Source organism: Symphalangus syndactylus, chromosome 5 (assembly GCF_028878055.3).
Source record: "Symphalangus syndactylus isolate Jambi chromosome 5, NHGRI_mSymSyn1-v2.1_pri, whole genome shotgun sequence".
NCBI classification, from domain to species: Eukaryota; Metazoa; Chordata; class Mammalia; order Primates; family Hylobatidae; genus Symphalangus; species Symphalangus syndactylus.
The window spans coordinates 133588433-133732611 of record NC_072427.2 but is presented as its reverse complement, the minus strand read 5'-3'; the positions used below and the strand labels follow the sequence as shown (position 1 = coordinate 133732611).

The following is a 144179-nucleotide window of genomic DNA, read 5'->3' as shown; positions in this document are numbered from 1 at the left end:
CAAGTGCTGGGTGAGAGGCAAGGACAGGAAGTTGTGGGAACATTTGGGAAGAGCATCTAACGTAATTTGAGGGGACCAGGAAAGGCATTCCAGAGGAAGTGTATTAGTTTCCCATTGCTGCTGTAACAAATTACCAGAAATTTAATGGCTTAAAATAACACAAATGTATTAGCTTGCAGTACTGGACATTGAAAGTCCAAGATCAAGGTGTCAGCAGGGCTGCATTCTCTCTGGAGGCTATAAGCAATAGTCTGTTCTTTGCCTTTTCTGACTTTCAGAGGCTGCCTACATTCCTCAGGGCCCCCTACCAGCAATGGCATCACTGACCTCTCTGCTTCCATCATCATGTCTTCTCTCTCACTCTCATCTCCCTGCCTCACTCTTGGAAGGGCCTCTGTAATTACATTGGGCCCATTCAGATAATACAAGGATAATTTCCTATGTCAAATTCTGAACCTAATCACAACTGCAAAATCATTTTACCACGTTAAGTAACAGGTTCCAGGGATTGGGATGTGAATGCCTTAGGGGAGCCACTAATCAGCCTACCGCAGGAAGTAACCACAGCAGGATATTGGAGAGTTTTCCAAGGAGGGGAAATGTAGAAAACCATCTAAAGACCTAGGGGAAGGGAACTGTGAAACTTTATAGCTTAGTGACTGACGTGGTTTGGATGTGTCCACTCCAAATCTCATGCTGAAGTGTGATCCCTAATGTTGGAGGTGGACCTAGGGGGAGGCATTTGGGTTATGGGAGCAGATCCCTCATGAATGTCTTGGTGCTGTCCTCATGGTAATGACCGAGTTCTCTATGAGTTCACATGAGAGCTGGTTGTTTAAAAGAGCACAGCATGACACGCATCTCTCTCTCTCTCTTCTTGCTCCCTCTCCTGCCATGTGGTATACCAGCTCCCCCTCTGCCTTCCATCATGATCGTGAGCTTCCTGAGGCCTCAATAGAAGCTGTGCAGATGTTGACGCCACGCTTGTACAGCCTGCAGAATGGTAGGCCAAATAAACTTCTTTCTGAAATAAATTCCCAACCTCAGGTAACCCTTTATAGCAGTATCTTTGGCTATAAAATAATATAGAAATAATATAATAGAATCTATATCACCTCATCATATAGAATAAAATAATACATGTAAAGCTCTAAGAACATTATGTGTTCATTCTGTATCGGTACATAATGTTAGCCATGGCAATGACAAATAGAGGAAAAAGAGGAAATCCAGAATAGAGGCTGAAATAGAAAGCAGGGACCAGAACAAGATTGATCTGGTGGTGAGGTCTTGTGGAATTAACCTGAGGGGAATACTTTGATGAATTTTAAGCAGGAATGTGGCATGATTACTTACGTATTTTAGTTGACTGGCTGCCTGGCTAAATGGAAAACAGATTGAGGGAGACAAGACTGGAGGTAGGAGAAGGGGGAGGACAAGAGTGAAATGAGGACAGCACTTGCTTTTTGTGCACACCTTAAGGAGGCACCAAAATATTTGGGAATCAAGATAAATGAAATTTTAATGCAATATTTTACAAAATCAAATTAATGCAAAAAAACCATGATGAACAACTTATGAAAATTTAAATAAAGCAGGGTTATTAGGGAGTTCACTGAAAGGATGTTCTAATAATCCAAGTCAGAGATGATGAGACCCTAAAGCAGAGGGGTAGCACTGGATATGATGATAGTTGGACAGACTAAGGAAACCTATGGAAGGAATTGGGTGAGGAGAGGGTCTGGTAATATCTTTTACTGAGAGAGTTACACAAAAGCAGGCAGAAGTTTACCTGGCAGCATGGGCAGAATGTGTCAAGGAGGAAATTCAGTTCTATTTTGCACATACTGAGCTTAAGAAGCCTCTGATTCATTCAACTGGAGATTCTAGTCAGCAGTTGAAATATGTAACTACAATGAAGCAAAACCTGTTACCTATACACATCCCCAGCTTTTCTATTTCTTACACGTTAACCTCTAAATTTCTTCACTAATGTTTTCTTCCCAGTTCCTGACCAGTTCTTTGGGAGGAAAGAAAAGGATCTTAAAGGACCTAAATCCTTGGGGTATAGAAGCAAGTTGGGAGCTAATTTTTGGAAGGGAGAGGACAAGAGAGTGTCAGGCATGAGTTAGAGTGACTGATTTTCCCTTTGTTCCTGAACCATTTCCAGATCATTACATTTTTACTCTCATTGTTTCTTTATGTTCGTGACATCAGCTGTGTCAACCTCTAATCTCTGTTGGTGCTGTCACTTACTGACAACGTGGCCATTTTCTCTTTCTCATCAAAGACTTTGACCCCTTGGATGTGCCACACACTACATCGTAAAATTATCGAAACTCTTTCACTCTTAGTTCACACATTCCAACATACCTCTCTAGAACTTTAATGTTCCAACTCTTCCCTCAATCATTCCTATTATATTGGTTCCTTGAGCTCATAAATACTTAATACGGCTGGGCACGGTGACCTGTAATCCAGCACTTTGGGAGGCTGAGGTGAGCAGATCACCCGAGGTCAGGAGCTCAAGACCAGCCTGGCCAACATGGTGAAACCCTGTTTCTACTAAAAATACAAAAATTTGCCGGGCATGGTGGCAGGTGCCTGTAATCCCAGCTACTCTGGAGGCTGAGGCAGGAGAATTGCTTGAACCTAGTAGGCGGAGGTTGCAGTGAGCCAAGATCTCACCATTGCACTCCAGCCTGGGCGACAAGAGCCAACAGCAAGACTCCGTCTCAAAAAAGAAAAAAAAAAAAATACTTAATGGCCCTCGATCCCCTCGACTGGATGTCTATCAGCACCTTTCCACCTCACCTCCCACCCCTATTCAGATAACACCAAAGTGACTCGTCTTTTCAGCCATTTTTGTGCCAATATCCTCACTTTCCATGCTGTATCTGAAACAACCATCATTTGGGGGTCTGATAGACCCTCAAATCTGAAAGCATAAGAGCAGTCTGTGCACTGCACAAAAGCACCCAGCAAAGGGGACAAATGGAAAAAAACTAAAGCTTTGCTCAGAGTCCTGGGGTAGATCTGTCCTGAGCACGTACCTTTCTCTAATTTGCCACATAGTTTAGGGCAGAGGTTTACAAACTACGGACCCCACAGATCAAATCAACCTGCTGCCTATTTTTGTATGGCCCACAAGCTAAGAATTGTTTTTTTGTTTTTAAACAGTTGAAAAAAAATCAAAGGAAGAGTAATATTTTGTGACATGAAATGTGTTAAATTCAGATTTCAGTGAACACAAGTGTTACTGGAACACAGCCATGCTCATTTGTTTATATATTACCTATGGCTGATTTTATACTACAAAGGCAGAGTTGAATAGCTGTGATTGAAACTGTATGGCCTGCAAATCCTAAAATATGTACTATCTGGCTCTTTACAGGAAAAGCTTGCCTACTCCTGGTCTAGCAGGTTTATTGTCTACTTTCTCTGTACTAATACCTGGTCTGTTAAATATTTGCTAGAGAAAATCCATCAATCATATAGATTGGTGCCACAATACATTCACAATTTTCTAACCCCTCCTGGAAAGTCAACATTACCTGGAAACCCTCTAATTTTCCTCGTCAGCTCTCTCTCCTCATTTCTTCAGCCTTTCACTTTTCCTACTCTTCTAAGCCTCCGAAACACTTCACTCCCTCATTTCAAAAGATGCTTCAGTCCTACTTCAAAGTGAAAATAGAAACCATCAGATTACACTCCCTCAGTTTCCTGCTACTGCACCTACAAATTTGCCCACAGCTGCCTTCATCCTTTATTTACTACCTCTTGTTTCAGAAGTGGGAACTTTTCACTCATTTAAAGCAATTTCTTCGACCAGTGCCTTGACAGTTCATTTTATGTGTCAAGTTGTCTGGGTTAAGTGATACACAAATAGCTGATAAAACATTTCTGGGTGTGTCTGTGAAGGTGTTTCCAGAAGAGATTAGCATTCGGCTCAGTAGACTCAGTAAAGATAATCCACCCTTGCCAATGTAGGCAGGCACCATCCAATCCCTTGAGTGCCCAGATGGAACAAAAAGGCAAATTCTCACTCTCTTGTGTAGCTGAAACAACCGTCATCCCCTGCCTTGGAATATCAGAGTTCCAGGCTCTCAGGACTCACGCCAGCAACCCTTATACACGTACACTACTTGTCCCCAGCTTTCAGGCTTTTGAACTGAGAGTTACAGCATTGGCTCCCCTGATTCTCAGGCTTTTAGATTCAGACTGAATTACACTATTAGCTTTCTTGCTTCTCCAGCTTGCAAAACAGTGTATCATTCTAATTCTTGTCTTCCATAATCACATGAGCCAATTCCCGTAATAAATACTCTCATATATCTATCTTTCTATGTATCCTATTAGTTGTAATTCTCTAGAGAACCTTAACTAATACAGATTTTGGTAACAAGAGTGATTCTAGAAGAACAGAATTTTTAAATGAGTTTTCTGAATTGGTTTTTGGGTTTCTGGAACTGGTTCTTTAATCTGATTAGATCTAAAAATGCTAAGGATCTCATTTCCAGTAGTAAAGAAAGCACTAATAGTCCATGCTGTGAACTGTTTATAGAAATATGCAAAATATCTGCATTGGATATTCCTAATCAACCCCTTACAAGAGGCAAGGAGGTGAGTAACTCTGTATATGATAGTTTCAAATATTTTTGTAAAACTGAAAAATACAATGATGTTGATTGGTTGTTACTAATGCCACTGGATAAAATAATGAAAGAAATTGATGAGCTCAGGAATTTAAAATCCCAGGTCAAGCACAGCATAAATAACCTAAGAGCTTCTATGTGTGTCATAAAAGACAGCCTTATTTCCTGTAGTGTAGGGTATCTACTGTCAAAGTATAGGCACCGACTGGGAAAGAATGAGATCCTATGAGTTGGAATGCGGACATGTGGGAAGACCCTGATGAACCTGAGGACCTTGAGTACCTAAATTCTGATTAGTCCTCTTTGCCAGTAGATGAGGTCTTCTCACCCTCAGCAAAGGCCTCCCCAACCCAAATGGACTAAGACAAGTGCCCTGGATGCCTTCCTCTTCTCCAGTGTCCTACAGCCAGTGATTAGCCCTTCTGTCTCTTGAAGCTTAACATTTCCCTGTCTATTGGTTCCTTATCATTAGCATTTTTTTGAGACCAGTATCTGGAGTGAAGTGGTACAATTATGGCTCACTGCAGCCTTGACCTCCTGGGCTCAAGTGATCCTCCCATCTCAGCCTCCCAAGTAGCTGGGTCCACAGGGGTGTGCCACAGCACCAAGCTAGTTTTCTTATTTTTTACAGAGATAAGGTCTTCCTATATTTCTCAGGCTGGTCTCGAACTCCCAGGCTCAAGCGATCCTCCCTCCTCAGCCTCCCAAAGTGCTGGAATTACAGGCGTGAGCCACTGGACCTGGTCCTCCTTACCATTAGCATTTTGATGATGCTATTATCAGTTGACACAGTTAGTCTCACACTCTCCTCCTTGAAACAATTTGTTCACTTGGTTTCCAGGATATCCCATTTCCAGTTTTCCTCCTTCTTCAATGGGCCACTCCTCCACTGTCTCGTTTACTGGTTTCTTCTCATGTCTCCTGCCTATAAACCAGTAGTTTTCAAACTTTTTGGTATTAAGACCCCATTTACATTCTTAAAAATTATTAAAGCTCTCAAAGAGCTTTTGGTTATGTGGCTTTTATCCATCAGTTATGACTGTATCAGAAATTAAAGTTGAGACTTAAAAAGAATTATTGATTAATTTGTTTAAAGATGATAATTAGAAACCCACTACATGTTAACAGAAATACAATTTTTATGAAAAAATAGCTACATTTTCAAAACCTACATACAATTTTTATGGAAAAAAACTGTTTTTCAAAACAAATTAGTGAGAAAACTGGTATTGTTTTATAGTTTTGAAAATATATTTACTGTCTAGCGTGGGGCTAGGTTCTGCAAACTGCAGCCTATTGGACAAATTCAGACCACTGCTTATTTTTATAAATATTTATTGGAATACAGCCATGTTCATTAACTTACATAGTATTTGTGACAGCTTTCTCACTACAATGAAAGAGTTGCATATTTGTGACAAAGAGAGACTATATGGCAGGCAAGTCCTAAAATGACAACTATTTGGATTTTTACGGAAAAGGTTTGCCCACTCCTAGTGTAGTTTAAAAGAAGACAGCTGGAGTGTCATTTCTCCTTCTAATTCAATCTATCCTAACGCATTGTTTGGGTTGAAGGATATGAAGAAAATCTGACCTAACTTAGGTAATATATTTGGAAAAAGGAAGAGTATTTTAATAGCCTTTTGAAATAATTTTGGATGTTCCCCTTTGATTTTGTACCTGAACTCCAAGTGGTAGTTTCTTGAAGGTCACTTGTAAAGTGCAATCTAAAACTGTATCAGTAAACTTTTTGTACTCAGTTATGTGAAAATCTATTGTCTATCCTGCACTTTAAATGGCTTTTTTACCCATTCATGATTTTGTACCATTATGCATTGGTCAGTTAGAAAATATTAGTTCCCTGACTTATGCAGATTTTTCAAATGTTGACACATCTCATTATATAATATCAAAAAATCACATTTCTTAATATCACTACTGATCTCACCTGACAATATTGGGAAGCTGTCAAGCTTACAGAGGCAAATCTTCCAAAACTTTTGCTTGAAAGTTTAAATGTTATCACTGGCAACAAATACAGTCAGTTGTTTTCCTTCAAGTGACAAGGTCACTTGGTTTCTTTTCTTTTTTTTTGGTTTTTTTTTTTTGAGATGGACTCTCGCTCTGTCACCCAGCCTGGAGTGCAGTGGCGCTATCTCGGCTCACTGCAAGCTCTGCCTCCCGGGTTCCCGCCATTCTCCTGCCTCAGCCTCCCGAGTAGCTGGGACTACAGGCGCCCGCCACCACGCCCGGTGAATTTTTTTGTATTTTTAGTAGAGACGGGGTTTCACCATGTTAGCCAGGATGGTCTCGATCACCTGACCTCGAGATCCGCCCGCCTCGGCCTCCCAAAGTGTTGGGATTACAGGCGTGAGCCACAGCGCCCGGCCTATTTGGTTTATTTTCAAGAAAATGTCTGCCAAAAACCCAAGTTTGAATAAACCGAATTTTTCTGTTAGTTGATTTTCAGATAAAAAAATGGGTTCCATAAAGAATGTCATCCAGCCTGCAATTCAAACAATGGCACAAGTGTCTTCCCTTGAGCCAATCAAAGTATTTTACTTTGGACCAGAAGTACTTTATGAGAAGTTTCCATGTTTTTATACAGAATGTTGTTAATAAATAGACGTGTAATAAAGGATCATCAGGAATGGTTACTCTCTCCTCAAGGGCATTCTTACATTTTCGTTTTAAACTACAAGAGCAATAGTTGGCATTTCATTTTAAACTACAAGAGCAACAGTGGTGAAGCATACAGTATTCTAATTGAGTTTAGTACCACTGTCTTTGATTTATGCTAAAGTGACAGCAATTTACCCACCATTGTTTTTGTATTTCAGTGCGATTGTCAACACACACACACAAAAAGGCAGATAGTATCTTTCTATGATTATGAAAATGTAGTTTTGACCTCCAGGTTTCCATATAACAGTCTTAGGGAACCCCATGGGACCGCAGATCATACTTTGAGAACAGCTGCTCTAAACATTGAAGTGTCTGTCTCAGAATTTAGTTATTGGATCTTCTCTTCTCGATTTGCTCTAAATCCCTAGAAAATTCCATCTAGCCTCATGGCTTTCAATCTTATTTATATGCTCACAACTCTTAAGTTTATATCTCATATATAAATCAAGAATCATTGTCCTGCAGACTGGATGTCTATAGGTATTTCTAACTTAACATTCCTGAATAGAATCCCTGATTTTATTGTCCTCCCCCAGCTTACTAGTTTTGCCCTCTTTCCCATGTCATCATCTGGCAAAAAATCCATGAGACTTCTTGATTCTCTTTCTTTCACCTCACATTAAATCTATCAACAAACTTTCTCATAATTTAGAAACCAGATTCTGACCATTTCTCATCACTGCACTGCTACTACCTGACTGCTACCATCATGTCTCATCTAGCTTACTGTATCACCTTGCTAAATTGTCTCCCTCCTTCTTTCTTTGGCTACCTATGTTGTTGTGGTTTTTTTTCCAACATAGCAACCAGAGTAATCTTCTTGAAAGGTCAGATCATGTCACTCTGGCTCAAAATATTCGAATGTCTTCCCATCTCACTCAAAATAAAACCCAAGATTCTTACAATGGTGTATTAATTACCTGTTACTGCACAAAAATCAACCCCAAAACATCATCCATTTTATTTGCTCATAATTTTATGGGCCAGTGCAACTCGAGCTGGACTCAAATGAGATATTCTTCTATTGGTATTGCTGGGAATTACTCATGTGACTGAAATCGTGAGGTAGCTTGACTGGGGCTGGATTGTCTGAAAAATGCACTTACATGCCTGGAGGTTAGTGCTGCTGTTGGTTGCGCCAAATGACTCCAGCATGAAGCCTACTAGCTCAGGCTTTTTTATATGGCAACCTCAAGGCTGTAAGAGAGGGCAAGGCAAATCACAGTACCAAGCCTGGAGTCAATGTGGTGCTGCAGGATGTTTTCTTGACCCCTTTGCAGGACTTGCGACAGAAGTGCCCCTTTAACTCAGCCCAGCCAGCTCAACCCCTCGCAGGTGGGAGAACTTAGGTGCCATAAGGAGCAAACTCCACTCACTGGGGTCTGCTGTGCTCCACTCCTCAGGGGAGGGAGTGCACAAGTGAGCAAGTGTGGGAACCAGCTGCTTTAGCACCAGCCGGAGCAAACTCCATGCAGGCCCCACGGCAGCATCCAGGTTGGGGTGCCCATGACTCCAAGGTCCCAGAGGGTGTGTTACAGTGCTCGCTTAGCTCTGCTATCTGCAAACAGCAGTGTCACACCGGGCAGCTGCCCTCCACCAATGAGGGCAAAGGGCCAGTATGACAGCTTTTTTTGGGTACCCGTGCTTAGTGCATCCCGAATTCTTTTCTGGTGCCCAAAAGGAACGAGGTCATACAGACGAACTGAAGCATGGTGAATGTGGAGAATTTTATTGAGTGATGAAAGCAACTCTCAGTGGAGAGCGGAGCCGGAAAGGGGATGAGAAGGGCAGGTTGCTCTCCCCTGAGGTTAAGTCACCTCTCTGTCTCTCTCTTCTGAAGTCAAATTGCCTCTTTCTGACATCCAGCTGCTTTCTCTGAAGTCAACTTGCTTCTTCCCAACATCCAGCCACTTCTCTCTGCCAGCTGAGTCTGGGGTCTTTACAGACACAGGATGAGGTGGGGAAGGCCGTAGTTTTGGAACAGGCAACATTTGATTGGTAGAAAGACATTATTCAGAAAGAACCAATAGGGAGGGAAAGAGCAGGCACACAGGGATGCAAGTTCTCACTTTGGGTGCTGGATTTCAGGCTTTTCAGCTGGAAGGTGGGGTTTTGCCAGAGATCCACCCCTGTCTGCCTAGAATTTCTCTTCCTCCAGCCTCTATCATTGGATCAGTGGGAGGGGTCTAACAAAGTATGGACCAGTGATGTGCCAAGGGCGGGACCGTGAGAGCAGCCTATCTTAAGAGCAGGCACTAAGCAGATGTATTGTCCATTGAGAATCTTGAAACAGTACTAAAACCTACTAAAAATTACCTTCATTTTTATTAGCACAGTGAGCCATTAATTCTAGATAATGGCAATGATAGCATACTCCTTCCTGAAAAATAATTTTGTTGGTTTAGTTTTAGTAATTGTTACAGATACTATTATATTTTATTTTATTTTATGATTATTATTTTTTATGAGATGGAGTCTCGCTCTGTTGCCCAGGCTGGAGTGCAGTGGTGCGATCTCGGCTCACTGCAATCTCTGCCTCCCAGTTTCAAGGGATTCTCCTGCCTCAGCCTCTCAAGTAGCTGGGATTATAGGCACTCACCACCATGCCCCACTAATGTTTTGTATTTTTAGTAGAGATGGAGTTTTACCACGTTGGACAGGCTGGTTTTGAACTTGTGACCTCAAGTGATCTGCCTGCCTCGGTCTCCCAAAGTGCTAGGATTACAGGCGTGAGCCACCAGGCATGAGGTTAAGAGGTGACTTAACCTCAGGGGAGAGTGACCTGCCCTTGCCATCCCCTTTCCAGCTCCCCTCTCCACTGAGAGTTGTTTTCATCACTCAGCCACATTTTTATTACTTTTTAAATAAACTTTTTATTCTACATGGTAGCTAATTCAGAGAATTTCCAATTATATAGTTGCCTCCAACACACACAGACTCAGCTACCTGTGTTGGTTGCAAAATTACGTTTGCAACATTTATGAATAATTTGAGCTCCCTTGGATCCTGTCTCCAATCCCCATAGCACTACCTATTCCTGAATTTATACAGTAGATTCTAAATTAGAAACCAGGCTGGGCACAGTGACTCATGCCTGTAATCCCAGCACTTTGGGAGGCTGAGGCAGGAGGATTGCTTGAGCCAAAGGGTCAAAGTTCAAATGGTTAGACAGACAGAAAAGCCATTAAATAAGTCAATGTGCTTTTTAGTGTTTATTTGCTCTTTATTTTTTACTGGCAGCATTGTATAAAAGTTGAATAGAAGAATATTTTTACTATGTTTCTTTTCTGATCATTATTATGGTTCATTTTATTTTATGATTATTTCTGAGAATAATTTTTTCATGTCAAAGAGGGAGTTGTTAAAAATTATCTGCTTGGAAGATGAAAAAATTTCTGGAAATGGCTGTTGGTGATGGTTGCCAGCAATGTAAATGTATTTAATGACACTGAATTGCACACTTAAAAGAGGCTAAAATCACAAATTGTATGCCGTGTATATTTTACCACAATTTAAAAAAAAGTGCTTGGGCCACACTCCAGAGTATTAAATTGGAATATCTCGGGGTGGGACCTAAGTATCTTTTCTATTTGTTATTTGTAAGTTTACTTTGAAAGTAGTAAAGAACAGAACAAGTACTGAGAAAATGAGATTTGTGATGGAGAGGGCAGATCTGAAAATTTTCTAAAAAAAGAAAAAGCCACAAAAACAGATTAAAATAATGAGAAAGGAGATGATAAAGATGGAGAAGAGTAAAAAAAAAAAAATCAAATTTAATAAGTGTAGGATTGCCTGAGGAGCAAATGAGAACAATGGGAACAGAAACGAAAATCAAAGATGTGATTGAGGAAAATGTGGCTGAGACAAAAAAAAAAAAAGAAAACAACCAATTTGAGCCTATAAATTAGAAAAGCTTGCTGTATTTTAGGCAAAGTCAGTAACGGGGACTCGTATCTTTATAGAGCCTAAAGAGAATGATGGTTCATTTCGCATTACCAATAAATTCTGGTTAAAAAAATTGTTCTGTGGGTCAAATGTACTAGGTATACCACTGGTTATGTATGCAAGGTAGCATACTTCACTTGAAACGATTATGGAAACAATCTACCATAAAGCCTCATGAAATAGGTGACCACAGGTAGAACACAGTGGCTCACCTCTGTTATTCCAGCACTTTGGGAGGCTGAGATGGGCAAATGGCTTGAGCCCAGGAGTTCAAGACCAGCCTGGGCAACATGACAAAACACCGTATCTACAAAAAATACAAAAATTAGCTGGCTGTGGTGACACACACTTGTAGTCCCAGCTACTTGGGAGGCTGAGGTGGGAGGATCACCTGAGCCTGGGAGATCAAGACTGCAGTGAGCCATGATTGCACCACTGCACTCCAGCCTGGGTGACAGAGTGAGACTGTGTCAAAAAAAAAAAAAAAAAAGTGACCACATATCCTACTGCCTGCTCACTTTAGCATCTTCCCGGATTTTTCATTTTAAGTAAAATGTGATTATCATTTTAAATAAAATACAATAATGCAATAGATGCATTTTAATAATCTGAGATGATTTTGGTAAGCCTTCACTTTATACTTCCAGCTTCTGTCACGGTCTCTTCTAGTAGTATGAGAGATGTAAGTGCACCAAACAGAGACTTCAGTTACACACATGTTAAATCTTAAATGTGATCAGGTTATCACTCTTTCCCCAGCCCTTTCCAGACATAAAATAACTTATGCTCCATTTTGAAGATACCCATTCAGGGAGTCTGTGAATATAAAAAAGTTCACTTGGACATGAGCAGTGAGGAGCAGCTGAAGTTGGTCTCAGGAGGCAGTGAGTGAAGTAATTAATTAACACAGCTGTTCCTTCCAGCCACTTAGTTTATCAGCCAGTTGTGCCATGACCTGTGCCTGGCATCCGTTTTAGCTTGCAAGATGCACGTATCCACCAGTCTACCAGTCCCTGGAGATGAGTGAGAAATATAATAAATTGTGGTTAGAAGTACATCGGTTAGAAGTACGTGAGATACATGCAGGCAATAAAGGTGGCACAGTCCTACTATAAAAGTATATTGAGAAGTCTGGGAATTTTTTTTTTTTTTTTTGAAACGAAGTTTCGCTCTTGTTGCCCAGGCTGAAGTGCAATGCTGCGATCTGGGCTCATTGCAACCTCCGCCTCCCGGGGTCAAGTGATTCTCCTGCCTCAGCCTCCTGAGTAGCTGGGACTACAGGCATGCGTGACCATGCCGAGCTAATTTTGTATTTTTAGTAGAGACGGGATTTCTCCATCTTGGTCAGGCTGGTCTTGAACTCCTGACCTGAGGTGATCTGCCCACCTCAGCCTCCCAAAGTGCTGGTATCACAGGTGTGAGCCACCACGCGTGGCCGGGAATTTTTAGTACTATGTTTTGTCATTCGTTGCACAATTCACATATAAAATAGCTTAGTTATACTATTGAGTGGTATTGCATTTTTATTTTATAATAAGCCTTTTTAGCAATAATGTACTTAAAAATAATGTAAGCACATTGTATTAGTCTGTTAAGGTTGCTGTAACAAAGTACCCACAATGTGGGTGGCTTAAAGAACATAAATTCACTGTCTCACAGTTCTGAAGGCTGGAAGTCCAAAATCAAGCTGTCAGTGGGATTGTTTCCTTCTGAGGGCTATGAAAGAAAATCTGTTCCATGCCTCTACCCTAGCTTCTGGTGAATTGCTGGCAAACTTTGGCATTCCATGGCTTGCAAAAATACCACCCCAATTCTCTGCCGTTGTTTTCACATGGCGTTTCCCTTGTGTTCATGTCTGTGTCCAAATTTCTCCCTTTTTGTAAGGACACCGTCACATTGAATTAGAGGGGCACTCTACTCCAGTATTACCTCATCTTAACTAATTAAGCCTAAAATGACCGTATTCCCAAATAAGATCATATTCTGCAGTACTGGTGCTAGGACTTTAATATGCAAATTTGTGGGGGTGGGGTGGGGCACAATTCAACCCATAACATACATGTTTAATGAAAAAATTACTGTGTTTCCGTTTCCTAAGAACATGAATGGTGGATGCGTTATTTGAACAGCATGTTTGCCACTATTTACATCTACCATAGGGACCATAGTAATATCACCCACTACTGAAAATCCAAAATAAATCACTTAAAGAAACATTGGCTTCTACTTTAAAAGTGAATACTTAATTTTAAAAGACTGTACCCAGAGACAAAAATTTAAAATATGAAGATGTATAAAGCCTATTTACATATCACTTTGTGAAGCACACCTTTGGATTAGATCAATGTTTCAATTAATTTTGCCCGTTTTTATTGAAACTTCTTCTGTGCACTTATGAAAAGTGGAGCAATAGCTCTTAAGGTGTTGGCTCCATTAGCAGAAGGAAAGGCTTTGCAAACAGTTAAATGGTGGCTGTTTTTTTTTTCCAGTGTTATCAGATACTTAAAATAGAATATCAGTTAATTTCAGTAATAGAGTTTCTTCATCCAATTTATAGAATCAAAACAAATCTTTTGGAAGGCCATTATTCTGCCTGAAGTGAAATATCTAACATTATTGTAAAGGCTTTTGTAAATTCTGTTTAAAAATCTTTCAGGGCTGAGTGTGGTGGCTCACGCCTATAATCCCAGTACTTTGGGAAGCCAAGGTGGGAGGATCACTTGAGTCCAGAAATTCAAGACCAGCCTAGACAACACACTGGGACCTCATCTCTACAAAAAATTAAAAAATTAGCCAGGAATGGTGGTGTGCACCTATAGTCCCAGCTACTTGGGAGGCTGAGCTGGGAGGATCACTTGAGCTGGGGAGGTTGAGGCTGCAGTGAGCCGTGGTCATGCTACTGCACTGCGGCCTGTGCTGCAGAGCAAGACCCTGTCTCAAACAAACAAACAAAAAACAACAACAACAGCAACAAAAGCTTTTAGCATTGAATGGTGGCACAGCTGCTGCAGCCTGTGGGGTGAGAGGAGTACGTGGAGCAGCTGGTAGGATGCTGCCTCTGCCCTGGCTGGTTCATCCCCTCTGGCCCCCATTCTGGCCACAACTCTGGCATCGGCCCCAGCGGGCATAATTAGAAGAAGGAAGCACGTTAAACATTGCTGTTAATAATTACTTATTGACAGTAAAAAGAGTGACAGGTGAAGATTTTTGGATTCTTTCTAAAATTTTTTTTTGAGACGGAGTCTCATTCTGTCACCCAAGCTGGAGTGCAGTGGCATGATCTCAGCTCATTGCAAGCTCCACCTCCCAGGTTCACACCATTCTCCTGCCTCAGCCTCCCAAGTAGCTGGGACTACAGGCGCCCGCCACCACATCCAGCTAATTTTTTGTATTTTCAGTAGAGAAGGAGTTTCACCTTGTTCGCCAGGATGGTCTCGATCTCCTGACCTCGTGATCTGCCCGCCTCGGCCTCCCCAAGTGCTGGGAATACAGGCTTGAGCCACTGCACCCATTCTGTTTCTAGAATTTTAAATAGTTAACTAGCTGAAGTGATCCTCCTGCCTTGGCCTCCCAAAGTGCTAGGATTACAGGCATAAGCCACCACACCCAGACGTAACTACAATTTTTTGATAACTACATATTTCTATTGGTAGAATATAGCAGCTTATTTGTACACAATTATCAATTATGTATGTATTGCAACCAATTCCAAGTACGTTTGTGCCTCATAAGTTTCTTAATTTAGTAGCCACCATTTTTTCCTTAGTGCTATGCTTCTTTTAGATAGACACACACACATACATCTACATATATTATTAAAGTCAAGTTTATTAAAGTAAAATTTACACTCAGTAAAAATCATCCCTTTTAGGTATACGGTTATATGAGATTTTATAAATGTATGTAGTTATGTAATGCCCATCACTTTGAAGATTTGGAATATTTTCACCAGTGCTAAAGTACTTGAATCAGAATATGTGTAGCTATTTTATTCGTAATAGCTAGAAACTGGATCCAACCCACATGTCCATTAGTAGTTAAATGGATAAACAAACTGTAGCGTGACATAGTCATTCAAAGTAACACTATTCAGAAATAAAAAGGAATTATGGATACACATCTCAATATGGATGAATCACAAAAAAATTTTGCTGAACAGAAGACCAGACACAAAACAGTACATATTATATGACTATACATTGTCTAGAAAAGGTGCAGTTGATGAAGTCAACAACTCTAAATTAAATAATTAAATGCAGCCCTCAAAAAGAAAAATGTTATGAAAAATATACTAAAACACCATGTTAGTAAAAAACATATTCTTCACAAAAGCACCAGTCACACTACGCAAGAGACAGAGGGCTGAGCGCAGTGGCTCACGCCTGTAATCTCAGCACTTTGGGAGGCCGAGGTAGGTAATCACTTGAGGTCGGGAGTTCCCGACCAGCCTGGCCAACATAATGAAACTCCATCTCTACTAAAAATATAAAAATTAGCTGAGTGTGGTGGCACATGCCTATAGTCTTATCTACGATCTTGTATTCAATAATAAAGGCAAGTTAATTGCATGAGTGCAAAAGGGCTATACCAGGCCGGGCACAATGGCTCACACCTGTAATCTCAGCACTTTGGGAGGCCAAGGCGAGAGGATCACCTGAGGTCAGGAGTTCAAGACCAGCCTGACCAACAAGGCAAAACCCCATCTCTACTAAAAAACACAAAAATTAGCCAGGCGTGGTGGCAGTCGCTTGTAATCCCAGCTACTCAGGAGGCTGCGGCTGTGAGGCTAGAGAGTCGCTTGAACCCGGGAGGCAAAGGTTGCAATGAGCCAAGCACGTGCCACTGCACTCCAGCCAGGGTGACTGAACGAGACTCCATCAAAAAAAAGGGGGGGCTATACCTGGACTCTTGAAAAGTGGGAGTTGGTGCATTGACCCCACTTGCAGTTGAAAATCCATGTATAACTCCCCTGAAACTTAACTACTAATAGCCTACTGTTGGCCAGAAGCCTTACTGATAACATAAAAATTAACATATTTTTTGCATGTTATATGTATTATACACTGTATTCTTACAATAAAGTAAGAGAAAAAAATGAAGAAAATCATAAGAAAGAGAAAATATGTGTATTATGTATAATATTAAGTAAAAGTTGATCATCATTAAGGTCTTCAACTTGGTTGTGTTCACATTGAGTAAGGAGTAGGTGGAAGAGGAGGGGTTGGTCTTGCTGTCTCAGAGGTGGCAGAAGTGGAAGAAAATCCACATATAAGTGGACCTGGGAAGTTTAAGCCTATATCGCTCAATCGTATAATGTAAAAACACATAATTTGTAGCAATGGGCACTTTTATTCCTAAGATATTTTTTAGATCTGTCATAATTTGCTGATAGGAATGAAATTTTCTAATTTTAAATATTTTTCTAATCTTTCTTCCATTCCACTTACACATAATTGTGACTACAGAGTTATGTCTTACTGTTCCATTGCATTTGTCCAGAATAAAATTTCAAATTAATTTCCCCTATAGCTACATGTGAAACAGAGGTAAAGTAATAGCACTGAATCAACACACAAATAGTAGCACTTAAGATGAAGAAGGCAAAGATAAATTCTACTATGTCACCTGGTATGCATTAAGGAATAAGATTTATCTGAGAAATAAAAAATGAAGAGTCAGGCTGGGCATGGTGGCTCGTGCCTGTAATCCCAGCACTTTGGGAGGCCAAGGCAGCCAGATCACTTGAGGTCAGGAGTTCAAGACCAGCCTGGCCAACTTGGTGAAACCACATCTCTACTAAAAATACAAAAAAATTAGCCGGCCGTGGTGGTGCACACCTGTAGTGCCAGTTACTTGGGAGGCTGAGGCAGGAGAATGACTTGAGCTTGGGAGGCGGAGGTTGCAGTGAGCCAAGAAGTTCACACCACTGTACTCCAGGCTGGACAATAGATCAAGACTGTCGCAAAAAAAAAAAAAAAAAAAAGGAAGGATCAGCAAAAAGAGACATATATAAACTTTAGGCCCCACAAAATCCTAGATCCACTCCTTCCTAGAGATCTTGGGGCCCATGGGAAATTGTAACCTTCCTGCTAGGGAATAAGAAACCACCAGCTTGTGGATAGCTAAGTTTATTGCATCCCCATCCACTGGGAGAGGGAGCTGTTAATTGTCTGAGAAGCCTACAGTGAGTTCTCTGGGTCACTTTTGGACAATTCTTGAACTGCAATACTGAAAAATGAAAAAAAAAACAAACCGTCTGTCTTTAGCAGTGTATTACTTAAAATGCTTAAACACTCAAATTAAATTTTAGAATTGTAAATTTTAGCTATTAAATTAAATAGAAAAACAAGGCCAAAGAACACACACACACACACACACACACACACACACACACACACGATAGTATTGTATTCCTTTTCAATGAAAGCTGTTGTCAAAGGTGTTTGAACCAGAGTGACTCCATCTTGAATAAGGGCTGGGTAACATGAGACTGAGACCTACTGGGCAGCATTCCTGGGTTAGGCATTCTTAATCAACAGGATATGTACAGTTAAGGAAACAAGTTAATAATGTTTACCGAACAGACTCAGGACTTAACAGACACAGAAAATAACAAACTCGGGAAATGTCCTGAGGTCCCATATCTTAAGAACGAAAGCATTCTTAGTTTAAGAATAAGTTTCACTTTAAAGATAATACAGGCCAGGTGTGATGGCTCACACCTGTAATACCAGCACTTTGGGAGTCTGAGGAGGGCAGATCACTTGAGTTCAGGAGTTAGAGACCAGCCTGGGCAACATGATGAAACCCTTTTTCACCAAAAACACAAATATTAGCCCGGTATGGTGGCGCACGCCTGTGGTCCCAGCTGCTTGTGAGGCTCAGGTGGGAGGATCACTAGAGCCCAGGAGGCAGAGGCTGCAGTGAGCCAAGATGGCATCACTACACTCCTGTCAGGGCAACAGAGCAAGACCCTGACTCAAAAAAAAAGAAAAGAAAAAGAAAAAGATAATATATATCGCTGCAGAAGACAGTAGTTACACAAAGGTTAACAATCCTTTGTTACACTCCCTTGTAGGGCAGCACATCTCCCCATTGGTGTGTTCCCCATTTTTTTCTTTTTATATTATATATAAACAAGCCTCTACCTAAGGTGGATGTGTTCCTCCTCTTGCTTTGTCTGCTCTTGAATGCCCTGCTCTGTCTACGTAGTAACCATTCTTGCTATTCCTTTACTTCTTAATAAACTCACTTTCACCTTATTCTGTGGACTCACCCTGAATTGTCTCTTGTGTGAGATCCAAGAACCCTCTCTTGGGGTCTGGATTGAGATCCCTTTTTGGTAACACTGTTACTTAACGCTGATGAGCTTGATTCGTTTTTGTCAAGGACAGTATTTTGATGTTCTTGAGAATGACTCGGGGAAATATTACTTGAGGTTATTAAATTCATATTTGATTTATTAATGTTACAAATTCAAAAATCTATTTCTTCTTAAGCTTTTAAGTTATGAATCAAATTATTAATTTATAAATCTGACAAATTTTAACAGTTACTTTTATGAGGACTTTGATTTACATTTGGTTTCATTTACAATTTTAGTTAAATGTTTAAATTGTCCATTTGACAAAATTTCCCAAGAATGTATATGACTTATAAATCTGGCAAATTAAATATGTATACATATTAATATTGAATCTCAACTTATTTTAGGGGTTAAAATACCGTTTATAAAACTAATAACATTGCCTTATACCTTTCAACTTGAAATTGCAAGTCTGAATAAATGAGAAATTTTATATTGGAATCATAACAGTAATCTGTAAGATATTAAATATACCAAACTTCTTAAAACATAAAACGGTAAAATACATCAACAACAAACAACTTATTCTCAAACCTACTGCAAAAATATTAATACTATGATTTTTGTCTGCTTCATCATCTTACTATTTCTTTTTTTTTTTTTTCGGATGGAGTCTTACTCTGTCGCCAGGCTGGAGTGCAGTGGCACGATCTCAGCTCACTGCAACCTCTGCCTCCCAGGTTCAAACAGTTCTCCTGCCTAAGGCTCCCAAGTGGCTGGGAATATAGGCGTGCGCCACCACGAGAAGCTAATTTTTGTATTTTTAGTAGAGACGAGGTTTCACCATGTTGTCCAGGATGGTCTAGATCTCTTGACCTTGTGATCCGCCTACGTTGGCCTCCCAAAGTGCTGGGATTACAGGCTTGAGCCACTGCCCTCGACCCTTACCATGTATTTCTTAATAGAATTATGCTATATTTTGTCATGGAAGGACTATAATTTCTGTGTATATTAAAATGATATTCTAGTGAATATATTTGTCAGAGTTTGGTCTATGACTTACATTTATTATAAGATACCACTTACAATACACTGATATCAAGGCTATTGGAAATTTGTGGAGGGAGGTGGACCCCACCTACATTTAATTACTAGAAGCTACCAATATTTACAAAAATATTATGAAAGTTGCTAACTGGTAAAATTAAGTTTTCATGCAACACTAATGTTCTCTCTTAGCTCCTATCACGGTGTCTGGCATATCATAGATTTTCAATAAATAGCTGTTGGATAAATCAGTGCTTAAATCAGTTTCTACAGATTACAAGCTTGATAATTTTTCTGCTACTGCATACTCTGGGTTCCCCTTTTCTGGTTTCCAATAATTACCTCATCGCCTCTCCAGCCTCCTCTAATGCTGTTTTTGCTGTTTCTCCAGTCTTTATTTACACAATCCTCACTGCTTTTCCAGCCTCCTCCAGCAGTCTCCTTGCATCCTTCCATTCTCTGTCTACCACCTAGTCCAAAAGCCATTGCTGTGCATTTTTAAGTTTTTGTTATGACTGAAGTCCACACCCAGTAGCAATTTCTGTCTGTTTTCTGTTGCAGAAGATCAAACTCTCCCAAAAAGTAGAGATTAAACCACAGCTAAAGATGGCGAATCATAGAAGGTAATCAAATCACACAATGGCTATTATTCATCATTCTTTTGATACCAATGTATTTCATTTTATGCATTAAAAGTTATTCTGGGAGTCCATACACTTAACTAGAGGGCCAACGGAGTTCACAGCACAAAAATGACTAAGGATTCTTTTTTTTTCTTTTTTTGAGACGGAGTTTCGCTCTTGTTGCCCAGGCTGGAGTGCAACGGCACGATCTCAGCTCACCGCAACCCCTGCCTCCTAGGTTCAAGCAATTCTCCTGTCTCAGCCTCCCGAGTAGCTGGGATTACAGGCATGCACCATCATGCCCGGCTAATTTTGTATTTTTAGTAGAGACCATGTTGAGGCTGGTCACGAACTCCTCACCTCAGGTGATCCGTCCGCTTTGGCCTCCCAAAGTGCTGGGATTACAGGTGTGAGCCACCATGCCCAGCCAAAAATGACTAAGAATTCTTGACCTAGGCAATGATGAAGAGACACGATGGAAAAAATCAGGGCCAATTAATGACCATGTAGAGCAGAACCAGCCAGAAAACTTGGTCCAATAACCTCAGGATTACATATGAGAAAACTAAATACTTACATTTTAAGTCATTATTTGTTGGAGTATGTTTTCTACAACAGTTTACTTTAAGAAATATACAGGAAGTCTTGTCAACATAGCAATACCCTGTCTCTACCAAAAATTTGAAAATTAGCTGGGCGTGGTAGCATGCACCTGTAGTCCTAGCTAATCAGGAGGTTGAGGCAGGAGGATGGTTTGAGCCCAGAGGTTTGAGGCTGCAGTGACCTATGATCCCACCACTGCACTCCAGCCTGGGTGACAGAGGGAGATCCTATCTCTAAAAAAGCCTCCTGGGCTCAACTGATCTACCCACCTTAGTCTCATGAGTAGCTGGGACTACAGGTGCAAACCACCACACCTGGCTGATTTTTATTTTTTTCATAGAGGCAGGGTTTCACCATGTTGCCCAGGCTGGTCTCGAACTCCTGGCCTCAAGTGATTCACCCACCTCAGCCTCCCAAAGTGCTGGGATTACAGGCATGAGCCACTGTACCTGGCCTAAGAAAAGTTCTTTAATTAAAAGAAAAAAAGAAGTTTGCTCTCCATTCTTAGATCATCTCAGTGTCCTTATTAAGCATCCACATACCTAAAGATACCTACAGTATTGGCAGAAGTTCAGGACCTCTTTATCTGGATGTTCATTTGTATCCTTTAAAACAAAGGAAAAAAGAGAAGAAATTGTATGATGAGAACTGCTATTTGAACAGATAATAAATAGGATACTCTAGAATTAAAGAATGTCATAAATCTTGAAAATCATAGTGTACACTGAAGTTTAAAATAAAATTATCTACACTTAGACCTGTCATAGTGAAAGGAAAAATAGATTATCTTAAAAGTAAAAAGGCCAGGCCAAGTGGCTCACACCTGTAATCTCAGCACTTTGGGAGGCCAAGGTGGGTGGATCACCTGAGGTCCGGAGTTCAAGACCAGCCTGACCAAAAAAATGAAACCCTGTCTCTACTGAAAATACAAAAAATTAGTTGGGCATGGTGGCGGGTGCCTGTAATCCCAGCTACTTGGGAGGCTGAGGCAGGAGAATCCCTTGACCCTGGGAGGTGGAAGTTTGCAGTGAGCCGAGGTTGCGCCATTTCACTCTAGCCTGGGCAACAAGAGCGAAACTCTAACTCAAAAAAAAAAAAAGTAAAAAAGATATTCAATGTAACTGAAAAAATTTTCTCTAAATATTGATATAGAATAATCTTTAAGTTAATCTTTTCCTTAAACTTCTACAGTTGTTTATTTCTCATGCCATTTAATCACATAGATACCAAAATTGCAAATATATCATTTCTCTCTCGCTCTCTCTCTCGCCCGAGCGCATGCGTTTTTTTAACTATAGAGATAGGGTTCCCAGGCTGACCTCAAACCTCTGGCCTCAAGCAATTCTCCTGCCTCGGTCACTCAAAGTGTTGGGACTATAGGTGTGAGCCTCAATGCCTGGCCTCATTTTAGATTTAATAGTAAACATATGTCCTGTGTATTTCTTTTTTTTTTTGTCCGGGGTTGTGGGGGTGCAGGAAGACAGTCTCTGTCACCCAGGCTGGAGTGCACTGGCATGATCGTGGTTCACTGCAGCCTCTTATTTCTGGGCTCAAGCAATCCTCCTGCCTTAGCCTCCTGAGTGGCTAAGCCTGCGGGCACACACCATCGCACACAGCTAATTCTGAAATTTCTTGTAGAGATGGGATCTCACTATGTTGACCAGGCTTTCCATATATGTCTTAAGGTAAACTAATGTAGAAAAGATGTATATTTTTTTCAATCACACATATTAATAGAACATTTACAAAAAAAAATAAGAGAGCAAAGCCAAAGAAAATAGGAAGAAAAATAATAAGGATAGAAAATAATGAAAGAGAAAATAATCAAAGGAGACAATAAAAAATTAAGAAACTGATTTAATTTTTAATGAAATTTTAATCATTAATAAAAAAGCAATTTGTAGATTACTATTTTTAATATAACAATTGTGTAACATTTGTAAATATGCAAAATAGTACTACATAGTGTTAGTATATACATATACGGTTAAAAAAACACACAAACATGAATGGGAAATTATACATATCAGCTTTAGGCTGGAGAAAGAGGAAGGAAAACGATTTGGGAAGGCTCAAATTTTTTTTTTTTTTTGAGAGAAAGAGTCTCACTCTGTCACCCAGACTGGAGTGCAGTGGCAATATCTCAGTTCCCTGCAGCCTCTTCCTCCTGGGTTCAAGCCATTCTGGTGCCTCAGCCTTCTGAGTAGCTGGGACTACATGTGTGTGCCACCATGCCTGACTAATTTTTATATTTTCAGTAGAGATGGGGTTTCACCATGTTGGCCAGGCTGGTCTCGAACTCCTGACTTCAAGTGATCTGCCTGTCTCAGCCTCCCAGAATGTTGGGATTACAGGCATGAGTTACCATGCCTGCCGGAAGGCTCAAGTTCTATAATGTTTTATTTCTTAGAAAAAATGGCCGAATGATAATATTGGTTAAAACTGACTTACGTGTACATGGTTAGTTGTTATATTATTCTTGATACTCCTCTACATGTTCTCATTATTTCATTTTTTAAAAGTTTAAGACGTTTGTCTCATGTGACTAAAGCAAAATGTTTGATTTAGAGAGGGTAATAGTGGCTCCTACAGAGACCATAAAGCCACAGTTAATTATACACTAGTTCTAATATTGACATTTGTTTTCAGTTACTTCTTTAGCTTCATTCATTACCATACCAAAAGGGTGTGTCTTCAGAGTTTGTATCCTTGGGAACCGCATGGTTGCTAGGTTGACCAATAACAGTCCTAAGATTCGCATGCTGTTGTCCATGACTGTTACTAAGCTAAACAGAGCCAAAAGAGGTAGGAGAAGAACTCATATGTTCTGAGAAAATTATTAGCGTTCCAATCTAATGTTCAGCTTACATATGGAACACCACATTAACCCCTTCGAAGAGTTGAAAAAGATCCAGAATGTTGTCACTGCTTTCAAATAAATTCCAACTCAAATTTTAGTTTATATACTTAAAATATAGCCATAGGGGAGTGTATGAAAATGAGTGGTAAATATAACAAGAATTCAGAAGCAGAAAAACATCTCTGTGGAGTGAGATGGCTGGTGAGACTTCAAGAGGAAAATAGAACTTGAGGTGGGAAATCAAGGGTGAGAACTATTCAGATAAGAAGGTGGCCGGGCGCGGTGGCTCATGCCTGTAATCCCAGCACTTTGGGAGGCCAAGGCGGGCAGATCAGCAGGTCAAGAGATCAAGACTCTATCCTGTCCAATGTGGTGAAACCCCGCCTGTACTAAAAATACAAAAATTAGCTGGGAGTGGTGGTGCGCACCTGTAGTCCCAGCTACTCGAGAGGCTGAAACAGGTGAATCGTTTGAACCTGGGAGGCAGAGGTTGCATTGAGCCAAGATCGCCTCACTGCACTCCAGCCTGGCGACAGAGTGAGACTCCATCTCAAAAAAAAAAAAAAAAAAAAGGTAAAGGTAAACAAAGTCAGGATTTAGGATGAGGAAGTCTGGCCATGGAGCAGACAGTATGGGATTTGAATGCCTGTTGCTTTATTCACTTCTACTAACTCCAAATTATTGTTTTTTTTAAGTGCAAACAACACTATTTTACACATAGGTAATTTTCCTAAGAAGTAGAAGTATGGCATCAGAGAATAATTTAGAGCTAAATTTCCATGAAATGGAAGGGAGGGGAAAATCCAATGTGAGGTGAAAATTGTGTTTTGTTCTTGGGAAGGATAAATTTTTTTTCTTTTACAGAGACAGGGTCTCCTGTATTGTACAGGCTGGTCTTGAACTCCTGGGCTTAAGCAATCTACCCTCTTCAGCCTCCCAAAGTGCTAGGATTACAGGTATGAGCCACCATGCCTGGCCTCAACTAACTCTTTATGTGGAAAAGAGTACAAATATATCTATTATTTAACTCTTTATGTGGAAAAAAGTATATTTATTATTCTACTTTCTTCTGTATTATTTTATTATTTGAGTGCCAAGGGTTGAGGTTACCAGTTCAGATAACACCTTTCTCTATATTAATCTTAGGAGACATGCTGCCTATCCCTACCACTGGCCCTTGGATGAATAAAGCCTACCTTTTCTAGCTCAGTAGTATTCTCTAATTTCACATCTCAGAGAAAGAGGGAGTAGTATATCCCCAGAGAAAATATTTAGGATTTTTTCCCCTCCCAGAAGGCCCTGGGTTCCTTATGCAAATTGATCTACCTTTGTGCCGGTAGTCAGCCTCACGTTCCCAGAATCACAGTGAGTGACTGACTCAATGGAGTCATAGAAGATATTTGCGATACCCTCATTACAGGGCAAAGAACCCTGCTTGTCTTACATTTGCATAAAGAATAGGGCCACTCTAGTGACTCTTCAAGAAACAAATAATAGACCGAGCATGGTGGCTCATGCCTGTAATCTCAACAATTTGGAAGGCCAAGGTGGGAGGATTGCTGGAGCTCGGGAGTTTGAGATCATCCTGGGCAACACAGTGAGACCCTGTCTCTACAAAAAAATTTAAAAATTAGTTGGTGTGGTGGTGCGTGCCTGTGGTCTCAGCTACTGAGGAGGCTGAGGTGGGATGATCACTGTAACCCAGGAAGTCATGGCTGCAGTGGGCCATGATTGCGCCACTGCAGTCCAGCTTGGGCAATAGACTGAGACACTGCCAAAAAAAAAAAAAAGGGAATATAATAATAAGCTTCTTTTAATCAATATTTTAAAATGTCTTACCCTGCTATCTGTATATATCCATAATACTGCCTTGGCACATAGTAGATGGATCAAAACATGTTAGTTCTTTTCCTTTCTCTCTTTAGTTACCACCATTCCTGGTATTGGTCCCAGTTCTTCTAAGAATATTTTTGATCCAAGAGCCGTTTTATCTTGAATCCTACATAGCTTATTTTCCATTTTTCCATTCAAATAAACCAACAAGAGAACAACAGAGTGAAGAGAAAGGATGTTTAAGCCTAAATCCAAGACTGAGGTACAAGACCAAGAAACTTGGGGCAGGCCGGGCGCGGTGGCTCACGCTTGTAATCCCAGCACTTTGGGAGGCCGAGGAGGGCAGATCACGAGGTCAGGAGGTCGAGACCACGGTGAAACCTCGTCTCTACTAAAAATACAAAAAAATTAGCCGGGCGTGGTGGCGGGCGCCTGTAGTCCCAGCTACTCGGAGAGGCTGAGGCAGGAGAATGGCGTGAACCCGGGAGGCGGAGCTTGCAGTGAGCCGAGATTGCGCCACTGCACTCCAGCCTGGGCGACAGAGCGAGACTCCGTCTCAAAAAAAAAAAAAAAAAAAAGAAACGTGGGGCAGTAGATGGAAAAGAACAAGTGAAGAATCTTGGAAACAATTCAAAGGCACGTTGGATTCTTTGCTTGTAATAAGAAGTGCAAGTTGGTGTTACTTCTTAAGGTCTAATGTTAAAATTTCTTGAATCTGATCTTTATCATATGCATATTTTTTCATCCTTGGATAGTTAGACTTTTTTATATGTCAGGAATTCATCTATATTTTTTCATCTATATTTATTCTACATAAATCAATAAATCAAGGTGTAATATAAAAACAATGTTGCTGATAGAAAACTTTAGTTTTAGAAACTTTATTTTTAAAAACAGCTCAAAACTGCCTTCATTATATTACTGATTTAAATATTATGAAAAATGTTAAACATTCACAAAAGTATTATAGAAAGACTAGCATAATGAACCCTCATACATGCACCACCCAGATTTGAAAATTATTGGAATTTTGCCATATGGGTTTTAGCTACCCTTATTTTCTTTCTTTTTGTTGCTAAAGTATTTTAAGGCCCCTCCAGGACCTCTTGGGACTTTATCCTACATACATGTAATTCTACTGATTTTTAATTAAATTATTGATTAACTAGTTAACAGAAAACAGGATATTACAGGAAGCATCTAGTGGGGTGCAGAGTCTAGCGATTAATCTTTTCTCATTTAATCAAAGAGAGCAGCAGGGCTCTAGTAAAATCAATTATGTTTAGAAATGGAAATTTTTAAAAATTCAAAAATGAGGAAGCATTTTAAGTACTCTTACAGCCTTTACTCTGTTTTCCTTCTTCTTGACATATTCCCATTAACAACTGGCTACTTCTCATCTCTTTTGCCCCTAAGTGTAACCAGGATTTATGTAAATCATACGCCTTAACTCAGCAAGAAATTGGCAGCGTCCTAAGACATAGTTCCAAGTAAGTTTTATTTTTACAGTAAAATCCTGGCCCTTCTGTCTGGGAGACCTTTCTAGTCCTTTACATATCAGCACTACCACTTATGCTAATATTATAATTGTATATTTATCAGTATTTTCACATAACTTTTCTTAGTTTTACCTGAAAAAGGAGACTAAGAAATAAAATGCCCAATGCTGATGAAGGCGTATAAATTATGGATATTTTAATGTATTTCTGGTGGGAGTATATATATTTGAAACAAAACCAGTTTGACAATAATACTTGAGTACCAAGTTTCAATATTTGGTATCTTAAATTTTGTTAACTTGTTTATAACTAAACAGGATAAAAAATTATTAATGTGGAGATGACCTTCCCTCTACCACAAGAGAGAATGCTGACTTTGTGTGTTTCATTCCAGCCTCTGCCTCCTTTCCCCCAGAGAAGGGTCATCTTCTGCCAGCCTGTAGTGATGGACTTTTGAGATGCAGAATTCAAAATTGGGAAGGGGTGAGGGTGGGGAGAGAAAAGCTAAATTGATCTGGGACAACTTAAAAAAAAAAGACTGATAGAGGGGGATAGAGAGAAAGAAAGCAGCTGAGAAAAGGGGAAAAGGGAATATTGGATTGTGGTTTATAAGTAAGAGGCTCCAGAATAATGTGGGGTTGCAGAGAATTGAAAAGAAGGGGAAAATGTGGGAAATGTTACTGAAGTGTATGAATGGAATTTATTCACAATTTTAGAAGAGAGCCAAGTAAATTATTACAAGTCCTTTTAAAAATGTTTTGCCTATGTATACTCAGGCTGGAGTTCAGTGATGTGATCATAGCCCACTGTAGCTTCCAACTCCCGGGTTCAAGCAATCTTTCTGCCTTAGCCACCTGCTGATACACATTCTTTGACAACTTCATTTTTTTTTTTTTTTTTTTGAGACACAGTCTCGGTCTTGCTCTGTTGCCCAGGCCAGAGTGCAGTGGGGCGATCTTGGCCCACTGTAACCTTCACCTCCCAGGGTCAAGTGATTCTCCTGCCTCAGCGTCCTGAGTAGCTGGGACTACAGGCGCACATCACCACGCCCAGCTAATTTTTTGTATTTTAGTAGAGACGGGGTTTCACCGTGTTGCCCAGGCTGGTCTCGAACTCCTCTGAGCTCAGGCAATCCGGCCGCCTCGGCCTCCTAAAGTGCTAGAATTATAGGTGTGAGCCACTGCACCCAGCTGACAACATCTTTTTGATGGCAACGTAACATTCTATCCATTGAAAGTACTGCAGTTAATGTACTATTCCTCTATAATTGGATTTATATTACTTCCAATTTTCTACTATTTAAAAAACACTGTGATGAATATAGTTATGCTCACAGCTTCTTAAGATTTTTTTCACTAGGATAGATTCACAGAAGTATAATTATGATGTGGAAGTTATAAATGTTTTATTTTGTCAAATTATTGTTTGTTGAAATGTATCAACATATATAATCCTATCAAAACGGTATGACAATATCCATCATATTGCGTCCAGAATTTGTGGGTTCTTGGTCTCACTGACTTCAAGAATGAAGCCATGGAGCCTCGCGTTGAGTGTTACAGCTCTTAAGGCAGTGCGTCTGAAGTTATTCTTTCCTCCCTGTGGGCTCGTGGTCTTGCTGGCTTCAGGAGAGAAGCTGCAGACCTTTGCGGTGAGTGTTACAGCTCATAAATGCAGTGTGGACCCAAAGAGTGAGCAGTAGCAAGATTTACTGCAAAGAGTGAAAGAACAAAGCTTCCACAGTATGGAAGGGGACCCGAGCGGGTTGCCACTGCTGGCTCCGGCAGCCTGCTTTTATTCTCTTATCTGGCCCCACCCATGTCCTGCTGATTGTTAGAGCCGAGTGGTCTGTTTTGACAGGGCGCTGATTGGTGTGTTTACAATCCCTGAGCTAGACATAAAGGTTCTCCACGTCCCCATCAGATCAGTTAGATACAGAGTATGGACACAAAGGTTCTCCAAGGCCCTACCAGAGCAGCCAGATACAGAGTGTGGATTGGTGCACTCACAAACCTCGAGGTAGACACAGGGTGCTGATTGGTGTGTTCACAAACCTTGAGCTAGATACAGAGTGCCGATTGGTGTATTTACAATCCTTGGGCTAGACATAAAGGTTCTCCAAGGCCCCACCAGAGCAGCTAGATGCAGAGTGTCAATTGGTGCATTCACAGACCCTGAACTAGACACAGGGTGCTGATTGGTGTATTTACAATCCCTGAGCTAGACATAAAGCTTCTCCACATCTCCAGCAGACTCAGGAGCCCAGCTGGCTTCACCCAGTGGATCCCGCACCGGGGCTGCAGGTGGAGCTGCCTGCCAGTCCCGCGCCGTGCGCTCGCACTCCTCAGCCCTTGGGTGGTCGATGGGACTGGGCACTGTGGAGCAGGGGGTGGCGCTCGTCGGGGAGTCTCGGGCTGCACAGGAGCCCACGGAGGTGGGGGAAGGCTCAGGCATGGTGAGCTGCAGTCCCGAGGCCTGCCCCGTGGGAAGGCAGCTAAGGTCTGGCGAGAAATCAAGCACAGCCAGGGGGCTGGAACTGCTGGGGGACCCAGTACACCCTCCACAGCTGCTGGCCTGAGTGCTAAGCCCCTCATTGCCCGGGGCCGGCAGGGCTAGCCGGCTGCTCCGAGTGCGGGGCCCACCAAGCCCACGCCCTCCCGGAACTCCAGCTGGCCGCAAGTGCCGCGCGCAGCCCCGGTTCCCGCTTGCGCCTCTCCCTCCACACCTGCCTGCAAGCTGAGGGAGCTGGCTCCCACCTTGGCCAGCCCAGAAAGGGGCTCCCACAGTGCAGTGGTGGGCTGAAGGGTTCCTCAAGTGCCACCAAAGTGGGAGCCCAGGCAGAGGAGGCGCCGAGAGCGAGCGAGGGCTGTGAGGACTGCCAGCATGCTGTCACCTCTCAATATGTACCATCAACATTGAGTATTTTGTATCTTAGGATCTTCTTTATGTAATTTTTTTTTAAATTTTTGATATATTTACCAGATCATACATTGGATAAACCTTCCTATTCTCTTAGGAAACCAGTGACTCATCTTAAATTTACTTTCCATTTACTTCTTGAAAAAAATCTTTAACGGATCATCCCTTATGTTTTTCCCAAGCTCTCTCTCTTTTCTATCTTCTTTCCTTTCTCCTGTCTTCCTGCTTTACCTTCCTGCTTTATTTCTTTCCTCTCATTTTTTGGTAAAGTTGTTTTGTATTTGTTTTGGAATAAATTTAAAAAGAACAAAAACAAGCTCTACCCTGATAATGATAATCTTGAGCACTTTTAGCAATGCAAAGAGAACTCATTGACTCACAAAGTCTCCCTGTACCATTTCATGTATCTTATTTGTGCCTGGCAGCAATACAAAAATAAGATCCAATCTGTTCTGTACAAAATGCCCTTCAAATATCTGAAGATAGCTGCCTAAGTAGTCTCTTCTCTATGCTAAAGTGTCACAGTGATTTTTAACCTTTCCACAAGCAACAGCATTTTTGAATGCTTCATTAACCTGCTCAAGTTTCTCTGGACACACTCTTAACTTTCTCAGAACAGCAGGATTGCAGCTGTGGCATTATATATCATTCGTACAACTACAACTGAAAATTATTGTCCATTGTGGAGGAAATGCCCTTTAGGAATGGATTAACACAATTACCTAATACTGCTCAGTTTTAGTAAGCAGTTTTTCTCTCTTTGAAGAGAACTATGTACTGAATCATGGTTTTCTCTCATAGAGTGGTTGTGAAAATTAATAATATTTAGGCCAGGTGCGGTGGCTCACGCCTGTAATTCCAACACTTTGGAAGGCTGAGGCGGGTGGATCACCTAAGGTCAAGAATTCGAGACCAGCCTGGCCAACATGGTGAAACCCCGTCTCTACTAAAAATACAAAAAAAAAAAAAAAAAAAAAAAAAGAATTAGCTAGGCGCGGTGGTGCATTCCTGTAATTCCAGCTACTTGGGAGGCTGAGGCAGGAGAACCACTTGAACCTAGGAGGCAGAGGTTGCAGTAAGCCGAGACTGTGCCACTGCACTCCAGCCTGGATAACAAGGGTGAAACCCCACCTTGAAAAAATAAAAAATAATAAAAAATAAACAAAGAAAATTAATGATATTTATAAAGTATCTAAAACACTGGCTGGCATAATGTTCGATAAATGTTAATTATATATTAGTAACTAATATTTTTTGGCAGTTATCTGAGTATCTGTTTGCCCCTTGGTCTATGGATATAGACTAAGAAGAATAGAAGGATGGAATTGAAATGAAATAATAACAAAAAAAAGAAAAATATTGCAATGACAAACCAGGTGGACTTTTCTGAGGGTAAGGGATTGGCCTTGCCTTTCTTCCATGAATGGAATCTTGACTCCCATATTTTTAGAAAAATAAATAAATATTTTTAAGGGTATATTTCTTAGTTATTATTTCTCTCCTTGATAAATGGAGGCAATATTTTAAAAATCTCAACAGCATCACTGGTGGGAAAAACCAACTGGGATGCTGTTTAACCAAAGGTGGAAAGAGAGGAGACCAAGGGTTGGCCATTGTTGTTTTGCCACTGAGGGCCCCGAGCTCTCCTAGGCCTTTTAATCATATCAAGTAGAATATTCTAGAATCAGCCAGCATCTGGGGCTCTAGAAGTCAGAGATCAGAGCCAGGCAAGGCTCTGGGCTCCCAAACCTGAGCCTTTCCTCTTAGCTGCAGCCTCCCACCAAGGACCAGCCCCAGACGTCTTTCCCACCTTCCTATTCTCCATACAGAATTCCTAAAGGATTACTGGCCAGGAGGCACAGATACAGGTTAGATTTTCTGGTTATATTCCTCCACGCCCTCATTAAAAGTCTTATACTGTTGTGTTTATTTTAGTGACATTATAAATTAATAACAGGCCGGGCACAGTGGCTCATGCCTGTAATCCCAGCACTTTGGGAGGCTGAGGTGGGTGAATCACTTGAGGCCAGGAGTTTGAGACCAGCTTGACCAACATGGTGAAACCTTACCTCTTCTAAAAACACAAAAATTAGCCAGGCGTGGTGGCACATGGCTGTGGTCCCAGCTACTCAGGAAGCTTGAGGCAAGAGAATAACTTTAACCCAGGAGGCAGAGGTTGCAGTGAGCTGAGATCACACCGCCGCCCTCTAGCCTGGGTGACAGAGTGAGACCCTGTCTCAAAAAAATTAAATTAATTAATAACAATTCTATAAATATTTGATTTGAACTGAATTCAGTGAAACTATTACTTTTCTTGATCGAGATGTTTCTTTTAGTGCAACCTAAGGATTTGTTTTAAATTACAATCATTACTAAATAACAGAAATAACATTTTTCTGTATTCTTATCATCTGTGTGTAGAAAAGATAGTAATGTATCAAAAAGAAAGAAAATGCTTTGATTCCTGTAATGACTGCTTCCTGGAAAGCAGCCTCACGTGGAACCTCTTAGTCTCAGCATCCAGAGCTCCAGAAAAGGAAAATTTCAAGTCTGATAGAATTCTATGTATATCATTTCTTTGGAACCTTCAGCCCTCAAGATTTCAGCAGCATGACCTCAGTTTCAATATAGTTGTCCGTAGTTCTCATGTCACTGTTTTGATGCTGCCTGTTGTTGAAGCAGAAGAAGCCAGTGATGTAATCGATCTCTTGTTAGGTGTGGCTCTCAGCATTACAGGCATTTGTGCTTGCTTGCAGGTATTTGCACTAGAAAGATATGGACACATGTGACTTTGAAGGGCCTACTGAATCAAACCTCAGCCTGAAAAGCTTTGTGCTATTGAGGCTAAACCTGAGCTTTGGTGTCTGAAAGTTTTCAAGAATCAGTAAATAGGGGAGTTTTACATTCTTCATTGTTTCCATGAAATGAGAACAAACAGATATATATGTATATATATGGAAAAAGAAAAGTTTTCTTTACAACAAATAATGCACTGAAAAATGCAGCCTATGATTTGCATTTGCTCATCAGAAAGGAGGTCAAAGAAGTAAGGTGGCTGAAATTTTCATAATAGTTCATACTTTTAGAATTTCAAAGCACATAAAATAGAAAGAAGGAAGTTCTTGCCCAGAATTCTAGGAAATCACCACTGTTCACTTGTAATCACTGCCTCCTGAATCGTTTCAGAGTCTTTTCTCCATATTTTTATTAGATTTTTGTTTTGTTATCTCCCAAGCTGATACTGTATTTAGCTATCAAATAGCCAAAAAGGGGAACTTTTTATCTCTAGGGGAAAAAAAACTAGAAAAATGTATTCAGTGTATCTAATACTGAAATGCAGAAAAGATTTAAAGACGTTGACATGGAAAAGAGATTTAATGTTAAAACACTTTATGTTAACTGAGTAACATCCTCCTGATGAGAAGTAATATATTAAATATAAACCCATCAAGTTGTTAAAAAAATAAAATCCTTTAATTACAGGATTAAGCACTCTTTAATTGTAAGACAATTAGTTCAGGTTCTTTTTTGGTAGATTAATTTACTTGCTAGAAAACAAAAGATGAACAAGACAGACATAAATGTCTAGATTGTTGCTAAACTGAGTTTTCACTTAGAACTACTTCTGAAGATATTTCATCTTCATTTGAAGAAATTTTATCTTTATATCAGACACTTATTTTTTTATTTTATTTTTTTGAGATGGAGTCTTGCTCTGTTGCCTAGGCTGGAGTGTAGTGGCGAGATCTCAGCTCACTGCAACTTCCACCTCCCTGGTTCAAGCAATTCTCCTGCCTCAGCCTCCCAAGCATGTGCCTGGGATTACAGGCGCATGCCACCACGCCCGGCTAATTTTTTTGTATTTTTAGTAGAGACATTGGCCAGACTGGTCTCGAACTCCTGACCTCAGGCGATCAGCACCCCCCTCAGTCTCCCAAAGTGCTGGGATTACAGCGTGAGCCACTGCACCTGGCCTTATATCAGACACTTTACTCAAGTCTACAGATATGAAAATACCTGTAGTGAGGCTTGTCAAACTAGGATAATAGCCAAATTAATACCAATGTCACTCTGGTTTAGAATTTAAAAGGTATATCATTCCATATAAGAATATAAACAAAACAATATTAAGTTTACTTTTTAAATAGAATCTTTTAAAAAAATTAATCACTGTATTAGTATATTTACCTCTTAGAAGAATATTTCCTTGCATGCATTTGAGTATGTGCTAAGTAGAAAATTCCATTGTTTTGAGAAATAATGCACAAAGACTTGCAAAGTTGAAATGAAGACTTTACAACTCTGTCTGCATCACATTTGAAGTTAAAAAAGAAACACACCAAGCAAAAAATTTGAGGCAGTATCTCAGTGAATTAAGACAGCTCACACACAGTAGAGTATCTATTTTAATAACAGCATAAAAGTGTGAAAGATTTCCCTGTTGCAAAAACATTTATTAGTCTATTTAGTTATTTCAGAATCATCCTGCACTTTGCTTAGTAAGACAAACAGTTAATGAGTTACTTGAGGAAGCTAAACACTCGTGTAGAATTGCAAGCCTTAGGTCATATTCCACCATCCAGCTCACTATCATATTACTGGGAAATTAAGATCTCTCAGAACTGTTCTTTGACTTCATAGTAATAAATGCATCACAGCCTGAAGTAAACAGAGTGATCTTTAAAAAGCCAACAATTTAGAAGTTTTTCATAATTTTTAATACCTATGTTAGATTCAGCAATTTGGTGAGCAATAAAGTCAATTATCAGCTCTGCCAGTAAATCTCCTGTAACTTTATGAAAAAAGGTCATACTAACCTAGTACACTGAGCACCTCATGCTCATGAACATCGATGACTTTCCCAAAATAGTCTAGTTATTCAAAACTTAATTTCAACTCTAATGATCAGAAATACAGCCACGCCCCACGTAACAATGTTTGGTCAGTGACAGATTGCCTATATGATAGTGGTCCCATAAGATTATTATTCCTTTTAAAAATTGTACCTTTTTCATATTTAGATGCACAAATACTTGCTATTGTGTTACAATTGGCTACACATCCAGTACAAAAACATGCTGTTCAGGTTTGTAGCCTAGGAGCACTAAGCTATACCATACAGCCTAGATGTATGGTAGGGTAGACCATGGAGGTTTGTGTCTATGATGTTTGCACAGTTATGAAATCACCTAACAGTGAGTTTCTCAGAATATATCACATTGTTAAGCAACGCATGACTCTATATGACTTATTCATTAAATAACTCAGTCACTTATTAACTGACTACTACACGTCAGGCATTATACCCGGTAGGGAATACAAAAACAAATAAGATATCTTCTTATTTTTGAAGAACACATATCTAGTTATGGAAAAAAACATGAACAGATAATTATAATACAATGTGATATAGAAGTATATTATTTATAACATTCCTAGAGGTGGCATTTGTACTGGTCTGGAAATACAAGTAGAAGTTTTTGTCAAGCAGCAAACTGAAGGAGGGACATCCTTCAGATATCCTGCTGTCTTTGTTATAAATTATTAAGCACAATTCACAAGTGATATTTCTAGCATGATAAAATTTAATGAAAATATAACAATTTTGTTACACTATGTATTCATTACACTGTTATTAATGTTAATATCAGGTGATTTACATATATGGTAAATTATTTTCTTCTTAAGTATTGTATGTCATCAGTAACATTAATTCTTTCTTGGTTTTAAGGTTCTTAAACTCTTTAATGGCTCTAAATTTTTCCATGTGATCGAGTACACTCAGGTGGTAGGGCCGTGGACTCTAAAAGTTTTTAAAAGTCTTTCTCCTGGCAAAATATGCATAACGAGTTTAATAAGCAACTTTTCTGCCTTAGGGTATAAAGGTAAAACTTTTTTTCTAAGCGACTTCAACTCTGTTTTATCAAATCCCCCTGACTCATCTCTTAATGATACCTCAGGAAAATCCCATAGATTTTCAGTCATATTCAGTTATTAAAAATTCAGCCTAGTTTGACCTACCTTTTTTTTTTTTTTTTTTTTTCTGAGACAGAGTTTTGCTTTTATTGCCCAGGCTGGAGTGCAGTGGCACGATCTCGGCTCACTGCAACCTCCGTCTCCCGGGTTCAAGCGATTCTCCTGCCTCAGCCTCCCAGGTTGCTGGGATTATAGATGCCCACCACCATGCCAGCTAATTTTTTGTATTTTTAGTAGAGACGAGGTTTCACTATGTTGGCCAGGCTGGTCTTGAACTCCTGACCTCAGGTGATCCACCTATCTCGGCCTCTCAAAGTGCTGGGATTACAGGCGTGAGCCACCGTGCCCAGAGCCTAGTTTTACCTACTTTTGTGCACGAGTGTCCCTTCCCCATCAATGTTAGCCAGCTTGTGGTCCGAGGGACTTGAAACGGGAAGGGAAACTCCTTCCTTCACTCCTAGTTAGAGCTCTTGACAGATAAATATGGTAGTGTCTCCTTCAGCACAGGTATAATGAACTATGGACTATGAACTTCATTATTTGTTTATGGGAAGTCAATGAACTCATTAAGACTTTTATCTACCATTATCAACCAAAGCTTTCAGTGATGTATGTCTTGTGCGAACTCAGAATATAACATTTCACAATTTGTAGGATGTGGTAGCTGCTTTATAACCGTACAATACTGTTCATTCAAGAAAGATTTATTATTTTGTGTCAGACACTGTGTGATGTAAGTCAAATGATAGCACACACACACAAACACACACAGACACACACAGATTTCATTTGGATGTATCACATTTTAAAAAGGTGAAAACGTAGTGCTAGTTAGTGAAAACAAAATATTTTATTTTTACTGATGCAAAATTAATTTAAGTGATCTAACTCTCTAAATATCTGAAGGTCCCCACTGGTATTAATAGTTCAGATTGACATAAACTGACCAATACTATTAATAAAAGGAAACGTGTGCTGAGTAGGTACTCTGTGCTTTTGTGTTAAGTGATTTATACATTGTATTTAATCTAGTTAATAATCTGACGAGCTAGTTAGTAATATTATTCATATTTTACAATGTGAAAACTGAGTGTGAGTGGTCATTACACCAGCATAACTTTACCTACCTGCTAAGCCAGCCTTGAACTCCCATTCAAAAGCCAGCTAAGCAAGCCCAATTGGCTGACTGGATCCATGGTGTTTGTATAGATAACAATTACACTTAAAAATTGGTTAAAAGGGTAAATTTCATGTTCTGTGCTTTTTAACCACAATCTATATAAACAAATAAATAAATAATGTTGTATGACCATAATATGTAGCCAACAAAATTATGCTTTCTGTGAATTTTAATGACATGAAAAAATGCATATAATGTGAATGAAAAAAAGCATTATACAAAACTTGATATACAATATGATAAAAATGATGTAAGATATACATGTGTGTAAAATTATATATAAGTAAATCCATAAATTCATATGTATTTTATGGTTGTATGTTACATATATCAAATAAATATGTGTATATGCATATATACATACATAGTTATTTTTTTCGTTTTTGAGAAGGAGACTTGCTCTGTTGCCCAGTCTGGAGTGTAGTGGCACAATCTCAGCACACTGCAACTTCTACCTCCTGTGTTCAAGTGATTCTCCTGCCTCAGCCTCCCGAGTATCTAGGATTACAGGTATGTGCCACCACAGCCAAGTAAATAAATATTTTGAAAAAAATTGTTCAAACCTTAATATTCCTGGTTATTAGTTTTCACATATTGATTATCTGACTTTTTTCTCTCAACTTCTTTATATCTAAATACGTTTTAAACAATGATGCTAGCCTTATGCTGATTTTTGTGGTCTTGAAAGGAGTTAAGAAGTGAATATCCAATTTCCTTAGAATTCCAAGAAGCTTTCCAGGAAGCCCATTTCAGTCTCACCTCATGGGGATCCCTGAACGTAAATAGAAAGGATTCAAAGCATACTACTACAGAAAATCATGAAACCACAAAGTAAGACAGCAAGAGAGGAAGAAAGAAATACAGTCTCTACAAACAACCAGAAAATAAATTATAAAATGGCATTAGTAAGCTGTTATCTATCAATAATTACTTTGAATGTTTCCATGATTTGACTGTGCCACCTGAAGTTCATATGTTGGAAACTTGACCTCCAATGTGGAGGTGTTGGGAGGTGCAGGCCTATGGGGAGGTATTTGGGTCATAGGGCTCTCTCCTAATGAATGAGTTAATGCCATTGTCACAGGAGTGAGTTCCTTATAAAAGGATGAGTTTGGCATCCTCTTGCTCTTTCTATCATCCATATGATGCCTTCTACTGTGTTAGGATACAAGCAGGCCTTTATCAGACGTCAATCCCTTGATCTTGGACTTCTCAGCCTCCAGAACCATGAGCCAATACATTTCTGTTCATTATAAATTACATAGTCTGTGGTATTCTGTTATAGCAGTGCAAAATAAACTGAGACAAATATAAGTGGATTGCATTCTCCAATAAAAGACAGAGTAGTTGAATGGATTAAAAAAAAAACAGGACCCAACGATATACTGCTTAGCAGAGACTCACTTCACTTTTCAGGACACAAATAGACTGACAGTAAAGAGATGGAAAAAGATATTCCATGCAAATGGAAACCAAAAGACAACAGGGGTAGCTATATTTATATCAGATAAAACAGACTTTAAATAAAAAAACTGTAAAAAGAGACAAAGAAAGTCATTATATAATTATAAAGGGGCCAATTCATCAAGAGAATATAACAATTGTAAATCTATATGCACCCAACATTGGAGTCCCTAAATATATAAAGCAAACATTTAAAAATCTGAAGGAAGAGATAGATTGCAATATAACAATAATAGGGGTCTTCAAGTCCTATTATCAATAATGAACAGATCATCCACATAAAAAATTAATAAGGAAACACTGGACTTGCTCTACACTTTAGATCAAATAGACCTAACAGACATATACAGAGCATTTCATTCAACAGCAACAGAATACACAGTCTTCTCAAGAACACACGTAACATTCTCTAGGATAAATTATATGTTAGACCACAAAACAAGTCTGAACAAATTTCAGAGGATTGAAACATATCAAGTAACTTCTCTGACCATGATGGTATGAAACTAAAAATAAATAACAGGAGAAGATTTGAAAATTCAGAAATATGTGGAAATTAAATAACATGCTCCTGAACAACAAATCGGTCGAAGAAGAAATCAAATGGGAAATTAAAAATTATCTTGAGTTAAATGAAAATGGAAACATAATATACCAAATCTTATGGGATGTAGCAAAAGCAATTCTAAGAGGGAAATTTATAGCAATAAATGCCTATATCAAAAAAGAGGAAGGTCTCAGATAAACAATCTAATGTTATACTACAAGGAATTAGGAAAAAGAAGAACAAACTGAGTCCAAGGTGAGCAGAAGGAAAGAAATAACAATGATTAGAGGGGAAATAAATAAAATAGAGACTAGAAAAAAGTAGAAAAATATAAACAATACTGAGTTGGCTTATTAAAAACATAAAATTGATAAACATATAGCTATACTAAGAAAAACAGAAGAAAACTCAAATAAAATGAGAAATGAAAGAAGAGACATGACAATTGATACAGAAATAAAAATAATCACAAGAGATTACTTTGAACAACTATATGCCAACAAACTGGATAACCTAGAAGAAATGGATAGATTCCTAGACATTACAACTTGCCAAGAGTGAATCTTGAAGAAATAGAAAATCTGCATTGAACAATAATGAGGAAAGAGATTGAATCAGTAATAAAAAGTCTCCCATCAAAGAAAAGCCCAGGACTACAATAAAGTTTCAGGATACAAAATCAATGTACAAAAATCAGTAGCATTTCTGCATACCATTAATGTTAAAACTGAGAGCCAAATCAAGAATGCGTTCCCATTTACAATAGCTACACAAAGCAATACCTAGGAATACATCTAACCAAATAAGTGGAAGATCTCTACAAGGAGAACTATGAAACACTGCTAAACAATATCATAGATGACACAAATGGAAAAACATTCCATGCTCATGGATTGAAAGAATCAATATTGTTCAAGTGGCCATACTGCTCAAAGCAATCTACAGATTTAATGCCATTACTATCAAACTACCAATATCATTTTTCACAGACATATAAAAACTATTCTGAAATTTAAACGGAACCAAAAAAAGCTCAATACTCAAAGCAATCTTAAGTAAAAAGAACACAAGTGGAGGCATCATATTACCTGACTTCAAACTATATGAAAAGGCCACAGTCACCAAAACAGCATGGTACCAAACCAGACACATAGACCAATGAAACAGCATAGAGAACCCAGAAATAAAGCTGCACCCTACAGCCATCTAATCTTTGACAAAGTTGACAAAAATAAGCACTGGGGAAATGACACCCTATTCAATAAATGGTGCTGGCATAGCTGGCTAGCCATATGCAGAATGAAACTAGACCCCTATCTTTCAACATATATGTAAATTAACTCAAGGTGGATTAAAGACTTATGTTTTGTTTTGTTTTGTTTGTTTTTTGAGACAGAGAGTCACTCTGTCATCCAGGCTGGAGTGCAGTGCCAGGTTTATAGCATAGCTCACTGCAGCATGGACCTCCCAGGGCTCAGGTGATCCTCCTGCCTCAGGCTCCCATGTAGCTGGGACTACAGGCACATGCCACCAGGCCTGGCTAATATTTTAATTTTTTGTAGAGACAGAGTTTCACCACAGTGCTCACACTGGTCTTGAACTCCTGGGCTCGAGTGATCCACCTACCTCAGTCTCCCAAAATGCTGGGATTACAAGCATGAGCCACTGCACCAGGCTTGTATTAAAAATTTAAATATAAGACCTCAAACTATAAGAATTATAGAAGAAAACCTAGGAAACACCATTCTAGACACTGGTCTTTGGAAAGAATTTATGACTAGGACCTCAAAATCACCTGCAACAAACACAAAAATTGATAAGTGGGACCTAGTTAAATTAAAGAGCTTCTGTATAGCTAAAGAAACTAACAATAGAGTAAAGAGACAACCTACAGAATGGGAGAACATATTCACAAACTATGCATCCACGCAGGTCTAATATTCAGAATCTATAAGGAACTTAAACAATTCAACAACTAAAAAACAAATGACCTCATCAAAAAATGGGCAAAAGACATGAACAAATACTTCTCAAAGAAGATGTATAAGTGGCCAAAAACAAGACATACATCTGGTAAGAGACTAACACCCAAAATGTATAAGGAACTCAGAAAATTCATCAAGAATAAAACAAATAACCTGATTGAAAAATGGGTGGGCCAAGTGGGGTGGCTTACGCCTGTAATCCCAGCACTCTGGGAGGCCAAGGCAGGCAGATCACCTGAGGTCAGGAGTTCAAGACCAGCCTGGCTAACATGGCAAAACCCCATCTCTACTAAAAATACAAAAATTAGCCGGGCATGGTGGTGTGTGCCTGTAATCTCAGCTACTCAGGAGGCTGAGATAGGAGAATCTCTTGAACCTGGGAGGTGGAGGTTGCAGTGAGCCAAGATCGTGCCACTGCACTCCAGACTGGGCAACAGAGTGAGACTCTGTCTCAAAAAAAAAAAAAAAGAGAAAAAGAAAAGAAAATGGGCAAAAAACTTGAACAGACATTTCTCAAAAGAAGACATACAAATGACCAACAGATATATGAAAAAATGCTCAACATCACTACTTATTAGGGAAATGCAGTGTAATACCACAAACAAATATCACCTCATACTTGTCAGAATGGCTATTAGATGAAAGATAAATTTTGGTGAGGATTTGAAGAAAAGTAAACCCTTTTACACTGTTGATGGGGATGTAACTTAATATAGCCATTATGGAAAACTGTATGGAGATTCTGCAAAAAACTAAAAATACAATTACCATATAATCTAGCAATGCCACTTTCGGTATATATGCAAAGGAGATGAAATCAGTATGTTGAAGAGATGTCTGTGCTACCATGTTCATTACAGCATTATTTGCAATAGCCAAGTTATGGGATCAACCTAAGGGTCCATCAATGGATGAATGGATAAAGAAAATGTGGTATATATTCACAGTAAAATAGTATTCAGCATTAAAAAAGAGGAAATTCTGTCATTTGAGACAACATGGATGAACCTGGAGGACATTATGCTATGTGTACTAAGCCAGGCACAGAAAAACACATGAACCCACTTAATGTGGAGTGTAAAACAATCAAATACTTATGTAGTCAGGCGCGGTGGCATGAATCTGTTGTCGCAGCTACTCTGGAGGCTGAGGCAGGAGAATTGCATGAACCCAAGACGTAGAGGCTGCAGTGAGCTGAGATCATGCCACTGCACTGCAGCCTGGGCGACAGAGCAATGCTTCTTCCCTTCCTCCCTCTCTCCCTCCCTCCCTCCCTTCCTTCCTCCCTCTCTCCTTCCTTCTTTTCTCAAAAAAAAAAAAAAAGAAAAGAAAACCAACCAAACAAACAAAAAAACAATTGAACCCTTATAAAAGTAGAGAGTAGAATGGTGGCTATCAAAGGCTGGGGATGGGGGGATGTTGGTTAAAAGGTAATAAGTTTCTGTTAGGAGAAATATGTTGTTTGAGATTATTGCACAGCGTGATGACCATAGTTAATAATAAGTGGGAGTCAAACAATGCGAACATATGGACACAGGGAGGGGAACATCACACACCAGGGCCTGTCAGGGGGTTGGGGGCTAGGGGAGGGATAGCATTAGGAGAAATACCTAATGTAGATGACGGGTTGATGGGTGCAGCAAACCGCCATGGCACCTTTATACCTATGTAACAAACCTGCACGTTCCGCACATGTATCCCAGAACTTAAAGTATAATAAATAAATAAGCAAATAAATATAAATAAAAAAGATTTTAAAAGTTGCTAAAAGAGTAAATTGCGAATGTTCTCACCACAACAAATGATATGTATTTGGCCGGGCGCGGTGGCTCACGCCTGTAATCCCAGCACTTTGGGAGGCCAAGGTGGGCGGATCATGAGGTCAGGAGATCGAGACCATCCTGGCTAACACAGTGAAACCCCGTCTCTACTAAAAATACAAAAAAATTAGCCGGGCGAGGTGGCGGGCGCCTGTAGTCCCAGCTACTTGGGAGGCTGAGGCAGGAGAATGGTGTGAACCCTGGGGGGGCGGAGCCTGCAGTGAGCTGAGATCGCACCATTGCACTCCAGCCTGGGCGACAGCAAGACTCTGTCTCAAAAAAAAACAAAAAAAACCACCAAATGATATGTATTTGAGGTGATGGATGTGTTAATTAGCTTGATTTAATCATTCCATGTTGTATATATACATATGACATAATATCACTTTGTACCTCATAAATATATACAATGATAATTTGTCAATTTACAATAAAAATACTGATTTATGTTGTTTATGTCGAACAATGACTTCTACCTTCCTAAATCCCTTTCAGGGCATAAATATAGATATATATGTGCATATATATGTATTTTTTAATTTTAGTTTTTTAACTTGAAAACACATATGTACAGTTAGATCACCTTATTTTGTTTTTCATTTAAATGGATACTTTTTGTGACTACATTTTAATTTATTGACTGCCTGAGTTTATGGAGGCTGGGTAACACAAATTTCTTGTTTCCCACTTAGTATTTAGGTTATTTTTAAAATTTCAGTGTTCGTATAACTCAGACCTATAGAATTAGCTGAAAATACTTAAGAAATACAGGAAAATCATCTGAAAAATTCCAAAACCAGAAAAAATCATTAAAGATGCATAATGATTGAGAAATTGGTAAATAGAGCATCATGTGTAAAAGTTAATTACTAAGAATGTGTTTTGACCACTTTGTCATTTAGACTAATCACCGTTTGGATTAAATTATTTTTAACGAAACCATGTGGAGCTAATGTTATTTGGAATTATTGCTGAGTAGAAAAAAGACACTATTTGTTTCTTCTTACATTTTAATATTTTATAATTTAAAAAATGAGCATATACCAAGGAAGAAAAAGTTCTTGCACGTCTTTATTCCTGAATAACTTACTCTTTGTGCTGCATATGCCTATGCAATCTTTTTTTTTTTTTGAAAAAATATTTTCCCCCAAACTGGTTATTGGTGGCACAACAGAATCCCATTTATATTTGCATATTCTATTATAGCTGAGGTAGCCTTGGCTAAGCTGAGAGCTTGATTTTCTGGAGACCGCTCTTCCCATTTCCCTTCCCTGAAAGTTTTTGTTTTTGTTTTTGAGACACAGTGCAGTGGTGCCATCCCAGCAAACTGCAACCTCTACCTCCCAGGCTCAAACAATCATCCCACCTCAGTCTCCCAAGTAGCTCGGACTACAGGCGCAAGCCACCATATCTGGCTAATTTTTGTACTTTTTGTGAAGACGGGGTTTTGCCACATTGCCCAGGCTGGTCTTGAACTCCTGAGCTCAGGTCATCCGCTCACCTCCTCGGCCTCCCAAAATGCTGGGATCATAGGCGTGAGCCACTGCACCCAGCCCTGATATTTTTTTAAATGTTAAGCACAGTGCTTATTTTCTCTTGTCCTATTCTGATAATAAAAAAAGTTCTGATTTAGAGGTAGCCCATTTTTGTATATAGTTTTCTTATCAATAAATTTGAAAAATAGTATTAATGTATGTATAGTTTGGATACTTGTCCCCAGCTAAATCTCATGTTGAAATATAATCTCCAATGTTGGAGGTGAGGCCTGGTGGCAGGTGTTTGGACCATGGGAATGGATCCCTCATGAACAGCTTAGGCCATCCCATTGGTGATAGGTCAGTTCTCGCTTTAAATTCATGCGAGATCTGGTTATTTAAAAGTGTGTGGCACCTCCTCACTCCACTCTCTTTCCCACTTTCACCTGCTTTCACCATGTGATGTGCCTGGTCCTCCTCCACCTTCCACCATGATTGTAAGCTTGGTGAGGCCTCCCTAGAAGCTGAGCAGATGCCAGCACCATGCTTCCTGTAAAGCCCACGTAACTGTGAGCCAATGAAATCTCATTTATTTATAAATTACCCAAGCTCAAGTATTTCTTGCAGCAATAGCACTGTGAACCAGTTGGGTAAGATTTCCAGTCAATTTTCTAATTTATAATACTGGATTCTAGACCATATGGTTTTAACGTGTTGACAAAAAGAATCACATCTGACCACAGTTCAAATATATTAAATCCAATGTTTCCTCATTATCACTAATGGTCTAACACTATCATAAAAGCTAATTAATTGGTACAGTAGGCCTTATTCTTTTAAAGCCATCAGGATTTCACCTCACTGTACTTTAAACTCTTGTGGATGGTTATTACTGGATTTCTTGACAATCTGTCATCTAGTGGTTACTGGCATCCTGGTTTATCTTGCCAGTTTACAATTAATAGGGCTACATTCTGCCTGTTTTTATAAAAAAACAAACAATCAAACAAAAAACACACACAAAAAAACCTCACTAGTATTTCACTTAACTCTTTAGCAATCATCAGAGTCTTCACAACCAGAAATCCTCCAAATCCATCAATCTCCCTGTGTCTGCAATGGTTTTAGGTGACTTGCAGACCTTATCTCTTAGCTGCCAGTCGCTGTATCACTCCTCATTCCTTGCTAGTGCTGTCTTTCCAGATCATGTTACTCATAGCAGCTTTAAAATATACAATGGGAAAAAAAGGAGAGTAACATGAGCAGACTTAGTAGATAACAAAGGACCAGAGAAAGTAGGTCTTTGATACTCTCTTTACTTTTTCCCCAGCATATTCCCCTCTAGCCTCTGATAAACTTACCCTAAGGAAAGAAAAGAAAAACGTCATTGGGTTAGGCAGACCCCAAAGTTTTAACTCAGTTCTAGATTTTGAAGTTCTGGGTTCTGAACTAACTAAGTTTAAACATTGGAACAATTTCCCTGGATTAAGTTAAGAATGTCTTTTACCTCCTTCCACTACTTATTAATAATAGCATAACTCATGCAATAACAGCTATTGTGTACCATTTTATTTAATCCAGATAAATATTTAATAATATTGGCCCAAAACATATTTGAGCCCTTACTAGCACCAGGCATTATTTCAAAGACTTGACAATCATTTATTTAAATCTTCTCTGCATCGCTGTTGTTATCACTGTTTTGCAACGGTTTTGCAGTGATAACAACAGAGATGAGGAAACTGAGGTTAAAAGAGATGAAATAAATTGCTCAAAACCGACAGCAGGACTGTCTAACTACAAAGCTCACATCCTTTTAATCCCCTTCGCTACATCTCTAAAGAGCAAGAAAGTCTTAAAACCATTGCATCCTTTGGAGCAAAGCCAAGTAGAATCTGACGGGGAGGAAAATGATTCTTGTGTGTCTTTCATATACTGCAGTCACACAAGTAGTAGGTATTAGCCTTTTGTAGTTTGTGGGTACCCATAATTGCTCTGAAATCCTTTCTTCCAAATATCAAAATATTTGTTTAAATATTCCTTATGAAGAACCAAATAGGTATAACGATATTAAAAGTTTAACTTAGGAATTGGTGTTAAAGTAATTACATTCATTTGGGGGAAAGTTGGAATGTTAGTAAAACAATAAAGGCTGATTATTCAATTCAGTGTAGAGTCTGAAAAAAAATTTTTAAACCATAATGCAGAACATATTTAGTCTTTCACCTCTTTTATCATTCAACAATTAATTATTAAGTGGCTACTAAATGCCAATCATCATCTAAGCCCTGGGGAAAAATGGATTAAGAAACCTCCAGGATTTAAGCAAGCCAAGTATCTATTTTTTCATCTTTAGAGTGACGTACTTGTTACTGAAATACATGTATATTTGTTATATACATAAATATATATTTATAATATTATAAACACCTATATTTATATATGCACATATTTATATACTATATACATACATAATATAAAATATATATGCACATATTTACATATTATGTATTATAATATGTAAATATGTATAAATATATATTTAGAATATTATATATGTTTGCATTTGTATATGCAAATATATATGCATATATTTGATATTTATATAATTATGATGAAGTATTTATCAGAACTTGTGAATTTTTTATTACTACAACTTAAATAACATTGATTACTAAACCATTTACCAAAATCTGTGAAAAGTAATCCATCATTATCATTATTATTTTAAAAAAGGGTCTTGCTCTCTCACCCAGGCTGGCATGGTGCTGGCTCACTGCAGCTTCAACCTCCTGGGTTCAAGCAGTCCTCCCAGCTCAGCCTCCTGTGTAGCTGGGACTCTAGGTTTGCACCATGGCCACATTCGGCTAATTTATTTATTTATTTTTTGTAGAGACGGGGTCTTACTCTGTTGCCCAGGCTGGTCTCAAACTCCTGGGCTCAAGTGATCCTCCCTTGCTCAGCCTTTCAAAGTGTTTGGATTACAGGTGTGAGCCACTGTGCCCGGCCTCAATATTATTTTTCAATAACTTTCCCCTACTGAGTTAAAATATTGCCTTTTTTGCATACTACATACCCATATATCCTTGAATCTTTCTTTCTGTATTGAGCTCTTTATTCCTGTGCTGACCTCACAATTTATGGCTTAAAGATGTGATCTAACATTTGTAAGGTACATCCTTTTTCATTACTCATATAATGATGTTTACAATTTTTCCTCTTATATATTTTAGACGATGAAAATTAGGGACAGTTTGGTATGTTTCTTTGTTCAATTAAACCTAGAGTTGTAATTTACAATATGTAAACACAGTCTTAAGACTGCTAAGGATATAAAGGGGCAAACGATAGATGATAGAATCCAGCTCTTGAGATAATCTTACATATGAAATAGAGTTATAATTTATAACTCTATAATTTATAATTTCTGATTCTAGAAATACAAAAAAAGACAAGATAGAACAAGAACCAAGAGGCAGGATGTGTAGAGTTAAATATTAGGTGTTACAACTGAGCACACATATAAGTAGTAAGCCTTTCTTAGATGATTAATGTGGTTACTGCAGCAGTTTTATAGATGACCAGATCCCTTAGTCTATCTTAAATTTGAAAAGTGCAGAATAGTGGCAGCTTCATTTTGACGTAGCATCTCTAAAAATCTCAGCCCTTAGCAGCCTTCTTTTTCCCTTGTTTTCATGGGGGGTAGGGCAGAGCATGCATGTCCTTGAAGTCTGGTATCACAGATGTTTTGAATTCCTTAATATTCAGTTCACTCTACAATGACATGAATTAACTGATTTTCCATGAGGTGTGCGAGAGTGATTTCATTTTAAACACGTCTGCAATTTGGTGGATGATCTAGCTGTTACACATGCCTACATGATCTTGTTTCACAGAATATTTTCTTCTGCAAATTGTTTATGTTGTTCCTCTGTATTGGGGGAACCCGCCCCCAATATTTCAATGTACGTTCTTTCTGTTTTCCATAAGTGTCGGCCAGCTGAGAAACAGAGACAGTATAAAGAGAGGAATTTTACAGCCGGGCCGCCAGGAGTGACATCACGTATCAGTAGGACCATGATGCCCACCTGAGCCTCAAACCAGCAAGTTTTTATTAAGGGTTTCAAAAAGGGAGGGGGTGTAAGAACAGGGAGTAGGTACAAAGAGCACATGCTTCAAAGGACAAAAAGCAGAACTACTAATAAGGGTCTAACAAAGATCACATGCTTTTGAGGGAACACGACAAAGGGCAAAAGCAGAACTACTGATAAGGGTCCAACAAAGATCTCAAGGCAAAGGGCAAAAGCAGAACTACTGATAAGGGTCTATGTTCAGTGGTGCATATATTGTCTTGATAAACATCTTAAATAGCAGAAAACAGGTTCGAGAGCAAAGAACTGGTCTGACCACAAATTTACCAGGTCTGAGTTTCTCCCCACCCTAGTAAGCCTGAGGGTTCTGCAGGAGACCAGGGCGTATCTCAGTCCTTATCATAACTGCACAAGACAGACATTCCCAGAGCGGCCATTTGTAGACCTCCCCCCAGGAATGCATTCCTTTCCCAGGGTATTAATATTAATATTCCTTGCTAGGAAAATGATTTAGTGATATCTCTCCTACTTGCACGTCCATTTATAGGCTCTCTGCAAGAAGAAAAATATGGCTCTTTTTGCCTGACCCCACAGGCAGTCCGACCTTATGGTTGTCTTCCCTTTCTCCCTAAAAATTGCCATTATTCTGTTCTTTTTCAAGGTGCACTGATTTCATATTGTTCAAACACACATGTTTTACAATCAATTTGTACAGTTAACACAATTATCACAGTGGTCCTAGGTGACATACATCCTCAGCTTACGAAGATAACAGGATTAAGAGATTAAAGAGAGGCGTAAGAAATTATAAAAGTATTATTTGGGAACTGATAAATGTCCATATTAAAATGAAATCTTCACAATTTATGTTTCTCTGCTGCAGCTCCAGCTGGTCCCTCCATTTGGGGTTCCTGACTTCCCGCAACACTCTGGTAACTAAATCTAATCCCATTATAATTAAAACATTTATGACCATGTCAGAGGCATGTGAACCAGAGCAACTCCATCTTGAATAGGAGCTAGGTAAAATGAGGCTGAAACCTGCTGGGCTGCATTCCCAGATGGTTAAGGCATTCTAAGTCACAGGATGAAATAGGAGGTTGGCACAAAATACAGATCATAAAGACCTTGCTGACAAAACAGGTTGCAGTAAAGGAGCCAGCCTAAACCCACCAAAACCAAAATGGTGACGAGAGTGACCTCTGGTCGTCCTCACTGCCACCGTCCCATCAGCACCATAGCAGTTTACAAATGCCATGGCAACATCAGGGTGTTACCCTATATGGTCTAAAAAGGGGAGGCATGAATAATCCACTCTTTGTTTAGCATATCATCAAGAAATAACCATAAAAATAGGCAACCAGCAGCCCTTGGGGCTGCTCTGTGTATGGAGTAGCTGTTCTTTAATTCCTTTACTTTCTTAATAAACTTGCTTTCACTTTACACTACAGACTCACTCTGAATTCTTTCTTGCACAAGATCCAAGAACCCTTTTTTAGGGCCTGAATCCAGACCCCTGTCCTGTAACATATTTCTGGTGACCACAGGAGGGATTATAGTGCAGAAGCCCTGACCCAACAGCTACCTTTGGGTAAGTATTGGGGTCCTGTAGCATGTTTCTGGTGAATCTTGAAGGGACATTACTAAAAAAACCTCCCCAACCCAAAGGAAATAGACTGCAGCACTGATTGGATGACTTTGGGTAAGTGGTGGGGTACCCAGACAAATAATGGGCTTGTTCAAGGCCCAGCTTGGGGGAGTTAGAGTCTCTCCTAAGACAGAGTGGGTTAGATGCCTCTCTTAATAAAAGGCAAGGATGCTTGACTGGCCTTGAGTTAGAGGCCCGACTTAGAAGGGGATTAGAGGCCTTCTAAGATTTAGGGGATTAGAGGCCCCTCTTGATAAAGTCCCTCTTGGCTAAGAACAGGCTTGGCACTATGGGTTGTTAACTGCGATTCTCTTCGGATTAATCTGCCTTGCACTCTTCACTGAGGCCTGTGGGTGATAGGATTAGGTATGTACAGGATTCTGTGATATGTGGAGCATTTTTCTCTCTAAAAGGTGAAACTTGAAAACTGATAGGATTGCTGGAAAAGATCCCTGCTTGACCGGCAGCAGCCGCCTGAACTTTTCAGTGTGGATGCAACGGGTGAGTCTTTCTCTGGCCTTCCTGATCATTTTTCCTTCCCCACCCTGCCACAGGCAATGCTTTTCTTTCTCTCCTTTCTCTTTCTTATCTTCTCTATTATTCAGGGTGACCATCTTACCCAGAGACCACATATTGAAACTCCTGGTCAGAGGTTGGATTAACCATGACAGGGCCCAACCAGGGGCAAGTTTAAGCCTTTCGAATTTAATAGTGGGTGTTAAGCAGAGTGGCTAATGTCTATGTTTTGTCACATGTATTTTGCTCTGGCCAGAACAGAAAAAGATAATTTTCCTTTGTGTTGTGGCTTGGCCCCTAGGGCTGTGTACAGCCAGCTGGGTCACTAGGGCTGCTCAGGGAAAGGGAATCCAGAAGCCTGGCATGCCAGCAAAAGGATAAGAATTTCTTACCAATCAGATTTCTGGCTTCTCTCTCTCTCTCTCTCTTTCTCTCTCTGTGTGTGTGTGTGTGTGTGTGTGTGTGTGTGTGTATGTGTGTGTGTGTAAACTGGATGAAGTTTCTCTATGGTCAGTTATGCCCTTGGGAATTGACCTTGTAACCTTGTGGCCATGCTTTCTCTTTTCACAATGGTGGCCTGGGTTCAGGGTTCAATTCCTGGCCTAGGGGATGATCCTTTATCTTCTGTCTGTCTGTGTATTTATATGTATTATGTGTTTGATATTTACATGTGAAACAGCTTTAATTAGTTTAAAAATAATAAGAGCTTAATATTTTATCAGAAAAGTAAAAAAGTATAATGAGTTTTAGTCATGTGACTTAAGTAATCTTTGGGAACTAAAGATCGTTTTTTGTTTTTGTTTTTTTTTTAAGATGGAGTCTTGCTCTGTCACCAGGCTGGAGTGCAGTGGTGCAATCTGGGCTCGCTGCAACCTCCGCCTCCTGGGTTCAGGTGATTCTCCTGCCTCAGCCTCCCAAGTAGCTGGGACTACAGGTGTGTGCCATCACGCCCAGCTCATTTTTTGTATTTTTAGTAGAGATGGAGTTTCACCATGTTGGCCAGGATGGTCTGGAACTCCAGACCTCGTCATCCTCCTGCCTCAGCCTCCCAAAGTGCTGGAATTACAGGCATGATCCACCGTACCTGGCCAAGATAGTTTAAAAAATTATTGGTAAATAAAGACATTTGGTCTAAGTTATGCAGGTCAGATATTAAGTTTACTAAATGCTTTAAGGTCATAAACTGCTTGAAAATTGTTCAGTTTATCTATCTTAAAGCCATTAGATTCTAGATAAGGCCTGGGGACATGTGGAATTCGCCAAACCCCCTAGCTATACAAAGAAGATTATATAAAAAAGAGATTTTATATGAGAAAGGATCTTGTATGGTAAATTCTTGTCTTAAAGTAAAATGACTATTGATGTTTAGGGCAAGTCAGAAAGTCCAAGAATGTCTCAGAAGGTCTGTGGAAGTCATGAAAGGATTTGTGAAAGGAATTTATGCAAGAAATGTACAATTCAAAGGTTGTTAGACCTAAATGCTTCATACAATGCCACCATGACTCTCACTGTACGACTTGCCTGCTCAAGTAAGGTAAGGCCTGGAGACATTTAGAATCAGCCACACCCCTAGCTATGCTGGAGAGTCAGCTCTTATATGCACTTCTGCCTGGTGTCTCTTAGGCTAGGATCCACATTTAATACATAATTAAGATCTCAGATTTACCAAAGTTTTCACCAAAAATAGAAGTTGCCGAAAGTTAACATTATAACATGTAATTAAAACTACAAATAAACAATTGTACATGCAAGGTGTGTAAAGAAAGTAAAATGTGTTTTTGGTGAAAGAGTATAAGAAGTCATGGGAAGGTGGATTTTTTTCTGCCTGCATTAAAGCGTTAAAGGATTGTTTAAGAAAGAAACAAATTCTGATGGTTTATGAAAACTTAACCTGCAAAAAAGATTCTGTGTGGACACTGGCTAAAGTTAAAGGGGTATTATTTGGTTTTTCTGCAAATTAGCTGTTGGAATAAAAGCACAACAGAGTTTCCTTTTTTTGAGGCAGAGTCTTGATCTGTTGCCCAGGCTGGAGTGCAGTGATGTGATCTAGGCTCACTGCAACCTCAGCTTCCTGGGTTCAAGTGATTCTCCTGTGTCAGCCTCCCAAGTAGGTGGGTTTACAGGCACATACCACCATGTCCAGCTAATTTTTGTATTTTTAATAGAGATGGTGTTTCATCATGTAGGTCAGGCTGGTCTCAAACTCCTGACCTCAGGTGATCCACTCACCTTAGCCTCCCAAAGTGCTGGAATTACAGGCAGGAGTCACCCTGCCTGGCCCAACAGGTTTTTCTTAAAGCAAGAACCTGCTTATGATCTGCTCTTTAACAAAAATTGTAAAGGGTTGTAAAAGGTTTATGAAAATCTTACCTATGGTCAAACTGATTAAAATTAAACACACTTATTGATAAGGTTTCATTAAGAATTTTGTTTGACGTCAATAATGCACTAATAAAACAGTGACATTTGGCTTACTTGGTATAAAAGTTATATAGGAAGCATTATCAAATATGAAATGGTGTTTGGTTTTCTTTGGGCTTAAATGTGTTATTAGTATATGTTCCAAAATTATGGGAAACTTCTATAATTCTAATACGGCTTAGTGTATGTTATGAGTAGTTATATTGTTACATAAAATCATTGTGTGCCACGGAGGTAACCAAAGTTTCTTTGTCAATCGTGTTTTTGACTGTGGCTATTCTATGATGTTTTTGTCATCCACAGACAATTTTTGTCTTGTTTTAACACTCTTTAGAAGGTGGTTTATAATCAGCTATAGAACTGTAACAGGTATTCTTAAATGCAGGTTTCTGATAACTTTGAAAATTGTGACATTAGAATAGAGGAAACAACTTTCAGAACTGTCATAGAGAGCTAAAGTGTTCATGAATATCAAGCAAAACAGGAGTTAACTAAATAACCAGAACCAATAAAAAACAGAAGTAATCTTTGTGACTTTTTGCTTAAAACATTGCTGATCCTCTGTTTTGTTTTTCAGGGTCAAGAAAACTTTTCTTTTGAGCTATTTACAGCTTGTAGCAATTGAGTAACCTATACTGCTGTGAATAACATTTGGAGCATATTTGTTTCTCGCTACCTGATTTCTCTAGAATTTGGAGACTATTTGTGAGTGTTCTTAACTTATAGCAATGTGGTTATTTGCATAAGTGCAATAAGAATCAGTTTTCTTTTGCAACAGGACACAACTGGAGAAATTGGTTATTTTACTAAGGCTTTAACTGGAATGGTGTGCTTTCCTTTAAGGAGTCAAACTTGACTTGTAAAGCCAATAAAAGCCCTTTGGGCAGCTGGCCTCATACCTTGCCTACACAGTCCCTTGTACAGGGTTTCTGACCTGTGGTAAGTAAAGAGTGTCACTTTCTCTCAGGCCCAGAAGCCCCAAGTTATCTTGGGACCCCAGGAGGAAAGAAATTTACTCAACACACGTATTAAGGGTACAAACCCATGGCAGGACTTGGCTCTAAAAAAGTCTTATCTGAGATTCCTTATGGAACAAAATTCTATCAAAGCCAGTTAAAAGAACTATATGGTAAATAATGATTCTTGCTGCACTTTATACAAACAATCAGGCCAAGTATAATAAAGCAAATTGGTCTTACCATAACTTGTCTTTAGTAAAAATGGGAAACTGGAGAGAGAGATTATGTTTCAATAACTATGGTATACTTGCTATTAAATTCTAGTCTCATCAGTTGTTTTTGTTTCTGAAATTTAGGCCAACCCTGCTTATTCCTGTAAACCAACCAGTGATCTCTGGCTGCTGCTCAGTAGAAACAAGAGGGATGGCTGATTAAACTGGTTGCAGTAAAGGAGCCAGCCTAAACCCACCAAAACCAAAATGGTGATGAGAGTGACCTCTGGTCGTCCCCACTGCTACACTTCCACCAGCACCATGACAGTTTACAAATTCCATGACAATGTCAGGAAGTTACCCTATGTGGTCTAAAAAGAGGAGGCATGAATAATCCACCCCTTGTTTAGCATATCATCAAGAAATAACCATAAAAATAGGCAATCTGCAGCCTCCAGGCTGCTCTGTCTATGGAGTAGCTGTTCTTTTTTTCTTTTACTTTCTTAATAAACTTTCTTTCACTTTGCACTGCAGACTCGCCCTGAATTCTTTCTTGCATGAGATCCAAGAACCCTCTCTTGGGGTCTGAATTCAGACCCTTGTCATGTAACAACCAGAGCACCCCTGGGTTTATATTCAGTGATCCTTTCATTCCCTCATACAAATGCTCATTATGTAACAAGTCAGAAACAGCTTTTCTAGTCTTTTATATGTGGTATAATCATTATGACTTAAATACACAATGTGGGTGTCATAAGGCAGAATTTTGTAGGTGTTTTAACAGATACATAAAAGGGAGAAGTAAATTTGGACTAGGAAAATCCAGATAAACTCCATGAAGAAGATTGCTGGAGAGTTAAGCTTTGAAGGATGAGTGAGGGTGTAAGAAGCAGACATAGGAGGCAGGACATTCCAGGTATTGGAGGGTCCCAGTGCCATGTGAAGTATGGGAAAGAGACTATTAGATGTGTTGGATACTTCAAAATAATGTTACATCTTCATAGCTATGTTATATTCTCTCGACATGTGTTGCAAGATGCTGGAATATTTTACTGACACCCTGTAGCTAAGATTTTTTTCCAGACTCAAAGATAACTAGTGGGCTGGCCAGTGGCCTAGGAAATGATCAGGCAGGTGATTTCAGCATAATGAGTTAAGCGGATACAGCCCCTGGCTGAGGGCTATTCTTACGTGAGACTGGCAGAGTTTCAGAACTAATTAGGTGGGCTTAAGCATTTATTTATTATCTCTTATGTTCTAGGCACTATTGTAGGCAGTGGAAATGTGGCAATAGACAAGCTGTGGCTCTGCTTTCCTGGCGCTAACATTCTAATGCATAAGAGGGACACTAAAAAGGTAAATAAAAAATACACTGATTTTAGCTGATCTCATTTCACAGAGGTCAGTGCACTCTCCCCTCTCTGAGAGTGTTACTATGCTTAATAAACTTTTGATGCTTTGATGAAAAAAAAAAAAGTGAATCCATTGATTTCAAGGTAACTCATTGTTTTATGATATATAAAAAATAAAAAGAGGTTGTTGTGACAAGAGAAGTGATGGATGGAAATGCCCCTCCAGGGAACAACTTTTTAGTAAGATCTAAATAATAGGAAGACACATGAAAAGAAGCCAGTAGGCAGAAATCATGAGGAAGCCAAATCAGTTAATCAGAAACAGAAGAGAGGTAAAAACAGGCGGAGAGGAGACAGAGAACTCAACTAACCAGAAGGGCTGTTGGGTTTCCAGAACTATTGCTTGAATTTTGACTTCTAGGTTCCCTGTTGGCTCCTGAATAGATGCATAAGTAGATGCATATGTTCCATTTTCCATCTTTATTCCGTCATAATATATTCCTATCTATCTAACATCTAATGATCTATTGATCTGTCCATCCATCTAATCATTTTCATATTGTGGGACAGTTAGGTTGCTGCCAGTTTTTAGCAACACAAGGAGCAAGACAGCAGTGAACATTCTTGTACACGCTTTATCATGTACATGGTATGGGACTTTTGCATGTACCTGGAATTGAAACTGCTGGGTGGTAAATGATGTCTACCTTTAACTTGATAAAAACCTGCAAAATTGTTTTCCAAAGTTTTTACAAATAAATTTACTTCTCCACAAGAAATATACACTTGGCATTATCAGACTTCAAAATTTTTTCCAATCTAATGGGTGTGAAATGGTATCTCACTATTTTAATTTATATTATCTTAATTATTAGACATTACAATTAGGGAGGCATAGTTTCAAAAGCTTATTGGCTATTTGGGTTTCCTTTTCTTCAAACTGCTATTCATTTGCCAGTTATTCAACTGGATGGTTTAACTTTCTTATTTATTAGTAGTATCTTGAATATAAATACTTTTTGATCATACACATTGCAAATATCTTATCTTTTTATGGCTTGTCATTTATCTTCATGGTATTTTTGGTCATGAGGTTTCAAATTTTAATGTTTTCAAATTTATCAATCCTTTTCCCTCATAGTATGTGCTTTATTAGTCTGTTTAGGAATCCTTCTTTAACTTGCAATCATAGAGATCTGATCCTATATTTTCTGACTTTTTTATTCATTTACATTTATTAGCTACTACAGCAAGGCAGTATGTTGATTGACAAAAATACAAATATGAACTAAAGTCCATAGTTTATATTAAGGTTCACTCTTTGTATTGCATAGTTCTGTGAGTTTTGACCAATTTATAATGTCATGTATCCACCATTATAATATCATACAGAATAGTTTCATTGCCCTAAAAATCTCCTATGCTCCATTCTTCCCTTCTTGTGACTTGGTCCTTCATTTCTTTTCATCATTCAATAATGTTCCATTTTATGGATGCGGCAGTTTTCATTGTACATTCACCTATTTTCTTGGTTGCTTCCAATTTTTGACAGTTATGAATAAAGGTGCTAGAAACATTATTGTGCAAGTTTCTGTGTGGATGTAAGTTTTCAAGTCGTCTGGGTAGATACCAAGGAACATGATTGCTAGATTGTATGGTAAGACCATGTTTAACTCTGTAAGAATCTGCCAGACTGTCTTCCAAAGTGGCTGTACCATTTTGCATCCTACCAGTGATGATAGTTCCTCCTCACATCTTCATAGCATTTGGCTGGTTGTGTTTTGGATTTCAGCTTCCAATAGATATGTAATGGTATCTCATTGTTTAGATGTTGAATATGTTCTCATATGCTTTTGTGCCATCTGTATGTCTACTTGGTGAGATATCTGTTCTGATCCTTTGCCCATTTTAAAATTGGGTTTTTCTATTGTTAAGTTTAAAGAGTTCTTTGTATATTTTGAATAGAAGTTTTCTATTGAATATGTTTTGCAAACATGTTTTCCAGTCTGTGGCTTGTCTTTACATTATCTTAACTATCTTTTGCAGAGCAAAAGTTTTTAATTTTAATGAAGTACAACTTACCAGTTTTCTTTCATGGGTTGTGGTTTTGGTGCTGCATCTAAAAAGTAACTGCCAAACCCAGAATCACCTAGATGTTCTGTTATGTTGCTTTCTAAGAATTGTATAGCTTTGTGTTTCATATTTATGTCTATGATCCATTTTAAATTACTTTTTGTGAAAGGTGTAAGATGTGTCTGGATTCTTATTATTATTTTTTTTGCAAGTGTATCTCCAGTTGTTCCAGCACCATTTATTCAAAATTTGAATTGCCTTTTTCCTTTGTTAAATACTAGTTGACTGTATTTGTGTGGATCTATTTCTGGACTCTATTTTGTTCCATAGATCTATTTCTCTATTCTTTTGAGAATACTACAATATACTACGCTGTCTTTTTTTTTTGTTTTGAGACAGAGTCTCACTCTATTACCCAGGCTGAAGTGCAGTGGTGTGATCTTAGTTCATTGCAACCTCCGCCTCCCAGGTTCAAGTGATTCTCCCCGGGTTTAAGCGATTCTTCTGCCTCAGCCTCCCGAGTAGCTGGGATTACAGGCGTGTGCCACCACGCTCAGCAAATTTTTGTATTTTTAGTAGAGATGGGTTTCACCATGTTGGCCAGGCTGGTCTCAAACTCCTGACCTCAGGTGATCCACCCACCTCGGCCTCCCAAAGTGCTGAGATTACAGGTGTGAGCCACCGTGTCCTGCCAGATTTAGGCATAATTTTCTACAAGAAACATTAGCATGTGTGTTCCTTCCACTTTGGGGAGAAATCATAAATATACTAATACTTTCACAATGCATATAGTATCTCTTGTATTTTTGTATAAATTGTATTTTTTATTAAGCAGTTGACATTTTAAGAATTTTAAAACTATGTAACTGTAAAATAATTTAATTGAAAATTATGTTGCAAACTGCACTAGCTTGTAATGGTAAATAAGAGTCCGTTAACAAGTAGAAGGAAAAAAAAAACTATTAGGTACCTGAGAACAAAAGTAACAAAAAATGTACAGGATCCATGGATTAAAATTAATGGAGAAATGAACCATATTCATAAATGAGAAAAGATTAATATAAAGGCCTCAATTTTCCCTGAACTAATCGGTACATATAATGCAATTCCAGTTAAAATCTCAAAAGGGTTTTTTTACTGAACTTGTTAAAATGACATTGAAATTCATATCAAAACTTAAGGTCCAAGAAAAGTGCTGTAACTGGGGAGAGGAGGATGGGGACAAGTAAGATTAGGGAATATATTGGGAGGACCAACCCTACGAGGATGTATTGTATGTCGGTTTAGGTATGGGCAAATAAACTACTAGAACATAATAAAGTCCCAGAACAAAACCCACACACATATGAGAACTTTGTATATAACAAAAGTAGCATCAAAAATTAGTGAGAAAGTCCAGACTGATCAATGAACAGTAGTGGTACAGTTGCTTTTTGTATGAGAAAAAAATTTTGATGCCTCCTTCTTATTATGCATAAAAATTAATTTGGGGAAGATTAAAAACCTAAATGTTAAAAGCAAAACTTTAAAAATGTGCAAGAAATATCAATTATCAACCTAATCTACGGATTCAATTCTAATCACCCCAAGTTATGTTGTGGATATCAGCAAACCAGTTCTAATGTTTACATGCAAAGCCACAAAAGCCAGAATAACCAATACAATATTAAAGAAAAACAAAGTCAGAAAACAGACAGACTTGAAGACAGTATAGCTGGGTGCAGTGGCTCATGCCTGTAATCCCAGCACATTGGGAAGCTGAGGCAGGAGGTTCGCTTGAGCCCAGGAGTTCAAGGCCAGCCTGTGCAACACAGTGAGACCTCATCTCTCAAAAAAAAAAAATTAGCCAGGTGTGATGGTGCACACCTGTAGTCACAGCTACTCCGAGGCTGAGACAGGAGGATTGCCTGAGCCCAAGAGATTGAGGCTGCAGTGAGCCATGATCAAGTTACTGCACTCAAGCCTGGGCAACAGAATGAGACCTTGCCTAAAAAAAGAAAAAAAACAGTATATGTTCCAGTAATCAAGACAGTGTAGTATTGAGGCCAAGGCGAGTGGGTCACTTGGGGTCAGTAGTTTGAGACCAGCCTGGCCAACATGGTGAAACCCATCTCTACTAAAAATACAAAAATTTGCTGGGCGTGGTGGCACACGCCTGTAATCCCAGCTACTTGGGAGGCTGAGGCAGGAGAATCACTTAAACCCGGGAAGCGGAGGTTGCAGTGGGCCGAGATCGCGCCATTGCACTCCAGCCTGGACGACAGAGTGAGGCTCCGTCTCAAAAAAAAAAAAAACCAAAACCAAAACCAAAACCAAAACCAAAAAAAAACCCACTAAATTTGAAAAATGTTAAATCAACTTCTTTGCTGTATTATGAAGCTCCATTTCCACTCCTCTTTTTAGTTTAGGAAGTTTACCGTTATCGGTGAAGTAATTATTTTGTGAATTACAAAGGTAAGTAGGGTCTTTCTGAACAATCAGGATATAAACTTAATGCTAGTGAAGTAATTAAACATTTTGAATGTTAATTAAACTCAGTCCAGTTAAGGGTTTTATTTACTACTAAAGAATGATCCTGGGGTTATTTTAGAACGTGTCCCTTGCTTCCCAGAAAAATTCAGTCGTTAACTCGAGTCTGGATGCCCACGACCATTCGGATAAGGTGAGCTAAAGCTTCAATGCCTTGAGGGGCTTGGCAGGGCTCGGGCTCATCCAGGAGAAGCAGCCCCGCTTTCCAGACTAGCAGTTCCCAGGGATGGGTGTGTGCTAATCGCAGGCCAACAAGCCCAGCGCGGTACAGCGGTCCCATTGTGACGGGAGGCGAGAAACCCCGCCTCGGCCCCCTGACGCAGCGCAGGCCCCGCCCCGCGCGTGACGCCAGCGTCAGGCCAGCCCCGGCATGCTCCGCGGCCGCCCGCGGTCCAGCACCTACAACAGGAATTTTCCCCGAGAGCGGGCCGGGCTCAGTTCAGCTGCTGTCCAGACCCGGATCGGCGACAGTGCCGCCTCCAGACGTTCTCCTGACGCTCGCCCGCCCGTCCCAGCGCCCCCAGCCCTCCCGCGAGGGCGCCCCGGGACGGAAGGATCCACCAGTCTGTCGGCGCCCGCCGTTCTCGTGGTCGCCGTCGCCGTCGTCGTGGTGGTAGTCTCCGCCGTCGCCTGGGCCATGGCCAATTACATCCACGTCCCTCCCGGCTCCCCGGAGGTGCCCAAGCTGAACGTCACCGTTCAGGATCAGGAGGAGCATCGGTGCCGGGAGGGGGCCCTGAGCCTCCTGCAACACCTGCGGCCTCACTGGGACCCCCAGGAGGTGACCCTGCAGGTAACGCCCACACCTCAGCTCTGGGTCTCTTATGCCCCTCACGCGGCTCTGGGGGTCCTCACCACAATCGCCTGTGTCCCACGATGACCGAGGAGGACCTAGGGCAACATCTCCTTAAGTCTATTGGGAAGTGACCCTGTATTTCCCCTCACACCTAGGAAGGTCACTCCCCCTTCCTGTCGCAGTTGCTCTTTGAGATTGACCTGAGGGCACATTTTCTCTTTCTAGAAGCGGCTGCGTAAGTGACAGACCCATCCACGGGGGGAGATTCCTGTTGATAGTCGCCCCTCCTCCCACTCCCCAGTCCACGGTCACTGCAAAATGAACCTTTCCACTCCCCTTGCACGGGGTCCTCGTCTACCTCCTCCCCTCCCACCAGTAATGCAGTCATTAATCCTCTCTGATCTTTTCCTTCCTCTCCCCTCCCCCTGCGATGTGCTTTCATTGATGCCTCACACTGCGTTTTGTCTTCCCAAACCCTCGGATTGGCGAGCGTTCTCTATTCCCAAAGTAATGACCACGACCAGGCATCGCTAGGTCGGTTCTTAGGTAGCACCACACACATTGTTTTGTTTGAGTCGATATTTCTGAATTATTAAAGTCGTCTTAGTGAAATTAATACCTGATACTAGAAGGAGCAGTGGCTTGTGACTATTTCCTTTTCGTCAGACACCGTGTTGATAGATAAGAGAAAAAATTGGGAGGAAAAAAATCCCTGAGACGCTAGGAGTTTTCTAATAAGTTGGAAGTTATGATTTCCACTACGTGATTATTTTTGAATACTAATTTGTTTTTAGCTTTAGTTTCAGGAACTAGATACGAAAATAGATCTCTTTTTCTCCTTTTCCCTTGCAAACAAACAAACAAAAAAACCCAGTAATTTTCAAGATTGGGATATTTGGGATTTGTTCTAAATCTGAGCAGTAATGTAAGAACGTTCATTTGAATTAGCCAAATCATCTGCCTCGTTTTGATGACTAATTTATTCACCAATATTTGTTGATTTATTTGCTAAATTCTTTGCTAAACTAGCCAGCCACCCATACAAAGATGAATAAAACATGAGCAGTGCCTAGGGCCCAGAACAGTTCCTGACACTTGGGTTTTCATGTGTTAGTTTCAGTTCTTATTACCTAGAAGAGTTTTTAAGCAGATTAAAAGGACCCGTATGTTTTGGAAAAGAAACTTGTTAGACAACAAATTTTGAAATTTAAGGGAGTATTTGTTAGCCGAGTATATAGGAAATAGTGAATCCAAAGTGATTTTTATGTCATTTAAAAAATATATTTCCTTTAAAGGAAATATGTCTTCCAAATTGAAATTCAGTACTTGTTTAGTTTATCAATTTATTTGTATTTTATTATATAAGGCTCTAAAATTTATTAAGATGATTCATTTTCTGGCAGTCACTTATACATAAAACATTATTAATTAAAAAGTGCTACTTCCTGGTAAACTCTAGTGTTGGCAGATCAGTTACTTTTAAGCAGTGACTTTAAAGTTTAAAGCTTTGAAGACTGGAATTTCCTTTGATGTATTTGTCTGTAGAATAGTAATGATAGCTACTGTGGGGTTAGGTAAATTGTATTTTTTTTATCTTAGTCGCCCAAACAACCATATTAGGTAGGCACTATCTTTTTAGGTGAAACTCAGTGAAGTAAGCCAGGATGTAGGTAAAAAAGGGCAAAATGTAGTGACATTAAACTGTTTTTGCTTGTTGGAAAGTAACTACGTGTGATTAAATCTTGATTTCTTGTAGCAACTTTTAACCTAAAGACCTTTGGGTTTATAATCCGAATTTTTAATATTTATAAGTGCAGGTAAATACTACCATTTATTTTTCCCTAAGATGATTATTAGTTAGAAATACATTCCGTCCATGTGCAAGCAAAGCTTTGGTCTAGAAGCTGTCCTAAAAGCGTCTCCTAAGCTGAATTGATGATTATTCACCTTTCAACTCAGCAGATCTGGCTCCTTGCATTCTAGGTCATTACAAACCCTACTTTCATAATGGTTCAGAATTTCTGTAGTAAATCTCAATGGAAATATTTTCTTTTGAGATTTTATTGTATTTCCCTTGAAATAGATAAAAATCATACCTCACATTTCAGAGGAAGTATGTATTATATAGTCAACAGAATATAATGTAATTTTAGAGCAGTCAAGTATCAGTAATTTAGCCTGTTTTTTTTCTCAGTTTTTTTCTAACATTTTTGTATGTTTAAGATATACTTTAAATGTACTTTAGAAACTTACTGTAGTAATACTTATCTGGTGATTGATTATTCCTGCAAGCTGAACTATCCAGAGCATATCAGAAAATAAAAAGAAAAAAACAAGCTAAAAAAAGACTTACTAGAGTCAAAATGATAGAAGGCCCAGTCTTTGCTCAGAACTTGTGGGCAGATGGAATAATATATCTCATTTTAGACAGAATTCCTGTTCTTACTAGATTAAAACGATAAATTATAAAGGAGATGGTGAGGTTTTCAGAGTATAGTAGCAGAATAGGCAGAGTAAATCTAAAACAACAATACGGCCACAGTGCTTTGTATTTAATAATCCTTTACTGTTTATAAAGCACTTTCACATACAGTCTCCCAACTATCCTGTGAGGTGGATGTAGACGGTACTGTTAATATGTATTATATAGTTAATGAAACTGAATTTGCCATTTACAAATGGCAGATCTGAGATGATAAACCATCTTTATTGTTCTTTGACCAAGAGTTTTGTTTGTATATTATGATTTAAGCAGGGAAGGTGCTTCTGTATAAAATTAATTTCTCTAAAGCTTTGGCTCATAAAAAGATTCTGCTTTAGAGTTCTCTTGAACATAAATTTGCATTACTTTTTTCATATGTGACACCATTTTAGGAAAAAGGGATCACTTCAGCTTTCCTTCACGAATGACTTTTGTTGTGTAACAACTCTCTAACTTATGTGAAGATTTGGATTTTTGATTTTTATGCTTTGGATCGTCATTGTATAAAGGAATAAAGAATCAAGTCAGATCTCAGGTCCATAATAATTCTCAACGGACTCTTAAAATTGTTTTTCATTTTCTGAAGAGCTGATGAAATTAGTGTTTGGAATATTCCAGTTATGCTGTCTCAGGGTCTTTCTGTTTGCAGTATTAAGCAATGTTGTTTTTCTCACTAACTTGTCACTGTGAATTTTTCCATTACTTGGGACTTATAGTAGATAATGGCAAAGGCTTCATTGGTAGGAATTAATACCGTAATTATTATTTAACATTACAAAACTAATATATTTATTCCTTTATTGGGTCTAAATGAGATTGCTTGCTATATGGTACCTTATAGCAACTTAGCTTTTCAATAACAGTATGTTACAGTGCTCAAGAGCATGGAGTTTGAACACAGTGCTAGTTTTGAATCCAGATTCTGTACTTTACTAGCTTTGTTACTCTGGTCAAATCATTAAACTTCCTGTCTCAGTATCCTAAGCTGTAAAATTGATCCAGTAGTTATCCCTACCTCAGTGGGTTATTGTGAGGGTAAAGTAAATGCTATCTTTCATGATAATTATTATTGCTGCTGAGCACCTACTATATATTGGATACTTGAATCAAAAAACAAATATTTGCTCTTTGAAATTCCTAGTCCGATGGGGAAGACAAATAAGAAAATGATAACAACGTAATGTTTATGGAATGAACATTCACATTTAGTTCACATGCAAAGATTACCCAAGAAGTTTAAAAAATGTACTGTTCTTTCTGCTTTACTACAGGTTTTTGCATGTTATTGAATGCATGTTTTAAAAAATCTTTTCATTTTTTTTTAAGCATATGTATTCTATCATGGAAATTAATCTTTGTGTTAGGTTGTGTAGCTACACAGCAGTTTTCATATCCTTCCTCTTTCTAACAGTGTCGGAGGTAGTTAAGTAAATAATCTATTAAAAATCTGTAACTCCTCTTAATATTGATAGTTAATATTTTATATTGGTCTTTGTTTTAAAGGGAGAAGAAAAAGCCAGATCTATATAATTGCTGTATTAAGTTCTGTCTCCATTAGTGTTCTAATATAATAATTGATTTTCTTTTATGTTTTTAAAAAGATGAGTTTGTTCCTTTAAGCAGTAGCTTCTGAAAAGTCTTAGGTAAGCTAATATATTAAGTTACGGTTAATTTTTTAATATATTAAAAAAGTAAACAATGTATTAGTTTACTTTCCCTAAGATTATAGGAAATCTTGAGTCCTGTAGATACAAATAAGGAGTCATAGTTTATATTCAGTGTAACTTTTAGTATTAGTGGTTATATCCAGTTTCCTGTTTCCTATTCCCTCCCTGTCTTCAGCATTTTAGAATAATAAAGTATATAATGTTTAATAGACGCCCACCAAAAACATGAAATGTTTGTTAGGCTCCCATGTATTTTATTAAGATGTGACTGTGAAGTCAGGAGCCTGAAGTGCTAGTTTGTTTTCATGTATAATAGCCATGTAACTTGGACTACGCAAACTGCGTCACGTCTTTTTGGGGACTGAGCATAATGTGGAAAGAGGATGGTTTTTGAATATTATTTTCAGCCATTTGCAACCTTTGGCAAGTTTTAAAGTCTCCATAAAATGGTATAACCTTGGAAAATAGTCATGAGAATTCAATGAAATACCTACAATTACGCATCACATGTTTTGCTACTATGTTCCTCCACCTCACATTTCCAATTCTCCCATCCCAACTGAGAGAATTGTGAGCTCCTAAAATTCAGTAATTCTGACATGTGTCTTTTGTACTAGGTGTAATGCTAGTTTTCAGTAAGAGTCCTTGTACAACTAACTGTAGCACAAGGTAGTCATAGAAGAATGTAGTACAGAAGGCTTCATAGAGGTGGGGGTACCTGAGCTAAGCTTTGAAGGGTAGATGAGATCAGATTGAAAGGGGAAACATTTCTTTTTTTTTTTTTATTAATTTTTTTTGCACACAAAAACAATAAACATTTTCTAAAAATACATACAAACAAAAAGATGCGTATCAAACATATTAGGAAGGTTGCACATGGGAAGACGGGGAACAGAAATGGGGAGTGGGAATCAAAATAAATGAGAGAGGGACTTTATATGGATCAGTGATAATAACTCAATCCTCTATTTGACGAAGAAGGAGAAGGAAGAGGAAGAAAAAGAAAGTGGGATAAAGGATCAGAAAGGGAGGAAAATAGAAAAAATTAGAGTATGACTCCAGGATAGACCTGTTTTGTTGTCATTGAGTTGGTTGGTTGGTTTGTCTGTTGTATTTTTCATATGTTTCGCCATGTTGGCCAGACTGGTCTGGAATTCCTAGCCCGAAGTGATCAACCCGCCTCGGCCCCCCAGAGCGCCGGGACCACAGGCGTGAGCCACCACGTCCAACCCCCAGATTGCTTCTGGCCTCCGTGGTATACCTCCCAGACGGGGCGGTCGGGCAGAGGCGCTCGAAAGGGGAAACATTTCTGAGCAAGGAAAACTATCTCACAAAGGCAATGAAGCTAGACTTTGAGTAGCTTACTCATCATTTAGGACATCATGGGAAGCCACTGGATATTTTTCTTTTTGTATTTTATTTTATTTTATTTTTTTTGAGACAGAGTCTCGCTGTAGCCCAGGCTGGAGTGCAGTGGTGTGATCTCAGCTCACTGCAACCTCCATTTCCCGGGTTCAAGTGATTCTCGTGCCTCAGCCACCCAAGTAGCTTGGATTACAGATGTGCGCCCTCACGCTCAGCTAATTTTTGTATTTTTAGTAGAGTCGGGGTTTCACCATGTTGGCCAGGCTGGTCTCGAATGCCTGACCTCAAGTGATCCACTCACCTCGGCCTCCCAAAATGCTGGGATTACAGGCATGAGCCACCGCACCTGGCCTGGATATTTTTAAGCAGGTAAATTATATCACGTATTAGAGAAGTGACAGGCAACAATGTAGAGAAGGGTTGTTTGAGGGAAATGTTTTAAATTGGGAAATAAGTGATCATTCAGGACATTGGTTTTGAAACTAGTGGTTACCATACATTAATAGGATGCCAAATCAATATAGTGTCTTGAGACCACTACAGTTTAAAAAGATGAGTTAGAGTAAGTTATGGTAGAGGATACATCAGACAGAGCCTTGCAAGTAGTAAGGTAAGTACTCTTTAAGTACTCTTTTTTTTTTTTTTTTTTTGAGATGGAGTTGTGCTCTTGTTGCCCAGGCTGGAGTGCAGTGGCGTGATCTCGGCTCACTGCAACCTCCGCCTCCCAGGTTCAAGCGATTCTCCTGCCTCAGCCTCCCGAGTAGCTGGGATTACAGGTGCCTGCCACCACGCCCAGCTAATTTTTGTATTTTTAGTAGAGACGGGGTTTCTTCATGTTGGTCAGGCTGGTCTCAAACTCCTGACCTCAGGTGATCCACCTTCCTCGACCTCCCAAAGTGCTGGGATTACAGGTGTGAGCCACTGCACCCGGTGGTAAGTATTCTTTTGTGAAGCGTGCTTTAGTTTTATACAAAAGTGTCTATGTACATATTATATCAAATGATAAATATATTTCTTCCTGTGTATTGCATTTAAAAAGTTTGAGAAAATAATTTGAAAGAGACTGTTGTGTTAGTCCAGACAAGAGGTGCTGGGGCCCAGATTAGGACAGATGAGATGGAAATAAGGTACAGATTTCACATTTCAGAAAATAAATGTGCAGGACTTGTCAATTGATTACAGGTTAGGGAAGAAAGAAGATTAAGGGTGTTTTTTGTAGGGGAAGGAGTGGATGACAAAAATAGGGAAGCAGTAGAAGACCTTTATTTAAGAAATCAGAGGTTCTATTTCTCTTTATTTTGTTTTCTAAGGAGTTATTTTACTCTTTGATATACCAGATTGGCTATAAATACATTTTTAACATTCTTTTAAAAATTGTAAAAAACAGCAAACATATAGAAAAATGGATGAATCATAAATTGTTGTAAAACATATACCCACCCCAACCCAGGAAAAGAAAATTAATTTCCAGCAACTGTGTCTTCATTTTCCTTCAGTCTTGATCTCTCCCTCCCTCTAGTGGTAACCATAATAGCAGATTTTTTTTTTTCCAATTAACAAAATAGAATGTTTTGAATTAGTTCTGTTCTGAAAGTAAGTACTCTGGGAAAATAATAAGTGCATGAAGGTCTTTGTACAGGAAACCATATGTACATGAAATAATTTAGTTTTACTAAAAGGTTGTACCACAATATTATATTAAAACTGAATAGGAGAAAAAAATCAGTTTCCTATCATCAATATTCTATTTACAATCATTTTATTTTTATTACCTTCTACTTCTCCTAAACATATTTTACATAGTTGCAGTCATCTATATAATTTTATATTCTTTTTTCACTAGCCCTTTATAAACATTTTCCCATGTTTGAATGGTATTGACTAATTTTTGATAGTCACAAACCTAATATTTGATGATCATGTTAAGCATAATGTGACTTAGTTATTTATTATTTTTTAAATTTTTACTTTTTTTTTTAAGAGATGGGGTCTCGTACTATCATCCAGGCTAGAGTGCAGTGATGCTATCATAGCTCACTGCAGCCTTGTACTCCTGAGCTCACGCGATCCCTTCTACATCAGCGTCCAGAGTACCTGAGACTAAAGGTGCATGCTACCATGCCTGCCTAATTTTTAAATTTTTTGTAGTGATGTGGTCTTGCCGTGTTACCAGGCTGGTCTTGAACTCCTGGCCTCAAGTGATCCTCTTGCCTCAGCCTCCCAAAGTGCTGGGATTACGGGTGTGAGCCATTGTGCCTTGTATCAGTGTTTTTCCTCTTTTTGAATTTTATTTAATGGCATCATATGAAATATGTGTTTTTTTTAAAATTTTGGTTTGGCATATGCCCAGATTTTGAGAGATTTATTCATGTGTATATAGTTGTAGTTCTTTTCCATGACTGACTAGCATTCCATTTTAAGAATATACCTCAATTTATTTGTCTCCTACTGTTAATGGACACTTGGGTTGTTTTCATGTTTTGGCTATCACAAATTATGCTTCTTACAATTATACTTTTTTTGAACATGAATATCCATTTCTGTTAAGTGGATACCTAGAAGTAGAATTTCTGAGTCATCTAGTTTGTGTATTTTCAGCTTTGTTAGACACTTTCAGTCTTCTGAAGTGAGTGTCCCGGTTTATATTCCTAACAGCATTATGTGAGAGTTTCAGTTATGGTATATCTTTACCAATAATTGCTATTGTCTGTCTTTATTTTTTTCTTTCACCATATGGGCCAGGCTGGTCTTGAACTCCTGGCCTCAAGCGATCCACCCGCGTTGGCCTCCCAAAGTGCTGGGATTACAGGCGCGAGCCACCACGCCCGGCCTATTCTTTTCTTTTGGTCTATTTTGTCTGTTACCGCAGCAGCACCACTCTGTGTGGATTACTCTCAGTCATTGCTACAGGACTTGGTATTTGACGTAGTTATTATAGGCTTTGGTGTAGGACTCCAGCTTTGTTCGTTTTTAAGATTGCCTTGACTATTCTTGACTTTTTAAGTTGCCATATAAGTTGTAGACTCAATTTTGGGATTCCCACAAAAGAAACTGGATAGGATTTTGATTATATTTTGTGGAATCAATAGATAAATTTGGGGAGAAGTGAATTCTTTTAACAATACTGAATCTTAAAATAAATTTTTAATTTCTCTCAAACTTTTGAAGTTTTCACTGTGGAGATCTCACATGTTTTGATTTATCCCTAGGTATTCATGCTTTTTGATATTATTGTAAAGGGTATCATTTAAAAAATTACTTTGTTGTTGGTATATAGGATTATAATTAATTGTTGTATACTGAATTTTTTTCACACACTCTAAAGGTTTTTACGTAGATTATTTTGCATTGTCTCTATGTATAATCTGAAAATAATACATATTGCTGTCTCTCCTTCTGTCTTTTTGTCTTACTGCACTAGTAAGGACCTCTCTAACACACTTGAAAAAGAAGATAAAAGGTGATAGTGGTCATCCTTTATTTCCCAATCTTAGAACATTTTCAATAATTTATTGTTAGGTAGGATATATGCTATAGATTTTCTTTAATGACTCTACCAGATTAAGCAAGTTTCTTTTTATTCTTAGTTTGTTAAGTATTTTCATCATGAATGATGAATTTGGCCAAATGTCTTTTCTGCATTTCATGATGATTATAAGATTTTTCTTAATTTTTCTCTTATTGAGGTGAATTACTTTGATTGAAAAAAAATTTGAATGCTAAGTAACCTTTGCATTCCTGGAGCAAACCCTATTTGGTTGTATATATTCTCTTTTTTATTATTGTATCAATTGCTAATATTTTGATTAGGATTTTTGCAGCTCTGCTTATGAAAGAGATTGGTCTGTAATTTTCCTTTCTTATAATGTCCTTGACAAGTTTTGGTACCAAGTTCGGAGGTGTTTCTTCTTTTTCTATTTTTGGAAGAGTTGCTTTTAATAATACATGTTTAAGGTCTGTAGTGAAGTTCATTTCTTTATCATTTGTGTTGCTTTATTGTCTTCATACATTTTGCTAAGAAGTTATCAACTGTAGTAATCTTTTCAAAGAACAATTTTTGTTTTGAGGCAGGGTCTCACTCTGTTGCCCAGGATTGAGTGCAGTGGTGCGATCATGGCCCACTACAGCCTCGACCAGGTGCTCGCCCTATGCCCGGCTAATTTTTGTATTTATTTATTTATTTATTTATTTAATTTAATTAATTTATTTTTTTGTAGAGATGGGATTTCATCATGTTGCCCAGGCTGGTCTTGAACTCCTGAGTTCAAGTAATCTGCTCACCTTGGCCTCCCAAAGTGTTGGGATTACAGGCATGAGCCATCACATCTGGCCCAAAGAACAATTTTTGACTGTTGAGTTTTTCTATTTTATTGATAGTTTTGTCCTTCATTATTTCCTTCCTAATCCTTTTTTGAAGGTTAATTGGCTGTTACTTTTCTAGCTTCTTGAGCTGGAAGCACTAATTTTTTGCCTTTTAAATTTCTATTATTCATTACATGTCTTTTAAGTATCCACAAGTCTTGACATGTGTTGGAAAAGGCAGTCTCATGCACACCGCCTTTCCACCCCTTCTCACCAAATAAAAATGGGCCTTGGGCCTGAAACACTTTCTTACCAAGAGATAGAGTCCTCACAGCCTGTGCGGGACCTGTCACTCTGTGTGAAATATTTTTCCCTGTTTTACACTCAGTGTTTCCTCCTTTGCTCTGCTTCAGCATGTGTGTCATATGTCACCTGGCTCACCTACAGTATCTCCTCATTGGGGAGGGGATGGAGGGACGGGGTTGGTCGGCTGTAGCCCAAGAGGGGTGTGTGTAGACCAGTTGTTGGCATCAGCTGCTGGGAGGAACTTGCTCACCGTGGGATACCAACACCTATTACTGAAGCTCATCTTGCTTTGTCTCCTCTCTGTGTGAGTAAAGCATTGTTCCATGCAGTGCTTGACTGTGCATCGTGTTTTCTTTGGTGACTATAATACCAAGATACAATGAACAGAAGTTCTAAGACTTCTACTCCTGATATTAGGTGACAGATACCACTCTTGACAATATGTGTTTATTATCATTCAGTTCAAAATGTTTTCTAATTGCCATTGTGGTAGTTTTTTCTTTATCTCACCCATTTTACATGTTTATTTGATTTATTTCCAATGAGTTGATGCATATTTAATTTTTTAAAAAAATTGTTATAAAAACATAAAAATTTATTATCTTAACCGGTTTTATTTGATGTGTGTGTTATTGATATCTAGCTCATATCCACTGTAGTTTGAGATGATACTCTAAGTGATTTTCATCCTTTGTTGTTTGTTGAGGCTTGCCTTATAATGAAGCCCATAGTCAATTTTGGTAATGTTTTGTGTAGTCTTGAAAAGAATGTATGTTCTTGGCCGGGCACAGCCCAGAACTTTGGGAGCCTGAGGTGGGCAGACTGTTTGACTCCAGGAATTCAAGATTAGCCTTGCCAACATGGCAAAACCCTGTCTCTACAAAAAAATGCAAAAAATTAGTGGTGATGCACGCCTTAGTCCCAGCTACTCAGGTGGCTGAGGTGGGAGGATTGCTTCAGCCTGGGAGGTTGAGGCTGCAGTGAGCTGTGATTGTGTCACTGCACTGCAGCCTGGGTGAACAGAGTGGGACCCTCTTTCAAAAAAAGGTAAGAAAAAGAATATTCTGTTGTTGAGTATAGTGTTCTGTGTATGTCAGTTAAGTTGAATTTTTAATTTTGTTGTTTAGAGCTCTTATTACATAATGATTTTTCTCTGCTAAAAAAAATGAGGTCTTGGAAAAAAATAGTGTCATCTATAAGCATTAAAAAATTAAAAATGAGGTCTTGAATGGTGTGCTCAAATTTCCTACATTTATTATGGGATTTGTTTAATTCTGTAAATTTTTGCTCTATATCTTTTGAAGCTGTATTGTTGGATGCATGCACATTTAGAATTTTTATATCTTCTTGGTGGATCAATCCCTTAGTCATTATAAAATGTCCCTCATCTTTAGTAATGTTACATTAAGGTCTATTTTATTTGACATGAGATAGCTACCTCAGCTTTCTTCTCTATGTCTTTTGTAAGCAGCATATAGAGTTGTCCTTTCATATCCATGGCTTCTGCATCCATGGATTCAAGCAACTGCAGATTGAAAATATTAAGAGAAAAAAAAGATGGTTGTTTCTGTACTGAACACTTGCAGATATTTTTTCTTGTCATTATTCCTTAATACAGTGTAACAACTATTTACATAACATCTACATTATATTAGGTATTATAAGTAATCTAGTGATGATTTAAAGTATATGGCAGAATATAAATAGGTTATGTGCAAATACTACATCATTCTATATAACAGGCTTTCAGAACATGTAAAATAATATGAACAAAAAAATTTAAAACAAAATATAACAGGCTTGAGCGTTTGTAGATTTTGGCATTGTTGTGGGGGTGGGATCCTGGACCAAATCCCCCTCGGATACCAAGGGGATACAGTGGGGCCATTTGCAGATCCTCTAGAGTGCTCTCTCCTTTCTATCTCCCTGTCTTTCCGCTTTAATACTCTGTCCTGCATACTCTAGCTGTTTTGACATCCTCCGATGTTCAGTTTATCTCAATTAATGAAGTCCACACAAGCTCCATCTGGGTTCTCTTTCCCTTTGCTGGGACCTGAGAATTCTCTCAAGACATTAAGCTGGGGCAGTCATAGAGTTCATGTTGTTTGTTTCCCATCTCTCAGGGATCACTGTTCTCTCTAAAGTCCATTGTCTTAAAAATTGTCATTTCTTATGTTTTGTCTGGTTTTTATTTGTGGGAGAGGGGTTGTTTCAAGTAAAAGGGTGAAATCCTGTCCCCATTACTTTGCCTTGGCCAAGAGTGAAAGTGGCCCATTAGATGATTTTTATCAGTGATGTTCAACCTTTTCTATAGGGTTAGAATTCTTTGTTCAAGTAAAATCTTATCCCCAAGTGTCATGTATATGTGAAATAAATGAGGGCAAGATGGTGGTAGTGTAGTATATGTGCACATGTGCCTTTGTATGTGTTGGGGTTATAGCAGAGCTTTTTTGCTCACTTGGATTCCTATTCCCATTCCCTGTGGGCTTTGTAGCCCAATTTGAAAGTCACTAATATAGAGAGTACAAATAGGTATATAAAAAAGTAAGCAAATGAGAAAATAAGCCAGTTATTAATTAAAGAGGAAACAAACTATCCAGGAAATGAAATTTACAGTATATCTCATGTTGGGGTTTGGAAGGATGTGTACAAAATAGTGTAATTGAAGATTGATAAAATAAAAAATCTAATATATTTATATTGGGTAAAGGAAGATAGGAGAAGTGACAGAGACAGCGAGAGAGAGAGTGTTTATGTGTGAAGGAAATAAGAAAGGTCAGTCTTATTAGAAGTCTCAGATAATGTGTAGACTTTACAGAAAAGCAGTTTAAGAATGGTATTTAAAAATAAGGAATTAAATAGCATGAGAGTTGAAAAGTAGTTTAGGAGGAGGTCTACTGTTGATTGATAAAAATAAAAATTACAAAAAAAAGCAGATGGTAGGTTTGGAAGTGGAAATAATTGAATACAAAATTCTCTTGCAAGAAATTTGGCAGAGAAGGGAAGGAGAAAGAAGTTGGCCTCTAGAAGTGGGTGGGCTACATGGCCACATAATCTATTTTTCCATCTCAAAACACTTGGACCTTTGGACCTTTTAACTTTTTTCCCCCTTTTTAACCTGTCTTTAAGGTGGGTTTTTTTTTTTTTTTTTTGAGACGGAGTCTTGCTCTGTCTTCCAGGCTGGAGTGCAGTGGAGTGATCTTGGCTCACCGCAACCTTTGCCTCCTGGGTTTAAGTGATTCTCCTGCCTCAGCCTCCCGAGTAGGCGGAATTACAGGCATGCAACACCACACCCAGCTAATTTTTGTATTTTTAGTAGAGACAGTGTTTCACCATATTGACCAGGCTGGTCTCGAACTCCTGACCTCAAGTGATCAGCCTGCTTCGGCCTTCTAAAGTGCTGGGATCACAGGCATGAGCCATTATGCCTGGCCTGTCTTTAAGTTTTATCATTTATTTGTTTTGGAATCTGCTAGCAAGTGAATCTTACATACTTGTGCTATATTATATTATGTAATTCTCTAATAGACACTCTAGAATTTCTCATTGATGCTTTTATATTTTGTAATTCTCTAATAGAAGCTCTAGAGTTCCTCACTTTGATTAGTTGTATCATGCAAGTTAAAAACTGTAATTTGTAACATACTCAAATTGAGAGAATAAAATATTCATATATTATCTAGAATCCATATTTGCTTCCTTTGTTTTTTAACCCCTTTAAAGTATTTTAAAGCAAGTCTCAGTCAGACCTTGTCATTGTCTTTGTGTATTTCAGTATAAATTTGTAAACATAAAAAGTTGTTTTTTTTGCATGATCACAGCACCATTATAACACTGAGCAAAATTAGCAGTAATGTCTAAGTACTGTTTAATACCCAGTTCATAATAAAATTTTACCTCAAAAAGTATTTTTATACATATTTGTTTGAGTTAGGAAACAAACTAGATCCATGCGTTTGTGTAAGTTTCATAAGCCTCTTTAAACTAGACTGTATGCTATTGACTATTTATTGGTGGGGCGTTTGTGTAAAAAGACCTACATTCTGGATTTGTATATTTTTTGTTGTTCTTCTTTGTGGTGTTTTTTTTTTTTAATTTTTAATTTAATTTTTTTTTAGAGAAACGGGGTTTCACCACGTTGGCCAGGGTTGTCTTGAACTCCTGACCCCAAGTGATCCTCCTGGCTCCCAAAGGGTTGGGATTATAGGCATGAGCCACCGTGGCCAGCCATGTGGTGTTTCTTTAACCCGTATATTTTCTTAAGCATAGGAAGATCTGGCCAGGCGCTGTGGCTCACACATGTAATCCTAGCACTTTGGGAGGCCGAGGCGGGTGGATCACCTGAGATCAGGAGTTCTAACCAGCCTGGCCAACATGGCGAAACCCAGTCTCTACTAAAAATACAAAAATTAGCCGGGCGTAGTGGCAGGCACCTGTAATCCCAGCTACTTGGGAGGCTGAGGCAGGAGAGTCACTTGAACCTGGGGGGCGGAGATTGCAGTGAGCCGAGATCGTGCCACTTCACTCCAACGTGGGCAAAGGAGTGAGACTCTGTCAAAAAAAAAAAAAAAAAAAGGAAGATCTAGAAGCTTGATTAGATTTCAAATCATGGGTAGTGCAGTGTATTTCATATTGCATCACATCAGAAGGTATAACATGTCAGGTTGTTTCATGAAATCAGGTGGTGACAGATGACTCCTACCGTTATAAAGTTACCTATCAATCTTTCATCTAATGGTTTTATTCATTGAAGATTGTTTCCTGAATACTTTTTCTGTTGTATCTTCCACATTTGTCAACTGGAGTTCTTTGGTAGATAACTTTCTCTCATTAATTAGAGCGGTTTGGATATTATGAAATATGGTTTGTAGAAAATGTAGGATAAATGCTTAATTCTATTTTAATTGCCAATTTTCGGAGTAACAGTGATAACTTCACCAATATTAAGCAATTAAAAAGTAGACTCTTGGGGTGTTGGAATTTGTTAAAGGGTAAGTTTAAATTGTATTTTTAACCAATATAGACGTTGTTTTTAAAAATCATGTGATGAGGTAAGGCAGAAAACAAATTGAGAATCCATTATTAATTTCCCTAGTATTTAAAGCTGTGAATATTTAAACTAAAGATTAGAAGTGATTAGTAGCTAAATTTACTAGCTTAGTAGTATGCATTTTAGGGATTAAAGTTTAACAGGATATAATTCGTCATGCAAAACCAAACGCATATAGGGTAGTACTAACTTGAGAGAGTAATGTTGAATGGCATTTCTAACTAAATTGAAAGCCTTTTTTTTTTTTAAGATGTGAAAGAGAATTTCCCCAGAAATGATATTTAACATTTAGCTATTTGGATTTAAGCTACTTTTAGAGACATATTGAAATTGTTATTTTTAAATATTATTTTAACATATATTTTGGTCTTAATTATTATTTTATAATTTCATCATTACTTTGCTGTTTTATATTGAAATTTAAATGTATCATTGGCTACATTTACAAGCTTACTGTGTGCCAAGCACTGTTCTGAGTACTTTTATGCATATTAACTTATTGATCTTCAGAACAATGCAAGAAGTAGATTCTAATATGCTGATTTTATATATGAGATAGAGACACACAGGGTAAGTGACTTGCCAAAGGTTACTTGGTTTGTATGTAACAGAGCTGGGATTCAAACTCAGACTCTGGCTCTGTAGCTCATCCTCTCAACTACTACTATCTGAAACACTTGACAAATAGTGCAGGATAAACCCCATTAAAAGGAGCTCACTAAGATTTATATTTTGTCTCAACTGTACTGAGGTGGAATTTTATATTTCTAGTATATATTTAATATAGTATACATAGCTAGAGTGTGTATAGTGTATTTTAATAGTATATTTTAGGTGGTTCAGCACATTGAGTTACTTGTGGTTTATATATGAGGTGGGAACAATGCAAAAGTAAGAAGTATTACCTGTACATCTTTAAACTGAAGTCATTGTTCTCCAGCCAGAGACGAGTAGAAACTCATCTGTAGCTGAAGAAATTGGGTTTATTACTCACTGCAGTAAGGGAGAACTACATTGAGAATGGTGGGGATTTGTCTGGTGGAGGGTTTGTCTGGATTTGGGGGAGGGTTCGAGGTAACGGTATTCTCTGGATTGGATGGTGTCAGGAAGGAAGTGGGACAAGTCTATGACTTACGGGTATCTTAATAGTACCTAGAAGGCTGAAAAAATGAAGCAGGGCCAAAGTTTGACTGGAAAAGAGCAGCAGTCACTCATATTAGCCAGGATAAGGAGGTATTTGGTAATTTTTGTCATTTGGACAAAGTTCCTATTTTTTTCTACCTTCAGACATGATTACAGAGTGGTTTTGTTGTTTTCTTGATCCATTATGATCACAGAGCAACCCTATCTACTGTTGAATGTTGATGTTCTGTAAAACTGTTTATGTTCAGCATGACTTCAAGGCCTAGTGAGTGCCAGGCCATTGTTTTGCTACTTATTTTTTCCACTAGTAAACCAGGTTCATTGCTGTAAAAATACAAGTTAGTAAACATACATAAGCCAAAAGAAAAAAGGTTAAATTACTTATATAGAAACAAGAAAATAAAGAAACAAGATTTAAACTACCTAGTATCTTTGTATACAAATAAATATTTATACATAAAATATTTTGATAAATGTGGGATTATATTATTCACATATCTTTTTATTCTAGCGGTTTCTTTGCCTATCATTTCATTTCCAATTAGGTAGCTGCTGCAATACAGAAAGTTAGGGCTAGGGTCATTGGAGTCGTGACACTGTGTCATCTTTATAAATGTTTAATTAGTGTTTAGTAATCTGTATTGAGTAATCATATTTGTCTCCAGCCCTTAAATGCACACATCTTTTTATGTTTGTACAAATAAATGTATAATATAGCATGGTCAATTTAGGGATATGTTTGATCATTATAGGCAAGAATAAGAGAATGCAATTTTTATAAGCTAGATGAAGACATTAATGTTGGTAACTAACTATATGAGTTCTAGTGTTTAAGTATTAAGTACCTACTATTTGCTGTGAAGATTCAGAAAATGGAGATGATGATTTCTGGAGTTTGAGGAGCCTAGAGTTTCTTTCATTATAAGCATTTCACAATGTTAAAAGGTTTCTTGATCTTTATTGCCGTATTTGAAATATTTTATCTATGACATATGAAGAAGTTACAGAACAGCATGTGTGAATTGATAGTGGCATTGTGATAAGAAATAACATGTTTTTCAATGCAGATTTTAATAAAATTATGATTATGATAAAAAATAGTCATTTTAAGTGTATATTCTTCCTGACAGTGTCTTTCATACAGTCTTTTTGAAATCTCGGTGGCAGGCAACACTAGTATGCACATTTTTAAAAAATGGGGATATTCAAAATACGTCCCTTTATACTAGTTCATGAAGTTTTACTGCATTATGTGAATAAAGGTAACAGCTAAGCCCTATATATAATAAAAAGCATTATATAAACACTGGTTAGTTGTATATTATTAATAGTTTCGGTAAATACTTTCACATCTTTTTTCATATGTCATTTAATATCATATCAATCTAATTGAGATAGAAATATTTACCCTCTTTCTTAAGCATTAGTTAAATGTATATACATACTTTTAAAACTTCTGTTCTTTTTTCCTATTCTTGCCCCATTGACATGAAAAAAATGTTCTGAATTCTTGCTTTCGCTTTCCTCTTTTCTCCCTTTGTTCCACTTGGGAGCCTTCAAAAGTTCTGAATTATAATAGAAGTGAAGTTGTTAGTTCTAGTGTCAGATTAATACAGAGGAAAATGAAAATTACAATTTTTAATAGACTTTTATAACTAGTATTGCTAATCACCTGTTTCCTTTTGAAATACACCTTCTTTGCTCAGATCTAAAAAAGGATTTGAAGTACTTGACTTAAAGGTCTTGACAAGCCCCAAAAGTCTCATTTTAAAAATACCGTAGAAATCTCTACTTACCTCTTTTTTCTTCCTGTAAGGTTACGTTTTTGTTTACAGCCAAAGTGGTTAAATTATAATAGTCAAAACTGTTATACTCTGAGTGTATAACACGGTGTTTAATGCATGTTATGTTAGATAATCTTTAAAATTAATATATAAAATTGAGTTTTTAGTAAGTTGGAGATTTGCCATAATGTAAATTATGGTAGATTGTATTTGTATATTTATTAACAAATCTATGAACGTTGTTAAGGACTTCTATAAGTAATGAACCATACTAGGAATAGGGCAGTGTTCCCATTCTCAGAGACTTTCCAATCTGTTGGACATAGGAGAGATTCCGTGTATGTGTACACACACACACACACACACACACACGTGCAAAGATTGTGATACAAGGCAGACTGTGAGAAATGGCAAGTATCAAAAAAGTTATATAGAAATACTGAAGACAGAATGGATAATTAACACTTTGGATCAAGGAAGGCATGTTATATGAATTAAGGGCGACATGTTAACATTGGTGGTCCTCTGTTTAAATATAGAATTTAAATTATAGATGTTAGATAAAATTGTATTCAAAGATGGTTCTTTTATGTGAAGAAGTTGGTGTTTTCTTTAATTAGTATTTACCTCATGATTTTCAATTTATCTTCTCTAAAGATAGGTAATTGCTTTTTTTCCCCCTTTTTTTTTTTTTTTTTAATTTTTGGCAGCTCTTCACAGATGGAATCACAAATAAACTTATTGGCTGTTACGTGGGAAACACCATGGAGGATGTAGTCCTGGTGAGAATTTATGGCAATAAGACTGAGTTATTAGTCGATCGAGATGAGGAAGTAAAGAGTTTTCGAGTGTTGCAGGCTCATGGGTGTGCACCACAACTCTACTGTACCTTCAATAATGGACTGTGCTATGAATTTATACAAGGAGAAGCATTGGATCCAAAGCATGTCTGCAACCCAGCCATTTTCAGGTACATTTTCTTTTCTGAATTTTTCCTTTTGAAAAATATGGGCATTTAAGTGCATTAAGGAAATATTTTTTAAAATTGCGTTGTCTTTGAGCAACTATTTGGTTAACTTAGAAACTTTCTTTAGCTAGGGTTTTTGTTTTTGTTCTTGTTTTCCCTAAAAAGAAAGAAGTAAGTTTCTTTATATTTGCAGTTTATCATCGTTGACTCTTTGCAAAGGAAAAACTACAAGAGCTTTTGGATTAATTGGCTGCAGAGAGTTAAGGCTTCTGCTTAGTTTTTTCTAGTTAGTGTTTGAGTTGAAGTGTTATACATTTCTTACTGCCAATTGCTTATTACTTAATTGTTCATGTTTTCAGAGTTCTTGCCTATTAAAATTTTATTAATTTGGTTAACAATTCTTTATTCTTTAAGTTGTTCATTATTTAATTTAATAATTTAATTTAATATATTATGTCACATATGCTTGATCATTTTTCCAAAATTGCCAACTTTAAAAATTCTCTTTCTGCTCTTGAAAACTCTAGAAAATGGTCCGGATTTGAAAATAGCATTCATAGGTTAGACCAGCAGTTCGCAACCATTTTGGTCTCAAGACCTCTTTATAGCTCTTTGAGGCTGAGAGCCCAAAGAGCTTTGTTTTAATATTTGATTAATGTTTATCAATATTTACCATATTAGATATTAAAACAAATTTTTTAGAATACAAGAATATCAAGTACATGTCCCGTTAGCTATCACTGTGATGAAATTATCACATATCATGTAACCTCTTGAAAAGTACACTGTACACTTGTGAGAGAGTGAGAGTGAGAAAGGTAAATAATGTCTTGTGAAAATAGTTTCAACTTTACAAAGCTCCTGAAAGGATTTCGGATGGCCAGGGGCTCCCTGGATCGTAGGTTAAGACTTGCTAAGTTAATACACTGACAAAAATGGAATGTACCAGTATCACTTACCTATTGTAAACCTATATCAAATAATATATTAAAATATTTTGTCATAGAAATCTGTTCAAACCCTAGTTTTTAGCCATCACATATATTTTCTTCTTTTACATGAGTCTAGTCTTTAGATGTATTAAAAGATTCTGATTAATACATTTGTGTTTACTGTGTGTCAATTGTTTCGTGGTCTTAGGCTTGCATATATTTATAAATCCTCAATCTTGTTCACAGTGGTTGACAAATACCTATATAACAGCATTAAAAATTAATAGATGCATAAATTGGATCCCCCCAAAGCTGGGTTTGTATATATACAAAAACGTATTACATGAAGTTCCTAGAGAAGGACCACATGAGTTGCCTTGTAACTAAAGCAGAGAGTAAAACATGATTGATCTATTTCAGTAAACTCAAATAGAAAAAGTAAAATAATTATAGTTTTTGATCAAGAACAGTGAAGGTTTGTCAAGGCCGACTTTGGTATTTGATACAATGTTATAAACATGTTTTCAGTAAAAGTATCCTTTTCTATACTTTTTGGTTAGATCTACTTACTTATTATTTCTTTCCAAAATGCCAAAGCCTTTATTTTTTCTCTACTTAGATCTTTTTAAAAATATATTTTTTATTGATATATCATAGTTGTACATATTTTTGTGGTACATGTGATATTTTGATACATGAATATACTGTATAATGATCAAGTTAGAGTAATTGGTGTATCTATCATCTCAAACATTTTTCTTTGTGTTGGGACATTACAGTTCTTCTTTTCTAGCTATTTTGAAATATGCAATAAACTATTGTTAACTATAATTTCCTTGCTGTATTATTGAATGCTAGAACTGACTCCTTTGATTTAACTGTACTTTCATACCCATTAACCAACTTCTGTTCATTACCCCCCTTCCTAGATTTACTCAGAATATGTGTAAGTGATACTAATGTAGGCATATACACATTTCATAAAAAGAATATACTGTGTTAGAAACCAAACATCAATACTCTGAATTCTTTGACAGCTGACTTGTAATAAGTGATACATTGAATTGCCCCACAATTTTGCAGAGGAGAAGCAGAGTGGAGGCTGAGAAAGTAAGCAAAAGAAGATGACACTGAAGAACCCTGTATGATAGGATATTGTTAGTTGGCATTATGAATAGTAACATTTGCTATTTAATTTGTTTTGCTGTTAAATTTATTTCAGATTGTATTCTAATTCCTATGGCATTTCTTATTGTTAAGCAGGTCTTAGTCACTATAAAACAGAAAATACGAAAAGAAAAGCTAAGGGAGGGAAAAGCAAGTTTTGATTAACAAAACATCTGAATTACACATGATTTTAAATAGGAGTGTGGTTTTATTGTTTTCAGATATGTACAGTGAAATACTTCTAAAATACCAAGTAAGCAAATCAGTAGATGATGGTCTGGAGCCCCAAGAAGAGGTTAAAGTTGTAAATTTGGGATGATGTGCTTATTTAGCCCCTTTTAAATGAATTTTATATTCTATGGTTAAAAAGAATCTTTGATTTTAATTTAATAGGGACTTATTGACAATTTGGGGTTAGTTGTCACATTTTGATTAATCCTTACGAGCTTTAATGTTTGAATATAATCATAAACTTTTAAGACACTATTGATTGTTAGGTCAGCCTAATAATATGCATGCAGTGATCTGGACTGATGAATCAGTAAATGTTGATTAGCGCTTTAGATCAAAGTCGACAGTACTTTCTTGAATTGGCTCATTCAACCATAGCTGTATGCTTATATTATGATTATGACGAAGGTATCTCATTTGAATGTAAAAGGCTTATGTTTATGTTTGGACTAGTCTGGGGGAGGAAGAAGAATCTAAACTGTCCTTGCTGTCTTAGTAATTTACCATTTGTGACACAGTAACCTTGGGGGAAATATGACCTAAATATTGTACAAAGAAGAACAGAAAAGGCTTTCAGAGAAAGTACAGGTAGTAGATTTTGGGCATACGTAGGAAATTAGTATGTTTCACTGTGATCACATTTGAACTGAACTTTAAAGGACAAGATAGCCTGTAGGAGGTGAGGAATGGTATAGGTAAAGACAATGAGCTGTAGTGCCTGACGGGTAATTTCACTTATGGAAATTTATCATTCTCTGTTTTATTTGAACTTCTTTGTAGCAATCAGTTATTACGGACACCTTCAGAAAATTTTGTAAAATTCAAAACTGTTTAGAAATTTTTTCAAATTTCTCATCAGATATTTCTTAGAAATTTGCCTCTTGTCAAGAACCTGGCTGAAGTTTAATGACAAACCACCCAGTGACAGACATAATGGAAGAAATGCAGTTTCAAATCAATTGTTGCAAGTTTATCGAAGAGCATACTGAGGGTACTGTAGTGGAACTGGCACCTTGTGGGTTGTGTGCATGTAAAATTGGTAGTGTTTTCTTTTGGAAATCAAAAGGACAATATATAATAACTCAAAAGAAAGTTACATGCTATATTTCTGGCAGCAACAATTAGAAGTCTCTTATATTCAGATATAACTAAGGTATCTCAACACAAAGGAGAATTATGCTACTGTTGAAATGTAACTTTTTGACTATTGTCTAATACAGGCAAAATGGCCGATGCAGGGCCAACAGGAAAAAATCAGCTTAAAAAATAGCTTAACTGTGGCTACAATTAGGCAGTAATTTGCTCATGCAAAAACTCAAAGGGGATATATAAAAATGAAATACTATGGGATGATAAGATTAAAGATTATTTTTCAGTTTCAAAATATTTTTGTTATTGTTAGAATATATTAAATTTTTTAAAAGCTTTCAAGAGAAGTAACAATTAGTGTTAGTGAATATTTGAGGAATTCTCTGAAGCCTTGAGGGTTTGAAACATTTGGCTTTAATGAGTGTGGAATTTTAAAGCAGCATTTGACTTGATGTTACTGTAGTAAAACCTCGCTTACTGAGACAAGGTAGGAGAAGGACCAATATATGATAGTGAAAATCAGATATCTTTTAAAGATTTTTAATTACCTTATATATACAAAACATAAGTTAATGGTTATTAAATAATGCTAAGTTATCTGAAAGAAGAGATTTTCCTTTTAAAGATTTTAGTTTTTTAGTGCATTTTTGATTCACGACAAAACTGAGGGGAAGGTACAGAGATTTCCCAGATCCCCTCCTTCCTCCACAGATAACCTCCCCCATTATCAATATCAGAGTGGTACTTTTGTTATAATACATAAACCTATATTGATACACCATTATCACCCAAAGTCCACAGTTTACATTAGCGTACACTCTTGGTGATGAACATTCTGTGGGTTTGGGCAAATATATAATGCATGTATCCACTGTTAGTAGTATCATACAGAGGAGTCTCATTTTCTAAAAAAATCCTCTGTGCTCTGCCTATTCATCCCTCTTTTCCCCTTAACCAGTGGCAACCACTGATCTTTTTACTGCTTCCACAGTTTTGCCTTTTTCAGAATGTCATATATTTAGAGTCATTTAATTAAGTAGCCTCATTAGATTGGCTTCTTTGACTTATACTTCCATGTCTTTTTATGGCTTATTGGCAGATTTGTTTTTAGGGTGCTGAATAATGTTTCATTGGATATACACCAAATCTATTTTGTTCATTCAACTGCTGAAGGACATTTTGGTTGCTTCCAAGTTTTAGCAATTATGAATTAAGCTGCTATAAGAATCCCTGTGCAGATTTTAATGTAGACATACAAATTTTTAACTCCTTTGGGTAAATGCTGACGAGCATGATTGCTGGATTGTACGGTAAGAGTATGTTTAGTTTTGTAATAAACTGCCGAACTGTTTCCCAGAATGGCTGTGCCATTTTACATTTCCACTAGCAATGAATGAGAGTTGCTGTTGCTCCACATCCTCACCAGCATTTGGTGTTGTAAGTGTTTTGGATTTTGGCCATTCTAATAGATGTGTAGTGGTATCTTATTGTTTTTGTTTGCATTTCCCTGATATGTGCTATGGAATATCTTTTCATATGCTTATTTACCCATCTGTATATCTTTGATGAAATGTCTGATAGGTATTTGGTCCATTTTTAAATTGGGTTGTTTGTGTTCTTATTGCTGAATTTGTGTATTTTGGATAATAATCCATTACTGGATACGGGTTTTGCAAATATTTTCTTCCAGTCTGTGCTTTATCTTTTTATTCTCTTGACAGTGTCTTTTGCAGAGGAGAAAGTTTAAATTTTAATGAAGTCCAGCTTATCTGTTCTTCCTTTCATGGATCATGCCTTTGGTGTCATTTTTAAAAAGTCAATTTATTGAAAAGTCTATCTTTTCTCCATTATATTTCCTTTGCTCCTTTTCAAAAATCAGTTGACTGATTTATGTGGGTTTATTTCTGGGTTCTCTATTCTGTTTCTTCATCTGTCTGTCTAATCTTTTGCAGATGTCACACTACCTTAATAACTATAGCTTTATAGTAGGTCTTGAAGTCAGGTAGCATTAGTCCTCCAACTTGTTCTTCTCTTTCAATATTGTGTTGGCTATTCTGGGCCTTTTGCTTCTCCCTATAAACTTCATTTTTTACATTTTAAAATTGACTTTTTAAGAATTAATTTTTAATTGACAAATAGTAATTGTGTATATTTGGGATACAGTATACGTGTAAACTTTAGAATCAGTTTTTCAATATCACAAAATAACTTGCTGGGATTTTGATAGGAATTGCACTGAATCTGTGTATCAAATTGGGAAGAACTGACATCTTGGCAGTATTGAGTCTTTTTATCCGGGAACATGGAATATCTCTTATTTAGTTATTTGGTTTATCAGAGTTTTATAGTCTTCCTCATATAGATCTTGTATATAGTTTGTTAGATTTATACCTAAGGATTTTATTTTTGGGGGTGCTACTGTAAAAGGAGTGCATTTTATTTTCAGTTTTCACTTATTCATTACTGGTATGTAGGAAAGCAATTGACTTTCATATTTTTTTTTATCCTGCAAGCTTGCTATAATTGCTTATTCCGGGAGGTTTTTTTGGTCCATTCTTTTGGATTTTCTCCATAGAAAATCATGTTATTTGTGAACAAAGACAGTTTTATTTTTTTCTTACCTCTTATTTTTTTTCTTGTCTTAATGCGTTAGCTAGGACTTTCAGTACAGTGTTTAAGAAGGATTGGTGAAAAATGATGTTCTTTCTTTATTCCTGATCTTAGTGGGAAGTCTTCAAATTACTTGTCATTAAGTAGGATGTTAGCTGTAGTTTTTTTGTAGATATTCTTTATCAGATTGAAGATATTCTCTCTTTATTCCTAGTTTGCTGAGTTTTTATGAGTGCTAGATTTTGCAAAATGCTTTTTCTCACATGTCGATAGGTTCATGTGATTTTTTTTTTAGTCTGTTAATGTAATGGATTACATTAATTAATTTCAAATATTGAACCAGCCTTGTATACCTGAGATAATCCCACTTGGTCACAGTGTATAACTTCTTTTTATATATTATTGGATTTGATTTGCTTATGTTTTGTGTCAGCAAATATATTATATAAAAAATAAACATTTAAAAATAATCTTTTAAATAAATAGGAAATATAAAAATATACCGTTTTCTGTTGTATATAATATTTGCTAATAGAAAACAATTGAGGTATACTTGATTAAGTGTTTTTAAGAACTCTTTTCTTTTTCAATGAGCATTTTGTTTAGTTAATAAAAATTTGATTTGTTTATAGTTGTTCTGAAAAAATTTGATTATGGTAAATACTACATAAAATTTACCATTGAAGCAGCATTTTTATCTGGGGTAATACCTGAGGTTGGTTGTCCCACAACTACAGAAAACTAGGATGCAGACAACCAGAGTGAGGTTAAGAGCGGAAGTTTAATAGGCAAAACAAAGAGAAGAGCTCTCTGTGCAGAGAGGGGTCAGCGAAAATGGGTTGCCAGTTCTGTGGTGAAATGCACAGGGTTTTATAGATTAACTTGAGGATGCAGTGTTTGATTTGCAGAGGGCACGAAAGATTGGTCGGACCAGGCGTGCCTTTTGCATAAAGCGTGTAGAAGCTGGTGGCCCCACTTTAATCTTTTATTATGCGGATGGTTCTCTACTTGGCCAGTGCCATATTGCCTGCTTCTTTTACTGGACACGTGGTGACAAAGAAAAGGGAAGATGGAGGTTCCATTTTGAACGTACCTGGCTTCCAGGTAGCCCTTTTCTATTGGCACAGCTGCCGGCATTCCCTCATGCAAGCTTCTAACTTGCTTATATATATCTGCAGCTTGAATTTTCAGGCTGCTCTTTGTTAGAAGTGATTTGGGGGCTGCTTTCTATTAAAAGGGAGCCCTTACTGAGAACTCCTTTACCCTCACTATCTGCCTAAATAATTTCTTTCTGGCTCCAGTGTCACCATCTTAACGATTTTTTAAAACGTACAGCTCAATAGTGTTACTGCATTCACATGGTTGTGCAACTAATTTCCTAAAATTTTTTTTTATCTTGTAAAACTACAATTCTATCCTTTTTTTTTTTTTTTTTTGAGACAGAGTCTCGCCATGTCACCCAGGCTGGCGTGCAGTGGTGCCATCTTGGCTCACTGCAACCTCTGCCTCCCAGGTTCAAGCGATTCTCCTGCATCAGCCTCCCGAGTAGCTGGGACTACAGGTGCCCACCACCTCGCCCTGCCAATTTTTGTACTTTTTTAGTAGAGACAGGTTTCACCATGTTGGCCAGGCTGGTCTCGAACTCTAGACCTCGGGTGATCTGCCCACCTCGGCCTCCCAAAGTGCTGGGATTACAGGCATGAGCCACCACGCCTGGCCAATTCTATGCTTTTTAAACAACAAATCTTCCTTCCTTCCTCCAGTCCCTGGCAACCATCATCTACTTTCTATCCCTAGGAATTTGACTACTTAGGTACATCATGTTAGTGGAATCATGTAATATTTGTCTTTTTGCGACTGGCTTATTTCACTTAGCATGAACATGTCAAGGTTCACCTTTGTTGTATAGCATGTGTCAGAATTTGTTTTTCTTTCAAGGCTTAATAATATTCCTTTGTATTTATATACTACATTTTGTTTATTCATCTATGGGTGTATACTTGGGCTATAGTCACTTTTGGCTATTGTGAATAATGTTGCTGTGAACATGGATATGTAAATATGTTTTTGATACCCTGCTTTCAGTTCTTTTGGATGAATGCCCAGAAGTGGAATTGCTAGATCATAATGGTAATTCTGGTTTTAATTATTTGAGGAACCACCATACTGTTTTCTGTAATAGCTGCACCATTTTATATTCCCATCAACAGTGCACAAGGGCACCAATTTCTTTACATTCTTACCAACAGTTATTTTATTTTTGTAGTAACCATTCTAATGGATATGAGGTGATATCACATTGTGCTTTTGATTTACATTTGCCTGATGAGTAGTAATGTTGAACATATGCTTATTGACCATTTGTTTACTTTTTCTAGAGAAACACCTATTCAAGTCCTTTGCCTATTTTCTCATGGGGTTGTTATTTTTTGTTGTTGAGTTGTGGGAGTTTGTTGTATGTTCTGAATATTGACTCCTTGTTAAATATATGATTTCCAAATATTTCATCTCATTCTGCAGGTTGCTTTTTCAGTCTGTTGATTGTGTCCTTTGGTGCGTAGTTTTTAATTTTGATGCGGTAGAGTTTATTTTTACTTTTGTTGCCTGTGCTTTTGGTGTCATATCCAAGAAATCATTGCCAAGTATCCAGTGTCATGAAGCTTTCCCCCTATGTTTTCTCATGAGAGTTTTAATAGTTTTAGTTCTTACATTTAGATCTTTGGTCCATCTCGAGTTAGTTTTTGTATATGGTGTAAGGAAAGGGTCCAGCTTCATTGTTTTGGATGTGGATATCTAGTTTTCCCAGTGCATTTTGTTGTCCTTTTCTCATTGTTCTTCTCTTCCCATTGTTGTCCTTTCCTCATTTAAGGTTCTTGGCACCCTTGTTGAATACTGTTTGTATAATTCTGGGTTTGTTTCTGGGTTCTCTGCTCTATTCCATTTATCTATATGTTTTTCTTTGTGACAGCACCACAATATTTTGATTACAGTAGCTTTGTGTAATAAGTTTTGAAATCAGGAAGTGAAAGACTTCCAACTTTACTCTTCTTTTTCAATGTTATTTTAGCTACTCGGGTCCCTTGAGAGTCCATGAATTTTAGGATAGCTTTTTCTTTTTCTGCAAAAATTGCCTTTGGGATTTTGATAGGGATTGCACTGAATCTGTGGATCACTTTTGGTGGTATTGACATATTAACAATACTGTTTTCCAATCCATGAACATGGGGTGTCTTTCTGTTTATTTGTGTATTTAACTTTATTCAGCAATGTTTTATTATTTTCAGTTTACAAGTCTTTCACCTCCTCAATTATGGTTATTCCTGAGTATGTATTTCTTTTCGATGCTATTGTAAATGGAATTGTTTTCTTAATTTCCTTTCTAGATTGTTCATTGTTAGCGTAGAAGTGCAACTGATTTTTGCGTGTTGATTTTCTGTTCTGCAACTTTGCTGAATTCGATTTTTAGTAAAAACTAAATTTTCTTAAAATCATTCTTTACAAATTTCATGCTTTGTTCAATCCTTATTTATCAAAAATTTTAGATGAGTATGGAACTTGTAATTAGGCCATGGTTAATTTTTTAAATCTCTTCACAAAGTCTAGTTTTTAAGTATATAGGTGGCTGCCATGGTTACAATTGAAGTATACTTATTTCCATGGGAAGATTTGTGTTGTAAATGAACTTCCTTCCTTTCTGCTATGATCTGAATATTTGTGTCCCCTCAAAAACCTTTTGTTCAGACCTGATTCCAGTGAAATAGTATTAAGAGGTGTGTCCCTTTGGCAGTATTAGTCATGGGGGTGGAGCGCACATGAATGGCATTAATGCCCTTATAAAAGAGGCCCAAAGAAATTTGCTTGCCCCTTCTACCATGTGAAAATGCAGCAAGACGGTTCCATCTGTGAGGAACAGAACTGTGAGAAAGAAATTTATGTCATTTATAAGCTACCTTGTTTATGGCATTTTTGTTAAAGCAGCCTGAAAGGACTAAGACACTTTACATGTTAATTTTGTTATATAAAAGATAAAAAAGACCAGTAATTCTGAGACCTGTAGATACTGGCTTGAATTCTGGAGTGTGAGAAGAAGATGATGTGGCCTTATTATCAAAGAATCAACAGTATTTTAAATGGATGCTCATTTGGTTTTTGTATAAGAAAACATTACTTTTGTTACAATTATTAGTACATGAGATTATTAAAAATCCAAAATAGATTTTAATCCACCTGACAATAAACCTAATAGTGGAAGACTTCTCTGGTCTTATGGTGAATTTCTAAATGTATTCCAGGTCTGTTGCTAAGATAACTGACTCTAATTTAGAAAATACCTGTTAAGTACCTCCTCTAAGTTCTGACCACAAGAACAGATCAAAGAATAAGACGTAGTCTTTGTCCCTTGAAGGATATCTTAGTGGTTGTATTTATCAATTGTATTAATAAAGCAATCTTTATTATTATTATTGCTATTCTCTTTTGAATTGTATAGGAAGATGCTGACTAACATTTTAAATAACAACAATATATCATCTTATGTGGCAGATGTTTTAAAATTATATAAAAGTAATTCTCATTTTATCTATAATTTTAGAAATTTGTTCAAAGGAATAATTGTATTTGATAAATTTTTAATAAAAATCACTGTAGTTGGAAAAATTTTACCTCTGTCACTCCATGACTTGTGTGCATTTAATCTTTCTATTGTCACTTGTAGGAAGTTTTTGTTTTTGAAACGTAGTTTTTCACTCTTGTTGCCCAGGTTGGAGTACAATGGTGAGATCTCAGCTCACTGAACCTCCGCCTTGGGTTCAAGTGATTCTCCTGCCTCAGCCTCTGTAGTAGCTGGGATTACAGGTGCGTGCCATCACGTCTGACTAATTTTTTCTATTTTTAGTAGAGATGGGGTTTCACCATGTTGGCCAGGCTGGTCTCGAACTCCCTACCTCAGGTGATTCACCCACCTTGGCCTCCCAAAGTGCTGGGATTACAGGCGTGAGCCACGGCGCCTGGCCAACTTGTAGGAAGTTAGTGTGAAATGGGAAGTTAGTCTATAGGATATTTGGGGTTTTTTATTTTTATTTTTTATTATTTATTTATTTATTTTTTTATTTTTGTTTTTTTTGAGATAGAGTCTCGCTCTTGTTGCCCAGGCTGGAGTGCAGTGGCATGATATCAGCTCACTGCAACCTCCACCTCCTGGGTTCAAGCAATTCTTCTGCCTCAGCCTCCTGAGTAGCTGGGATTACAGGCATGTACCACCACACCAGGCTACTTTTTGTACTTTTAGTAGAGACAGGGTTTCGCCATGTTGGCCAGGCTGGTCTCAAACTCCTGACCTCAGGTGATCAGCCTGCCTCGGCCTCCGAAAGTGCTGGGATTACAGGCGTGAGCCACCATGCCTGGCCTATAGGATAGTTGTATATGAATCTGAATGTGAAGTTCATATTGTCATTATTGAATTTTAAAGTTTAAATAGATCAAATTTTTTGTAGATGTTAATTTTTTTTTCCTGGTGTTTGGGGACATATGACATTAGATCTGAAAGATAACTTCAAAACTATATAACAGGCCAAATATTTTGCTTTCCTTGTAAGGAACCCAAAAACCAGATGAATTATTTGTTTAAGTTCACAATGCAAATACAGTGGCAAAGTCACCATGAAAACCCAACTAATTTTGTGCAGCGTTATAGGGATATTCTATAGTGATACAACTTGGCCTTTGCATCACATTATCAGTTCAAATCCTAGCTTAGCTCGTTAGGTACCTTCTTGCTAGAAAAGGCAAGACTTTCAAAATTAGTTAATACTTTCTCTTCTAACTGCTATTGATGTTCAACAAATTTCATTAACCTGTAAATGCCCCTTGGAGTTGTGGCCATACTGTTTTATTCATTTTTTAAGTATTTACAGTAGAATTGTCATTTCAGTTACTATAAGCTGAGTAACTGGAAAGCTTCTAAGATTACATTTTTTTAATACACAGAAAATTCAAGTAATTTAAAAACTGCTTTAGATTCATCTTGAAATATGTATTTGCTCTGGAATGACCATATTGCAGCATGATTCTCATGAACTTCAAAATACTTTATTTCAAAAACAACTTGAGGCAGCAAAAGTATTATAGTTGTCTGACTTTATCCGTGTGATGTGCAGGGCCTCCTTGTCTTCTGATCTCAGTAAGCTTACACTGATTGTTTCAGATCAGAAGAGCAGAAACGGCTTAGTTCTAAAGAGACTGTTTGGAAAACATTTCCAAATAACTGCAGCACTTGGGTGACTACTTCCCTAAGTTTTGCTTATTCACTGAAAGCAGAACTACTGTGCCGAGCCCTTCAGTGACATGGGCCTTCTGCTCTCCCAGACGTTTGCCTCTCTTCATACCTGTTCTGAATCCAGCATGGAGCAGACGAGAAGTCATGGAGTTCTGACAGTTCCAGCACGTGTGTCCCCTTTGCAAAGGGAAAAATTATGTTTTGTAAGAGACCCCAAATCAGAGTCTCATATAAACCCTGGGGTAAAACTATTAAAAATGACATTATTATTCATTTATTTTAAAAAACCACAGCACATAAAATTTGTTAGAGTTAAATACATGTGACCCCCTCCTAAATCATCTGTTTCATTTCAGTAAATATTTCTAAGATATAATATTCTGTTGACATAGATCGCCCCTTGTGTTTCTTGTAACACAGATTGCATCTTTCTTTGAGCTTTTTATTTCCCCCTCTTCTCTGAAGTTTTAAAACCAGTTTTAACTGGCTTACTGTGTGTGTGTGTATATGTCTGTGTGTGTATGTGTGTACGTGCATGCATTTGCACTTTCCTTTGTTTTGATTTTATCACCACCTGGCCTTTTCATCAAGTTGCCTGGTGCTTAAGTACCACAGTTCATTTGTGCTTAGCTTTCTGTGTATATATGAGACTGACATAAAAATAGATTTGTTTTCTGTATTCTTGTGGACATGAGTGTATGGTCTTAGGGAGGGTCATTCAAAATGACTTAGTTTGTAAAAATAAATGTTTATTTACTCATTTGTTTGAGAGGTATGAACCAAAGTACACTTATATAAAAAGGTTATGGATTTTAATATTTTAATGTATTAGATTAAAGATGAGGCTAATACTGTTGCTTGAGGATGATAATTTGACAATTTACAGTGACATAAAGGAGAAAGAATTTATTGATACTTGTAATTGAGAATACTGAGTTCAAACATGGGGTAAATCCAGGGACTGTAACAATGTCATTAGGAATATCACTTTATTCTGTTTATTCTTTTACCTTTTTTTCTTTTTCTCACAAACTTTCCTTAGGACTATCCATAATAATAATCAGTAGGTTTCTCTAACTGGTTTAACCACCCCAAGGGGAAAATTTTCTTAATTTTCTAATAGCTTCAAACAAAGTTGATAGCTTCAACAAAATTAGGATTAAGTCTCTGGCTTAACTTGGGTAATATGTGCTGAACCAGTCACTGTGGCCTGAATGATAGAATGCTCTGAGCAAGTCAGGGTCATATGTTCACTTACTACTGAAGTGAGTGATGCACATGGGATGCAGTTAGGATTGAGATCAACTCTGTAATAATGACATGAACTAAAAGTAAGAGGGATAGAAGTTTCTCCAAAGGAAAATCAGGACTCTTTAGTTACTAGGAATGAGATAAAAACAAGAATATTCACAATAGTATAGAAATGTAATAATAAAAATGTGTTATTTAAGGATTGATACAACTAGATTCTCTATGGGCCTTACTTAAGTGGTTTTCAAATGTTTTTGCATATTAAAATCACTTGGGAAGGTTTTAAATATCTCAGTGTCCTGGCTGCACACCAGGCCAGTTAAATCAGTTTCGTTAGTACCTAAGCCTGTATAATTTGTTTCGAAGTTCCATAGGAAAATCATGCTAACAAGAACTAGGTAGACAGAGCTGGTAGAGTCAAGGTTCAAAAAGAGGGATTTCAGGGGACAGAGAAGTTCACATGGGAGAAGCAGGATCCAATGAAGAGAACACAGGGGCTTCAAAGAGAGACAGAAAGGAGGACCTCCAGCCTAGGAGGTACCTTTCAAAAGAAGCCTGGGACTCCAATCTACTTTCAGAGAGTACACTCAAAATCTTAAGTATCAGAGTTCTTGCCAGCTTCAATGGATGTTCAGTGGTTCAGGAATCTGACTCACCAGTGGATCCCTATTAATCAGTCAGAAGTGAATTCAAAGGTGCAAACATAGGGTCCTGGGTCCAGTGATGAATCTGATTCTGAGTCACAGCACCATAACTGTTAAAGAAAAAATTATTCAGTGATACTTGTTAAAGCATGATAAGGCTGAGTTTCTTCAGAATCATTGAGATATAGGTATAGGGACCACAGCAGTGGGATTTTGGAATTGGAGAAGAGAGACTGGGCCCAACTCCAAATACAGTATGAGCAAGTGGGAACATATACCCAGGGAGCAGGGTCAGGGTTGGCGGATAGCAAATTAAGAGTAATATCAGAGTAAGGGGTTTCTGGGTAAAACAACCTAATGGTTCTTGCTGAAGATGGCCAGAGTAATCAGAGTAATTAATTTGGGGAATGGTGAAGGATAAGGAACCTGATCAGATATCAAGGGTGGGGATACTCTTGCTAAACTGACTCAGCAGGGTTCTTGCTAAAACTGGTTTTTACAAGAGAGAGCACAGGTAGGTCTACAAGAAGATTCAGGAGACTGACTAAAGTTTCATCAAGAATCTTTGTCAGGAGACATGACCTTTATGATACTTAAGTTTTTCTTTTTATGCGGTTTTGTTTTAAACAGGCTAATAGCTCGTCAGCTTGCTAAAATCCATGCTATTCATGCACACAATGGCTGGATCCCCAAATCTAATCTTTGGCTAAAGATGGGAAAGTATTTCTCTCTCATTCCCACAGGATTTGCAGATGAAGACATTAATAAAAGGTAAAATTATTTTTACATTTGAAATTATGTTTTACATTGCTTTGCTCTATGATAGGGTTTCAAAGGTAATTGTGAAGTTTCATTGTATAAAATCTGGTTTTCTTTCTTTGCATTGAAGTAAAATAAGCATTGATTCTTTGGCTGTCAGATAGCACTACAGAAATAACTGCCTCTCCGTCCCCCTCAGTGTCCCCTCCCAAAAAATATGCCCTACAACAGCAAGGGGTAGAGGTGGAAGTAGGGGAACACCACTTAAAAATAAAGAGGTAGGTGGTAATGGTGAAGCAAGATTTTTCTTGACTTTTTAAGGTACTGCAGAGTTGAGAGACAAGTCTAGTATTATACAGAATAAGAGCACAAGAGCCTGGAGCCCAACTGAGATTAAATCTCAGTCCTGCTAGTTAACATTTCTGTTGTGTAACTCACTCAACTAGGGAACTTAACCTAACTGTTTTCTTATGTATAAGATGGAAATTACAATAGTAGTATATTAACCATATAGAGTTTTTGTGAGGATTGAGATAGTATATGTAAAGTTCTTTAAAACAGTGCCTGGTCATCACTTATGTGCTGAGGTAGCTGCTGTCTTAAAAATTACTATTGTTATTCAAAGAAGATTATTTGAGTTGTATTTTTTCCCTAGGCTCTCCAAGGTATACTTTAAATCCTTGAGGTTAATGATTCTTTAGAAAAGCTGGAGGTGTACTATGGTAAATAATAGGAGGAAAACCCTTGCCCCAATAGAAAATAATACAACTAGAACATAAAACACAATTAAAATATTAAATAGATTTTGTGTTTCTTTTATTCCATTTTGTTTGTTCATGATTATAAGTTTTATAATCCTTTGAATCCCACAATTTTCATTTGACACTACCTTTAAAAAAACAAACAAACAAAAAAAACACCGCGTTTTTGACCAGTCATACCATTTTGTAAAGAGCATTATGAGGATTACTTATGGAAGTGGTATGTAGAGAAGAATACAGTAGTGGGGAAAATATAGGTAGAAACCACCTGAACAGGCAAATTAAGTAATGTAAAAAGAATCTGTATTATACTGTTAATGGAGAAGCAAGGAGGAATTTGAGAGACTTTGGAGAAAGAATCAAGAGGTCATGACTTAAAGTATTAAGGGAAGGAGGGAAGGAGTATAGCCGTTTTGTAAGCCTGATTGGTGTTATTAAGGAATTAGTGGTAGTAGCCCAATTTTGTTTCTTTTGATTTTTTAATCAAATTAATACAAGTATAGATAATAATCGATATAGATGAGGATAGGACAAAAAGCTTCGATTTCTAGTCCAGCTTACCATGCTGTCTCCCACCCTTCACAGTCTCACTACTGTGTGGCAATTTCTATAATATTTCTGTTTTTAACATAACTGGATTATATAAGGATAACTTTACTTTTTATCAGCTGTAGACAGTAATCTTTTGACTTTTCTGAGAATTTAGATTTATATTGCATTCACCCTTTCAATCTTGAAGTACGTATTTTTAATTTTTAAAATATTTTTTGTAACTTTAAATAATATACTTAAACCTCTGTTTATTAAATGCTTTGTGTCTTAGTTTTGTCATCTATAAAACTGACATAAATGTAAATTACTTAGAATAGTACTTAGTAATTGTTAGGTATTACCTATATATATTACTTAGAAACCCAAGTTTTTAGTGAGTTTTTTGACTTTTGTCCTACATTTTAATTACTGCTCAGTTTCTTTTATTCATGTCTAAACTTACTATATAGGTTTTCTTTATTTTAACTTTTGAAATAGAATAATTGGTCTGTTGTTTGAATTCAGCAGTATGTGCGATTAAATTGAAGGGATTTATTCAAAATAGATTTTAATCCTTAATCAAACTTGAAAAAAAAGTCACACAAGATATAACTCTTCTTTTAAAACTAAAAGGTTCCTAAGTGATATCCCAAGCTCTCAGATTCTCCAGGAAGAGATGACTTGGATGAAGGAGATTCTTTCCAACCTGGGCTCACCTGTTGTGCTTTGCCATAATGACCTATTGTGTAAGAATATAATCTACAATGAGAAACAAGGTAGGTATTTGACCTTAGCAGTAAGTAAAATTGATTTCTTTCATGTTCTTAATGGTCATTTTATCTCTATATCAGTAAAATAAATTTAAATGCAAGGAGTAAGATCGTGCATGAAACCTTTAAAGATTTTCTTGTAGTTTATCAAGTTAAGGTAACTGTGAAATTTAGGATATATATTCTTTTTATATTTGTATAAAATATATTTTTTAGAATTGGCTAGAAACAGTTTGTGATTTCTGTGGGATTTTAAAATATAAAATGATGAAATGATTTGTTTATAAATTTAATTGCAAAACTTACTTGGTTATTCATGAGTTGAACATGTACCTGCTTGTAACGGGGGATGTGGAAAATCAACAAATTGACATTAAACTGCTTTATAAATAGAAAAATTGTCTCACAGTGTTGGGAAGGACAACAGTATTAAAAACAAATGTGTCTCCAGGTTTCTTATTATCTAGTTATTATGTTGATTTGTTAGACATTTTGATACTAAGGAGAGAGCTACAGATAGAGGAGAAATTATTTGTAGTTGTTCAAATTTATATCTACTAAAGTAATCAAGAAACCTTGGTAAATAATTTCAACATTTTTTGAGGTAGACTGATACTTTTTGGTGAAATGTTTTTGTGTTCATATTTGTACACTGTATTCAATTTCTGTTTTCATATTTAAGAACCACTTGGTTGTATTATATTACTGGGTAAAGTGGTTTGAGGTTTGGTTGCTAAATGATAGATGCCCTTCAATGCTAAATTGAAATTCAAAAATAAAATTTTGGTTGAAGGATTCTTACTAACTTAAAAAATGTTTTTGAAACTGTGTTTTCATTTTATAGGAAACTAGTTTTTTTCCCTTTTTTTTTTTCTTTTTTGAGACAGAGTTTCGCTCTTGTCACCCAGGCTGGTGTGCAATGGCATAATCTCAGCTCACTGCAACTTCCGCCTCCCAAGTTCGAGTGATTCTCCTGCCTCAGCCTCCTGAATAGTTGGGATTACAGGTGCACATCACCATGCTCGGCTAATTTTTGTCTCTCTCTTTTTTTTTTTTTTTTTTTTTTTTAGAAGAGATAGAGTTTCGCCATGTTGGCCAGGCTGGTCTCGAACTCCTGGCCTCAGGTGATCTGCCCACCTCGGCCTCCCAAAGTGCTGGGATTACAGGCGTGAGCCACCGTGCCCGGCCTTCCCTTTTTTTTTTTTTTTTTTTTAAGTGACTGGATCTCAGTATGTCACCCAGGCCTGGAATGCAATGGTGTAATCATGGCTCACTGCAGCTTCAACTCCTGGGCTCAAGCAGTCCTCCTGTCCCAGTCCCTTGAGTACCTGGGACTACAGGTACATGCCACCATGCTTGACTAATTTCAAAATTTGTTTTTGTGGAGATGGAATCTTGCTCTGTTGCCCAGGCTGGTTTTGAATTTGTGGCCTCAAGTGGTCCTCCTGCCTTGGCCTCCTAAAGTGCTGGGATTACTGGCATGAGCCACTGTGCCTGGCCTGGAAACCAGTTTTTGAAGATAGTTATTACAGTTGGAAGAGCCGATTTTGAACCAAAATTGTGCTGTTGTAAATATACTAAAGCCTAAGAATTCACATTAGCATGGTCATAATTATATTAAATTACTCTTTATGACCCTTCTTAGAGTGTAAGGTGGGACTATTCAAATACAAAGGTTGATAGATATAGCTGACTTTCACTTTAAGAAAACCAAAGGTACACTGTCAAGAGTGGTAGGCTTAAGCACATATTGCCAAAAATATATTTGAGAATTTTTTATGTTTGATATTTCAATGTCGATTAGAGATTCTATTTTTCAAAAACATACTGAGCTAACATTTTTGTTTTGAATCATCTTGAAATGATTGTGTGGAATGATTTTAAAAATTTCGAGTGTACCCTAAAACATTAAGTACTTGACAGTGTCCTTGAATGTCTTATTGTCTGTTATATATAATTATCATAGTACATATGCACTAGATTATATACTGGTAACCAAATCTCAATGCCATTTGTGAGACTAGAGCATTAGTTACGCATTACAGCAGTGTATGAGCTTGTAAATTCAGTTCAGGACCTAATAACACATTTTATATAATGGAATTTCAAGTGAGGGACTTCATCTTACATTTGAAGTGGACACTCAGCTTTATTTTTAACTGCAAGTTGATCAAAGAGAATCTGTTATTTCCTTTAGAATATAATTTTAAACTTTCATATTTTTATTTTTGTAAGTTTCTTTTGCATATTCATTTCACAGAACAAAACTTGTTTATAAAACCAAAAAATAAGGGACCAAAAAAATCAGATTACTTTGTCTTGGGTATTAAAAAATACATTTTCACTTTTTATTTAAATGGTCACTTATCTCTAAACTGTTGATCAGTTATGTGAAAAGTTCCCATGTTTTCACATAAAATCTTTATTCAGTTTGGCTTTAAGAATGCAAGGTTGTCATTTGTTTTTGTGCCAAGTTACTTGAATCATACTTTTGTGTCTAATTTTCCTTTCACAGAAAAATTTTACAGCTGTACAGATGAACTATTTTGATACATTTTTTAGAATTTGCCTTTTTTATTGAAGTCTAGTTTGTATCATTTGTTTTTTCTTTGTCTTTGTGGTTATGTATGTGTCTTAGTTACAGAAATGTTCTGTTTTTTTTTTTTTTTCTCTCCTTACCAGTGGTTTTATAATGTTCATTAGGAAGGCTAGTTTTGATCCCATGGTATCCGTTTAAAAAAGTAATTTCTATGTGATTAGTTCAAACATAAGCATTAAGAAATATGGTTAGAATGTTCAAATAAAAATCTAAAACTAAAGTATGACAAGAAGCTTACTTAACCTAGTCTTTAGTATTACGTTTCAAATTAGGAGCTAATGGTTTTAAGGTAATTTAACTATATGACATATTTCAGTGTTTACTATAAGTAGAAGATGCCATGCCTTATACTTAAAAAGTATGGATTATATTATTTAATAAATTTAATAGTCAAAAGTAGTCAATATTGAGTAAATTTAATATGCAAACTAGTTATGTTTGCATTTAATATGCAAATAATGTAATATGCATATAATATAACTAGTAGACATGTTTGCATATTAATTGCAGGCATATAACTAGTAGATATAGGACTTAATTAACAGATATGACATGATGATTCAGTTCACTAAAAGTGGAACTTTTAGTTTCTATCTTAACTATAACTTGAGAGATTAATTTAGATTAATTTAGAATTAAAATGTGTATGTATATGGGTATATGTATAAGTAACATATTTATTCACAAGGCACACATACTATGAGCACCCTGCAATTTGTAGGCATTTTTACATGTGAATGTTATTGGAACTGATAGGCATCACAGGAAGAAATTTTATGTATTTGAGATTGTAGCATAGCATTAACACTTACGGCAGCAATTTTGGAAAGGTTAATTAAAGATACAGACTGCAGTTATTTACCTTCTTTTGTTGCCTTATTATAGCATATAAATGCCATGTTGAGTCTTTTGAGATTAAGATAATTTCCATATAGAATAAATGATTAAGCTGCATATTCACAAACATGTTTGATTTGTTATTACTTCTTAAGTCATTCATATGACTTGAGCTCCAGGTTTCATTATTGTGTACCCAACTTTGAGATACCAATAGATAAAACTTAATAGGATGAAAGCCAAGGAACTGGCCTTGAAATCATCAAGCTCAGTATTTGTCTGCAGTATGTTTCAGACCCTTAATTTCTCAGAAGTACAAATTTTAGGCAAATTTCTTAAATTTATACTGGATTATCTTGATGTCTCTGCATATATGTTTAAACCATAGTAACTTAGATTTTGTACTAGAAAATCTCTAACTCTTAAAAGCAGATACATTTATAGCTTAGTTACTACCAAGAGAAGTCAGAAAGAATATAGATTTTGGAACTAAGCACATTTGAGTTTAGATCCCTACCCAATTACTTACAGAAATAAGTAGTATTAGACATATTTTATCTCTTTATGTCTTTATGTCAACACAGACTGTTCTTGACAATTTACATCAGAATCACCTATGGTACTTGGGAAAAAATTTGGATTTCTGGGCCCCACCCATGACCAATTACACAGTAATTTTTATAGATAGGCTTAGAAATTTTGTGTTTAACAGATTTTGAGGCAGTTTTTGTACTATGGATAGTCTAGAACTTTAGTTTGCTTTATTTGTAACTTAGAGACAATATCTACTTCAGATGGATGCTAACAAGATTTTAGATCATGCATATAAAATATATAGCACTGGACCAAGGACTTAGCAGCTCTTAGTTGTAGCTATTACACTAACGGGTTGGCAAACATTTTCTGTAAGGGGCTATGGAGTACAACTTTTAGGCATTGTGGGCTGGATAGTCTCCATTGTAACTTTTCAGCTGTGTGTTGAGGCATGAACACAGCCATAGACAATACATACCTAAATGAGTGTAGCTGTGTTCCAATAAAACTTTATTTCCAAAAATAGGTGGTGGATTGGATTTGGGCTGAAGGTACGTGGTTCACCAATCCTGTATTATGTTTATAGCATTTGTTTTACAAAATGTATCTGATTCTGAAAAAATGAAAAATGGTTACTATAGGCTAGAAGGTAGGTAGTTAAGTCCTGTAACTACTAGTAGGTAGTTACAGGGCTTAATTAACAGATAGATATGATGTGACAATTCAGTTTGTCTTTAAGTGCAACTTTCAGTTTCTATCTTAACTATAACTTGAGAGATTAATTTAGAATTACAAATGTGTGTGTATATATATATATGGGTATATGTATACATAACATATTTATACACAAGGCACACATACTGTGAGCACCCTGCAGTTTGTAGGCATTTTTACATGCGAATGTTATTGGAACTGATAGGCATCACAGGAAGAAATTTTGCCTCTACCTGCTCTCACCATGTCAGTTGACAGGACTCAGGACATGGGAGAAGAGTGAGCTTCCTTTCTGAAGTTGATGGTAGCTGTCAAGATTTTTGAAAAGTTAGTGCCAGGAATTAGGTGATTGGTAAGCAGCGGCCCATTCCTTGCCTTCAGTGAAATGACATCCTAAAAAGGTAAGAAAAGAATACTTAATGATACGGTGATAGAATTTGATATATAATAAGGAAACCAAAAGCAGCAGTTCTTGCTCCAGAACTATAGGAATTATCAGTCATCTTTTAAATCAATCATTAATTTAATAGACTTTATATTAAGTAGAACAAATTGTAATATTGCCTATGACTAACTTCAAATCTAATATTTTAATTTCAACTAATCATTTAATTACTGACGTCAAGAAATTACTAAAGCTGTTGAGATTTCTATCTCATGTCTTGATGCTCTCTCAGAATGTTTATTGGTCTCATGACTTTTGGTGACTTTCATTTCTCCTCCTGTCCCCCATTTCTTCATAAAAACTCATGTAAATACCTAATATTTAACTTTAAATTTCAGTAATGGCAATCACTGTTTATTTTCTCTGTCAGCAAAATACAAGAAGCTGATTTACAGCTGTTTAAGGAAATACAAATGAGTGGAAGAAAAGGAAAGCTTTTTCTGGGAATTAAAGAGTAAATCAGGTTTTGTTTTATTTTGCTTTGTTTTAAGAGTTCTATACAATATAAATAGAAGATGAGTGAGTCCCCATAGTCACTTGTTTGGCTCTAAATCTTATCCACTCTATTATTACTCCTGAGAAAGCTTTGTAGTTGTCATGTTATTCATGTTTTAATGACTGAGAAGAGTTTTTTCATTGGTAGTTTTTAAAAATTTAAATAAATACAAATTGATTTTTGTGTTTGGTAAACTATGTTTTCTAGGGTGGTGTTTTTAAATGTAGTTTAATCCTTAACTCTGTTTTAATTTGTATTCTCAACCACTAGTTAGCAGAAAATAAAATATCTGTAAGTCAGATAATAAAAAACTTAAATGAACTGTAAAAACCTGAAGTTATTAAGAAAGAGTGACCTAATATAGGTACTAGTTTGTTTGTTTTTTTTTCATTCATGCATTCTGGCCCACTGTGTTCAGTCTTGTACTTGAATAAAAATGTCAGAAACACCACACTTTTTTCTTCAGTTTTTCATGCTTTTTTGTCTTTTCCCCTCCCCCAGCAAATGTGTTATTGTGTGTCAGCATTTTCTGCAAACTTCTGTTTTTTCTACTAGCATTTAAATATTTCCTGTATCCTAGGGATTGCCCTGTGGATTGCAGGATGAAAGAGGAAAGGGACCCTACTGCCCCTCCAGGAGGCTGTGTATCTTGTAGCGGAGGAGTCCAATCACTGAACAGATACTTACATTTAGAATGATGAGTGCTCTGGTGAAGGGGTACAGAGTGCTACAGGACACCAGCGTGAGGACTGAAGGGAAAGTGTTTCAGACGAGAATACTCCCTGGCCTTTTCTGTATAAAATAGAAAACATTTTGCTAACAATAGTAGGATTATAGTTACTTTTCGTATTGTTCTCTTTGAACCTGCCTAACATTGCAGAGCAAGTAGGGTGAGTTGGAAAGATTTTTCAGGTTCTCATATTGACTATTTTGCTTTTCATTTTTATTCCTTTCTCCTAACAACAAAATAAAGGAATTCAGACAAACATGTCATGTGATAATTATATAGCCTTGGGTAATACATTATTATTTTTTGGTTTTAAAGTACTTTAAAAATTGGCAGACTGTTTTTAGTATACTAAGATTTGAACAGTTTAACCAATAGTGTGGGGATTTGATTACTCTGATAAAGATATGCAAGAAGTAAAGTAATAAAAGACAAAATGTAGGTTTGGAAAATTTAAATTGTAGTTTTATCCATGAATCATATACGTTACCCATTATGTGCTTGTCATTGTGATAATTACATAAAGATAAATAAAATAACACTCCTAGCCCTTAAAGTAGTAGTTCTTTACTTTTTAAAGGTCAGGGGTCCCTTGAGAATCTGAAAAATTGAGAATCTCTTCCTAAGAAAGTGCACATACACATAAAATTTTAGGGAATATTCTAATTGTCTTTTCATCCTTGAAACCCCAATTAAAAATTCATGTCTTAAAGAACTGACAAGATGATCATGCTATATGAGCTAGTTAATTATTAATGCTGATGTGGATATTCGTTTAAATAAAGGGAAATTTTAGAAATCAGAAGTTAAATTTATAGAAGGAAAAAGTATATTTTCTGTTGTTAGGAAAGCATTTTCCAGTAATTTGATTTTTCTGGCACCCTAACTAAGGGAAGTTGGCTTTTTAAATTTTACTTTGTTGCAGAAGATTAAATTTAAGGTTGAGTTCCACTTTGTTTGCAATAGTTTGAAAAAGAATAGTTAATGCAGATTTTTTTTTAAATTTTTTTCCTTTTAAGCTTTGTGTCTTGTACAATGTGAGTTTGCCAAATTTTCTTCATCTGCTACAGATTAGGTATGCCATTGTTGCTGCCATGTGGCGGCGCACCCCGTGCTTCTTAAACGCACTGACTGGAGGTTTATCGCATCACTTGTTCACATGCACGGAGCCTGGTAACAGCCTCATCTGTATCTTGTTAGCTTCATTTTCTTATTTTTAAAATTTCATTATTTATAAACTCAACATAGCATTTAAAAATAAAGGCTAGTTTTAATTAATTAATGTTACTACAAAAAGTCATTGCTAAAATTTTCATAGTGAAACAGATTTTAACTTTTGTTAAAATGTGCTATGCTTTAATTAAATTGTATTTACTCTACAAGCAGGCATGTTTTACCTGCCATTTTAACTGTATTTGCCAAATTCTAAATATAATTTTGAAAATTGAAATTGAAGCTTATGTTTATGTGGCAAAAGTAAGCTTCAGGACTGGGCTGTGTATTTTTATTGGCATGTAACAGTTAATATGAGCTCTACAAGACTTTGTTTTTAAAGAGCTAAAGCTATCAACAGCTGCAGATTTAAAAAATTATATATTAAAACTGTTAGGTTAGCTCAGTTGTACAGCTTAGTGAATCTTGTATCCTGAGTTTCTGAAGGCTGGTGGATAGATATCTCTGAAATCATTGTGTTTTATTCTTCTTATTGATAGTTTTGTATAGGGAATTCATCTTATTCTCTTTTAAAATAACTTTTTTCCTCTAATTTATTTCTATCACTTATCGTACATAAATTTTAAAATAACAAAAATAAAAGAAAAAAGTCACTTGTCTATCACCTGTTAATAGTTTAAACATTTTGGTTTATTTCCATTCATCCTTCCCCCCATGCATTATTTACATATATATTTTTTCTCTGTAGGCATATTTTAATTTGGATCACATTTTACTACTTAGTATCTCCTTTTCATATGACATTTGTAATTTCCCTGGTCATTATTTTTGAAAATGAGATTTCTTCATGGTTTTATTTCATTTTATTTTCATGCCTGTGAGTATTTTATCATGATGGTTGTCTTCACTCTCCTACTCCCAATGATTCCTAGAAAAGAAACTTTAAAACATGTTTCTACTTCCCATTCTGCAGTTTAGTAAAATGATTTGGTTAACTCTAAGACTTTTTGTGGAATAATGTTCTGTGAATTCAAGTATACAAGGCAGGAGGATCACTTCAGGCCAGGAGTTCAATACCAGCCTGGGCAACATAGCAAGACCCCGTCTCTACAAAAAACAAAAAGAGAAAAAAATATATAATACTTGAGGTAGTTGAATTGCCATGATTTATTGTCACCAATATTTTTAAATCTTATATTTATTATAATAATACACATTACATTTTAATAACTGGGTTATAACATTGATTATTCTCACTTATTTTATTCTAGATGTGACATATTTAAGTAAGTTTAGAATTATATATTAAATACAATTATATTAAAAAAATTTTTGCTTTTACATAAAACACTATTTGCCATGACATTTTTTGTCATATAATTTTGTTTTTCTTTGTGTTTGAATATGATCAAATACTTCCCAAAATTAAACTTACAAATGTATATCAACGTATTATAATTCAAAAGCTGTTCTTATTTGGGAAATAAATAACAATGTGTAAAGACCGAGAATTTGTTCTCCTACCTAAGCCTGATGATTAAAAGACAGTGTAACTATGCAGATGTTAAACATTTTCTATATTCTTACAGCCATTTCTGTTCATATATCCATTTTAACTCCACGCCCCTGTAAGCCTTTGAGTTGTGATCCCTGGTGAAGACAGTGACCCACATTGATATATATATTTTTTAAGGTTTCTCTCTCTCTGTTTTGCTTTTTCTCTTGAATATAGAACCTATATCTTTGTTAAGGCAAATCCTTTATAATATTCATTACTCAAAAGTTAAAAGTTCCTGAGTAGTAGTATGAAAGAACTAGATTATCTTTGGAGAGTTATAATAACATGCCTATATATGGAGCAGTAATTTAGAATAGGCATCTATTTAGCTTATGTGAAAATTTCTCACATTTATAAACGTTAAAAGAAACCATACTTTTGCTTTTTATAAGGTAAAATCACTACCTTAATGCACCTTAATGCTGCTCAGATATGGAAACCTTAGTTAGGTAGTATTACAGGAAAGTATAAGCGTATGATAGCAACTAACTTCTTGTTAGTGATCTTACATTGCTCAGCAAGTATAGCATTATTGCAAGATTTACGGAATTCAGGTCTTTAAAAGTTTATATTTTCCCATATGCAGACAAGCTTGTCAGTTTACTGTTGGAGTATCATAGATAAAGTTTTTGTTAAAATTACACAGATTATTAGCAATTTCCAAAGATAAAAATTATGTTTCTAATTAAACTTGAATTTTTAAGTAACTGATGCCCCCATGTGGCAAAAGATGTATTTTGCTTTTGCTTAAACTTGGAGAATGACTGTCTTTTCATTTTTCTTTAAAAAAGTGGACATTAGTGTTTACAAAGAAGCTGTTGACCAAGAGACATAATTTGAATTTTGTAAAGCTCATTGCCATAAAATTCACAGCCCCTTACCCTGTATTGTCTCAGAAGTGCATGTAATCAAGCACGTACAATGAGACAAAATATTGGAAGCTATTTAATTACAAATAGCATAGGGATTTTCTGATCTTATATGTGATTTCTTAATGTCTTTATTTTTGTGTCTCACATAGGTGATGTACAGTTCATTGATTATGAATATTCTGGATACAACTACCTGGCATATGATATTGGAAATCATTTCAATGAATTTGCAGGTATAACTAATGGAGTAACTTATTTAGCTTTGAAACGATATTTTCAGAATATTTTATTCTTTTTTTAAAGTAGATAAACCGTGAGCAGGAGCAACGTTTTCCCACGTGTTGTTGACCGTTTTTCTTTGCTTTTGTTTGTCACTGGCGGAAAGCAGAGATGACCAAAATTTCTTCCTTAATTGCTATCAGAAAGTAATAGATAGGAGAAAAATAATGATTGTGGCTTCTGTTGAGACCAGACATAGCATAAGGTGCTTCATAAATCTTACCTCATTTTTTTCTCCACAGCAGCCCTACAAGGTAATACTCGCAGTTTACCTGTCAGGAAAGAAATTCACCAAGGTCACAGTAAAATAGAGAGAACTAAGATTTGAAGCTAATTTTTAAGCATTTAAAAAGCCTTTACTGTTTCCATTGTAAACTGAGGCTTTTGGAATATTAGTTCACTAAAAAGTTCAATAACCTTTTTTGACTTTGTGTATGAATATTGAGAAGTTGCTCATTTTTACCCCTATTAATTTATAATTACTTAAATTAAAATTACTAGTTTTTTAAATGTAAGTGGAAAGAATTTAAAATCCATTTTATCACTGTTTATTTAGAAACGTGAAATGCTCTAAAAACTAAAGATTAGAACATAACCCTGAATGGCTTATATCTAGTAGGAATTTTTTATTGTTGAATTTATATTTGTATAAATTTATGTATTTATATATTTTTATATACTTCAGATTACCAGACTGGGAAATACTCTGGGAAAAAATTTTAATTTGATGTTTCCAGTTATTTTGGACTACCAAGCTTATTATATACATATAAGCTGTACATATTTTTACGTATCTCATCTATGGAAGGGGAACTAGCTGTGCATATAATAAAATATTACCATGTTAGTAATATAGACGGTCACTGCTGTGGATATGAAATAGAAAGCTCCAGTGATTTTCTAATGATTTGGTGGACAAAAAAAGTGAGCTAAACCTTGTGAGTTAGGGAGAGGTTGGATGTGCAAACTAAAGAGAAGGAAAGGGGAAAAAACTTTAAGATGAACTACTTACTTTTATAGGATATAAAATTCATGAAGGAGACTACAAAGATATAGAACTAGTGAGGTAGATTTAGACCAACTTCTAAAGAACCGTGGATGACAAAATAGTATGAACTTTGTCTTCCTGGTTAGTATTTTCCAAACTATAGATCATGAAATTAAATTTGTGGGGTAATGACTTTTTTTTTTTTTTTGCAAGGAATGGAAAAGAGAAACAAAATCTCAGAGTTGGAAAATGTTGTTGGGATAAATACTGTTTTGTGAAATTTAGTATCAGCTGGTTCTGTGTATAAGATCTCAAAGAAAATGTATTCTTGGTTGCAGTGAGCCGAAATCATGCCACTGCACTCCAGCCTGGGTGACTGAATGAGATTCCGTCTCCAAAAAAAAAAGTATTCTTACCATGAGTCATGGTTTAAAAAGTTTTATAGCCACACTTTGGGGTAGTGCTCCAAATGTCAGCATGCTTAAGAATTTCCTGGGTTGCTTCCTAAAATGCATAGTTTGGGTTTGTGATGCACCTGGTTCAAGCTACACACTTTGAGGAAAAATTGAAGCTATGAGAGTTAATTTGGTGATCAACAGTAATGTGCCTTAGCGTTTAAGCTGAAATACAGAATGATTGGTTTATTATTTTAATAAATGCTATTTACTTAACATGCAGTATTCCAGCCAAAATGGAACTTTTCATTTTTTATGAAAAAATGGTGGTTTTAGGGATTATTAAGGTATGCAGAAGAGTTTATGTTTTAAAATTTTTGAGTGTATTTTTTTTTTCTTCTAAAGGTGTGAGTGATGTAGACTATAGTCTGTATCCAGATAGAGAACTACAGAGTCAGTGGCTGCGTGCTTACCTTGAAGCCTACAAAGAATTTAAGGGCTTTGGGACTGAAGTTACTGAAAAGGAGGTAGAAATACTCTTCATTCAAGTCAATCAGTTTGCATTGGTAAGTTTAAATGTACACAATTAATGAAAGGTTCTTACTGTAATTTAAAATGCTTCTAAATTTTCGTCATCTTAGACAATTTCCTATTTTAAGTTTTGTGAATTTTTGTTCAAAATAATGAAAATACATGACCATTTACAGTATGCATTACCCATTGCATTGGTTTTAAGGACAAAAATTTTGTTTCATTTCCTGCTATATCCCCATCCCCTAGAACAATGCCTGGCCATATGATAGGTACTCAGTAATTATTTGTTTAATGAGTAGATTCTTATTAAGGTTAGGATTGATGCATAAAACAATTTCTTAGTCTATTCCTTTCTTTACATCAAAGTCAAATTTTACAGGAGAGGAGCTTTTCCACAACACATTTTATGATTAGATCTTATGTGATAAAAGTAGGTTGGAAGAACCTATAGGATTGTGTTTTTTATGACTTATCCAGTGTTTTGTCTTCTTGACCTTCATTTGATAAGCAGTTATTTCCAGCTTTATTGGTGTCTTAAAGCTTTATTATTAAGACCTACTTCTCTTTACATGCATTTATATTTTAAAGATTAGCTCATTATCTTTTGAGAATAGTATGATACATTAGAATGATCTTTCAACTAAGGTGTTAGATAATTAAATGGAATAATAAGCCAAAGCTATTTTAGCTGCTGCTTTTTAGTTTTAATATAATTTTGCATAGTTGACATGGGAAATACTTGTTATGTTGTCTGTACAGATAGACCCTAGTGGTATACAGGTATACCATTTTTATAGTCTTAAAAGTACCATATGCCCAGAGTTACTCAGAATACATCCCAAGTAAGAAGGTGTCCTGAAATGTTCCTTTACCTGCTGTTCTTTGATCTATTTTCAGTACAATTACTGGTTCAATTAATGACATGCTCTACAGCTGGTCCTAGAATGCCTGCTTTTCTATTTATTGTACTTAAGCATGATCTTAGAGAATGTAGGGTTTTCTTTCTCATTAGGTGATTTAATGAATTTCAGAATCAACCTAATATTCCATTTATGCACTGAATTAGTTAATTTCTACGTAAAGTACACATAGCTCATCAATTCTTAACCATCAATCCCATTGTTTGCTATTAGAAAGCTGACTTGGATTTCCTTGCAAACTTTTGATGACATCTAACATTTTTGGGGGATACTGTGACTGTATCCGTACATGGCATTGAAAAATACCTTTGCTTCTGATTTGATCAATTGTTTATAAATATTCATCAATCAGATACTAAGTACTTATTGTTATTCTAGGTCAGTAGATTGGAAAAATAAAAAAAAATGCATTCTTTTAAATGCTTGTAATTTAGAAGGCCAAATAAGATGTACAGAATAATTCTTTTGGTGGTAAAAGTTGACACTCATTTCTTTTTAAATTGATTTTATTTTAATATTTACTTTTATTTTTATTTTGAGACAGTCTTTGCTCTGTCATCCAGGCCTGGAGTATACTGATATGATCACAGCTCATTGCAGCCTCAACCTCCTGGGCTTAAGCAGTCCTCCCACTTGAGCCTTCCGAGTAGCAAGTGTCACCATGCCTGGCTAATTTTTAAATTTTTTTGTGGAGATGAGGTCTCTCTATATTGCCCAAGCTGGTCTTGAACTCCTGGGCCTAAGTAATTCTTCCCGGCTCAGCCTCCCAAAGTGCTGGGAATTTATAGGTATGAGCCATCATGCCAGACCTATTTTTTATTAGATACAAGGTCTTGCTCTGTCATGCAGGCTGGAATGCAGTGGTACGATCATAGCTCACTGCAACCTCAAACTCCTGAGCACAAGGGGTTCTCCCAACTCAGCCTCCCAAGTAGCTAGGACTACAGGTACACGCCACCATGCCTGGCTGATTTTTTAAAACTTTTTGGAGAGACAAGGTCTTGCTATGTTGCCCAGGCTGGTCTTGAACTCCTGGCCTCAAGCAGTCCTCCAGCCTCAGCCTCCCAGGGTATTGGGACTACAGGCATGAGCCCTGTGCCCAGCCATAACACCCATTTCGTTGTAAAATTATTAGTAAATTGGAATTAGAAGGAAACTTACTTACTCTGATTTAAAATGAAAAAGAATATCTTCATGAAATGAACAACAGATATATTAATAAATGTCATACGTTCAGTAGAAGGTCTGATTGAAAAAAAGATAAAGTACAATTAATAGAGGCATAAAACTTCAGTACCTTTTAAATAACATTTCTGAATAATTTAATATGTCCTCTGAACTTACATATACTAAGTTTTTTCATAAGGGCATATAGTAAGTGTTATACTCTGAGATTCTGATACCAATTTCTAGTTCTTCCTCATTAAGAAACCTTAAAAGCCCTTTATTTATTTCAATTTAAAAAATTTTTTATTATTATACTTTAAGTTCTGGGGTACATATGCAGAACGTGCAGGTTTGTTATATAGGTATGCATGTGCCGTGGTGGTTTGCTGCACCCATCAACCTGTCATGCACATTAGGTATTTCTTCTAATGCTTTCCCTTCCCTAGCCCCCCACCCACTGACAGGCCCCGGTGTGTGATGTTCCCCTCCCTGTGTCCATGTGCTCTCATTATTCAACTCCCACTTATGAGTGAGAAAATGTGGTGTTTGGTTTTCTGTCCTGTGTTAGTTCGTTGAGAATGATGGTTTCCAGCTTCATCCATGTTCTGCAAAGGACATGAACTCATTCTTTTTGATGGCTGCTTAGTATTCCATGGTGTGTATGTGCCACATTTTCTTTATCCAGTCTATCATTGATGGGCATTTGGGTTGGTTCCAGGTCTTTGCTATTGTGAATAGTGCCTCAATAAACATACGTGTGCATGTGTCTTTATATTAGAATGATTTGTAATCCTTTGGGTACATACCCAGTAATGGGATTCCTGGGTCAAATGGTATTTCTGGTTCTGGATTCTTGAGGAATTGCCACACTGTCTTCCACAATGGTTGAACTAATTTACACTCCCACCAAGACCGTAAAAGCATTTCTGTTTCTCCACATCCTCTGCAGCATCTGTTGTTTTCTGACTTTTTAATGATCACCATTTTAACTGGCGTGAAATGGTATCTATCTCATTGTGGTTTTGATTTGCATTTCTCTAATGACCAGTGATGATGAGCTTTTTTTCATATGTTTGTTGACTGTATAAATGTCCTCTTTTGAGAAGCGTCTGTTCATATCCTTTGCCTACGTTTTGATGGGGTTGTTTTTTTCTTTTAAATTTGTTTAAGTTCCTTGTAGATTCTGGATATTAGCCCTTTGTCAGATGGGTAGATTGCAAAAATTTTCTCCCATTCTGTAGGTTGCCTGTTCACTCTGATGATAGTTTCTTTTGCTGTGCAGAAGCTCTTTAGTTTAATTAGATCCTATTACAGCTTTGGCTTTGGTTTTGGCTTTGGTTGCCAAAACCAAATTTAATGAATTTCAGAATCAACCTAATATTCCATTGCTTTTGGTGTTTGTAGTCATGAAGTCTTTGCCCATGCCTGTGTCCTGAATGGTATTGCCTAGGTTTTCTTCTAGGGTTTTTATGGTTTTAGGTCTTATGTTTAAGTCTTTAATCCATCTTGAGTTAATTTTTGTATAAGGTGTAAGGAAGGGTCCAGTTTCAGTTTTCTGCATATGGCTAGCCAGTTTTCCCAACACCATTTATTAAATAGGGAATTTTTTCCCCATTGCTTGTTTTTCTCAGGTTTGTCAAGGATCAGATGGTTGTAGATGTGTGGTGTTATTTCTGAGGCCTCTGTTCTGTTCCATTGATCTATATATCTGTTTTGGTAGCAGTACTATGCTGTTTTGATTACTGTAGCCTTGTAGTATAGTTTGAAGTCAGGTAGCATGATGCCTCCAGCTTTGTTCTTTTTGCTTAGGATTGTCTTGGCTATGCAGGGTCTTTTTTGGTTCCATATGAAATTTAAAGTAGTTTTCTGTAATTCTGTGAAGAAAGTCAATGGAAGCTTGATGGGAATAGCATTGAATCTATAAATTACTTTGGGCACTATTGCCATTTTCACGATGTTTATTCTTCCTATTCATGAGCATGGAATGTTTTTCCCTTTATGCATGTCCTCTTATTTCGTTGATCAGTGGTTTGTAATTCTCCTTGAAGAGGTCTTTCACATCCCTTGTACGTTGTATTCCTGGGCATTTAATTCTCTTTGCAGCAATTGTGAATGGGAGTTCACTTATGATTTGGCTCGCTGTCTGTTATTGGTGTATAGGAATGCTTGTGATTTTTGTAAATTGATTTTTTTTTCCTGAGACTTTGCTGAAGTTGCTTTTCAGCTTAAGGAGATTTTGAAAAGCCCTTTATTTATCAAGTCAGTTTTTGTTTTGATTCCTGTTCTTATTTTATCAGAATTTTGCTGATTGTTGTGTGCTTTTCCTGCCCTTCTGGGATGTCACAACTTTCTTGCATCAGGGCCTCTGTTGCTATCTTCTTTGGACATATCTTCTTTTCTTTTTCAAGACTTTCTGTAGCTTCTTTTTATCTAGCCATTTATCTTCCTTTCTTACCAACTCTTAATTTCCTCCGACTGTTTATTAAGTATGTGCTTCTCACATCTCAAGCATTTGAATGAATCAATAATTGTGATTGCAATGTGAAATAAAAGGAAACCCTCAATCTTACGCCCTTATCCTTCATGCATTTCTCAGACACTGCAATCTGCCTTTTCCCTCACTACTATAAAAAGAAAATCAGGTAAGGCTTACCAATCATGACATAATTGCCAAGTCCAATGTAAATTTTTCAGTCCTTACCTTACTTGATCTGTCAGTAGCATTTGACAGTATTTACCGTTGATTTAAAAAATGTTCTCTTGTTGACTTTTGTGATAGTTTTACGTATGGTGAAAATAAGGAAATGATCAAAGTCTGGTTTCATGAATTACACACTTTATTGCCATACAAAGATTATTTTTTCCCCTTAGGTTCACAATGCTTAAAGAGAGGAAGAACAACCTGAGCAAATCTCACAGGGAATATACTCAATAGATGAGGTACATTAACTACATAATGAGTGAGTTCCAAATTGTTAAAAGTCTAGTCCAATTAGGATGAAAGCAGGAGAGGATTGAGCGGTACCTTTTTACGATTAGTTTCTCGGGCTTGACCAACATAGGAGAGATCCATGAAAACACTTGAAGTTCCTGGACACAAGAAGTTGGACGTCAGTGTTGTCATGACGAGACTTCAAAGATCCAAGGCCTATAGAGGCCTGAACTCTGCTTTTGGAGAAGTAGCTGACAGAGTGCAGTCTGTCACAGACTAAGTGTTCAGAGTGTCAAACTGTTAGGTTTATATGTATTTTGAAGTCCACTAGTTAAGGTCAGTTATTCACATGGGGTCCGAGAAAGTGTAATGTAACATTCCCAAGAGGAGAAGGAGTTCACCCCAAGTACTCACATATGGAGTTTGTATTAGCGTTCTCCAGAGGGACAGAACTAATAGGATATATGTATATGTGGAAGGAAGTTTATTAGGGAGAATTGGCTCACCTGATCACAAGGTGAAGTCTCACAATAGGCCGTCTGCACGCTGAGGAAGAAAAGCCAGTAGTGGCTCAGTACAAGTTTGAAAGCCTCAAAACCAGAAGAGCCGACAGTGCTGCCTTCCATCTGTGGCCAAAGGCCCAAGAGCCCTCTGGCAAACCACTGGCGTAAGTCCAAGTGTCCAAATGCTGAAGAACTTGGATTCTGATGTCCAAGGGCAGGAGGAGCAGGAGGAAGCATCCAACATGGGGAAAAAGAAGGAAGCCAGAAAACCCAGCAAGCAAAGTTATCCTACCTTCTTCTGCCTGCTTTGTTTTTGCCATGCTAGCAGCCAATTGGATGATACCAGCCCACATTGAGGGTGGGTCTTCCTCTCCCAGTCCACAGACTCAAGTGTCATCTCCTCTGGCAGCACCCTCACAGACACACCCAGAAACAATACTTTCCTAGCCAACTAGGCATCCCTCAATCCAATCAAGTTGACACCTAATATTAACCATCATAGGGTCTGATGAGATTTCACATTCTCCTAGGGAGTGGGAGTAGTTGCATTTTACATATGCAATCTGATAGTTCTCATATTCGTGTTTTTTGTTTTTTTTTTTTTTGATATGGAGTCTCTATCGCCCAGCCTTGAGTGCAGTGGTGCAATCTTGGCTCACTGCAACCTCTGCCTCCTGGGTTCAAGCAGTTCTCTGGCCTCAGTAGCTAGGAGTACAGACGTTTGCCGCCACACCCAGCTAATTTTTGTATTTTTGGTAAAGACGGGGTTTTACCATATCGGCTAGGCTGGTTTCGAACTCCTGACCTCAAATGATCCACCCACCTCGGCCTCCCCGAGTGTTGGGATTACAGGTGTGAGCCACCTCACTTGGCCATATTCTTTAAGGGTGGGGGAATACATCATTTTAAAGCTGTGTGACAAATTCTCTTTTTGTACTGTCTTGCTCAGTCTCTTAATCTGGCTCCTCTTTCCTCCTCTTCTCCCAGCCCTCTTACATGTTAACAGTATTCCCTAGTGTTCTGATTTGGGTCTACCCCCTCCAAGTTCTGTTCTTGGTTCCTAAAATGTTCTTAATTTCAGCCCCTTCTCCTTTTATTTTTGACTTTTGATTGAGGACTGAATCTCTTACCAACATTAGCCTTTACTGGTCTCTTTGCCTTCAGTTTTTTTTTGTTGTTGTTTTGTTTTTCCTGTCTTTAATTTATTCTGCATATTAAAAAATGATCCTTTCTAGTAATTACAATTTAATTAATTAGATTTTGTCACTTTTCTATTTTATGGCTCCCTGTGACCTACAGAATGAAATCCAAATGACAGCATCTGCAAACTCTTATTTCCCACTACTTCACACCTCCTACTTCTGCTCTAGCAGAGTCATTTTGTGCTGGCATACTCCATGATATTTCATGTCTGTGTACTTAGAAGCTTATTCCTTCTACCTGGAATGCCCTTTTCCCCGCATCTCTTGGCAGATTTCTCTTATTCCTTATGGATGTGTCTTAAGTGCTGTTTCCTTCTTAGATAGTTTATGAAGCTGCTTTGATAAAGAAAAGCAGGTTTGAATAATAAGATCAGGGTATACATGTTTTGAAATATTATAAATGGTTAGTAAATGTTGATTGCTCAGGCCATGATACAGACTTCTAAAGATTATAAGACTTCACTTGTCGTTGATTGTTTAATGTTGAGATGGTGGCAAACAAAAGTAGGTATATGCATTATAAAACCAAACAGAGTATACGTAATGGCTTTGTGGAGCTTTTCTTTTTTTTCCCCCCATTATATGCACACTGGGGATTTATTTTAGTTATTTATTTACCATATAAAGCTTTGAATATTTCTTTGCAACAGGGGTAAGTAGTCTAGAAATTAAAATACCCTTTAACAGAGAGACTTACATATCCATAACTTCCAAATGTGAAAGAGATAGTATAGTTACAGAATTTATTACTTTTTTGGATGTACTTGTATTATGGGGGAATGCAAATGATGAATGGGCTGTTTTCTGCCTTTGTTTCTCATCCATTTAGAATCTACTGTTATATATTAATTTATCACTTTTCCCCCTATAAAAATGGTTGCCTACACAAATGAGATTTCAGTGAGGTTTTATGGATAATGCTTCTCTAGTGTAGAATCATTTAGTTAATTTGTATAAGTATATGAATAAAAACTGATTGAGAAATATAGTTACCATCTCTGCTTGACAATGGTGAGAAGAGCTAAGTTGGTATGTTTTTAAAATGCAGAATGACTCTTGATTTCTCAGTCTTTTCCACTACAGAGCAAATTTAGTAGGAAGAAGAGATTAGGATACCATCTATAGGTGATTTTATATCAGCGTAGAATATGCAAGGCGATTTAGACTAGTGGTTCTCAAATTTTTCAATCTTAGGACCCCTTCATACTTAAAATGTTTTTGAAGACCTCTACAAGCTTCTGTTTTTGTGAAATAATTAACTGTATTTACCATATTAGAAGTCAAAATTCAAACATTTAAGTATATATATATATATATATATTTAAAATAAATCATTACATTAACGCAAATACCATAAATAGAATAACTATTTTTCAAAACAAAAAACAATTTAGTGAGAAGAATGGCATTATTTTACACTTCTGCAAATTTCTTTAATGTCTGGTTTAATAGAATACAGAGGGATTCCCGTATCTGCTTCTGCATTACATCTTTTGTGATGAATTGTTTCATTTCAAGTATATGAAAAAAAGTTTCACACATGCATATTGGAAAAGAGGAGTATTTTGCCTTTTCAGATAATTGTGGATATTATTTTTTGATACTAGACCAAAACTCAACAAGTGATAGTTTCTTAAAGGTTAGTTGCCATGAATAATCTGAATGTATCAATTAACTTTTTACTCTATTACATTAAAATCTACTGGTTTATCTTACACATTGAATGATTCTTTTACCTGTATGTGATTTTGTAATTTTAACTTATTAGTTATTTGGAAAATAATTGATTCATTGAGTTGTATAGATCTTCCAAATGTTGACACATCTCATTGTAAGATAGCTAAAGATCACATGTGTTGATATCACCACGAGTGTCATCAGAAAAACTTATAGTACTATATTGAGAAGCTGTTAAGCTCACAGAATCACATACAACTTTTCTCATGTTCTAATTTTAGGGTGAAAACTTGAATTTTATCATTGGCAACAAATACTGTCAGTTATTTTCACTGAAATGACAAGTTATCTTTTTTATAGTTGAGAAAATGTCTGCCAAATACCCAAGTCTGATAACTCTAGTTTGATAACTCTAGTTTGTATATTAGTCATTTTTTTGAAGTAAAAATTGTGTTCCATTAAAAATGTGCACATTCAACTCAAAAGTCAGTTACCCAAGTGTTTTTCCTGAGACAACCATTGTACTTTGGATATGCAGTAGACATGCTTTATATGTACTGTCTATTTCCTCCCACAGAATACTAGAGCATGTACTCCAGGGTAGAGATTTAATAAAATTAATAGTTTTAATGGCTTCCCAAAGGACATTCTTTAGTGACATTGGCTTTTTACTGTTACTGTGTGATGGTGAAGAATAAGACTATTACACTAGCGTGATTTGCTACCACTGCCTTGACTTAAGGTAATAGTAGTTTCACCCTCACTGCTTTTGAACCATTGGTGCAAATGTTAACATAGTCAAAAAGGCACGTAACGTATCAGTGTAATTATGAAAGTAATTTCGGGCCTCCGAAACCTCCCATGGGTTCATCGACCACTTTAAGAACCTCTGATGTAGACTTTGAAAAGAACGAAGTCCTCTAATTTCATAATTTCATTTCTCAATACCTGATATACTTTTTAAGATAGAAGACCATTTTTGAAAATCTTTATCATTTTTAATCATTCTGGTTTCAGATAGTAAGAATAGCTAGCATTCTATTGAATGTTTGTTATATGCCAGGTATAGGTACTATTATGACCTACATTTTACAGATGAGGAAATAAAGGCACCACGTTAAGTGCTTAAAGCCACGTGCCAGAGCCCAGCTTGTTTTTTAACTTTTATGCTTCATGTGCAAGTGACTGTAGTTGTCTAGTCTTTGCTACATTGTTTATTCTTTTCTATCCCTATATCAGGTAAGAAATTATATTCCTGTTATTTTTTTTTTTTTTTAAGAGACAGGGTCTCACTCTGTTGCCCAAGCTGGAGTGCAGTGGCATGCTCTTCACTGCAGCCTTGAAGTCCTGAGCTCTAGCGATCACCAGCCTCCTGAATAGCTGAATAGTTAGTGGTATTTTTTTGAGGAAGCCAAAAACAGTGCAGTGTGCTTTTTAAATAGAGATCTTTAGGTTGAAAATTTTTTTTTACATATATTATTTCCTTTAGTCTTTAAAAGAATCCTGTGTAGAATACAGAATGGCTAATACTCCCATCTTGTAAATGATAGATCTGACACTAAAGTTTGTGACTTATTAAAGGTTGCAAAGGTACTCAGAGATAGAGCCTGGACTGGAACCTCTACATCTTGTAATTCAAATTAAGAATTCTTTTTGGTATACTGTGCTGCTAGACCTTGGTATTTTTAAATGCCAAGGTTTGTTGAATACTTTTTTGTTAGAGCCCCTTTGTTACTGTTGCTGTAATGAATTTAGCTGAAACAAAAACTTTGTCTTTAATACTTTTTCTACTTAGAATATTTCTAGTTAGAATATAGTATTTCTGGGGAAGTGGAATCTTGTTCAGATTTTAAAATATTACCATGTTTAACTGAAAATAGATTGTAAAGCACACATAATTATTTTACAGTTACTAAATACGTGCTAATTTCCCTGTAAGTCCAAAACCCATATTTTTCCTGACATAAGTTGTGTTACTTTATGTTGTGGTCTGTTATGCAGAATTAAGCCAATAAGATCATTTTCAGATGTTTGTCACCCTTAGAACATTTTTCACATTTAAATATATTTATTGCTGGTGAGATTTGGATTTTCTTTTGTGTTTATATTTTTATGTCAAGAAACAAAGGCCTTTGATATACTAATGTGTAAACCTGTTAGCAATTATAACCATTAAAAACACTAACATCTATCAGTGCTGATGGTAAACTTTGCTTTATAAAAAAGCACGTCACAAGAACTGGCCTCTATTTTTCAAGTGATTATAATTTACCATAACCTCCTTTGGTGTTGACAAAAGTGATCTGTAGCCATCTAGTAGGTGTAGACGTCAGTAGGATCTAGGTTTTAGATGCTTTATATAAAAAGAACAGCAAGAAAGTGTGGTGCATGGAGTTGATTTAGAGGATAGAATTAGCAATTCATGTGTGTTTTACAGAGAAATTCATTATCATAATTTTTGATTTCTCTTTCCTTCTTTTAAGGCTTCTCATTTCTTTTGGGGATTGTGGGCTTTGATTCAAGCCAAATACTCCACTATTGAGTTTGATTTCCTTGGGTAAGTTAAATTTTATTATATGATTACATTGGTCTCTGCTTTTGTTTGGATTGACATTCAGAATTCACAGGGAATATTGTAGTTATTTGCAATCAATTATAAAAGTTGTATACATTTAGTAATTGGTCTGTGAAGAAATTGCTATAAGCTGTTAAGTGCTCACAGGATTAGAAAAGTGTCCAGTAGGTGGTGCAATAAACTAAAAATATGTCCTTTGAAAATCTTAAACTTTAAGAAAACCAGCTTAGAGGACTGAGTGAAAATAAGGGAAGCACCAAGTTTTTCAGCTTTGACTAATTTTTTTGTTGTTCTCTTTTCTCACTAGGTATGCAATTGTTCGTTTTAACCAGTACTTTAAAATGAAGCCTGAGGTTACTGCATTAAAAGTGCCTGAGTAAAGAAGAGATTTAATTATTCTCCAGTAGCTGAGCAATGCTTGTGACTCTTTTCTTAAGAAATCCCAAAAAGCCAATGTTAGTTAAAATTCTGTTATTTCATTTGGTTATCTTGCTTTATAAATTATGCCTCTAAACAATCAAATCTATTTTTGAAATAGACTGAATGATGTCAAGAAATATACCTACTGCTATCCGTATGTGGTGGATTAGAAATGTGTTAAATCTGCAAAAGGTATAAAGATGTCAGTTTAAGCATTTCTTTGATAATTTAACCTATGTTGTATGTGAATTATTTATTATAAACTTAACACGATTCTGTGACTGTTTTTCTGTTTCATGTTCGTTGAGTGTAAGCAATGAAAATGTCCCAAATACATTTTTTTAAGTTTTACTTTAATAAGATTAATTTCAGTAAACATTCTAGTTGTTCAATGTAACCTTTTTATCTTGATGCATTGTTAGTAAAATGAATCATTTACTCTTGAAATGCCAGTCATTGGCTGATGTAGATAATTTAGGATTTTCATATAAAAATGTCTGTTTAGGAAGGTGAAATACATTCACTGTCTCTGTTGGTGGTACATCTTGTTGAATTCAATATTAGAAAGTATTTCTTTTTGAGGTAATATAACTTAGAATTAAATCCCTGTTTATGTAGTCTCGCAGTATAAATATAAATATTTACCATATAATCTTGGAATAAGTATGAGTTAATGTTACCAAAATCTGTATTAAATAATGTTTTCAAATGCTAAATACGGTCAAGTTACTATTTTCAGTTTTAAAAATTTTATAGTATCAAATTGTTTCTAACCAAAAATTTCCTTTTACTTCTAGAGATGCTTTATGTTTTTGATTATTAAATAGTCACTAGTATTGCTAATTTTTGAAACAAATATACAAAATTTATCATATGTAGAAATAAGAAAATATTGTTTAGGTTAATTATTTTTTACCCATCCAGAGTCATTCCTTACATTTTAGTTTCATGTTTTAGTTTGATTCTATGTTTTTAGACTGATAGCAAATGATTACTTGATACATGTAAGTTCATCGTTATATGTTGAGGCAGTTATATAATTAAATAAGGAACACTTAGGGCATTGATCTTGTACACTTAAAATCTGACAAATGACAAAATGTGAATTAAGCATAAATAGTCATGGCAGGAGGGCTTTTGTTTATTTCTCTTGTTTTTGTTTAACTGTATTTTTAATTTTGTTTGGTGGTAAGAGGGAGGTAATTATTGTATGGAAAGAAGTTAGATCTTTCAGATAGATAAATAGGCTTCAGGTTTTGAAGTCTGCTGTGTGTAGTTGAGCAGTCATGGTTAACTTTGCTTAGAAAATTAGTCTGACAAGCTTTGCACTTCGGTCACATAAGTGCCCATGTACAAAGTTGGCTTACTGGATCTGCATATTCAAAATATGCAACTACAAATTTGTCCTCTGAGAAATCTTCTGAGGAGTCTAATGTATTCCAAATGACTTAATATTCTCAGACAAATGCTTTAAAATACTTGGATTATCTCAAGATTTTTGAAGCTAATAAAGTAAATAGAAACACAGGCCATTTTAAATGGTAAATTCTAGTTACATAAGTAGAATCTTAAAATATGCTTGTATCTATAACAGTGTTAGACCAGATTTGGTTTCTACCTCCCCAATGTTATAAATGTTCACTTTTGTTTTTATAAACTATATTACTGTAAGATCAGTAGAACTTTGCCTAGCTGATTAAGTGAATGGAACCAATTAAACAACTAGTAGCTTTTTATAATGTTAGTGTGAACTTGAAGAATTGTTTTTGGTGGAATTTTTGTCTATGGTTAGAACATTTTCATAAAACAGATAAAGAATGTGTAATACTCTTGATTTTTTTTTTTTCTTTTGCTTTCTGCCTTCTAAAGTGCAACAGTATATATCTTGTAGAACTGTGAGAGGAGAGAAGATAATTTTTCTACCTTACTCCATATTCTTACTTCAAACCATTTTGAATAGAGGTTCACTGAGCCATTGCTGATAGACTGTGCATAGCTACTAGCTGTCACACTATTGTAGGTTTTTTGGAGAGATTCATAGGGAAGTGAATGTAACCAGGAATAAAGGCTCTCACTTTAGCCCTCGGCATATGCAGTGGATCTTGGGAACAAAATAAGATATTTAATCTATTTTCCCTATTCTGGCTAGATTTTGGTTGTTGTGATGCTCCTACTTCCTGTATAGGTTTTTGGGATCGTGGTGCAGGCTAGTAATAGGGTTCAGAATTGCTTCCCTTTTATATTGACCATGTAAGGGATTCTAAAGGAGGGTAAATCTCAAAGTGCTCTAAAATCATCCCTCTAAAATTTGTCCTGTGGTGTGCTGAGATGTCTGTTGCCTTTTTGTGTTAAGCTAAGGAACTTGAATGCCTTACCTAATAACTCAACTAGTAGTAAGCTCATTTTGTAAATAAGAAAATGGCTGTAAGAAGTGGCATTCATGTATATTCAATGTTAGTCAATAGACCATAGTGGCCTGGATGCTTTAACAAGCAAAATTCCGCAATTATTTTTTCGTTTTTTTCCCCTTCATACTTGTATGATCTCACCTGACCAGTGATTTCTTTTCCTCCTAACCCCATGCTACCACCATTTTCTGGAAATCAAAGAGATGTGGTAGTAAATCATACAGTACACATGATCATCTGAGATCAATATGAGCACAAAACTCATCAAGTAGGTCTGCCTGGAATGTATATAAAATAATGTAAATAAAAATTTGTAAATTAGTGTGAATTGTATCTTGCATATGAGATTGTGTATTGTTTTGCATTCTCTTCCCTTTTGTAGAAATTTTTCTGTAAGGAAATGATTCAGCTTGTTGGTTTTAGAGTAAAAATAGCCAACAGTTATGGCTACACAGTGAGATCACAGGAACTGGAAATAGGGTTTGTCGGCTTTGGTTCAATGTCAGTACTTCTTTATTTAGCCTCTCAGTGCTTAATAAGACTTTTCTTTATTTTTTAGTTAGCCGTTAGGTTTTGTGAGGTTAGATTCCTGGAAGCAGTGAATTTATACACTGTTACATTAATAGAGCTCCATTCTTTGAGTTATGATTCCAAGCTAAAGGAAATTAAAAATGTAATTTAATAATTTCCTATTTTTAGGGTTGTTGATTTTTTTCTACAAAAAGCCTTGAAATTTTAGATATCCCAATGTGAATCTAAGTTCCATATATACAGAAATTAGACAAATAATAAGTCTTTAGTTCAACTTAAGCATATCTCAAATGACTTCTCTAAATTTAAAGTTGATCATGATAGGATCATAAAAGACAGAAAAGACATAAGTAATCTTGTAATGACAATTATTTCCATTTTTGCTGAACTAAAAATATTTAACTTCATAAATATATGTTACTACAGCTTCCAGATTTAAAGAAAAAAAGTTTCCCCCAAACACTCTCAATTAAAAGTTAGAACCCTCCACTTTAAAAATTATACAAATATTTCTTTTTTACATTACACAGAAGCCACCTGTACCATTTTACGAATTTCATAATATAAGTGAAAATACTGTCATTTCGATTTTCTGCTTTAAATTGCTTTTAATAAGCATTCCAAAGTGATACAGACTTAAGCTTTTAATCAATCAGTCATTCAGTTGATAGACAAAGTTAGCGATGCTTTATGCTAGGAAACTTGTTGACAGTAACTTGTGTGACTTTATGCAGAAGACAAATGCTAGTAATTATTATGCACAGAGGAAAAATAATTTTAAGTATGTGGTAAAGCAGCTTCATCTTTCAAAATTGATGTGCTCTGGTTTTTCTTTAGTCCATTAGATTGCAGAATGTCCTTTTACTAGGAATTTAGTTGTGTATTAAGATAACCTGTTTTCAGTTCTTTTTGAAAAGAAGACATTATTAGTTATATTGAACCACCTTATTTTAAAATTTTTAACTTTTATATACCACTTGTGTGATTCCAGTGTCACGTCTTGGGTTTGATGTTGTTGGACAGAAAAGTGTATCAATTATTTTAAATGAATTTTTTCCCCATGTTTGAGGCTTAGTCTGTAAATGTGTTGCTGTAACAGAAAATACTTGGGTATGCATTACTTGAATACTTGAAAACTGAAATTAATAAGATGTATTACATAATGAATTAGATTTTTCTGAACAGTTTTTACACTGAAAATCTTCATTTCTGGATTGCAATTTGAAATGGAATGAAGGCCTGAATTATTTGGGTAGAAAATTATGATAGTGCTGATAAGAACTGTAAACTCTTTTAAACTCTTTTGTGTTTGACGCATCAAACTTCAAGTTTTTTGTAAGTTTCTCTCCTGAAATTTTCTTTCTCTTCTGTACTTTATGCACTTACTATACTACTGATGTAATAAAAGAGCAGGGTTAAAAATATTGTATCTGTATTCATTGTGAATCCTATAGCTTTTCTAGTTAACAAAAAATCGCTTTCTAAAATACTCTTAATCCCATTATTTTGGTTAACATCTTACCCATTTGTGGTATTTCAAATGCCATTAATCATTTTAGTACAACACCTATGTTTATAAAAATTTGAAACATTACATACCGTGTTTGAAACTAATTAGTGAAGAGTAAGAAAAAAACTAGCCAACAGAATTGTAGGTGATGCATTAGTTAAATTTCAAAACTCAAAATAAAGGAACTTTCAGAGATCGGTTGAAATCCAGTGGTATCCCTGTAAATTAGCTCCTGTGACTGGAAAAGACCCCAAAAAGGCAGTGGAGGAGATTAGTGTTCACTTGCTATGGTTGTGGTGTGCTGCTACTTAATTATAGGTAGTGACACACTGAAATTCTTACTGTCCAATAATCCGAAGTAGTTTCCTGTATTTATCTGTACTAAATTGACTATAAATTGAGTCTGCAAAGAAAACTTTTTGACTCTACTGTATTTAGGAGCCTTTGTACAGCTTGGTCAAATCTCCATGATATGAAGTATTTGAGTTTTAAAATATACTGTTATTAAAAGGAAAAAGACATGGCCATTATTCCATGTGCTTAAATGATAATTTCCTTATTCAGTTTCAGAAGAAAAAGAATGAAATTGGGTAACTGTCATTGCGTTAGCTGTATGTTGAATTGGGAAATTGTGGCATAAAGCTTAAATTCGTGTTTATCAAATGTGAACCATAGTAGTATAATGCTGCTTTGTATATAATGTAAGTGCTACAAATAGTCTCAGCACTGAAAAATGTATTGATACCTCTTAAATGAATGCAACTTTTGATGTAGGTGTTTTGATATGCCTCAGAAAATATCTGAGTGTCTGAGAATTTGTTAATCTGTTTGGTAATGAAGATACTTCCTGTTTTTTTGTTTCATATTTTCATGTTTAAAATTTAAGTTTTACATTTTTACTACTGGTTAATTTAAATAAAATTTGTTCTGTGGATAAAATGAGGTTGGCAGTGAAGAAAACTAAAAACAGCCTCATTCATGTAACTGGTTAAGTAAAAATACATTTTCACTATGTGTTCATAAACTTTTAATGAAGCTGTTTGTCTTTCAGTTCAAATATAAGTGATGTTTAGGCTTTATTTCTGTTAATAAGGCTTTTTACCATTGATTAAATGAAGGAATGTATCTTTTTGAAGAGATTTATATTCTGTAAATAAAAATTGGTTGTAACAATAAAGTTGAGTTCTAACTACAGTGTATTCATAAATTTTATTGTTACTTCAACTTATTTTTGAGGTTTTCCTTGTGAATATCTGCAAACGACTTTCCAAAGTTAGTGTATAAATGTATATGTGGAGTGATTCTTTAAATTCTAGTTTTTTGTTTTTTGTTTTTTTTTAGTTTTATATAGATTAAAAAGTTTTGAAAAAATGTTTACTTTTGGAAAAATTTGATTGAGATGAGACTATGGAATTTACATAACTTATAAACATTTCTGTTTACCTAGTTTAAAAATTCATTATTCTTCTAACTATTATGCTTTGTGTCTTCACTATTCTTTGGAACCAGAGTTGGGAAACATAGAGGAATAAAGACACTGTCTGAGACGTAGCATCTTATGGTCTAGGCAGGGATTATCCATTTAAACAACAAACTCTTAAAATTATCAGATAGTGTGATAGATGATCTCTGCCTTCAGGTAATGTTTATTTGCCATGAAGATCAGTTGTCCATAACAAAAATAGTCACTAATTTGTCTTTGTGTGTGTGGTTTTTGGTAGAATGTTTTCCAGTTTGGGTTTGTCTGAGACTTTCTGATGATTAGTTTGCAGTTATGTATCCCCAACTGGGGATAATATCAACAAGTTCCTCATCTCACATACTATACCTTAACAAGTGATGTGTCCTTGTTAAGGTATCACATGTGAGACGAGGAACTTGTTGACGTTAACTTTGATCACCTGGTTAAAGTATTGTTCTGTGTCTTCACTGTATATTTCCCCCTTGCAACAAATAGGCAATCTGTGGGAAAGTGCTTTAGATTGAGTATTTTGTTCCCCTACAAACATCCCGTTTTCCTCCCCTGATTTAGCAATACTTGATGATTCTTACCCAATCCAGTCTTTATTATGATGATTGTAAGATGGTGTTTTAAAAATATTGCTATGTTCTCCTTTTCTCAGCATTTTACTGAAAGGAATTGTCCTCTTATTGGCATCTATCTACCTACCTACCTACCTATCAATCATCTATCATCTGTTTGTATTTTAAGTATAGACTCGTAGATTTCTGTTTTATTCTGCACATTATAATCTGCTATTAATACTGTATTTATTCGTGTCATTGTTAAAATTGTCTGAGATTGGTCTTGAGGGAGCCCCTCAAATCTGGTTCCTTTTGCTATGCTCCCAACATGTTTTGAGCACTTACTTTCTGGCAAAAGAAGTCATTCTAGATTCATCTTGTACCTTTTGTGCCTCAGCCCTGGAATCAGCCATTTCTCCAAAGAACCTAAAGGTTCCATTTAGGAGGAATGGTGTTTAGAAACTAAGATCTGAGATCTTGGTGTGCTTATTGGCTCCTGAGATATTACTGATCCATCCTAGGTTCTTTTGGCTGGCAGAGCAAGAAAGCGCGCACACACACACATTTATGTACAAATCTCTTTTTTAGAGATTGTGAGTTCATACTGTTACCTCCAATTTCTACACTTGATCTTAGCCAAAAGGCCAAGTTAAACCTCCAGTTTCTAACTAGAATTTTTCCTTGCCTCTCTCATTCATATTTGTTTCTCCCTTTACCCGCTATGATTACATTTGTGTGTGTTTTTAAGAATTCCACATAATTGATGTGCTTGTTTAGAATGTGTCACATTGTGTCCGAAATTGGTGGGTTCTTGGTCTCACTGACTTCAAGAATGAAGCCACGGACCCTCGCGGTGTTACAGTTCTTAAAGATGGTGTGTCCGGGGCTTGTACCTTCTGATGTTTAGACGTGTTTGGTTTCTTCCTTCTGGTGAGTTCGTGGTCTCACCAGCTTCAGGAGTGAAGCAGCAGACCTTCCTGCTGAGTGTTACAGCTCGTAAACGCATTGCTGACCCAAAGAGTGAGCAGCAGCAAGATTTATTGCAAAAAGTGAAAGCACAAAGCTTCCACAGTGGGGAAAGGGAGCCAAGCAGGTTGTGGTTGCTGGCTCAGGCAGCCTGCTTTTATTCTCATATCTGACTCCACCCACATCCTGCTGATTGGCCCATTTTACAGAGAGCTGATTGGCCCGTTTTGCCAGGGTGCCGATTGGTGTGTTTACACACCTTGAGCTAGACACAGAGTGCTCATTGATGCATTTACCATCTTTTAGCTAGACACAAAAGTTCTCCAAGTCCCCACCCAACTCTGGAGCCCAGCTGGCTTTGCCTAGTGGATCCCTCGCTGGGGCTGCCGGCAGAGCTGCCCTCCAGTCCTATGGTGCACTGCCACACTCTTCAGCCCTTAGGTGGTGAGTGGGACCGGGCACCGTGGAGCAGGGGGCGGCGCCTGTCGGGGAGGCTTGGGCTGCGCGGGAGCCCATGGGGGTTGGGGAGAGACTTGGGCATGGCAGACTGCAGGTCCGGAGCCCTGCCCTGCGGGGAGGTGGCTGGAGGCCCAGTGAGAATTTGAGCATGGCGCGGGAAGGCCGGCAGTGCTGGGGGACCCAGCACACCCTCCACAGCTGCTGGCCCAGGTGCTAAGCTCCTCACTGCCCGGGGCTGGCGGCGCTGGCCAGCGTCTCCGAGTGCGGAGCCGCTGAGCCCACGCCCACCCGGAACTTGTGCTGGCCTGCGAGGGCCACGCGGGCCACGCACAGCCTCGGTTCCCACCTGTGCTTCTCCTTCCACACCTCCCTGCAAGCAGAGGGAGCCAGCTCCGGCCAGCCCAGAGAGGGGTTCCCACAGTGCAGCAGCTGAAGGGCTCCTTAAGCGTGGCCAGAGTGGGCACTGAGACCAAGGAGGAGCCGAGAGCGAGCTAGGGCTGCCAGCATGCTGTCACCTCTCAATATGAGAGTGTATAAGGTGTACAAATTACTCGTTTTTGTAAACTTTAATCATTTGATTAAAGTGGTATCTGCTAGATTCCTCCCAATTCTGCCTCTCCCTCATCCCTCCTTTTTTTCCCCCGTTTTTCCCTTTTAATTAATATCCTGTGTGTGTGTGTTGAGGGGGATACTTTGAAACTATGCAAATCTTTTGCCATTAATTTTAGCATCCATTGGTGGGTTTTGTTTGCAACAATTAGGTGTTTGTCTAACATTGATTTTCTGTTTCCCTCTTCTACATTTGGAAATGGGAATTTTGCTGGAATGAGGAGTGATACCTTTTTTTACACTTATTTACTTAACTATATCAGTAAGGACTCAGATACTTAATTCACTGGCCTATAATCCACTACAGTAATTTTTTTGGCCAAGTTTTTGACCGAAAAATAATTTTATTGCTCAAGTTTTTCGTTTTGGCAATTGGGAACTTTTTCAACTTGGCTTCTGTATCCTTTCAACATGCCTATGGTACAGGAATTGAGAAGAAATTACTGATGCAGATAGTGAGGGTATGGAAGTCCTCAGTAAGGTTTTCCTTTTAACCCGGTGGCTCACGCCTGTAATCCTAGTACTTTGGGAGGCCAAGGTGGGTGGATTGCCTGAGCTCAAGAGTTCGAGACCAGCCTGGGCAACACAGTGAAACCTTATATCTACTAAAATACAAAAAAATTAGCCAGGTGTGGCGGTGTATGTTTGTAGTTCCAGCTACTCGGGAGGCTGAGGCAGGAGAATTGCTTGAATCCAGGAGGCGGAAGTTGCGGTGAGCTGAGACTGGGCCGCTGCTCTCCAGCTTGGGCAACAGAGCAAGACTCTGTCTCAAAAAAAAAAAAAAAAGAAAAAAAAGAAAAGGCAAGCAGCCCCAAATCATTTTCCCTTCTAACAAAGAGCAGCCTGTAAAATTGAGCTGCAGACATAGATGCCGGCAGTTGTGCCAATCATGTTCAAATCATGTTCAGAATGGCGGCCAGTCTTCCCTTCTTTGCCAGCCATGTGTACAGTAAGGAGCAGATAAGATGGTGCCGGCCAAGGGGAAAGTTCATTTGCTTAATAAGCTTAGGGTGGGGCGTCCAGCATTCCCAGGCAATATGATGGAACCAATCTATTAGCCCAATCTGTGAGCCCTACATAAATCAGACACTGCCTCCTCAAGCCAGTTTATAAAATCCAGACATAGGTGGTTGGCTGGCCTTTTCCTCTCCAAAGTCCCTTCTCTCTCACTAGATAGCTGTTTTCCTTTCTCTTTCTTTTGCCTATTAAACCTCTGCTCCTAACCTCCTTCTGTATGTCTGTGTCCGAAATTTTTATGGCAGGAGATGACAAACCCCAGGTATTTACCCCAGACAATGTAGCCACTTTATCTACATAATTATTTTATGTATTTATTATTTCTTAACCTCTAGCACTTGCAATGTAAGCCTACATAATTTTTTGAGCACTTCTTTTTCTAACAACATGAGGTGTTTCAGGCTCATCTTGTACCTTCCCTGCCCCAACCCTCAATTCCACTATTTCTTCAAGGAGTTCTGATCTCTCTCTTTTTTTTTCTATTTATTAGAAAATGGTATTTAGAAACCAAGACTGGGTGCCAGGTGTGCTTATTACTACTGAGTTCTTCCTACTTCTTTCTTTTTTTTTTTTGAGATGGAGTCTTGCTCTGTCACCAGGCCGGAGTGCAGTGGTGTGATCTCAGCTTACTGCATCCCCTGCCCCCCAGGTTCAAGCAATTCTTCTGCCTCAGCCTCCTGAGTAGCTGGGAGTACAGGCATACGCCACCACACCCAGCTAATTTTTCTATTTTTAATAGAGATGGGGTTTCACCCTGTTGGCCAGGATGGTCTTGATCTCTTGATTTTGTGATCCACCTGCCTCAGCTTCCCAAAGTGCTGGGATTACAGGTGTGAGCCACCACGCCTGGTCTGAGTTCTTGCTACTTCTACATTCCATCAGTGGACATTTAGGAAATAAATATGCGTAGACTAATATACACACACATGCCTCTATACTTTTTCATCCATGTTTGTAACTTTTTATTTTGAACTCATTTCAAATACACAGAAAAGTCACAAGAATCATTTAGTGAACTATTTTTTCCCATGTCCTCCAATAAGTATTTGTTTTATCATTTTCTCTCTACATCTATATTTTTGTGAATTATTTGAGAGCAAATTGCACACATAAATTTCCTTTATTCCTCAATTCTTGTATTTTCTAAAAACACTATTTTGACCCCCATTGTTTCTGATGAGCAGTTGATCATTCAAATGAATGTCACTCTGTATATAGTGTGTTATTTTTTAGTGACTACTTTCAAGATTTTCTTTTTTTTTTTTTTTTTTTTGAGACAGAGTCTCGCTGTCGCCCAGGCTGGATTGCAGTGGCGCCATCTCGGCTCACTGCAGGCTCCGCCCCCTGGGGTTCATGCCATTCTCCTGCGTTAGCCTCCCGAGTAGCTGGGACTACAGGTGCCCGCCACCTCACCCAGCTAATTTTTTGTATTTTTAGTAGAGACGGGGTTTCACTGTGTTAGCCAGGATGGTCTCGATCTCCTGACCTCCTGATCTGCCCTCGTCGGCCTCCCAAAGTGCTGGGATTACAGGCATGAGCCACCGCGCCCGGCCAAGATTTTCTTTTTTCATTTGGTTTTCAGTAATTTGATTATGGTATGCTTTGGTGCAATTTACTTTGTATTTATTATCTTGCTTGGGTTTTGAACCACTTGGATCTATAAATTTATGTCTTTTATGAAATTTGGGAAATGTCATTCTCATTTTTTTGTCCCTATGATACGTTAAAGTTTGATATGTTGAAGTTCCTGATCGTTATGTGATTCTGTCAATTTCACCTTGTATCTCTTGTAGTTTCTGCTTCATATAGGTTGTTGCTGTGTTATTTGGTGCATAAATATACATAATAGATGTTCATTGTAAATTGTGGCTTTTACCATTGTGAGGTTTCACTCTTCATCTCGTTTAATAGTTTTTGGTCTGAATTCTACTTTGACATTAGGATCATAACCCTCCTTTCTTATTTCTAATTGCCTGGTTTATATTTGTTCATCCCTTTAACTTTTTTGAGTTACTGTTTTAATGTGTCTCTTATATACAATATATAATTGGATTTTAGCCTATGAGTCAATTTGAAAATCTTTTCATGTTAATGTACCCATTCATAGTTTTTGCATGACTGATATGTTTGGACTCAACTCTGGCCATGTTAGTCTGTGTTAAAATTACTATGTATTGTTAAGATTTGTTATTTTTTCTGTATCTAGTTTGTCTTTTTTGTTATTTTGCTATTTGTATTCAGGAAGGTTTGTATTTTTGTTCTAGTGGTTTTCTTTATATAATTTTTATAGGGGCCTTTTCTCTTATTTAGCTTTTCCTGTCTTGCCTGTCAGTTTTAAATTCTATCCTCTGACTCCAACTTATTTATTGAACAGTCAGTGATGTTACTCTACTTCTCTCTCTCTCTTTTCTTCTCCCATTTTATTTAATTAACATTCTTTGAATGTTAGAACATATAACATTTCCATACAGTCAAACAATGTCCCTATCCTTGTTTGATTCTTACCTCTACAATTATATACATTAAATTCATTTTTTGTTGTTGTTATTCATACTTTTCTTCTAATGCTCTTGACCAGGTTAACTCTTACTCTGTTAAAACTTTTAAAAACTGTTTTGGAGGTAAGACTTTCAGAGAGCCATCTTTCTGCTTCGTCAGCTGTCTCTTTTGCCCCCATCCCCTTCTCAGTGCAGTGCTGCAGGAACACATTCCACAAAGACACAAAGACAGGATTTGATTTTGGAAAGAGATAAAAACTGGAAATAATTGTCCAGAATAATTTTTTTCTGAGTTGATATGATGCTCTCAAATCTGCTGCATTGAAGACCCTATACTTCAGTACTTTGGAAGTTGTGAATTCATTTTTTTTAACCACATATTTCTACATGGTTTGGTTTTAATTTATTTAGTTGAGCCTGAATTGAGGGAAGTATTTAAATACTTTGTAAACTGCCATTGATTTCCTAGAGGTGACTAGAAGTCAGTCTTCTTAGAATCTAGCATCCCAGCAGCTTTTGAAGTCCCACCAGTGTGTAGTCTTAAAAATGTGTGTCCATAACATTGAAACAAGCTTTAAATGATTTTATCTCTCTAGATGAGTTTCAGCCAAAGCCTATAATTGTTTTTCTCAGACTATTGCATAAAAGTCAATAAAACCCAAGCCAAGCATTATTGACTTTTGATACCAAAACTTTATTTTTAAAAATGGCTGTCATTAAGATTTGGCAGTTGCATTGCTTTATCTCCTCTGACCCCTTCTGTCAATGAGATTATCACAAAAGAAGAATCAGCCTAAAACTCTTCTTTGACATATCAGGTATTTTTACTGTATTATTTTAATTCAACACAACATCATGAATCAAACATTCTGGTTTCTACTGCGATTTCTCTAGTTGGTTTCCTCAACTATATTATGACTCTTAATAGTTGAAAAATTATTTAGACTTATAAAAATATATATTTGGTAATCAGTTGATAAGGATTGCCATTTTAATCTTCTCACCACATTTCAAGAAGCTAACTAAAACTGTTCTCTTTTTTTTCTAGTTTTGTAACACTTGGAAAGAATTTAAAATGTTATTGTGCTTCTTGCAGGTTTTCTTTTTTCTTTTCCACATGGAAACAGAAGGCTGTGTAGGTGCCTTGTAAAAGTCTGTCTTGGTGACATCCCTAACAAGAACCTAAAGCAATCTTGCTAAAAAATATTTCTGAGTTACAGCTTTGAAATATTCTAAAACAGAAAATTCATTAACTAGGAAGAAAATGTAACCATTTGACCACATTTGCCAGTGAATTTCCTTCCTTGGTTAGAGGAGGAGAATTCTTTGTCTTAAATTACCTGGTAATTTTATTGACAATATCAGCTCATTTACCTTTGCAATACAAATGAAGGATGAGAGGGGGGTTGCTAATTGCACCAGTCTTTGTAAAGTTTGAATGGAGTTTAGTTTTTCTCTTGTTTATCCTTGTCAACCCTATCTCACTGGAGACAGAAAGTAGAGGTAAAGTGTTACATAGTAGAAAGGCCCTGTTCAGGTGGCAAGAAGTCCCATTAATGACCATGGGTTTTCTGGGCTTCATATTCTCATTTACAAAATGATCAGATTAAATAAGGTTACCTCTAGAGTCTGTTCTATTTCTAAAATGCTAAGATATGGTAACGGAAATGTTACCAGAAAGGGATCCCAATCCGGAGCCCAAGAGAGTGTTCTTGGACCTCACACAAGAAGGAATTTGAGGTGAGTCTATAAAGTGAAAGCAAGTTTATTAAGAAAGTAAGAGAATAAAGAATGGTTATTTCACAGGCAGAGCAGTGGTATAGGCCGCTTGACTGAGTATATAGATAGCTATTTCTCGATCATATGCTAAACAAGGGGTGGATTATTCATGAGTTTTCTGGAAAAGAGGTGGCCAATTACCACAACTGAGGGTTCCTCTTACTTTTAGACCACACGCGATAACTTCTGGACATTGCTATGGCATTTGTAAACTGTCATGGCACTGGTGGGAGTATCTCTTAGCGTGCTAATACGTTATAATTAACGTATAATGAGCAGTGAGGATGACCAGAGGTCACTTTTGTTGCCATCTTGGGTTTGGTGGGTTTTAGCTGGCTTCCTTTTCGCTTGGTGTTTTAGCAGCAAGGTCTTTGTGAACTGTATCTTGTGCTGACCTCCTAACTCATCCTGTGACTAAGAATGCCTAACCTCCTGGGAATGTAGCCCAGTAGATCTCAGCCTTGTTTTACCCAGCCCCTATTCAAGATGGAGTCACTCTGGTTCAAACACCTCTGACAAAAATACTTCTAAAAATCTTTAATATAGAAATTGAGATCTAATATTTTTCTATTACTGTGGTATATCACTTCTTTCCCTTTGTGCATGCTACTTAAAATTTCAACTCACTCAGAAGATACAGGAGCTGACTGTCCCTGTGGCTCTGCTGTATCGGAACACTGCCTACCTTAAGGAAAGAACTTTGGAGGTCTCAGGCTTTGAATTTTATTTCCTGTAGTTTTTTCTCTCTGAAATCTTATATAGGCTTTTCCTGAGTAAGGGTCATTTTCACTTAGCTTTTTGATGGTATAATGGACTGAATGTTTGTGTTCCCCCTCTAAGTTCAAATGTTGAAGCCCTAACCCTCCTTGTGGCTGTACTTGGAGATGGGGGCCTCTTAGGAAGCAATTAAGGTTGGATGAGGTCCTAAGGGTGGGGCCCTGATAGGATTAGCATCTGTATAAAAAGAGACACCTGAGAGCTTCGCCTACATGCTTCCCCACTGAGGGAAGACCATGTGACTACACAACAGGAAGGTGATTGTTTGCAAGCCAGGAAGAGAGACCTCACCAGAAACCAAATTGGGGGGCACCTTGATCATGGACTCCTGGGCTCCAGAACTGTAAGAAAATACATTTGTGTTGTGGAAGCCACCCGGCCCATGGTATTTCGTTATGGCATCCTGAGTAGAGGTGGTAGCTATGTGGACTGCTTTTGGACTTCTCTATTGTAAGTACCTGAGGGAAATGTGTGTATGTTGAGGGTGGTGTTTAGGGATGCAGTAGAAAAATATTGTACAAAGTACTTCCCTTTCTTTCTTGCTTTAGCTGAGAACAGTGTTTCTCCTGAGGATACCACTTAGTCACAGTCCCCAAAGGCTGTTCATTCTTTCATTAATTATTTTTCTAGGGCTCAGAGGCTTGTGGATGTTTTCTTAGCCTCCCACTGCTATCTCTTGCCAATGAACACTTGCCCTATGCGAAGTTCATGAGATATGGCTATGTTACACCTGACTTGTCTTTCCTATTGGTCATTTCCTATTCTGGTCGCTCTTTCTTCCTCATGAAGAGCTTTAGTATCTCTGAATCCCATTCTCCCACTGCTGCTATCACCACAGGCAGCTTACTTGAGAATGACCCCTCCAGCAACTCAGGCTGAAAGCCCCTGGGCCTCTTCAAATTTTAGTATTATTCATTTCCATTTTATCTCAACATCCCATGTGGATAGTCATAATCTGTGCCTAACTCCTGACCTGAAAAATGCATCACCACTGAAATGTAAAAACTAATATCAATCTTTGGCTATGCTTTTCTGTTCATCCAGCGTTTTTCTTTTCACTTCACCTTTTCTTTTACCTTGTAAAACCTCCAGACTTTGGACCGCATTCATTTCTGTCCAAATATCCCCCTTTTGGCCTATTATTATCTAGGCTAGACTCCTGCCAGCATTTTTTTTTTTTTTTTGAGACGGAGTCTCGCTCTGTCGCCCAGGCTGGAGTGCAGTGGCGCAATCTCGGGTCACTGCAAGCTCCGCCTCCCGGGTTCACGCCATTCTCCTGCCTCAGCCTCTCTGAGTAGCTGGGACTACAGGCGCCCGCCACCACGCCCGGCTAATTTTTTGTATTTTTAGTAGAGACGGAGTTTCACCGTGGTCTCGATCTGCTTACCTCGTGATCCGCCCGCCTCGGCCTCCCAAAGTGCTGGGATTACAAGCGTGAGCCACCTGCCAGCGTCTTTAACTACTGGCCATCACCATTTTTCTCTCACCAATATCCAGCCAATTCTTATACTTGGATATATCCAACCACTCCTGCCTCTGGGGCTGGCCCTGCCCCGTGACAATTTTGCTAGTTGATGCTGTTGTACCCGAGCGAGTTAGAAAAATGCCACACTTTGAGACAAATTAAGAGTCCTTTATTAGCTGGCGACCGAGAGACGGCTAACGCTCAAAATTCTCTCGGCCCCGAGGAAGGGGCTTGATTAACTTTTATACCTTGGTTTAGGAAGGAGAGGTGGGGGGGGGGGGGTCTAGTTGAAACAATTTTACACAAGTATAGTAGTCAAAAAGTTAAAAGGATAAATGGCTACAGGAGAGTAAACAGTTCCAGGTGCAGGGGCTTTAAGACTATTACAAGTTGATAGACCCAGGGCTTTGGGCGTTATCAATCGGACAAATTCCTGGCACCTGCGGATATAGCTTGCCGCAGTATCTTATCAGTTAATTGCATTCTTGGATGTGCTGGGAGTCAGCTTGCACAAGTTAAGTCCTTGAGGAAGGGGCTGCCAGTGAAAGCCAAGATGGAGTCTGTCTGGCTCTCTTAGCTAAGGGAGAGTCAATTCAGGTGGAAACAAGGCTAGGTGATTAAAGGAAAGGGAGAGTCTAAAAACAGAGTTAGTAAAAACTGGGTTGGGCACTACAATGCTCCCGAATTCCAGAGTCTCCATTGTAGACTGCACCTTTAAGAGCAATTGACTTCAGGAATGGAGCTGAGTTAATCATACTCTTCTGTTAAAGCCATGTTAACATTGTTTGTCCTTGCAAAGCACTTCTAGTCAGTTTGCTCTCTAATTTATTAATTCATTTCCCTTTTACCCATGCCTTCCACTCTTATTCCACTGTTCCTAATAAGCAGCCATTTTATTGTATATATTTTTAAATTTGAATGTAGTTTTACAATATGTGTATAATTTTATGGCCATTTAAATTCACATAATATTAGTTTAGTCATTGCATTCTTATTCTCACTTTTTTCACCAAGCACTATATTTTCAAGATGAATTTTTGTAGCTCTGTGAATATGTATTTCTAAGGTATTGTTTCTGTTAGCTGCACAACTATTTAGTTTCCATGGAAAACATTTCACCTGTCCTTTCTCCCAGTGATGGACACTCAGCTTGCCTGTAACTTTTGACACCACAAACAATAATGTGTGTCCTCATCGTATATCTCCTAATGGACATAAGTTATAATTTTACTGGGATATAATTTTTTTATTATCATTGTATAATGTTACCAAATATATCTGTTATCATTATTTCATAAGGAATGTACCACATAACAATGTTTTGGTTAATGATGGACAACGTATATAATGGTGGTCCCATAAGATTATAATGGAGCTGAAACATTCGTATGGCTTAGTCTGGATAATCTTGAGCTAACACCTAGGCTAATGTGTGTGTTTGTGTTTTAGTTTTTAACAAAAAAGTTAAAAAGATTTTTTTAAGTAGAAAAAAGCATATAGAATAAGGATATAAAGAAAAAATATTTGTGTACAATTGCACAATATGATTGTGTTTTAAGTATTATTATAAAAGAGTCAAAAAGTTAAAAGAATTAAAAAGTTTATTCAGTAAAAAAGTTACACTAGGCTAAAGTTAATTTATGATTGAAGAAAGAAATATATTTTAAAATACGTTTAGTGTAGCCTAAGTCTACAGTGTTTATGAAGTCTACAGTAGTATACAGTAATGTCATAGGCCTTCATATTCACTCACCACTCATTCACTGACACCCAGAACGACTTCCAGTCCTGAAAGCTCCATTCGTGGAAAGTACCTTATACAGGTGTATTACTTTGTATCTTTTGTGCCATATTTTTACTGTAGGTTTTTATGTTTAGATATATTTATATATACAGATACCACTGTGTTCCAATTGTCTACGGTATTCAGTATAGTAACCTGCTGTACATGTTTGTAATCTAAGAGCAATAGGCTGTACCACATAGCCTAGGTGTGTAGTAGGCCGTGTCATCTAGGTTTCTGTAGTTACACTTTATGATGTGCACACAATGATGAGATTGCCTAACAGCACCTTTCTCAGTACATATCCTCGTGGTTAAGCAACACGTGACCTGCTTTCACTAATGATCAACTAGGATGGTGTGCTAGTGGATTGAAATCCATTGGTGTAGTGTGATTATTCAGGAATTTGAAATGAATAAGGGGAATGATAAATATAAAGATAATTGAATTGAATTGTTGTTATAAATTGCACTGATAACCTGTACATGGATGAAGAAAAGCTGAGGTCAATTAGCAAACAATTGAAAACTAAATAACAGCTGGTCTCTTTGGTAACTTACAATGAATTTATTGAGTTGATGGTACTCTCTTGGGATATGCAATGTAACATTCTGGTAAGGGCTCCAGGGGATGATGCAAACTTGCTACAAGGGAAAAAAATGATGGCCCACATGAATGAGGCTGAAATTCCCGAATTGCCATAACATACATTAGAAAAAGATATTACAGTAAAGAATTGAGAAGAGTGGACAGGCTGGACATATAATATTGTATATATAAGTCCAGAAGACACATCAGAAGGTTATGTTTTATAGGGAGGCACAGGGGACACATCATTCACCAAGGCCATCAGGAATAAGCTGATGAAAGAGCCACCAGCCAGGAGGTTCAGTGACAGTTCTCTGTAAGCCAGTGCTGTAGGTAGCAGAGGCTATCACAGAACTTTTCTCATTGGTAGCATTGGAAATGATAGTGCTCTGAAGCATAGAGGCCAGATGGTGGTGCTTAACTGCCAGAAATGAGGGGTCATGATTATCAACACAATCAACAAGCTTGAAGTAACAGCCTAGGGAGCTTGACCAGTTGAGAATTATGGAGACGATTATCACCATTAGTTGTGAGCACATAGGGCCCCCGCAGTGGTCCCCATGCTTTGCTGTACTATCTTGGTAATTTTAAAAGTCTCTTTATGGTACTGTGACCAGCTGAGATTGGAACTGCCATCCAGGTGGGATGCCCCAAGACTAGACCAAGACCCTCGTGAGTTCCGGTTCTCATTTCTCCCTTTTGACCCACTAAACTGCATGGGGAGTCAGCCATATGCCAAGGCTTTGTTAACATCATCATGATGTGTCATAATATAGTCCAAATAGATCTAGACCATCTGGATACCCCAGAAATCATCATACCAATCCATTACATCAGTGACATCCTGCTGATCGGGCAGGATGAACAAGAGGTAGCTAACATGCTAGAGGCCTTGGCAAAACACATATGTGAAAATCCTTAAGATTTAGGGACCTGCGACTTAAAAAAAATTAGGGGTTCAGTGGTGAAGATCATGCTGGGACATCCCCTCCAAAGTAAAAGACAAAGCGTTTTATATTGCATCTTTGCCTACAAAGAAGAAATCATAGTGCCTAGGAAATCTCTTTGAATTGCAGAGGCAACATATCCTACACCTAGGAATACCGTTTCACCCCATATTGTTAATGATATGGAAGACCGTCAGGTTTGAGTGGGGCTTGGAGCTGATGAGATCTTTTCAACAAGTCAAGGCTATGGTGAAAGTAGCCTGGCCACTTAAACTATACGGTTGGTAGCCCGTATGGATGTTGGAGATATCAGTGGTGGAAAAAGATGTAATACGGAATTTCTCCCAGTGGAGAAATGTCAAATCAGGCCCATTAGGTTTTGGAGTAGTCTTGCCATCTGCAGCATAGAATTAATTGCCTTCTGAAAAATAGCTGTTGGTGTGCTACTGGACCCCAAATAATCAAGAGATGGAGCACTTGATTATGGGCCCCCAATTAATATGCATCTTGAACTGGCCATCATAATCTGGATTCTGTTGGTCCTACCAGATTAAAAACTCAGATGGGCCCAGTGGCAATTCATTTTAAATTTAAAATAGGAAATTAGGGACTAGACATGAACAGGACAGAAGATAAAAGCAGGTTGAATGGGTGGTTAACCCATCCCCCCATGCTGTTCATCATATTGGCACCATCACCCCTCCCCAACTTTATATATGGGAGGTCTTACGTGACCAGCTGAAGGTAAAGGAGAAAGCCTGGGCTTGCTTTATAAACAGGTGGCTTCATACAAGCGTAAGCTGGATGTGGATAGCAGTTGAATTACTGCTTCACTCAGGATGGTCTTGAAAGACAGTAGTGAAGGAAAATATTCCCAGTGGACAGAGTTTTGGGTGGTTTATTAGGCTATCCAGTTTGTGTGGAAGGAGGTTATGCTATACAAGGACTCATGGGCAATGATGAGCTGGTCAGAGATGGAAGGAAAGAAGATGTGAAGATTAGTGACAAGATCTGGGAGAGAGACATAGAGTTAGACATACGGGAGTAGGCACAAAGTTTAAGGATCTTTCTGTCATACACTAACATGCCCCAAACACGGAATCCACCGTGGACGAGCCACTAAACAACTAAGTAGACAAAACGGCTTGGCCATTTCATATTAGCCAGCTTTCATCAGTGGCCACCCTAGGGCTAACATGATGAGCACATGAATGAAGTGGCCACGTTAGCAGGGATGGAGGCTATTTGTAGGCTCTATTTGAGTTCCTACCTACCAAGCCTCATCTGCTGCCTCTGAAGCTCTGACCAGTTAAAAATAGAAGGCAAACTGAGCCCCTCATAAGGCACGATTCCTCTTTCATAGGTGTTACTCCCTGATAAACTCTCTACCCCTTTTCAGACTCTGCTTCCCAGAGAACACCACCTGGGACAACACATATTTCTCAAGAAGACATTTTCTGCTGCGTTTTTCCCAAAAATGTGATACTTCTAAAACCACTGTCTGACCCTTGTACCCCTCTCTCCCTAGCATTTGATCTTGCCTCTAATTTCACAATCCATTAAAATGTCCCACTGCATTCCATCCTCAAAACTAAAAATATTATGGATCCTCCTCATCTACTTTTCTTCAACCTCAGAAGTAAAAATGCTCTTTAGCCCATTCAATACTAGTGACTTCCTTTGTGTCCTCTCTTCTTTGTTCAATTATTTTCCTCTTAATAATGTTCCCCATAAGACAGGTAATGCAAATGTCTCTTCTTAAAACAAACATGATAACAATAAATATTTTCCATTACCTGCACACTTTTCAACATCATAGCTGAAGTTCATGAAAACTCAGTGTACTCTTGGTATCTCCATTTGTTTATTTTCAGCAAAGATCTGTTATGGTTTTAGTGATTTTTTTTGGTCTGAACAAAATAATTCTCCACACAACTATTTTATATTTATTTATATTTATTCTAATGAGACCAGAGGTTGTGTTAAATATTTAATTTGTAAATCAGTCAGTGGAAATTTTTTGATGAAATCTAAACGCAAATTTCTAAGCACTTGGAAAGAATTAATCTGTCCTCTAGTTAGGGGAGGGGAAGTCCAAGGCTGGAGATGTAGATCCAGATAGAGGGGTGGGCGTATGGCATAGATATTCTTCTTGTGCTACTTCCACAGATATCCTTCTTTTCTCCATGAAGAAGGGAAGTCTTTAGTATTCTCCAAGTCCCTGTAGTAAGAGTGGAGGTCTAGTGGTGGGGTGGGGTGGGGCAACAAAAGGAAGAAGGGTTATGTGAATAGTGTGACCCATAATATTGACAGATATCGCCTCTTCCCCCTACCTCCCTCCTCTCCAAATAATTTCCATTCACTGACATTGACCTCAAGTACATATTGATTTGAGGACTTGACACTAAGGCACATATAACCAATTGGCTTAACCTTCTGTAAAACTCCATAGGTCTTTCTGTTATTAAGATTCAGATGCTTTTTTAAATTCAGGTGAGCTTCCTATAGTCTCCTGGCTTGATGGCCTTAGGGACTTAGCAGCCTTCTTTCTTTTTTTCTTCCTCTTCTCTTAAAAATGTGACCTTTATTACCTCCCTCTCCCCCTTATTATTACAAAAGTGATACTTGTTCACTGGAGAAAAATCAGAAACTACAGAGAAACCAAAAATTAAATTATTTATAACCCTATTTTCATTTTGGGATAAGTATTTTCCAGCCTTTCATTGTGCTGGCTGTTTGTGTATGAATGTCGTGTACGTACATAAGGTTATTGCATTAGGCCATGAGAGAAATGAACGCACATGCACATACAGATGCACACTAAAAAACTGACCACAGTTGTTTTATAACTTTTTTTTGCTTTTCAGAAAAATGTTCATTTTTAATACCTGCCTGAGTTTTATTATATGTTATACCATGATTAACTTTGGTAAGTGCCTATTCTGGACATTTTAGGTTTTAGTTTTTTTTTTTCATCATATTAACACTGCTGTGAAAAACAGTATTATATTCAAATATTTGTGCCCATTGTCAATTTCACTTTCTACAAGTGTAATAATTATGGGTCAAACGATATGCATATTTTTTGTATATTTTGTTGTACTTACTTCTGAAAGACTTAAACAAATTTTTACTCTTACCTGAACTTTGAGAACCCTTGCTAACAGTAGCTAATCATTATTAAAAAATACCTGCCCAATGTGCTAAGCCACAAATGGTATCTCCTTCTTTTTATCCTTTTTTTTTTTTTTCTGAGATAGTCGTGCTCTTTCACCCAGGCTGGAGTGCAGTGGCACAATCTCAGCTCACTGTAACGTCTGCCTCCCAGGCTCAAGCAATTCTCATGCCTCAGCCTCCCTAGTAGCTGGGATTATAGGTGTGCACCACCACACCCAACTAATTTTTTGTATTTTTAGTAGAGATGGGGTTTTACCACGTTAGCCAGGCTGGTCTCAAACTCCTGGTCTCATGTTGATCTGCCTGCCTAGGCCTCTCAAAGTGTTGGGATTACAGGCGTGAGCCACCGCGCCTGGTCGGGTATCACCTTTTTTTCATTAAAGCTCTGGCCACCTGTATCTTGTGGAGATCAAATTCCTTCAAACAACGGCAGAGTAGAAGGCAGCCAATCTTCCTTATATACCCATGCCTTACTGGGCACTGTGCTTGGTTCTGGGCCTGCTGAAATAAATACGGCACAGTTGAGTCTCTACCCTGCATTGGAGTTTTGGGAGCTGGGGGTCGGGGTTTATAGAGAGACCAGTAAATGCATCATGACAATACAGGGAGTTAAGTGTAATAGTGTGGGAATGCGGTGGGAATACTCGGTCGGGTAGTGAGCCGAGTCATGAGTGTTAAGTCTGAGTTAAGACTAATCAAGATTAGGAGTTAACCAGGCACAAAAGTTGGTTTTCAGACAGGGATACAGCTTGTACCAACGCAAGGAAGTAGGTAGTATGCGGTGGCCTAGCTGGGAACAGCAAGGCCTGGTTTGACTGCAGCAGCCTGTGTAAGTTGGGGGAACAGCAGTGAATGATCCTAGAAAGCAGCAGGAGTTGTATTATTAAGAAGTTGGCTGTTAGCGTTTAGTATTCTTTTCTTGTGGGTGTTAAGAAGTGCTGGAAGATACTAAGTGGAAAGTCACATGATCCCATGTGCATTTTGAAGTC

At 37.2% G+C, this 144179-nt stretch overlaps 1 protein-coding gene, 1 long non-coding RNA gene and 1 pseudogene across 3 annotated transcripts; all 3 read left to right on the top strand.

Moving 5' to 3' along the window:
- The first annotated feature begins 32585 nt into the window (after positions 1-32585).
- LOC129481897 (small integral membrane protein 30-like) lies at positions 32586-32764 on the top strand (annotated as a pseudogene).
- A 2975-nt stretch (positions 32765-35739) lies between these two features.
- On the top strand, positions 35740-48584 carry LOC129481898 (uncharacterized). The gene is made up of 3 exons (XR_008657544.2): positions 35740-35860; positions 37523-37641; positions 48413-48584. It is a non-coding gene; the product is annotated as an uncharacterized lncRNA (long non-coding RNA).
- Positions 48585-60544: 11960 nt separating this feature from the next.
- Positions 60545-126294, top strand: ETNK1 (ethanolamine kinase 1). 2 transcript variants are annotated; one of them, XM_055280376.2, is made up of 8 exons: positions 60545-61016; positions 79829-80088; positions 94914-95054; positions 96968-97110; positions 107209-107292; positions 109127-109287; positions 120140-120213; positions 120539-126294. In XM_055280376.2, exons 1-8 carry the CDS (start codon positions 60594-60596, stop codon positions 120609-120611), a joined length of 1359 nt encoding a protein of 452 aa, XP_055136351.1. In that variant the 5' UTR covers positions 60545-60593; the 3' UTR covers positions 120612-126294. The 2 variants fall into 2 exon arrangements, with proteins under 2 accessions (XP_055136351.1, XP_055136352.1); XM_055280377.2 differs by lacking the exons at positions 94914-95054; positions 96968-97110; positions 107209-107292; ... (1 more) ...; positions 120140-120213; positions 120539-126294 and adding an exon at positions 80279-94907 and having other exon boundaries at positions 60579-61016.
- The last annotated feature ends 17885 nt before the right edge of the window (positions 126295-144179 follow it).

What these genes read in the sequence shown, in the direction of transcription:
- ETNK1 (XM_055280376.2), top strand. Translation starts at nt 60,594, where the DNA reads ATGCTCCGCGGCCGCCCGCGGTCCAGCACCTACAACAGGAATTTTCCC. An exon ending in TGCAACCCAGCCATTTTCAG is followed by an intron (nt 80,089 to 94,913) that starts GTACATTTTCTT and finishes TGTTTTAAACAG; the next exon opens with GCTAATAGCTCGTCAGCTTG. An exon ending in AATCTACAATGAGAAACAAG is followed by an intron (nt 97,111 to 107,208) that starts GTAGGTATTTGA and finishes TGTCTCACATAG; the next exon opens with GTGATGTACAGTTCATTGAT.